The following is a 112,440-nucleotide window of genomic DNA, read 5'->3' as shown; positions in this document are numbered from 1 at the left end:
CGCGGGTCAGCCCTGAGCCAGTGTGAATGTGGGTGAAGCTCCCGGTGCTCACTGCAACAAGGAGGACGCGTGAGCAGGTGCAGACCCTGGGGACTCAGCCCTGACCGACAATGTTGACATCTGCCAGCTACATGGAGATGAAAATGAAGGCATGTTGCATGCATGTATGTGTGTAGAGGTGTGTGTGTGTGTGCATGTGTGCACCTGTGTGTAATTCTGAAGGAAAGTATGTGACTTGGAAATCACATCACAATCCAGGGACTCACTCTTCCTTATTAACTTTTATTTTTACCCTTTTTTTATTTGAATAAAAATTGCAGTTTTTGTTTTTTACAAAAGGAAAGGTCACACGGCATTGTTCCTCAGCCTGCTGGCGGCCTGTGGCTCCCCCGGCTGCAGTGTCACTAAGGCAGTGTGGTGGGCTGGCCCTGAGCTGCAGGTGCACACGCTTGCCCGGGAGGTTGACAGTGGGACGTTTCTTGCCATGTTTTTGGCCCCAGCATGAGCCGATCGCATCAGCCACCTCCGCGGATGAGACAAAGCCACCTTGCAGGGATTCCCATGGGCTTCTGAGGAGCCCTGGCCGTGGCCTACATTGAGGATAAGAGGATTGAAGCTGAGAGCTTCTCTGCAGAGGGTGCGCCTATGCCTGCCTCACTGCAGCCAGATGCCCAGATGCCTGGGCCTCTTGATGTGCAGTCCCATCCTTTGCTGACCCCCAGGGAGATTACAAACCCAGACCGGCCAGACGGCTGCCTGGGCAGCAGAGCGGGGCGTTGCTGGTCCAGGCCGCACCGAGAGAGAGCCCAGGGAGGGCAGCAGGGGGTCGTCCCCGCTGAGGAGAGAGTATTTGCCCAGATTCAGGGGCCTGAAACCCCAAGACTGCCCACAACAGAGGGCCCAGATGAAGAGTCCATAGAGACATCTGCCCGGAGGGCACCGAGCCACGTGCAGCAGCACCAGGCAGGCAAGAATAGCCCTGGATGCCTTCCTTCATCCCAGCTCAGCCCTGCAGAGCCAGAGGCTGAGGCTGGCCACAGGAAGCAGGGCCACTCTGCAGGCAGGTGGGCATGAGACACATGCACCGCCACCATCAGACACTGCAGCCCCGCGGGAGCGGAGGCACCGAAGCTCGTCGCATGTGGAGCTGTGACCATTATGGGGCCACGCACACTGAGCCCCTGAGAGGAGGCTGGTGCTGCCTGGGTGGGGAGCAAACAGGCGGGGGCAGGCAGTGTCAGAGCTCCAGAACTGGGCGGGGCCCGCCGGGGTGTCTCCGTGGGATCATTGACTCAGCATTCTTGATGTATTTTCTCCATGGGACACAAAGATTTAGAAGTTTTTAAAAATAAAGTGACAAGAGGCCGGGCACCGTGTCTCACGCCTGTAATCCCAGCACTTTGGGAGGCCGAGGCCGGCAAATCACCAGCTCAGGAGATCGACACCATACTGGCTAACACAGTGAAACCCCGTCTCTACTGAAAAATACAAAAAATTAGCCAGGCATGGCAGCCGGCATCTGTAGTCCCAGCTACTTGGGAGGCTATGGCAGGAGAATGGCGTGAACCCAGGAGGCGGAGCTTGCAGTGAGCCGAGATTGCACCACTGCACTCTAGCCTGGACGACAGAGCAAGACTCCGTCTCAAAAAAAATAAATAAAAAATAAAGTGACAATAGGGCTTTCAAATGCCTTGTATGAATGCATGGGGTGAGCGTGAGTTTCATCGAGGGGTGAAAACACCACTCAACTGACCCAAGAGATGGCAGAAGCCAAAAACGAAGCTGCTTTTGTGGTTTTATCCCAACAGGTTGCCTGTGCAGTGGAACCACTGCTGATCTTACAGATAAATATAATCTGCAACAGGCTTGCCAGAGTTAACCAAAAGAAAACTGCGGAACATCCCATTAAATCTGAATTTCAGAAAAATGATGAATCATTTTTTAGGTCAAGTATGTCCCAAACACTGCATGGGATAGACTTACACTAAAAAATGATTCCTTATTTATCTGAAATTCAAATTCATCGGGATGTCCTGTATCGTGTCTGGCAACCCAGCCCTAAAACAGGCAGAGGGTCTTGCTGGTGGGCCTGGGGGGACCACAGGGCTCCTCTTTGGCACCGGGAGCCAGGCTTCCCTCCACCGCTGCGACCACTCACAGCCCCTCCAAGCCCCCTGATCCCAGTAAAGCCAGGATGAGATTGCTTACCTGTCCAGGGCCATAGGAATGCAAGGCAGGTTAAAATGGGTTTAAAAAATCAGAAATGGAGTCTTTCATGTTCCAGAGTGTATGAAGTGAGATTGATAGCCATTACCTAATCGATGTGTAACATTCTAGAAAACAAAACAGGAGGCCAAGGCGGGCGGATCATGTGACGTCAGGAGTTCGAGACCAGCCTGGCCAACATGGTGAAACCCCATCTCTTACTAAAAATACAAAAACCCAGCACTTTGGGAGGCTGAGGCGGGTGGATCACGAGGTCAGGAGATCAAGACCATCCTGGCTAACATGGTGAAACCCCATCTCTACTAAAAGTACAAAAAATTAGCCAGGCGTGGTGGCAGGCACCTGTAGTCCCAGCTACTCAGGAGGCTGAGGCAGGAGAATTGCTTGAACCTGGGAGGCAGAGGTTACAGTGAGCCGATATTGTGCCACTGCACTCCAGCCTCGGTGACAGAGAGAGATCCGTCTCAAAAAGAAAAGAAAGAGAAAGGGAGGGAGGGAGGGAAAGAAGGAAGCAAGGAAGGAAGGAAGGAAGGAAGGAAGGAGAAAGAGTGGGCACGGAAATCTGTCCCGCAGGCCGCTTCCCACGGGCCTCCTCCTGGGCCTGCCTGCGCCTGCTCAGGTGCACCTGGATGGGCAGTTTTATGTCAAAAAGCACTGGACGCCCCACAGCTCCTCCTGAACATCCCAGGTCTCAGAAGTGTCAGACGCTCAGAGCCAGGACAGGAGGAGGCCGGGAGGTTTATTTTGCAGTCCAGATTTCCTTCCCAAGAACAGTCTGCAGGTGCATGAGGCACCTTGACAGGACACATGAAAGTCTCCACAAAACCAGACGATGTGGAGTTCTGTTGAGATCTGTGGGAAGACGTGCTCCTCACCCAGGGTGTGGCCGACGTGGGATCTATGGGAACATGTGCTCCTCACCCAGGCCGTGGCTGACGTGGGATCTGTGGGAACATGTGCTCCTCACCCAGGGCGTGGCCTATCTTCCCTCCAAAAGCTCTAAAACCACATAGGAGGGAGTTGGGTCCCCATTTTGGCTGCAGCCAGCAAATCTCCAAAATTGTGGATTGCCAGGGTCCTCTTCTCCCCAACAGGAAGAGGACAACCTGGCAGCCTGAGGACTGTGAGGGCATAGGCCCTGTCCACTGCAGCACTGACTCTCAGGCAGCTGTCTCTGCCACTTCTGGGAGAGAGGCCGAGACCCACCAGTCCAGGCTACGGAGGATCCATCTCTTCCACTCCCTGCAGGACGTGACACCCCCAAGTGGGACCTTCCCAAGCCACCCTGTCTCCATCAGTCACATCATCAGCCACTTGCCGCAGCCCCTCTCACCAAATTAGAGTAGACAGGGCTTCTTTCTACCACCAGCTCTGCCCCAAGGCTCACGGGGACGTCCTACCATCTTCTCTCCCCGTGACCACATGTGGCAGGGTCAGGCTTCTTCTCCCACTGGTACAACAGTGGCCGGGGCTCAAAGGAAGTTCTTTCCTAAAAGGAGCTCAGAGGCCCTCTCTGGAAAGGAGTCCTCAGGCCGCCCATCACCACTGCTTCCCTGCGCCTTGGATGCACTCCCTCTGAGCCGGCTGCTCAAGAGGGAGTGTGTCCTGGAGGCAGTTGCAACAGAACTCACTTCTTGCAGTTAAAACACACAAAGCATTTGGGGAACCTTCGGTGTTCAAAGTGCAGTTGGAAATGCCAGGTGCATTGTGGGTGGGGCCGAGCTGTACGAGAAGGTGGGCCGTGAGTGTTTTCCCGGGCTACGGCTTTAGGACTCCAGCGCTGCTGCTACTGGGAACACAGAGAGGGGTTGCAGCAAGGAGCTCTGTCCCTATGCACAAGGCCCGTGGCCTGAAGTGTCCCCTGGGAGATGAGACGGACCAGCCCCAGTGGGGAGGAGGGGTCAGAGAGCAAACGGTCCTGGCTTTGCCCGCCAAGAGCAGCTGAGGTGATTCCGGGACTCAGGGTCAAGACAGAAAACATTTTCAGCCCCCCGGCTCAGGGGTGGGAACTTTGCACCAGCTGCCGTCAGCTGGACACCCTGAGATAAGGAGACCCCAAGATGCACTGAGACCCCCAGACTCCACACCCGCTCCCCTCCTCCCAAAAGCCCAACAGAGCCTGCGCCTGGCAGATGTGGACCACGGCACCTCGGAGTGCAGGGGACCGTGGTGCCCCAGTGTGCAGAGGACCACGGCGCTGCAGGGTGCAGGGGACCACGTGGCGTGCAGGCCACCAGCACAGGGCCCGGGCACCCTGGAAGGCAGGAGCCTGCACAGAGGGACCTGGGGGGCGCCGAGGTCCAGCCCTCCCCAGTGGGGCCAGGGGCTGCGACCAGGGTTCACTAACCCCTGACCTGGCCACCGTGCACCTCCCGCTGAGGAGCGTGGCTCTGGGAATCTGGGAAGCCAACGGCTAAGGTCTTGGGAGGCCCAAGCCAAGTCTCTGCCCCTGACCACACGGTTGGTCAATCGCCAATGCAGGAGGCTCCCTAAGAGTTTGTAGATTTTTGGCTTACTCCCTCTGGAGAGCATCTTATGTCTTCTCAGTGAGATGGAGCAAAAGACGTGAAATATGCAGTCGGGGGCTCACGGCACCAGCGTGTGCATCTGGCGGCTCAGGCCGACGCGGGCTTTCTCCTCCTTGGGCCGCGAGGAGATGGCGTGATGGGGACCTGGGTGGAGGGAACCACGTGTCCCCTTGCTAGCAGACCCCAGGCTGGCACCACGGAGGCAGGCGGCCCCCACCGAGCCCTGTGGGTCTTTTTCCTCCAGGTGGACTCCGGGGCGTCACCTAGGAAACCAGACACATCCCTGACTTGGACGAGGAGCTGGAGCCCCCGGAGATGCCCTTCATGTCGTCCGGCATCTGACCGTCCGAGCGCCACACGTTCAGCTCGCCGAAGATGCCCGTCTCGATCATCTCCTCCTGCCAGGGGATGGGGCAGTTGCCAGTGGCAAATTCCTGAAAGAATTCTGTGTCTGTTTTGTCAAAGGCCACACCTTTGACGGTGGAAAAGGCACCCACGTCCTGAATATCCTTCGCGTAGACAGTTTTGGAGTCTGGGATGAAAGGGGGCATCAGCATCCCTGTGGGAGACAGAAAACACAGACGCCAGGCTCCTCGTGGTGGGAAGGAAGCGCCGTTTAGCCAAAAAGCCCCCTCCCCCATGGCTCCGAGATGCACAAAGGCCTGGGGCCGCTCTTCCTTAGGGAAGTGTTGTGGAGGCTGACAGAGAAAGCCCAGTGTTCCCAGAAGGCCCCTGGGTTCCCCTGAGACCACACAGCTGGGGCTTGGGTGGGGCCGGAAGAAACCTGAGATCCCAGGGCTCATTTTGGAGCCTTCTTGTGAAAGGGCCTGGCGCTCACATCTGCCTTCTTGGGAGCCTCCCCTAGGGTCTCGTCATGAAGCGGTCTCCTCCCCGAACACGCCTTCCCCTGGGGCCCCATCCCCACCAGGGCCTCCCCTGCGCACTCTGCAGACCCCAGACCCCAGGCACTCAAGCACACGCTCCAGTGAACTTGGCAGCTTCCTTCCAACCAGCGTCCCTCCCTGACGCACCGGCCCCCGATGGCCAGGCACAGCCGGTCACAGACATCACTCTCCTCTCGGTGCACCGACCCTGACCCGGCTGGCCCATGCTGGCCCCCAGACGGCCTCTGTGACGGCCTCAGGACCACCTCCCAGTGCCAGTAGACACTGCACAGCCGCCGTGTGGTTCCTCCTCAGCCTCACTTTGACCTCAACACTTCTGGGCTCAAACCCTTCTGTGGGCTGGGCGCGGTGGCTCACGCCTGTAATCCCAGCACTTTGGGAGGCTGAGGCGGGCGGATCACAAGGTCAGGAGATCGAGACCATCCTGGCTAACATGGTGAAACCCCGTCTCTACTAAAAATACAAAAAATTAGCCGGGCGCAGTGGCGGGCGCCTGTAGTCCCAGCTACTCGGGAGGCTGAGGCAGGAGAATGGCGTGAACCTGGGAGGCGGAGCTTGCAGTGAGCCGAGATTGCGCCACTGCAATCCGGCCTGGGCTAAAGAGCGGGACTCCATCTCAAAAAAAAAAAAAAAAAAAAACCCTTCTGTGGCTCAGACTTCCTTACAGGGCGGGCAGGGTCCCCTCCTCATCCTGTGACCCCTTGGAGCCCCCTTGGGTTCCCTGACCACAGCCATCCTTGCCTCGCTGGGCCTGCCCAGGGCACCTGTCCGGCAGTCACTGCTGTGACCCTAACATACGAAAGCGACTTCTCGTTTGGGGGATCTCCTGCTCCCTGGTCACCTGTGGCCCTGTCCTAAGTTAGTCACACTGCACGTGGCCTGACCCTTCCACCTGACCACAGGGTCCTAGAGGGTATGGCTGTGTCTCAGATGTACAAGTGCATGAACACACGCGCGCACACACACACACGCACACACACGTATGCACACACATACACACATGTGCACACACATACACACGTATGCACACACGTATGTGTGCACATACACACATGCGCACACACACATGCACGCACATAGTATCTTCCACATCCACTTGACAAGCAAGTGCTGGTGGGTGGATGACTTTCTCCCCAGCAGACAGCCTGAGCCACCGGCCTCCATTTGATCTTGGGCTCCCTCCAGCACCAGGGGACGTGGTGGAAGATTTGGGTCTTGAGGCCCCAGTGCAGCCAGTGTGTTTCCTGCCTCCCATTGCACCCAGAGCCCTCTGGCCCGATGCCGGCTCCATCGGCTTGTCCTGGGGCTGGGAGGATGAGTGGAGGACTGGGGGCCTTGCTGGGGGCAGAGGGAGAGCCTTGGGGGTCTGAGGCACTCCTCCCTGCCGACTCTCACAGGCTGGACCGGGCGGACACCCAAGGGCCACACAGCACAGACCCCCACCCTCTCCGGGGCTGAGGCATCCAACAGTACCGGCCTCCAGCTGCCTCCAGTTAAGGTCCTTGAAGAGGGGGTGGGCACGGAGCTTGTCGCAGGTCTCATCTCTGAACCCCAGGCGCTTCTCCGGGTCCTTCTCCAGCAGTGCCTCGCAGAAGTCCTTGCTGGCCTGGCTGAACTTATCAGGGTACTTCACGGGCTCTGAGATGATCCGGTGCTTCAGCTCCTTGTTCTCCACCTGTGGGGACACGCGTAGCCTTAGCCCTGCCAGACCCGCCTCTCTTGGGCGGTCAGACCAGACCACAGCTCCTCCCACAAGAGCCACCGCTCACCCACGCGGGTGGGGGACCCATGAGGCCTTGCGCCCCTCCCCAGCACAGCAGCGTTTGAGGCTCCAGTCTCAGGAATGGAATCCTAAAGGCGAAGCTCCCAGGAGCCACAGGTGGGTGCCGTGCATTTTGGGGACTCTGGCTGACCCACCCCCAGCACAGCCGCACCCACCAAGGAAAGAGAGATAGGAAACTGAAGGCCAGCGCGGGCCCAGCTGAGGAGCAGCCTCCGTTTTCACTCCGCCACGGTGGACGGAAGCCTCAGTGGCTCTGTTGTCTTCAGGAGTGCTGCCAAGGTCTCACTTCCCCATCAGAGGCCCCACCGGTGGGTACAGTGTGAAGGGTGCTGCTCAGTCCCCAAGGCCCCCGGATCAGGCCATTGACGCTACTCCCATGGGCTGCCCTGGCAGCCCACGCCTGCGCCACGTCCCACAGACACAGAGTGACCACGGGCATGCTAGTGGTCCTGGGACGACTCTGCTCTGAAACCTGTCCTGGCAGGACAGGTCACATGTCCAGGGAAGTCAGAAGGGAGAGGGGTGGGCATCGCCCAGGTGGCATCGAAGGGGCAATGGGTGGCCAGGGAAGAGCCGCACCTCAAGGCAGCCCGATGCAACTCTGAGACGGTGGCCTTCTGGCTCCGTGAGGCCACTCCCTCGGTCCAACGAGAGGCAGCCCCAGCCCTGAGCTCTGAGTCAGCCTCACAGGGAAAAAGCCAGCTTTGCTCCACTTGTCTTGAATAAGGGACTGGCACCTCCCAATGTTATCCCTATTTGCAGTTCTGGTGGCCTAGGATCCGGGGCAGCCCAGGGGGCACTCAGGGGAGACCCAGCAGCCCCACTAGGTGTCCACACTCCGGGACATTCAGAGCAGCTGCTGGGCCCACCATGGGCTGTGGGTTCTTGGCGTCTGGGAAGAAGGGGAGCTTGCTCTTCTGCAACAGCAATGGATAAGACCGTCTAGGGAGGGGGAGCCGACTCCGTGTGCCCCAGAGCCCCAGCCTCGCCAGTCCCCAGGGGATGAAGCTCCACCCCAAACCACAAAAGGTGGTTTGTCCCGCTGCCCAGGGTCTGGGGCAACAGTGGGATAAGTCGCCCTCCCTCCTCTGGTCTGCACCAGAGGGACCCGCCCCCGCAGGGCCCTCAGAGGCTGAGTGGTGGCGTGCTCTCTGGTGGGAGGGTCTGCTTGCTCTGGGGCACAGGGTGACTGGGAATCCCTCAGCCCCTCCACCTGCAGGCCTCAGGGGCTGGGGGCGTCACCCATTGAGACAGAACAGCACGGCCCAGGAGCAAGACCCCGGCACGTGAATCTGTGCCCTCCCCACCCCAGGGCCCACAGAACAACTCCCAGGTCTGCCCCAGTAATGATCCCATCGCTGCCCCGTCCCCATCGAGAGCAAGGGCGCCAAGGTGGCTGCAGAAGACACCTGCCGGCCGCCTCCTACCTTCTCTCCACGGGCTCGGAAGGGTCCTCTGGCCGCAATCATCTCATACAGGGTGACCCCCAGGGCAAAGTAGTCCACGGAGAAGTCGTACTCCTCTCCCTGCAGGAGCTCGGGGGCCATGAAACCTGCCAGCAAGGGACATTGCGGGTTCAGAGGTGGTCACCTCCACGGTGGGCACGCACTCCGGGAATCGCAGGACTGATGCTCTGGGGATGCATCCCCCCGGGGCCTCAGTACTCTCCACATTTGGGGCCAGAAAATCCTTTGTGGAGGGGCTGCCCTGTGTGTTACTGGGTGCCAAGCAGCACCCCAGACTCTGCCTATGGGGTGACAGCAGCACCCCCAGGCTGTGACAACCAAAAATGACAACCAAAAATGCCCCATGCCCACTCTAGTGCTGGGCACAGGGCGGGACTTGTTGACTGTAGCTGCACTGAGGCAGCCTTCCTGGACTCTTTTACTGGGGAGAATCCAACATCATTCTCTTTTGAATTTTCCTCTCGAGCTGGTCAGATCATGCCAAGGCGGGTCTTCCACATTCTGGGAACCACATTGGAGAGGAGGCCTGGGGAGCCTCAACCAACGGTCACTCTCCTTTTCCTCAGCTGTCGGCCTGTTCTCCAGTTGTCCGGTGACCCAGGAGTGCTATGGCTGTGTCCTCTCCAGAGAGGCGGTCCGTTCCCAGTCTTCTGCCAAGAAGGTCCTTAACCACAGGACTGTGGCAGGATGGAGGGACGGCTCTGGGCGCAGCCACGGGGACTCAGGATGGAGGGACGGCTCTGGGCGCAGCCGCAGGGACTCAGGATGGAGGGAGGGCTCTGGGCGCAGCCACGGGGACTCAGGATGGAGGGAGGGCTCTGGGTGCAGCCACGGGGACTCAGGATGGAGGGAGGGCTCTGGGCGCAGCCGCGGGGACTCAGGGTGGAGGGAGGGCTCTGGGCGCAGCCGCGGAGGCTGTCACGGGATGGAGGGACGGCTCTGGGTGCAGCCACGGGGACTCAGGATGGAGGGAGGGCTCTGGGCGCAGCCACGGGGACTCAGGATGGAGGGAGGGCTCTGGGCGCAGCCACGGGGACTCAGGATGGAGGCAGGGCTCTGGGCGCAGCCACGGGGACTCAGGATGGAGGGAGGACTCTGGGCGCAGCCACGGGGACTGAGGACGGAGGGACGGCTCTGGGCGCAGCCACGGGGACTCAGGATGGAGGGAGGGCTCTGGGCGCAGCCGCGGGGACTCAGGACGGAGGGACGGCTCTGGGCACAGCCACGGGGACTCAGGATGGAGGGACGGCTCTGGGCGCAGCCACGGGGACTCAGGATGGAGGGACGGCTCTGGGCGCAGCCGCGGAGGCTGTCACGGGATGGGGGGATGGCTCTGGGCTCAGCCCCGGGGACTGTCTCGGGATGGAGGGACGGCTCTGGGTGCAGCCACGGGGACTCAGGATGGAGGGAGGGCTCTGGGCGCAGCCACGGGGACTCAGGATGGAGGGAGGGCTCTGGGCGCAGCCGCGGAGGCTGTCACGGGATGGGGGGATGGCTCTGGGCTCAGCCCCGGGGACTGTCTCGGGATGGAGGGACGGCTCTGGGTGCAGCCACGGGGACTCAGGATGGAGGGAGGGCTCTGGGCGCAGCCGCGGAGGCTGTCACGGGATGGGGGGATGGCTCTGGGCTCAGCCCCGGGGACTGTCTCGGGATGGAGGGACGGCTCTGGGTGCAGCCACGGGGACTCAGGATGGAGGGAGGGCTCTGGGCGCAGCCGCGGAGGCTGTCACGGGATGGGGGGATGGCTCTGGGCTCAGCCCTGGGGACTGTCTCGGGATGGAGGGACGGCTCTGGGTGCAGCCGCGGAGACTGCCTCAGGATGGAATGACGGGTCTGGTCTCAGCTGCAGAGACTGTGTCAGGATGGAGGGGCAGGTCTGGGCTCAGCCGCGGGGACTGGGGGACTGTGTCGGGATGGAGGGACGGGTCTGGGTGCAGCCGCGGGGACTGGGGGACTGTGTCAGGATGGAGGGATGGGTCTGGGCTCAGCCATGGGGACTGTCTCCAGATGGAGGGGCGGGTTTGGGCGCAGCCACGGGGACTGTCTCGGGATGGAGGGATGGGTCTGGGCGCATCCATGGGGACTGTCTTGGGATGGAAGGACGGGTCTGGGCTCAGCCGCGGCAACTGTCTCGGGATGGAGGGGTGGGTCTGGGCACAGCCGCAGGGATTGTCTCAGATGGAGGGACGGGTCTGGGCGCAGCTGTGGGGACCGTCACAGGACAGAGGGTGGAGGGACAGCTCTGTGTGCAGCTGCTCTCATGCAGTCATTCATCTGCCAAGGTCACCTTTGCGCGGACACCAGGCGCTGGGCACTGACAGTTCTGTGCAGCTTGAGGGCTCTGGCAGCAGCTTAGCGTTCTGCTTCCTTGTGTCAGCTGCCGGCTCCCCTCACCCATCATCAGTCTTCCAGCTGCCATGACGCTGCCGCTCACACCCTCCTTTGAGCACGTGGGTTTGTACTTTTAGCGAGATCCCTTCACTGCCCCTATCCCGGGACTTCAGGAGGGAAAGCAGATCACATGTGTGTCCAGCCATCAGCTCTGTCCACGAGAGTATCTGAGTGGCTGCTTCCCAACACTTTACTAAATTCATAACACACTTTCCACTCCACACTCTGTGTTCTGGCTCTGCCAGCGGATCAGGGAGCGATGGAGCTGGCAGCCTCGCTCGCACATCTGTTGGTGTCTTGCTAACGTCAAGGCAGATCTCTAGGCTGAGCACTTTCACACTCACAAACACCCCTGCTCTAGGTTCGTGCCTGGAAGCCACACCAGGCTCACATATGTCTAGTTTGCTGAAGCTGAGTTCTCTGCCTCATCCCACAGTCTCAGCTCGAGTCCTCAGCACCCTAAAAGGCGCCTCCCCTCACCGCGGCCTGACTCTCAGGCAGCCAAGCACCTCTCGAGCCCTTCCCAACTGCTCCTCACAGAGAAGACGGAATCCAGTGTGGGCTGCAGCCTCCGGGCACCCCCACGCTGCTCAGGCTGGCATGGGGTCCTCTCCTCTCCTCCCACCTCTGGCTAAGGCTTGCCCACGTGCCTGGCCTTGTCCACCTTTTGTGGTTCCCTGCAGACCCCACCAGCCGGGCTGTGCCCTCCCCGGCCCTTCCGCCCTCTCCAGGGCATCTCTCCTTCTTCATAGGGATGAGGTTCGAGGCCACAGCCACACACTGAGGCTTCCCTCTCCTTGTGAGCAAGCTTCCCCTCCAGGGTGGAAACCGCAGATCCCACCTGCCTCGGCTCAGGCACTTCCGTGGTCCAGCCCTGTGCCTGTTCCACGGAGCCAGGGCGTCTCTGAGTGATGGCCACAGACCCTCCGGGCCCCGCTGCAATGCTGCCATGGCGATGAGCACAGCACTTGCTCCAGCCTGCCCTGAGTGCCAGGCACAGCAGTCCACTATACGCCATGAGCTGGCCATGGGTACTCATCACCATGGGTACTCCTCATCGCCATGGGTACTCCTCATCTCCATGGGTCCTCATCGCCATGGGTACTCCTCATCGCCATGGGTACTCCTCATCGCCATGGGTCCTCATTGCCATGGGTACTCCTCATCGCCATGGGTACTCCTCATCGCCATGGGTACTCATCACCATGGGTACTCCTCATCACCATGGGTACTCCTCATCGCCATGGGTACTCCTCATCGCCATGGGTCCTCATCGCCATGGGTACTCCTCATCTCCATGGGTCCTCATCGCCATGGGTACTCCTCATCACCATGGGTACTCCTCATCGCCATGGGTACTCCTCATCACCATGGGTACTCCTCATCACCATGGGTACTCCTCATCGCCATGGGTACTCCTCATCGCCATGGGTCCTCATCGCCATGGGTCCTCATCGCCATGGGTACTCCTCTTCGCCATGGGTACTCCTCATCGCCATGGGTCCTCATCGCCATGGGTCCTCATCGCCATGGGTACTCCTCATCACCATGGGTACTCCTCATCACCATGGGTACTCCTCATCGCCATGGGTCCTCATCGCCATGGGTCCTCATCGCCATGGGTACTCCTCATCACCATGGGTACTCCTCATCGCCATGGGTCCTCATCGCCATGGGTCCTCATCGCCATGGGTACTCCTCATCACCATGGGTACTCCTCATCACCATGGGTACTCCTCATCGCCATGGGTCCTCATCGCCATGGGTCCTCATCGCCATGGGTACTCCTCATCACCATGGGTACTCCTCATCACCATGGGTACTCCTCATCGCCATGGGTCCTCATCGCCATGGGTCCTCATCGCCATGGGTACTCCTCATCACCATGGGTACTCCTCATCGCCATGGGTCCTCATCGCCATGGGTCCTCATCGCCATGGGTACTCCTCATCACCATGGGTACTCCTCATCACCATGGGTACTCCTCATCGCCATGGGTCCTCATCGCCATGGGTCCTCATCGCCATGGGTACTCCTCATCACCATGGGTACTCCTCATCACCATGGGTACTCCTCATCGCCATGGGTCCTCATCGCCATGGGTCCTCATCGCCATGGGTACTCCTCATCACCATGGGTACTCCTCATCGCCATGGGTCCTCATCGCCATGGGTCCTCATCGCCATGGGTACTCCTCATCACCATGGGTACTCCTCATCACCATGGGTACTCCTCATCGCCATGGGTCCTCATCGCCATGGGTCCTCATCGCCATGGGTACTCCTCATCACCATGGGTACTCCTCATCGCCATGGGTACTCCTCTTCGCCATGGGTACTCCTCATTGCCATGGGTCCTCATCGCCATGGGTCCTCATCGCCATGGGTACTCCTCATTGCCATGAGTACTCATCGCCATGGGTACTCCTCATTGCCATGGGTCCTCATCACCATGGGTCCTCATCACCATGGGTACTCCTCATTGCCATGAGTACTCATCACCATGGGTCCTCATCACCATGGGTACTCCTCATCACCATGGGTACTCCTCATCACCATGGGTCCTCATCAACATGGGTACTCCTCATTGCCATGGGTACTCCTCATCGCCATGGGTCCTCATCACCATGGGTACTCCTCATCGCCATGGGTACTCCTCTTCGCCATGGGTACTCCTCATTGCCATGGGTCCTCATCGCCATGGGTCCTCATCGCCATGGGTACTCCTCATTGCCATGAGTACTCATCGCCATGGGTACTCCTCATTGCCATGGGTCCTCATCACCATGGGTCCTCATCACCATGGGTACTCCTCATTGCCATGAGTACTCATCACCATGGGTCCTCATCACCATGGGTACTCCTCATCACCATGGGTACTCCTCATCACCATGGGTCCTCATCAACATGGGTACTCCTCATTGCCATGGGTACTCCTCATCGCCATGGGTACTCATCACCATGGGTACTCCTCATCACCATGGGTACTCCTCATCACCATGGGTACTCCTCATCGCCATGGGTACTCATCACCATGGGTACTCCTCATCGCCATTGGTACTCCTCATCGCCATGGGTACTCCTCATCACCATGGGTACTCCTCATCACCATGGGTACTCCTCATCGCCATGGGTCCTCATCGCCATGGGTACTCCTCATCACCATGGGTACTCCTCATCGCCATGGGTACTCATCACCATGGGTACTCCTCATCGCCATGGGTACTCCTCATCGCCATGGGTACTCATCACCATGGGTACTCCTCATCGCCATGGGTACTCCTCATTGCCATGAGTACTCATCGCCATGGGTACTCCTCATTGCCATGGGTACTCCTCATCACCATGGGTCCTCATCACCATGGGTACTCCTCATCGCCATGAGTACTCATCGCCATGGGTACTCCTCATCGCCATGAGTACTCATCGCCATGGGTACTCCTCATCGCCATGGGTACTCATCACCATGGGTACTCCTCATCACCATGGGTACTCCTCATTGCCATGGGTCCTCATGATGGGGATGTGCAGCAACTTGTCCAAGGCCATAGCCCACACCCCACAGTCCGCAGCCCACAGTCCACAGGCTGCTGTCCACAGCCCACGGTCCACAGGCCACAGTCCACAGCCTACAGGCCACAGATCACAGACCACAGGCCACACCTCAAAGCCCACAGCCCACACCCTACAGCCCACAGTCCACAACCCACAACCCAGTCCACAGACCGTGGGCTGCCTCCCTGAGTGCTCTGCCCTCTTGTCTCCAGTGGCGGCAGCCATGAGCTCTGGGCCCTCCCTCCAGATGGCTGCATGTTCACCAAGCAGGGTCCTTGGCAGACGTCTGCTCTGGTGAGTCAGACTCCAGGAAAAGTTCAGACACCTGCCTGGCCCCCGAGCCAGCTCTGTGTGGCACGTGGGGCCTGTGTGAGTTATGTCAACTCCCCAGCTGCTACCCAAGTGAGGCCAGCCCGGCACACAGTGGCGGACAGGCCCATTGGGAGACCCATGACGGATGTCCTGGGACCAGGCAGAGAGGCCGCAGGCTGGGGCATGGGGGCTGCTGGGGCTGGTCAGTTTTGACACTTCTGAGTCAAGGTCCTTCCTGGTCCTTTACCGTGCCTGAGGGCCAGGCTGATGTGGCCACAGAATCCTTTTTCCCCAAAAGAGTTGCAGGAACCCTGCTTCACAGAACCACAGGCCCTGAATATGCCCTACTGGTCCAGGATTACACTGACGTCAGAATTCTGCCCAGACTCCGGGGAGGAACTGCTCACACGATCACAGCCTCTAGACCCACCCAGAGCCTTCTCAGCTCCCAGGCCGGGCACGAGCAAGGCCCACCAGACCGCAGGCTCCTGTCAGTTCCTGGGCCAAGGAGCCCCCCAGCCCTCCTGGCCTGACCCCCATGATGCAGCCCGGACGGCGCACCTGTTTGTGCCCCAGGCCTCCTGAGGGACCTGCAGCCACGCAGCGGCCAGTAAATATTGACAGAAAGCGTGAGGGAGACAGCTCTATCTTCTCTGTTCACAAATTCTCCCGCCCCTGAACTCAAACTGAGGACTGCGCATGACTGGCCCCGCCCTGTGCACGCCCCTGGATCCCGCCACTGACCTCAAACTAGGACCGCGCATGACCGGCCCCGCCCTGTGCACGCCCCTGGGCCCCGCCCCTGAACTCAAACTGAGGATCGCGCATGACCGACCCCGCCCTGTGCACGCCCCTGGATCCCGCCCCTGACCTCAAACTAGGACCGCGCATGACCGGCCCCGCCCCTGAACTCAAACTGAGGACCGCGCATGACCGACCCCGCCCTGTGCACGGCCCTGGATCCCGCCCCTGACCTCAAACTAGGACCGCGCATGACCGGCCCCGCCCTGTGCACGCCCCTGGGCCGGCACTGCACTGCCAAGGGGGAGTCCCCCGACAGGCTCCTTATGGCTGTGGTGTCTCTCGCTGCGTGGGGGGCTGCGTGGGAGGGCGCGAGGGTGCCAGGAAGAAGGATGCGGACCCTGCGGCTTTGCTGAACTGACACCGGCCTCCCAGCCTGCACCCTGACGTCAGCATCTCCAGGTCACTGTGCAGGGGTCACAGCCTGAGCCCAGCCCTGCTGTGAGCATCTGGGGCTCCGAGGAACGGGCGCCGGCGAAGGCTTGGGGCCCCCTGGCGGCCAGTCGGGCCCTCACACTCGGCCTGGAAGCTGGGCCCTTTCCATCCGTGAGGTTAACTCTTCAAGTCCTGGCCTCGGAGTCCACCTGGATCTCCCCGAAATGCGTGAGGGGGCTTCCACCCACGCGCTCACACCCAGGCTTGGCAAGGGTCCCAAAGACTCGAGGGCCGCAGCGCCAACCGTTTCTACAGACCCAGAAAGAGGCTTGGATCATCTCACGAAAAGCAGGTGCCACCCGAGGCTTCCTTGAGCCATGGGATCCCCCAGGATGAGCTGCCTTCCAGAAAGTTTTGAGACCTTCGACCACTGGCCCTGAGCACTCAGTGGCTACGGAATCCCACATCCAGATGGCAACCCAGCCATGAGGGGTGTGGGCACAGAACTGCCCTTCGTCAGAACTTTGGGGAAACAGTCCTTAGCCCCCACCCCGAGATGCACCTTCCCCTAAGTCCAGCTGGAGCGAGGATGTCCCCCCCGTGGCCACGGCACAAATACGCCCAGTGCCTAAACGCCAGCATGGGAGGACCCAAAACACCACGCACACAAACCCCATCAGGCGACAGCACTGCCTCCCCACAGCCAAAACAACCACGGGGAAGCGACATTCTCTGGAAATCCCAGCAGAAGTGAGCCCGACACGCGGACCCTCAAGACTGCGGAGGAGAGAGGAAGAACTCAAATTCACGGTGTGGCTGCTGTACACAGGCGCCGGGCACGTGGCGTGTGAGGTCTCCTCAGCAAGCCTGTGCACCGAGTGCTAGCAGGAGGCTCGGAGGTTAAGTAAAGCACACAGGCCACACGCCAGCAGGTGCTGGGCCCGGAACACGGACCCCGCTCTCCTTGACTGTGGGGGTCTCCTCTCCTCCACAGGTGCTGCGAGCCTCCCTGCCTGGGGGGAGGTGAGAGGAGATGAGTGACACGGGATGGGGGAGGCAGTAGGATGCACCGTGCATGTGCACTCACATACAGGCACACGGACACACGTGTGCACAGAGACCCGGGCATGCATACACAGGAACACAGGCACACATGCACACAGACACAGGCACACGGATACACATGTGTGCACAAAGATGCAGGCATGCACATACAGGTACACGGGCACGTGTGTGCACAGACACGGGCATGCACACACAGGCACACAGACACGTGTGTACAGAGACACAGGCATGGGCACACAGGCACACATGCAGGCACACAGACACACGTGTGTGCACAGAGACGCAGGCATGCACACAGGCACACTGTAAAAGGAAAATATCTTGAAACCCAAAATCACTAAAGGGAAGAGTCAAGCTGGGAACTGCTTATGGCAAACCTGCCTCCCATTGTATTCAAAGTCCTCTCAGTGAGCCCTCTGCTCACTGAGATAAATGCTTATCTGATTGCCTCCTCTGGAGAGACTCATCAGAAACCCAAAAGAATGTAACCATTTGTTTCTCATCTTCCTGTGACCTGGAAGCCCCCTCCCGCCTTTCCAGACCGAACCAGTGTTCATCTTACATATGCTGATTGATGTCTCATGGCTCCCTAAAATGTGTAAAACCAAACTGTGCGGCAACCACCTGTCATCAGGACCTCCTGAGGCTGCCACGGACTCACGTCCTCAACCTCAGCAAAATAAACTTTCTAAATTAACTGGTACCTGCCTCAGATATCAGGGTTCACAACACTCACATACACACAAATGCACAACCACACAGACACCCTCAGACACAGGCACACACAGACGCCCATGTGCACACAGACACACCTATATACACAAACTCACATGTATGTGCAAGTGCACACAGGCACACACATGTACACAAGGACGTAACGCATGCACGGAGCCTCCCCAGCTGCGCTCAGACCCTTACCTGGGGTCCCTGCGTAGCCCTTGGTCTTGCTCTGTCCGTCCAGCAGCTCCACGGCCAGCCCAAGGTCAGAGATCCGGACATTGCCTGAGAGGCAGACATAGCGGAGTCACCCCTGGCTGCACAGGACAGGCGCCGGGAGCCCAGAGCCACCTTCACACAAACACGTACACACACACCACACACCACACCACACACACCACACAGATCACACCACACACATCACACACCACAGACACCACACCACACACCACGAACACCGCACACCACACATCACACCACACACCATGGACACCACACACACACAGATCACACCACACACACACACTACACACCACACACACCACACAGATCAAACCACACACAAACCAGACACTACACAGATCACGCCACACACCCACACCATACCACACACAGACACACCACCACACCATACATACCATACCACACGTAGACCACACACAGACCATACCATACATACCACACCACACACACACATATCACAGACACACACACACACTACACACAGACATACCAGGCAGCCATGAGGCCCCAGCACCCAGAAGCCTCCCCTCTCTAGCCAGACTCACATAGACACACACACTCCACCACACCATAAACATATACACACACCCCCCACACACACACCCCATGACCACACCACAAACATACACACATACCAAACAGCCATAAGGACCACCCAGTGCCCAGGATCCTCCCCTCCCCAGCCAAACTCACAGACACACCACACACAACCCACATGGTCTCAGACACACCACACTCACTGCACACTCACATACCACACACACACCACACCACAAACACACACACCACATTCCACATACCACACACACAGCACATGTCAACAACCAAAGACTACATACACACCTCACACACACACACACCACACAATTTACCACACATACCATGTACCACACCATACAGATAGCACACACATACGCCACACACAATACCACACATACCACACACACCCCACCACACACACACCACATTCCACATACCACACACAATACCACACCATACAGATACCACACCATACAGGTACCACACACCACACATACACATACCAAGTGACCACGAGGCCCCAGCACCCCAGACTTACACACACCAGACACACCACACTGCACACACATACACACCATATGCCACACACACACCACACACAACACACACACCCCACAAACCACATACGTGCACACAGCACACACCACGCACACTGACAGTGGCTCCCTGGCTGACGGTGGAGGGCGCAGGGTGTAGGGAAGAGGGCCAGCCATGCCACAGCTGAGCGTGTTGCCCACCGAGATCCTCCCACCTCGGCTCTTGCCCCATCCCCCGCGCACTCTCAGAGCCCTGGCACGTGTCTCGCACTTGCCTGACCTGCCGCTGTCGGGAGCCTAAACCCTCGTGTTTATTTCTGAGAAGAATCCCTGTGTGAAGCCTCATTCAGGCAGAAGGAAGGTGGGGACTGGGCGTAACAGACTCGCGGTTCCCAGCTGATTCTGCACCGCAGACCCCTGCACTCACTGCTGTGACTCCTGGTGCCCGATGACACCTCCACCGTCCACGCAGCCGTCAGCCCTCATGAACCCCCACTGTCCACGCAGCCGTCAGCCCTCATGAACCTCCACCGTCCACGCAGCCGTCAGCCCTCGTGAGGTTGTGCAGAGACCCCCAAGGAAGCTGCACCCCACCCTCCTCGTAGCCCTCATCCCTCCCAGCCGAGGGCACTTCCTACCATCATTGTCCAGCAGCACGTTCTCGGGCTTGAGGTCGCGGTAGACAATCCGCCTCTGGTGCAGGTGCTCCAGGCCGCAGATGATCTGCGCCGTGTAGAAGAGGGCGCGCGGCTCCGGGAAGCCAGGGTTCTCCTCGTTCACATTGTAGATGTGGTACCTGGGGGAAGACACGCAGGAACCAGGCACCCCGGGTTTAATGGGGAGTAAAATCATGGAAAGACAGAGCTGGGGCCTCAGAACCATGTCTCTCGGTCAGCGTTCTGGTCGTTTTGAGGCCTGGCCCCGCTACGTCCCTGCAGAGGACACCCGAAGGCCATGGTGACTGGCGGCGTTAGCAGCTCAGGGACCCTGAACCCCAACTGCTAACAGGGAGCAAGTGCTGTCCACGTGCGTCTCCTGTCCGCCTGCTTTCCAGCGCTGGCCGCAGGTGCTGGGAAACAGCCCAGACCGTCTCAGGAAGGGGCCAGGCCGAGGCTGAGGTGGGATGGAGCTCCGCAGGCCCCGAGTTCATCAGACTCATGAAAGATTTGCAGTAAGGTGTTTCTTCTCAGCCTGTTTCCTCCCCCATATAACATCATCTCTTATGTTTTCCACGGACAGGTTTTGCAGAGAAGCAAAACCTAACAAATAAAAGAAATGATTTAAACAAGAAATAATTTAAATGAGGTGGCACCAGGAGTATCGTCACAGGAAACAGGAGAGGAGGCCCTGCAGCCAGGCGGACCACAAGGCGGCCGGAGCCACCAGGCCCTCCCTGGGCACCCCTGTGACCGAGCTTCCTAGCACCCCTCCCCTCCTCCTGGGCACCCCTGTGACCGAGCTTCCTAGCACCCCTCCCCTCCTCCTGGGCAGCCCTGTGACCGCGCTTCCTAGCACCCCTCCCCTCCTCCTGGGCACCCCTGTGTCTGCGCTTCCTAGCACCCCTCTCCTCCTCCTGGGCACCCCTGTGACCGAGCTTCCTAGCACCCCTCCCCTCCTCCTGGGCAGCCCTGTGACCCCGCTTCCTAGCACCCCTCCCTTCCTCCTGGGCACCCCTGTGACCGAGCTTCCTAGCACCCCTCCCCTCCTCCTGGGCAGCCCTGTGACCGTGCTTCCTAGCACCCCTCCCCTCCTCCTGGGCACCCCTGTGACCGCGCTTCCTAGCACCCCTCCCCTCCTCCTGGACACCCCTTTGACCGCGCTTCCTAGCACCCCTCCCCTCCTCCTGGACACCCCTGTGACCGAGCTTCCTAGCACCCCTCCCCTCCTCCTGGGCACCCCTGTGACCGCGCTTCCTAGCACCCCTCCCCTCCTCCTGGACACCCCTTTGACTGCGCTTCCTAGCACCCCTCCCCTCCTCCTGGGCAGCCCTGTGACGGCGCTTCCTAGCACCCCTCCCCTCCTCCTGGACACCCCTGTGACCGAGCTTCCTAGCACCCCTCCCCTCCTCCTGGACACCCCTGTGACCGAGCTTCCTAGCACCCCTCCCCTCCTCATGGGCACCCCTGTGACCGAGCTTCCTAGCACCCCTCCCCTCCTCCTGGGCACCCCTGTGTGTGCACTTCCCAATGTCGTCTGCCCTCCTCCTGGGCACCCCTGTGTGTGTACTTCCCAATGTCCCCTCCCCTCCTCCTGGACAACCCTGTGTGTGCACTTCCCAATGTCCCCTCCCCTCCTCCTGGGCACCCCTGTGTGTGCACTTCCCAATGTCGTCTGCCCTCCTCCCGGGCACCCCTGTGTCTGCGCTTCCCAGTGCCCCCTCCCCTCCGCCTGGGCACCCCTGTGTCTGCGCTTCCCAGCGCCCCCTCCCCTCCGCCTGGACACCCCTGTGTCTGCGCTTCCCAGCGCCCCCTCCGCGTGGTGACTTAGTCTGGACTCACATTTCTCATCTGAAAAATTGGGTCAGCAGCCTCACCTGGAGGAATTTCCTTGGAAATTAAAAGCAGGTGAGAATGGGGCATGGTGCTGCCAACCACAGCCATGGACCCTGCCCACTGCTAACCTTACGGGCATCAGACACTGCAGGTGTTTCACACGTATTGTCTTAGTCTCCCGACAATCTCTGGACTCAGGTATTATCTCTCCCCATTTTACAGACCAGGAAACAGAAGCACGCAGTAGCTAAGCGGCCCAGCTACCAAGCGAGCCTGTGATCTGATCTCCAGCACGGGCCTGGGGCCTGTCTCAGCGGCAGATCCGGGGCAGGACTTTGTGGAGGCAGTGCCACCTCCTCTCTGCCGGGGGACAGCAAGATCACGGCCCCCAGCTGGACTGATCTTGTCTCCAGCTCTAGGGTCAGCCCTAGGAGTGGGCGCTGGTGAAGTTCGTCTTCATTTACCCTCCTGGTGCAAGGCCCTCAGCCCTGCAGAGGCCCCCCCGACTGCATCACACGTCCCCCACAGCACCACGTGCCTCCCACACCCACACCAAGGCCACACACGGGACGAGCCCTGATTGTCAGGTTGGGCGCCTCCCAGGCTCCTGCTCCGATGTGGGTCCAGGGTGCATTGTTTCAGGAACCGACAGCGAGAAGGGGATTGTGATGGGTGCAAGGCTTCCCTCGAGGGCAGGCCTGGGGCCACCATGGCTCTGCCTGTGGAAAGGAGCCCGAGTCGGGCCCTGGAAACCCTGACCCAGTGGGACAGCAGGGCCCCCTCGTGCCCTCTGGCCCAGCCCTTACCTGATGTCACCTCCGTTCATGATGGTCATCACCAGACAGAGGTCGGCTTTGGTTTCAAACGCATAGGCCAGAGACACGATGAACCTGCTGTGTACTTTCATCAGAATCTTCTTCTCCACCATAGCACCCTGAAAAGTGAGACGCTGAGTACGCGCTGGCTTTGAATAGGAAAGGGACTAGGTGCATCGCAGAGACCGTGTGCACCCGGCTACGCCCACTGCACACAGCCACGGAGCAGTCACAAACATGCTTTAAATGCGCCTTTCACAAAGCAATTGCAAATGACTTCAAAACATGCCTGCACCCCCGTTTCAGAAAACCAGACATGTGAATTCCTTCACATACAGGGGACTTCTGGTCTTCTGGGCCAGCCTCTGGCAAGGGGAGGCTCAAGCCCCAAGGCTGAGCAACATGGGTGAGGACCCTGCCAGCCCCGCCTGCCCAGCAATCCTGCAGCCACAGCCCTCCCTCCTGTCCAGGCCCCCGTGGGCTGGGCTCCCAGACCAGCACCTCCCAAACCACCTCACCACTCTGCTTCATTTTGTCTTTATTTTGAAACCTCACAATGCTCCATTGAATGAGTTTGTAAGTGTCTGGATAAGGACAGCACATCCCTCTTTGAAGAGGGAATTCCTGATGTCGGAGGCCCCTTTCTGCACTTACATGGGGAGGTGTTCAGTTGATCTCAGTATGGAGTTCAGTTTGGTGATGGAAGTCAGGAAAAGAGGCTGATTGTTGAGTTAAATTTACAGTTAGATGTGAATGGCACGGTGGGGGAATTAGATGTCAAGAAAGCTAATTTTTAAAAATTACTGCTACAACCACACAGCATAGTTACTCGCCCCGAGTTCCACGGCGAGAACATGCAGATGTTCCAGGGCCTCCGCCCAGTGCCGTGAGCACCTGGTATTTCACCTTCACTGAGGGTTGAGGTTCCGCAGAGCCAGGGTGCACAGTGGCTGCTGCTTAACCCTAAGAGCTTCCTGTGCACTCAACACAGCTGCGTGGTGGGAGAGGGGCCAGGAGCCACGTGGAGTCAAAGTGCAGGGGGCTGGCTCAGGAGATCACGTCCACACCCGGCGCAGCCGCTGCCTCTCACCCTTAAGACCTGTAAGCAGCTTCTGCTGATCCTGCCCCAGATGCACAGTCTGACGCCAGTGGGCAGAGCGGATGAAACTTAGAGCGGCCTGCGTGCCCGTCGCTCACTCCCACCCCCGAGGACAGCGCACTCAGGGGAACAGTTCCTGCCCCCGGCGTCACGCCAGGCTCCGCCTCACAGAAACTGTCATCAGAGCGAGGCTGCCTCCGTCCTGCCTCAGTTCCTCCTGCATTCGCTGCGATCAGAGGAGCCAGGGCCCTGGAAAGTCTTCCACAGTCATGGCAAAGAATCCGGAGACCCTGCCCCTCTTCAGCCTCCCCTGAGAGGTCCTCTTTCCCCCACACTTGAGGCTAGTCTGTGGTTGGTGAAAAACCGACGAGTGAACGTGGCACGTCCCCACCCAAAAATGTGGAGGTCACTTTCCGAGGAGGGACTTCTGCACACGGACTGGAACTGCTCGTAACCGCACGGCCGCGGGGCGCCCACGTGGCGAGGCTGGCATGCATGCTCCCTTAGGCACCAACTGTTAAGGGCCCCGGAGCCGACAGTGACCTGGGGGCCCTCTGCACCCTGCCGCCCCATCCCTGCACCCTGCCACCCCATCCCTGCTGGCCGGGTCGCGCTGCTCACCTGGTAGCCCTTCCTCTTCTTCAGCCGCTTCTTGTTCAGCTTCTTGCAGGCATACAGCTTGCCGGTCGCCTTCATCTGGCAGGCCGACACCTCCCCAAAGCCCCCTTTCCCCAGGACCCTGAAGTCCAGGAACCAGTCCTCCCCCATGGGCTGGGCTTCCAGCCACTTCCACTGCAGGAACCTCAGGAAGTACAGGCTGCCCAGGTACTCCTGGAAGGGGGCTTGGCCCAGATGTGCCAGGGTGGCCTGCAGCAGGGGCTGGAAGAGCCCGTCCTGGATCTCCACAGGCCCCTCCTTAAACTTCGCCACCGTCCCCTCATCCAGGAAGCTGCAGAAGAGTTTGGCCTGGGGGTCCAGGTACTGGGCCAGGATGGTCTGGGCCTTCTGTGGCTGGAGGTCATTGTCTGCCGTGTCATAGTCCTCGATGTCTTTCCAGAGCTCCAGGGCCGGCAGGTGCTTCTCTGCCGACTGCAGGAACTGCTGAAAGAGCTTCTTGCCGATGGGCTGCTCCAAGCACACACTCTCAAACTCCAGGCTGAGGCTGTCGCGGAGGGACTCACACTTGGACAGCGGGGGCAGCTTGAGCTTGGCCAGGTACTTCTTGTCCCGGGAGGGTTGGGAGCTGCTGCCGTCAAAGCTGCCTCGGGCGGCGATGAAGGCGGAGTTGGCCACCACGGTCTCCAAAGACCCGAAATCCATCCCGGAGCTTCCTGCCCGCTTCAGGCGTGAGGGCCCATCGGCCGAGGCCAAGCCGGCGGCACTCACAGACAGAGCAGGCCTGACCGCTGCCCTTGGCCTGTGGCCCGTCCCTGCCCTTGCTGGACGAGAGAGACGCCCTGGCCCTGTCGAGGGTTCCTGGGGACCACTGGGAAGCCCCTGGGAGCCCGAGGCTGACACAGCACCAGGCTAAATCCCAGTCGGGGTCACGGAGGACGCTTAGGAGTGGCAAGAAGGTGCTAGAAAAAGACAATCCCCTGAGCTGCTTGGAATCCGATTAGATCATTCTGCCCGGCCCCTTCCTCCAAGGGGCCGCCTCACTTTTCCCCTGAGAAGGACAAACAACCACCAGGCTTCTGGGGCCCCTGGCTGGAGAGGCACTCAAAGCTCTGTTCTGAGCTGCTCCATCCAGCCCCTGGCTTCAGCAGCCAGGCTCAAGCCTGCTGTTTCCTTGGGATGTGGGCCTGACGGAGAGGATGGTGCCAGAAGAAACCGTAATTTACAAAGGCTGTTTTTCCCTATTTTTATTTTTAAGAAAATAGCAAATGAGAAGAAAACCACCTGATAATAGGAATTTAGAGAGGAAAAAAAGCCCACAGTGACCAGCTTCCTGGGGGTCTGTAGGTGAGACCACCAGTGCTTACTGAGGGGTCAGTTCCCAGTCATTTGTCTTCTTCTCACCTGGGGTTTGCAGGCAAGGCAGGATTGTCAAGAGGCAGTTGCTGGTGACACCAGGACCAGGGAGCAGAAGATCCCCGGAGCAACATCAAACCAAGGCCCCACTCAGAGGGACGCATATGGAATACAGCTGGGGCACACCTGGGACACACCTGGAATCCACCTGAGAAACACCTGGGGCACATCTGGGACACACCTGGGACAGCTGGGACACACCTGGGGAACACCTGGGACACACCTGGGACAGCTGGGACAGCTGGGGAACACCTGCAACACACCTGGGGCACACCTGAGACCTGGGACAGCTGGGGAACACCTGGAACACACCTGGGGCACACCTGGGACACACCTGGGACAGCTGGGGAACACCTGCAACATACCTGGGGCACACCTGAGACCTGGGACAGCTGGGACAGCTGGGGAACACCTGGAACACACCTGGGGCACACCTGAGACACACTTGGGACAGCTGGGACACACCTGGGGTACATCTTGGACACACCTGGGACAGCGGGGGCACACCTGGGGCACACCTGAGACACTTGAAATGCAGCTGGGGAACACTTGGGACCCACCTGAGACACACCGGGGGCACACCAGAGACACACCTGAGATACAGCTGGTGCACATGTAGGACACACCTGGGAGAGCTGAGGCACACCTGGGATATGCCTGGGGCACACCTGAGACACCTGAGACAGCTGGGGCACACCTGGGACACACCTGGGATGCACCTGGGGCACACCTGGGACACACCTGGGATGCACTGGGGGGCACACCTGAGACACCTGAAATGCAGCTGGGGCACTTGAGACCCACCTGAGACACACCTGGGGCACATCTTGGACACACCTGGGACAGCTTGGGCACACCTGAGACACCTGAAATGCAGTTGGGGAACACTTGGGACCCATCTGAGACACACCTGGGGCACACCTGGGATACAGCTGGTGCACACGTAGGACACACCTGGGACAGCTGGGGCACACCTGGGATATGCCTGGGGCACACCTGAGACAGCTGAGGCACACCTAGGACACACACCTGGGGCACAGCTGGGACACACTGGAGACAGCTGGGGCACACCTGGGACAGCTGGGGCACACCTGAGACACACCTGGGATGCAGCTGAGACACACCTAAGATAGCTGAGGCACACCTGGGATACAGCTGGGGCACACCTGAGACACACCTGGGACAGCTGGTGCACACTTGGAGCACACATGGAATGCAACTGGGGCACACCTGCAATGCAGCTGTGACACACCTGGGACAGCTGGGGCACACCTGGGACAGCTGGGGCACACCTGAGACAGCTGGGGCACACCTGGGACAGCTGGGGCACACCTGGGACAGCTGGGGCACACCTCGGACACACGTGCAACACACCTGGGACACACCTGGGGATGGTCACACCAATAGGATTGTCAGCTTCATGAGGGCATGGCCCTGCCTGTCTTATTCCAGCACACAGTAGGTACTCAATAAAGGTTTGGAGAAGAATGAGGAGGAATTCAGCAGGGGATTGGTTCCAGCTCACACAGGGAGGAAGCAAAGGGTCACAGAAAGGAAGAATGCCGGAGCATAGAGAGGTGGAGACTGTCAGCCCACCCCATTCCACGCGGGAGAAGAGGCAACTGTGGGAGGGCACTGGGGGCTGCACCTGGCAGGGTCCTCTGTAGCAACCAAGGAGGCCGAAGCGAGGGCCTGCAGACTGAGCCGATGTCCCCACGGTCTCCTGAGGGCTTTGGCAGGTGGATCACGAGTAAATATTTGAGGTGAGTGATATCCCATCGTTCGCCAGGAGCCCTGCACGGGCCCAGCCCTGCCCTTCACAGCAGTGACCTTGGGCGGATCACGTTAACTCCTTCCTGCCTGCTCACCCAATGGGGCAACTGTGGTGCTTTGTGAAGTGTAGCCATCTCTGCTGACATCTCGCTGCCTGTCCTGGTTCATGCCTCAAACAGCTACACACATGAATCCCCCGGAGACCTTGCTGGAATAAAGAGTCTGCTTCAGTGGCCAGGTGGGCCAAGACTGTGCACCTGTAACAAGCTCGCAGGTGGTGCTGATGCTGCGGAGGCGCGGGGTCTGAGGAGGGCAGCTTCCTGTTGGACTGGGGGCCGTTCCACCTGCAGTCATGTTGGGAAGCGTTCGCTTAAATGAAGTTCAATATGTTAAACAAGCAAAGTTAAAAATATGTTAAACGTGTCCATCACAGGGTTTATTCAGTGATTTCAGAGTGAACGTGGCTCTCAAAGAGAAGTAAAGTATGTCGTTTCCCAAATTCATTTGGCCCTGGAAATCCCTTTTTAATTAAACTCTTTATTCTGTGATAACTGTGGATTTACATGCCATGTTAAGAAACAATCCAGAGAGATCCTGTGTACCCTTAACTCTGTCTCCTGTAGTGATGACATCTTGCCAAGTAGCGAGGATATTGGCATCCATACGGCTGAGACAGAGGCCGCCTCCATCCACGGGACCCTCCTGTGCTGCTCCCAGATGCACCGAAGTTCCTCCAGCCTGCCCTGCTCAATGCCCGGCAACCACGACTTCTCTAAGCAAGTCACATGAATGGAGTCAGACACTATGTAGCCTTTCAGGACCTGCATTTCCCACTCAGCACTGTTCCCAGGTGTCAGCCATTCCCTCCTCGTCTCTGTGGTGTGCTCCACAGAGGAGAGTGCCACAGTCCGTTTCGCCGTTCACCGGTTGAAGGACGGCTGGGTTGTTTCCAGTGTTTAGCTATAAAGCTGCTATAAACATCTGTGTAGGCCTTTGTGTGAATAGAAGTTTCTATTTCTCTGGGGTAAATGCCCAAAAGTGTCATAATTGCACGTTTAGTTTTGAAGAAACCGGCAAGCTGTTTTCTGGAGTGGCCGTGCCATTTTACATTCCCACCAGCGATGGTGAGCAGATTCTTCCTCAGGATCCTCCCCAGAGTTTAGCGCTGCCACAGTCTTTTGTTTTGGCCCTCCTGGTAGGTGTGGAGTATTCCCTTACGGTTGTAATTTACATTTCCCTAATGGTGGAAGAACACCTTTCCATGTGTGCATTGCCATCTGTGCGTGCTCTTGGGTGAAATGTCTCTTCACATCTTTTGACCATGTAACAACTGGATTGTTTGCTTTCCTGTCATGAGTTTTGAGATTCTATCAATATCAGACAGCAGTCCTTTGTCAGGCATGCGGTTTTCGAATATCCTCTCCCAGTGATAGCTTCTCATTGCCTCCTTTCTATATGGGCTTTCATAGAGCAGTTTTAAATTTTGTTGAATATAAATATTATAGATTGTGCTTTTGGTGTTGTCCAGCCCCAGATCTTGAAGATTTTCTCCCATATTTTTCCTAAAAGTTTTATAGTTTTACAATTTACATTTACGTTCATATCCACTTTGGGTTACTTTTTGTAGAAGGTTTAAGAGGTTGAAGGTCTTTTTCCTCCCCCTTTGGCCAATGGATATCCAATAGCTCCAGCACTGTTTGTTGAAAAGGTTATTTTTGCTTCATTGAATTCCTTTTGCGCCTTTGTCAGAAATCAGTTGCACATATTGTATGGGTCCACCTCTGGATTTTCTCTTCTGTTCCATTGATCTATGTGTCTCCCTCTGACCATACCATACAACCTTGATCACCACAGCTACATAATAAACTTTGAAATTGGGTAGACTGAGTCCTCCCATTTTATTCTTGTTTTTCAAAAAAAATTTCAAAAAATGTTTTTAAAACCCTATGTTCAAAATATGCAAGAAAATATTTACTTATTCTAGTTCCTTTGCTTTTCTATATAAATTTTAGAATAATCTTGTATATATCTACCAAAAACATTGTGTCTGGATTTTGATAGGAATTATGTTGCACCCTATATCAATTTGGGGAGATTGATCTCTTTGTTATGTTGAGTCTTCCACACTACAAACATAGTGTGTGTCTCCATTTATTCAAACTCTAATTTCTTTCATCAATATTACATGGGTTTCAGCATGCAAGTCCTGTACATGTTTTGTTATTAACACCTAAATATTCCTCTTGGTGTTGAGCAATCATAAATGGTATTGTGTTTTTAATTTTGGTATCCATATGCCTATTGCTAGTATATAGATGTACAGTGGATTTTTGCACCTTCATCTCATATCCTGAGACCTTGCTAAACTCACTTAACAGCTGTAGGAGTTTTGTTATGGATTCTTTGAGATTTTCTACATAAGCATTCATGTTACCTGCAAATAAGGACAGTTTTATTTCTTCCTTTCTGATATTCATGCTTTTTATTTCCTCTTCTTGTTCATTGCTCTAGCTAGAACTTCCAGTACAATGTTGGATAAAAATGAGGGGCTTGTTCCTGGTCTTGGGGTAAAAAACGTTTCATCTTTCACCATTGGGCATACTGTTAGCTGTGGGTTTTTTGTCAATGCTTTTAATCAAGTTGAACAGGCTTCCTTCTACTATTGGTTTGCTGAGAACTTTTGTCACATGGAAGCTGAATTTCATCAAATGCTTTTTCTTTGCTGATTGATATGATTGTGTGGTTTTTCTTCAGCCTGTTAATGTGGTGGATCACACTGATTGGGTTTTGAATACTGAACCAGCCTTGCATTCCTGGAATACATCCCGCTTGGTCATGGCATTTGCTTTTTATACTTTGTTGGATTCAACTTACCAAATTTTATTTATGGTTTTTGCATCTATATTCATGAGGGATATTGATCTGTAGTTCTCTTTTTTTGAACTATCCTTGTCTGATTTTGTTATAAAGGTAACACTGGTCTTATAAGATGAGTTGGAAAATATTTCCTCTTCTTCTATTTTCCAAAAGATGGTGAAGAATTGGTGTTCTTTATTAAGTGTTTGGTAGAATTGTCCCATGAAATCATCTGGGCCTAGAGGTTTCTTTATTGGGAGATTTTAAATTATTAATTCAGTTTCCTTAATAGTTATAGGCTATTTACATTATCTATTTGAAATCGGGTGAGTTGTGATTTTTGATGAAGCAGCCCATTATCTAAGTTGTAAAGTTTATGTATGTAGAATTGCACAAGTATTTCCTTCCTTATCTTTTTGATGTTTGCAGGGTCTGTAGTGATAGCTCCTATTTTATTCCTGCTATCAGTTATCTCAGCCTTCTCTCTAGCTACAGGTTTATTAATTTTATTTACATTTTCAAAGAACTAGTCCTTTCTATTGCTTTTGCATTTTCAAGTTCATTGGTTTCTGCTCTTATCTTTTAATTTCTTCCTTCTGCTTGTTTTTGTTGCTGCTGTTGTTTGCTTGCTTGCTTTTGCTTTGTTTTACTTGCTTTTCTTTTTCTACGTTTGTGAAATGAGAGCTTAGGGTTTTTGAGACTTGTCCTCTTTTCTAAAATATGCATTTTTAGTGCTATAAATTTTCCTCTTAATACTGCTTTAGCTATGTCCCTTGAGTTTTTATATGGTGTATTTTTTCTTCATTCAGTTCCATGTATTTTTTAATTTCCCTTGAAACTTCCTTTTTGACTCATGAGTATTAGAAGTATGTTGTTCAGGTTTCATATTTGGAGGTTTTTCTGTTATCTTTGTTATTAATATCTAATTTGATTCCATTGTGATTGGAGAACATACTCTGTATGATTTAAATTCTTTAAATTTGCTAAGACTTCCTTTATGGCCCAAGATACAGCTTATCTTGATATATATTTCATGGGGACTTAAAGAGAATGTGTATTCTCTGTTGAGTATTCTGCGAATGTCAATGACATCCTGTTGGTTGATGATGTTGAGTTCTTCTGTATCCATGCTAATTTTCTATTGGGTTGTTCTATCAATTGTTAAGAGAGGAGTGTTGAGATCTCCAACTATAATTGTGGATGTGTTTATGTCTACTTTTAGTTCTATCAGTTTGCTTTCCATATTTTGCAGCTTTCTAGTTTTTCATTTGTTTCAGGCTTGTTGGTAATTGCTATTCAAGCATTTTTATCATGGCTGCTTTAAAATTTTTGGCAGCTAATTCTAACATCTCTGTCACCTTGGTGTCGGCATATATTGTCTTTTTAAATTCACTTTTAGAATTTTTTAATTTTTTAGCAGAGATGCCCAGGCTGGTCTGGAACTCCTGGTCTAAAACGATCCTCTCAGTCCAGCCTCCCAAAGCTCTGGGATAACAGGCATGAGCCAAAACACCCAGCTTTGTATTAATTCATCTTAAAATCGTCCTCGTTCTTTGTGTGATGAGTGGTTATCTACTGAAACCCAGACGTTTTCATATTATTTAATCCTTCTCTTTTTACTGGCTTTCTCTGACCCCACTTCAGCAGCAAAAGGGAGAGGCTTCACCTTGTTAACACCATGTGGGGCCAGAAGTCTAGGTTTCCCACTGGGAACCTTTGGGTGGGCTCCTGAGGACTGTTGGGTGGGTGGGTAGCAGTCCTGGCTTTCCATATGGTCTCCACTGACACCACAGTGGGAGGTGGCCTTGTCACTGTGTGGTGGTCACAGTCCTAACTTTCTACTACGTTGTGTCTGACACCACTCAGATGGGGGGAGAGAGGGGTGACTGGTGGCTGCCAGATGTGGGTGGGATTCTGGGCCCCCCTCATTGTCTGGCACCCAATTTGTATAGAGCACCTAGTTCTATGTTTTCAGAGCATGCTGTGGGGAAACTGCCCTCTACCAAGGTCTCTGGCCCTCCTCCCCACACGTATGTGTCCAGAAGAAGGTCATTCTGATAACATGTGTACAGCTCAGCACATGTACCTGCTTCTGGAAATTCAGAGACTACATTAGGAAGACTAAATTCAAAGATGTTTAGAAATAATTCATACTTTGTTCATTTCAAGAGCATCTATACCCTTCACAGACAACAGTTGCTGCATCCAGGTGTTGTCAGACCCCTGGCACTCTGGGGTCCCAGGGCCACAGTCTGTGAACAATCAGACTGTGGCCTTTACTGCCAGACCCTGTGTTCTTATCGCCCTAACATTCCAAAGTCAGAAATGGGTACAATGTTAAAGGAAGGATAGGTCCATTAAGAAATTATGGCTGGGCGCAGGGGCTCATGCTTGTAATCCTAACACTTTGGGAGGCCGAGGTGGGAGGATCCCTTGAACTCAGGAGTTCTAAACCAGTCTGGGCAACATAGGGAGACCCCATCTCTACAAAAAAATAAAAGAAATAAAAATTAGAAATTAAAAAAAAGAAAAGAAATGATAGGAATCCAGGCTAAAATGACATCATTCCATTTGAATTTTAGGGCAATTATTTTGCAAACTCTAAATTATCCTAAAAAATTAAAGCAGCGTAATGCCTAGAGGAATTTTGTTTCTTCTAAGAAATGAATTTGGTTACACGGGTCCCTGAGAGGGACGGCCTAGAGGTGACAGTATGGGAAACTCTGCATGTAATTCTGGACGCACAGGGCTAGTCGACTTCGAATCATATTTGTCAGAAGGCCCCTGAGCACATTTCATTTGCCCTGCATTCCCATCAACCTCCTGCAGAGATGGGCACTGCAGCCAGCAGGCAGCAATGGCATCTGCCATCCAGAACCCCTGTCTCCAACAGCAAAGCCTCTGAGCCGGGGTTCTGAAGTGCGCCGCCCAACAAGACTGCCTGGGAGCCCTCCACGGCCTGGTGCTCGGACCCATGGGCGAGAGGCTCAGGCAGAATCTCCGGGCGGAAGTGGGCAGTGATGACTTCATGGTCCCTGCCCCGGCCCTGTGACCCCAGTGCACTGTCCGGACCCCCAGTGACCCCGAGATACTGCCCAGGCTGAGCATCCCCCACCTGGACCCTGCCTTACTCCCTCCCACCAGCACTGTTAGAAGTGCAGTCTGGGGCCCCCCCAGGACTCGCTGGGCTGAATCTGCATTCAACAGATGCTCAGGGCTCCTGTGCACTTCATTTTGAGGACCACTAGATTTAGGGGTTTATGTTTATGAATTCCTCCATGGACACAAAAAAATCCTAAAGGGCCCTCGGTGCCACTGCCCTCTGGGGATCTGAGAGGCTATTGCTGCTCTGGGTGAATCTGGGAGGCAGAGGAGTCCCCGGGGACCCCTGTGTTCCGTGCCAACCCAGCTCCAGCTGTCAGGCTCACCCTTCCACTGGGTGACCCAGAATCGGGGCGGCCGCAGCGGGGGGCCCAGGGAGCCGGTCGCCCCTCACTCGCCTGCCTCACGCCCTCCCAGGCCAGGGATGCGGCCCTAGCTGGCTCAGCCCAAGGTCGTGGACACAGTGGGTCCAGGCCGGCTCTGCTCTGACCTCAATCTCCCTCCTGAAGGAGAGGAGGGAAGGGGAAGGGCCTGTGAGTGCTGCTCACCCCGGAACGTGCCCTCACCGCAATCAGAGCAGACAAAGCTGCAGCCAAGGGCGTCCCAAGAGCAGCAGGGTGAGGAACGCGGGCCTGGCCCGCCCCAGGGGCAACAGCCGGGCTGCAGCCGGCCCCTGGTGTTTGGTGAGGCGATGGCCGGCGCTGATAACTCGGCCCTGGCCTCTCCCTGGGATCCTTCGCCTGCGATGCCTTTGACCTCTGGCAGAGGAAACTATAAAGCTCGGAGGTGGGCATCTGGCCTCAGTCTGGGCGTAGAGGGTGCAGGGAGCAGACGGGAGGATCTCAGGCCAGGGACGATGGCGGCTCTGCAGGAGAAGAAGACGTGTGGCCAGCGCATGGAGGAGTTCCAGCGTTACTGCTGGAACCCGGACACGGGGCAGATGCTGGGCCGCACCCTGTCCCGGTGGGGTACGTGCGGGGGGCGGGCCGGCTGGGTGCATGGAGGGGGCTGCTCAGAGGACACAGCCTCCAGGTGAGCTCAGGAGGAGGGGAGCAGAGGGCCCCTGACAGTGAGACCCCGATGCTGCCCGGATGGCGTGGACAGGCTTCGGCCAGGGCCTCACTTGCCTCCCAGGGAAAGCGAGGGTCCCCAGAGCATCCTGAAGGCTGAGTTGACCTGGAGCCCCAGCTGCAGAACGCCGGTGGAGGGCGTCCACAGACTGGCCCCAAATGTCAGCCGTATGTCTGAGAACAGCATTTTAAAAGTATGTTTCTAAAGTGAATCATTTTGAAAATAACGTGAAAGGTGGCAACGGCGATTCCTTGGTCACACAGATTCACGCAATGACCTGAATAAGGGGCTCTGCCGAGACGCGGCTGCCAGCCCCTTTCCGGGACACCCGCTGGCGTCCAGATGCGGAGGTGGGGAGTAAACCGGGCCTGCCTCAGCCTGCAGCACCTGTGCCTTGTGCGAGGTCTGCCCTGCGGGGTCCTGTCCCCGTGGCTGCACAGAGGCGCGGGCAGCCTGGCCCTCCTGGGAGGAAAGCAGATGCCTGGGCCTCCAAGGCCACACAGGTGGTGGAAGCGTCTGCGTCTACATCAGGGCTGCCACACCCGTTCCGGGAAACGCCCTCACCCCTTATGAGAGAGTCTGGAGGAAGCACCTGTGCGCCCCCACCTCCCCCTGCGACCCCTGGGCGTCGGGATGCGGCTGAACTGGCTGGCCTGGCGCCGTCCTCGGCTCCCAGGGAAGGTCAGGCCCTCCTCAGTTCCCACGGTGCCCGGCTCTGGGGGTCCCAGAGCCGAGGTGGGAATGCAAAGCCCCAGGCCCGCCCCACCTGTGTGTGTAGCTGAGACGTGCTGGGAACGCCCGCGACACGCTGCCAAGTCCCCCACACTCACCACAGTGCTGGTGAAGGCTGCAGCCCCCGCTGGAGGCTCCACGGTCTCAAAGGGCACCAGAGCCAGCTGGAGTCATGGGCGCATTTGAAGTAGAACAAATACCCCGTTCCTAGAGAGGCAGGGACCGGGGGCGGAAGGGCCACCTGGGCCAGGCGGGGCGGCAGAGCGGGAGGCCAGGATGGGGAAGGAGCTGAGGGCGGGGGCTGGGCTGGGGGCTGCCGGCCAGGTCCTTGGAAGCCCCATCTTTTGGGCCATTCTAGATGCTGAGACTCCCATGTGCCGCCTCCTGGCTGCAGGGCCACAGAGAACCTTCCGGAATGGTCTCACTGCCTGGCCGGTAGACATGGCCTCCGTTTGGGATAAGAAAGTCTTAGGGCCCCAGGAAAACACAACTCAAGTGAAATGACAAAAACAAAAGGAATAGGACACATTATTCTTACTAATGGGGGGACGGGTGCAGGTGCAGGAGAGACAGAGTGAGCTGCACCCGGCCGGCCCCAGGAGCTGGCGGGAATGGGACTCTCAGTCACCTCCCAACCCCTCCCCTGTGCACTGCAGCGTGCCCTGAACACCGTGGTGCAAGCGGGGGCCCAGGAAGTGCAGGGAGCATGGCCCCCCCGAGCCTGGGCCCAGCCTGGCCAACCTCGGGCTCCTACCCGGGAGGCAGGGCTGAGCCGCCTGGTGGAGCTGAGACTCGCCACAGAGTGGGTCAGCAGCCACTGGGGAGACACGCACCGCCCACATCTCCACTGTGCACCACGGGCCCCAGAGTAGACCCACAGGACCCGCAGCGGGGGAACAGAGACCCCTGCCTTCACGAGCGTAGGTCCCCGGGGGGCAGGCGGCCAAGTCAAATAGAAGCCACATCAGGAGTGACCTGGGGACACTGAGGCAGGACCTGCAGGGCCAGCACCAGGGAGGCACCAGGCGTGATCCAGTGACAGGGGCAGGACCTGCAGGGCCAGCACCAGGGAGGCACCAGGCGTGATCCAGTGACAGGACAGAAACCCTCCACCGCCGCGGGCCCCACACTGCTGAAGCTGGAAACTCAAAACCGGAGGCTGAAGCCAAGCTGCTGTGGCCACACAAGAACGCCGTCACCAGGGACGCCCGGCGGGGAAAGGAGGGACTCAAAGTGGATGCCAGGTGAGCAAGACCCAGCCGTGAGCCCAGCTGGTGCTGAAGGGACCTGGCTCAGAGATCTGTGCTGTCCCAGCTCACAGAAGAGGACAGGCGGTCCACAGGCCACAGCCTCTCATCACAGCTCAGGGCTCCGGCCTCTTGGCCCCGCGCTCCCTTGCTTCTCTCTGACTTGGTCCTGCCCTTTGGTTGTGTTTTGGGTCACTGGAGAACGGCTCACTAAGCAGAATCCATGCCACATCAGCGGAGAGGAGGAGCAGGAGGCCCAGTTCATTACAGACTTTCCAGAAAGACAAAAGCCATAGCAAACACAAAACCGTCCTCTTCCTGCCGGTGTCTCCCTGCAAATGCCTCCTGCGATCTACACAAGCTAATCTACAGAGATGAAGACAGCACACAGGCAGTCGCCTGTGTCCAGGAGCCTCCTGTGTCCAGGAGCCGCCCATGGCCACGGGGATGGTGGCTTCCGTTAGGTCCTGACTCTGCAGGGGAAGCTCACAGGAGGGTCTCAGAAGCAGATGAGATGAAGCTGCACCCTGAGTCGCCGGTGCCTATGGACACCCCTGCTTCTGAGAAGAGCCATCTCCAGGGCCTCCCTTCCTCCCTTTCTCTTCCTGATGTCCTTGTGGAAGCAGGACCGGCCATGCACTTCCAGGCTGCACTATGGGTCACCATGGGCAGGACCCCACCTCTCTGCCTCAGTTTCCCTTCCTGTGATGGGGGAACCATAACTCCCCCCTCAGAGGGCCCTCGGTTCCTGCTGGAGCTGGGGTGGTGGCGCATCCTCAGCCACGTCTCAAACAGCGGCTGGAGTGAAGGCAGCTGGGTGCAACGGCCTCGGGTCGCAGGATTCTGCCTATGTGGACGTCCAGACGGGCAAACCCAGAGGCAGAATGTGGCCAGTGGTGCGGCGCTGGGAGGGGATTGTAGTGACTGTTCGTGGGGACGGGGTTTCTGTTTTGGGGGAGGAGAATGTTCTGGAACTAGGTAGGGAAGATGGTCACGCCACATCATGGACGCGCTCAAGGCCACCGAATTGTGTGCGTTAAAATGGCTGACGTGGTAAATTTTGTGCCTGCCTTGTGTCGCAGTGTGGATCAGCCTGTACTACGTGGCCTTCTACGTGGTGATGACTGGGCTCTTCGCCCTGTGCCTCTATGTGCTGATGCAGACAGTGGACCCGTACACACCGGACTACCAAGACCAGCTACGGTCACCAGGTAAGTGCCAGGGATGTTGCCCCCATGCCGTGTGACAGGCCAGGCTGCCGCCTCCTGGGCTCTGGAGACGCCTGGGGGACCCGTGCCCTCCCCAGAAATGAAGCCCAGGGAAGCCAGCCCGGCAGCCCCAGGGTGAGCCACACACCCCAGCAGGTGCCCCCGAGGGCAGCCCCCGGCCCCTGAACCGGCTTTAAGAGCAGCCCCAAGGCATAAGCGGCCCCTTAGTTTCTTTCCATGAGGAAAATGACTCCAAATTATAAAATCTGACTTTGGCTTTAGTTTTAATTATGAAACAGAAGGGTTTTGTTATAGAGACAAAGTTTTTCCATCCACTTACTTCCTGTGCTTGGATATGCACACGGAATGTTTCTGCAAGGACGCACAGGAAACAGTTTCCAAGGAGCACGCCCGGGAGACCAGCAGAAAAGAGCCCGCTGGTCACCTACACATCAGCAGGGTGCAAGGACAGAGGAACAGGCATCCGAGTCGTCAGAGGCCACAGGACAGACGTCCCCATCGGTGTGCAGAGCAAGTGCAGAACCTCCTTTTCCCTTAGACCCTGCTGAAGGTTTTTATTTTAAACCATGTATAGATTTTACTCTTAACAAAATCCACTAAACAGCAACACCTAGCCTCAAATGTAAAGCCAGCTGCATCCATAGGGGACCAACTAAGCAAACTGCAGGCTTCACACAATGAAACCACATTTATGGAAAGAATGAGGTGAGTTGACACAAAATGACAGAAAAAGAGGCTCCCAATCACACGGGAAGTGGAAGTGTGTGGCCACTGGGAAGCCAGTGGTGTGTGGATGGCGGGCTGGTCCTAAGGACCTGCAGCAAACACACGTTTCTGCATCTGTGTTTCCACAGAAACAGGAAAGTGTGCAAAGGATGCACATTTGACGGTTCACATCGGGAAAGTCGACGGCTCTGGGTTTCACTCCCCGCTGTGTGCATCCTGATGTTCAGTTTTACAGTTAACATGTTGTTAGACTGCTTTTGCTCTTAACCAAAACCAGTGAAGATTTTTTTTAATGCATGTTCAAATGCAATTTTACATAGAAACCCAGGTGCAGCCTCTGGATTAGTCATCACCTGTCACAGAGCAGGCACCCGGTGGAGAGAGCCAGCCACCCCCCACCCCCCACCATGGCAGCCAGCCAGGTTCCAGGGCCGGGGCAACTCCCAGCAGGGCCCCAGGCTGCATTCTGACTGTGCTGTCCTGGGGGTCCTTCCTTCCTGTGCTGCAGACAGTTTACTCCGAGGAGGCTCCTGGGTTGGGCCACCGCCTCTGGCGTATCCTCAGCCACTTCAGAACTGATGGCTTAAATGTGGTGAGCATTTGGAGACGCTAAGCACAAAGGTCTCTCGCTCCAGGGGTAACCTTAAGGCCGGATGTTTACGGGGAGAAAGGCCTGGAAATTGTCTACAACGTCTCTGATAACAGAACCTGGGCAGACCTCACACAGACTCTCCACGCCTTCCTAGCAGGTGAGGTGTGAAACGGCAGGTGAGGTGTGAAGCAGTGGGTGAGGTGTGAAACGGCGGGTGGGTGAGGTGTGAAACAGGTGAGGTGTGAAACGGCGGGTGGGTGAGGTGTGAAACAGGTGAGGTGTGAAACGGCGGGTGGGTGAGGTGTGAAACGGGTGAGGTGTGAAACGGCAGGTGGGTGAGGTGTGAAACGGCGGGTGGCTGAGGTGTGAAGCGGCGGGTGGGTGAGATGTGAAACGGCAGGTGGGTGAGGTGTGAAACGGGTGAGGTGTGAAATGGCAGGTGGGTGAGGTGTGAAACAGCAGGTGGGTGAGGTGTGAAACAGCAGGTGGGTGAGGTGTGAAACGGCGGGTGGCTGAGGTGTGAAGCGGCGGGTGGGTGAGGTGTGAAGCGGCGGGTGGGTGAGGTGTGAAGCGGCGGGTGGGTGAGGTGTGAAGCGGCGGGTGGGTGAGGTGTGAAGTGGCGGGTGGGGTGTGAAACGGGTGAGGTGTGAAATGGCGGGTGGGTGAGGTGTGAAACAGCAGGTGGGTGAGGTGTGAAACGGCGGGTGGCTGAGGTGTGAAGCGGCGGGTGGGTGAGGTGTGAAGCGGCGGGTGGGTGAGGTGTGAAGCGGCGGGTGGGTGAGGTGTGAAGTGGCGGGTGGGTGAGGTGTGAAACGGGTGAGGTGTGAAACGGGTGGGTGAGGTGTGAAACGGGTGAGGTGTGAAAGAGCGGGTGGCTGAGGTGTGAAGCGGCGGGTGGGTGAGGTGTGAAATGGGTGAGGTGTGAAGTGGCGGGTGGGTGAGGTGTGAAATGGGTGAGGTGTGAAACGGGTGAGGTGTGAAATGGCGGGTGGGTGAGGTGTGAAACGGGTGGGTGAGGTGTGAAACGGGTGAGGTGTGAAACAGCGGGTGGCTGAGGTGTGAAGCGGCGGGTGGGTGAGGTGTGAAACGGGTGAGGTGTGAAGTGGCGGGTGGGTGAGGTGTGAAACGGCGGGTGGGTGAGGTGTGAAACGGGTGAGGTGTGAAATGCGTGAGGTGTGAAGCAGCAGGTGAAGTGTGAAGCAGCAGGTGAGGTGTGAAACGGCTCCACAGCTTCGGCCTTTTCTATTTCATGAGAAACTCGCACTCAGGGCTTGCAAGGCCTTCCCGGGGGGCAGCCAGGCGTCAGGGCCAGGGCAGGACAGGGCTGGCAGGTGCGTCCGTCTGCAGGCTACTCTCCAGCAGCCCAGGAGGACAGCATCAACTGCACCTCCGAGCAGTACTTCTTCCAGGAGAGTTTCCGCGCTCCCAACCACACCAAGTTCTCCTGCAAGTTCACGGCAGATATGCTGCAGAACTGCTCGGGCCTGGCGGATCCCAACTTCGGCTTTGAAGAAGGAAAGCCATGTTTTATTATTAAAATGAACAGGGTGAGTACTGAGGGTCTCCTTCACACGCCACTACAACAGTGCAGTCAGGGCCTCTCACCCACACCCACCACGAGGAGCACAGGTATCCCGTCTGGGGCTTGCCCAAGGGGGACAGGGACTCCAGCCTCACCACCCTGTACCTTGGTTTGGCACGCACCTGTCCCGTGTGGTTCTTAGATACAAATTTGAAACCACTGGTCAGACACCAGCACATAGCCGGCCCTCTAAAACATGTGGAAACATTTGAACAGGGGTCTCTGCAAGGCCAGGGCCCCCTTCAGGGCGGCCAGAGATGCCAGGGCCAGGTAAAGGGGCCTCAAGTTCTGGAGTCAGGATTGGGAGGGGTTTAGCACCTTCTAAAGCAGAGGCTTCCAACCTGGGACCAGGGGCCCCTTAGGGGGTGTGGGGAGGTGACCCCTGAGCCAGGCTCGAGCAGGGCAGGTCCCGGCCAGGCAGAGGGCTTGGGGCCACCACTCCATGGACCAATCAGCAGCTCTGTGCTGGGCCTCCGGGCAGCTGTGCTGTTCCTTTTCCACTTAAGAGGCTGCAGGCTTGTGCCCTCTACACCTCACGGGTCCCCCTGTCAGCCAGGGTCTCAGCACTGCCGGCATGGAGGGGCTGTGACGGGGGTCCCAGCAGGGCGTGGTGGCCACTGTGCCCGTCTCATGGCAGCTGCCACCCTCGAAGCACAGCAGGGGACGGCTGGGGCTGGAGAAGCCCAGGGAAGAGGTGTGGGGAAGGGGGCTGAAGGCCCGGGTGGGCCAGAGAGAGTTTTCTGGAAGAGCTGTGCAGAGCAGGAGGCAGGCCGGCCCGTGCTCTGCCTCAGTGCTCCACCGGACCTGGACACGGTTTGAGGGCTAAGAGCACCCCGCCCCAGCTCTGCCTCCTGCCAGCCGCCTCCTGAAGCCTGGGCCAAGTGGCTTGCTGATGGGTGGGTGGGGGGAGGGCTGTGGCTCCGAATGATGAGTTAGTGACACCTATGGGGATTCCTCCAAGGGAAGCCGCAAACCAGACCAAGGGCCCTTCTCAGTCCTGGTCAGAAAGCCCAGGCTGGGGCTGGCCAGGTCTCAGCTCCATGGGTGGGTGCCGTGCACCTCACATGGCGGTGGGGGTGGGGAGCGGCCACACTCAAGCTTTTCCCTTCTAGATCGTCAAGTTCCTCCCCAGCAACGGCTCGGCCCCCAGAGTGGACTGTGCCTTCCTGGTGAGTACGGCTGCGTGGCGGGCAGGGCCGCCCCAGGAAAGGAGCTTGTCAGGGTCGTGCTGGTTCATGCTGGGCACGGCCCGCCTGGTTCTCTCCAGGAATGTCAGCCGTCGGCCCAGTAAACCAGACGTAAAGACCGAACCATCACCACAGCGAGCTCCACCATGGCGGGTAAAACCCAGCAAGGGAAACACGGGGCTTTTTTCTTATTGTTTGGCTTCCAAAAGCATCTGAGTAGCGTGTCAGCAGCACGTTTCAAAATGCCTGGTGGCGATGTGGAAAGACCAGTGCACCTTCCACCAGTTCTGTCCTTTTTATGTGCTTCTTTACAAAAAGGTTCCAGCTTGCCAGCAGCTACAGTTGTTTAACTGTGTTTAGTATACAGACTGCTAAGAGTTGGCATCAATCTCAGGCTAATTCCAGGTTGTTTTTCAAAACTGCTTTTTAAGTCAACATCTTTTAAAACTGAATTTTTTAAATTAAATGTCTTCTAAGATTTGCTTCCACCATTACACCCAAAGGCAAAGGTTTCACAGCGTGGTTCCATTACCGCGTGGAGCCTTCCCACTCGGGTGTCCGAGGGAACCTCACTTCCCTCGAAGCCTCCACTCTCGGTGGGGGCTGCGGGGATTTGCTTTTCCTTTTCTAATTTATTTGGGCCACACCGCGGCTCCTGAGATTCTAACAGATCTAAAGCACCCTTCAGCTGTTCGTGGATGACCCTGAGCTACCCACTGGGCAAGTCTCTGCTTCTGAAACGAGAGGGCCCCAATCTCACAAAAACGCGTTCACTTGTCCCACTCACACCAACTTGTAACCCAGTTTTGGCAAACCAGCCCTTGCCACTGAGCAGTGGCTACCCTCGAGTACAGACAAGCAAGCCGCCTCCCAGCTTCACCCACCTACGTCATCCTTCCAACATTTCAAGTTGTTAGAAGCACACGGAGGGGTCACTGGGCATTTTGCATGCTAACAAATCATATCCTTGCTGAGATCTCAGCACTGATTAGAAAGATTGCATCTGATTTATGCTAAGTATGCAATAAAGTGTTTATGCAAGCACCTACACAGCGCGTGTGTGCACACACGCACACAAACGCAACGCACAGACACCGGCACACACCAGCTCCCGCCTGACTCAGGCAGTGGCCTCTCCTCCCCAGGACCAGCCCCGCGAGCTCGGCCAGCCGCTGCAGGTCGAGTACTACCCTCCCAACGGCACCTTCAGTCTGCACTACTTCCCTTATTACGGGAAGAAAGCCCAGGTAGGTTCCTTCCTTCCACGCTTCCCTCACCACAGCTGCTGAGTCCTCTCACACTTAGCAAAAGGAAAGCAATAAGCCCCTTCATGTAGAAAAATGAAACAAAGGTGTGACTTAGCCGGTCCTGACTGGAACGTTCTGCGTGTTTCCCAAGCCCAGGTTCTTGTATCTACCTGGAAACATTCCTCTCACGCAACATGAAAATACAACTCTAACTCTTCTACTTTTTTTTTTTTTTGAGACAGAGTCTTGCTCTGTCACCCAGGGTGGATTGCAGCAATGCAATCTTAGCATCTTAGCTCATTGCAGCCTCAACCACCTGGGCTCAAGTGATCCTCCCACCTCAGCCTCCTAAGTAGCTGAGACCACAGGCACACACCAACATGCCCAGCTAATTTTTGTTTTTATAGAGAAAGGGTCTCAGTATGTTGCCCAGGGTGGTCTTGAACTCCTGGGCTGAAGCAATCAGCCTGCCTCAGGCTCCCAAAGTGCTAGGATTACAGGCATGAGCCACTGCGCCCAGCCTAATTTTTCTACTTCCCAGATCCTCTAAAACAACTGCATATCCACTTCGAAGACTTTCCTCCACATCACGTGCTTTTCCTGTTTCATTTTTACGTTAATCATCATAAGAGTTTGAAGCTGAATTTACTCCTGGTATTGTCTGTCCCCTCCAGACAGTTGCTTTCCATTTTTACATGGGGGGTGTTATCTCAGCAAATTCCAGGGCATGCACTCGGTCAGGGCCAGTCTTACACAAAAGGGCTGCTTCTCTGCACCAACCTGACTGTTGACACTTCCTTGCTTAGTTTTCTCTCCTTAACTTCAGAGATTTTTGAAACACCTGTCCTTTCCTCACTCCCACTTCAGCCCCACTACAGCAACCCCCTGGTGGCAGCGAAGCTCCTCAACATCCCCAGGAACGCTGAGGTCGCCATCGTGTGCAAGGTCATGGCGGAGCACGTGACCTTCAACAATCCCCACGACCCGTATGAAGGGAAAGTGGAGTTCAAACTCAAGATTGAGAAGTGAAACGGTTTGCGCAGGGGTCCTGGGCACGCCTGCGGGGTCGCTCAAGGACACCCTCCTGGTTGGGCTTACCTTGCCCGTCAGTTCCCTGCCAAATCATCCCCAAAGTGGTTTGGAGCAACGGTGTTGTCAGTGTGGGAACTCCAGAGAAGCGCCCACATCTGAAGGGCCTGCTCGCGAGTATCAGTTCTTCCTTGTTGAATTCTTACAGTTTTTAGATGGAATTTGCTGCTATAAGAATGTCCAGCTACCATGGGAACGCAAGGCAGCAACTCTCTAATTAACCAGGTCATAAAAACGATTCGTCTTCTGTGTAGACATCACTTTCATACTATAATTTATTTTTCTACACTTCAATATGAACTGCCCCCCCACATTAATATAAAAACTACTAATGCACTGATATGAAACATGGCTTACACTAATGACATTCTGAATTCTTGCTTTTAAAATTGCAATTCCTAAGTTGTAAACATAAAATATATTAAAGTTACTCTTATTGTATGTTAAAAAAAATCGTGTTTCCTGATATAGGAGAAAAATTAACTAAAAACCAAACGCTTCCTTAAAAATCTCCTTCTAAAAGTCTCCATTGCAAGCCAGGAAAATTCCAAAAACCACGTTGGTGTGGGGTTGTCACCTAAGGACGCTCACAGCTCCGGGAGGCAAACAGTGGGGAGTGAGGGTGTCGGCAGCCTGATGGTTTAAAACCCAGTTAGTTACAAACACACTTCTCGTTCACCAAGAACAAGTCTCTCCTCCAAATATAAATGTTAAGTTAGCAGCTCTAACCCTTTCAAAAAACCGAAATGAGAGCATTCTCCCAAACAAGCAGACCTGCTCTTGCTGAAGGCCACAGACTTCTCACCCAGACAGCAGTGAGGCCCGGGTCCCAGTTTCATCACGCAAGGCCACGGGCTTCTCGCCCCGACGGCGGTGTGCGGCCTGGGTCCTGACTTCACATGCTCAGCAGTGTGGCTGTTAGTACCCAAAGGGCCCCAAGCACGAGCGACTGGCGCGTCGAAGTCCGTCAGCCCCCAACAGACACACAGAAAAGTCCATGAGAAACGGTCTTGGAAGAAAGATTAAAAACCTTGCAGATATGTTGTAAGGTTAACTAGATCAATTTACCGACGGAAGACGCTGTACCAAGCATCTCCAGTGCTTACTCCGTCAGTAAAAAACCGCCGGCAAAGATCTCGGCGCAGACGTGAGTTCACGTCACGGGACGCGTGGCCACACTCATAGTCTGTGCTTCTCGAATGGAGGGGGCTTGTGTGCAGGTGGCGCCGCTGGCTGCCACTCAAGCTGGAGATGAGGTGGAAACACAGCTGCGGCGGGACATCTGAGACGCAGGGTGGCGGTGGCCGGCGGGTGCGACACCAGCACGGAAGACACGGTACCTGTGGGAGGGGTGGGAGCCTGTGGAATCAGGTCCTGAGCCCAGGCCGGTCCATCATGCTGGGCAGTGAGGAGTCACAGAAAGGGAAGGAAATTAGGGGCTACGCGCCAAAGACTTAAATCTGAGTTTTATTTTGCCTTTGAGAAATCAGAGGAGAGCTCTTTCAGGAACCCGGGAAGCAGAAGACAAGTCCTTGACTCACCCGAGGCAGGGCGGGAAAGGGCGGCCGTGCCAGCAAGGTTGGCTGTGAGCCCAGAGTCCTTGAGGACAGCCGCCCCGCTCACTGGGGACGCAGGAGGAAGCTGAACTGGGAGGCGGTCATGCTCCCAACCAGGAGTAAAAGTGCTGCCAGGCACAGAAATGAAGTGGGCGGTGACACCAGAATAGTCCAATGAACACAGCCCTCGACTGTGTATTAAGAACGCTCAGGGTGATATGTGGGACACCAGGGTCACCTCAGCGAGGTCATGCCATGCTGAAGGTCAGAGGTCAGAGGTGACACCACCTCAAAGTGACGGTGGAGCCATGAGGGTTCATCCCACCAGACTCTCAAAGCCAACCCTGCTGGAACCCAACACGCCTGCCACGTGTCCCATGGCCACCCAGAGCCCCCATCTCCAGGCCCTCAGAACCCTAGCCTCTTCCTCCCTCCCCAGACTCTCCATGGACACCAGAGCCCCACTCTTTCTTCAGAGGCAGGGTCTCTCTATGCTGCCCAGGCTGGCCTTGATGGCCTGGGCTCCAGCAATCCCACCCACAGGGGCACCCCCGTGCCCGATCAGAGCCCCTTCCTGATAAAGCCGGGGGCTGCTCCCGCCCCACCCTTCAGAATCACCAGCCCTGAGTTTCAACCCCCAAGGCCTGGAAGAAACACAGGCACAGGAAGCTCGCCACGGGAAGCCACGGTGCACCCGCAGGTGCTGGCTGCACACGCACCCACACAGAGCCCTCTGAGGCACGACTGCCCGCAGTTTTATGTAAGTTCCACAATCCTCGATATGCTTATGGTAATTCAAGATTAGGAAAAAATGATTCTTCTAAAACTAGTCTTCTATTGGAATTTTCAGTGATTGATTTAGCCAACTCAAATAAAACACTTAGCTCTCCTTCATACCTTCTATGTCCTTCCAATTTTTTTTTTTTGTGGTAAAATACATGTAATATAAAATCTGCTGTCTTAACCATTTGTAATGCACAGTTTGGTGGCACTGGGCACATTCACAGGGTCCTGCAGCCGTCACTGCCATCCACCTCCAGGCCCCTCCATCCTTCCAAAGAGAAGGTCTGTCCCATTCAACACTCACTCCCCATCCCCTCTCCCTCAGCTCCTGGCAACCGTTCAACTTCCTGTCTCCATGATTCGACGACTCTAAGTACCTCATATAAGTATTTTATGACGGGCATATTTCACGTAGTATAACGTCCTCAAGGGGCATCCGTGTTGTAGCGTGACAGGATTTCCTTCCAAAGATTTCGCTGTCTGTACAAACCACACTTTGCTTGTCCACTCATCCACGGATGGACACTTCGGGTGCCTCCACTGTTTAGCTACCCTGAATAGTGGTACGTGTAGACATGGGTGTACAAATGTCTCTGGGTGTATACCCTGAGCAGAATTGCCGGGCATAGGGTAATTCTGTTTTTAATTCTGTGAAGAACAGCCATTTGGTTTTTCATAGTGGCTGCGGCTCTTTACATCCCCACCGTGTACAGGGCTCTGCCTTCTCCGCATCCTCGCCAATGTTTATTTTCTATTTTATAGTTTAATCTATGTTGCCTTCATGATAGTGACGTTGAGCCCCTTTTCATGTTCTTACAAGTCATTCATAGATTTTTCTTTGGAGAAATGCTTATTCAAGCCCTTGCCTGTTTTTAAATCACGTTGTTTGGTTTTTGAGTTTTAAGAGTTCTCTATGTATCCTGGATATTAATCCCCTACCAGACACAGGGGCTGTGCACATTTTCTCCCATTCTGTGGGCTGTCTTTCTACTCTGTCAACATTGTCTTCTGATGCAAGAAAGGTTTATATTTTCATAAAGTCCACATTGTCTATTTTTCCCTGTGCCTTTGGTGTCATATCCAAAAAAATCACGGCTAAGTCCAATGCCATGAAACTTCTGCTGTTTTCTTCTTTTGTTTTTTGAGACAGAGTCTCGCTCTGTTACCCAGGCTGGAGTGCAGTGGTGCGATCTCAGCTCACTGCAACCCCTGCCTCCCAGGTTCAAGCGATTCTCCTGCCTCAGCCTCCGGAGTAGCTGGGATTACAGGTGTACTTCACGCCATCTCGCTGGGCTAGTTTTGTGTATTTTTAGTAGAGACGGGGTTTCACCTAGCTTTTACAATACTAGCCTCTTACAATACTAGCTTTTATAGTTGCCCACATATTTACCTTTACTGAGTTCTTGATTTCTTCATTTGGCTTCAAGCACACTGGTCTCAAACTCCTGACCTCAAGTGATCCACCCGCCTCAGTCCTGCAAAGTGCTGGGATTATGGGAGTGAGCCACCACACTCGGCCACTCTGTTTTCTTCTAAGAGCTTGACAGTCTTAAGCCTTACATTCAGATCTTAGGTTCATTTTGAATTAAGCTTTGCACTGAAACAGTGTTAAGGGTCCCACTTCATTTGTTTGCACATGGATAATCAGTTTTCCCATTTGTGAAAAGATCACCCTCTCCCCATCGCATGGTCCTGGCTCCCTTGTCAAAAAAATCACTTGACCAAATATGCGAGGGTGTTTGGCTGGGCTTTCTATTCTATTCCTTTAGTCTGTAGGTCTTTCATTATGCCAATACTGCTCTGTTTTGATTATTACAGATTTGCAGTTCTGAAACCAAAAGTATGAGTCCTCCAGCTCTGCTCTTCAAGATTGTTGGGGCTATTTGAGGTCACTTGAGATTCTGTATGAATTTTAGGATGAGACTTTTTATTTCTGAAAAAACAAATCATTGGGACCTTGACAGGGATTGCATGTAATCTACAGATTAAGTTGGGTAGTGTTGAAATCTTAACAATACTGTGTTCCAATATATAGCCATGGGGTGCGTTTCCATTTGTTAATTCCTCTTAGCAATGTCTTGTCATTTTCACTGTATTAAGTCTTTCACCTCCTCCAAGTTAATTCCTAAGTATTTCATTATTTTGATGCTATTGTAAATGGAATTATTTTCTTAATTCCCTTTTCATATTTTCATTGTTAGTGTACAGAAACACAAGTGATTTTCCTGTTTACTTTACAACCTGTAACCTTATTAGTTGTTTTTTAGTGGATTCTTTCAGATTTCCTGCATATAAGATCACATCAACAAATGGAGATAGCTTTACTTCTTCCTTTCAAATACAAATGCCTTGTATTTATTTTTCTCACATAACTGCTTCGCTGGAACTTCCAGTACTATGTTGAATAGAAAAGGCCAGGGTGGCCATCTCTGCCTTGTTCCTTATCTTAGAGGAAAAACTTTCAGTCTTTCACTTTGATGTTTGTTCTCTTTGAGTTTTTCATATATGGCATTAACTATACTGAAGTAGTTTCCTTCTATTCCTAGTTTGTTCTTTTTGCCATAACAAGATGTTGAATTTTATAAAATACTTTTTGTACATCACTTGCAATGACTACAGCTGAACGCAGTGGCTCACACCTGTAATCCAAGCACTTTGGGGGGCCAAGGTGGGATGATCACTTGAGCCAGGAGTTCAAAACCAGCCTGGGCAACACAGAGACCCTATCTGTGCAAAATCAAAAAATTAGCCTGGCATTGTGGCACACACCTGTAGTTCTAGCTACTTGGGAGCATAAGGTGGGAGCTTGAGCCCAGGAGTTTTAGACTGCAGTGAGCTATGATCACGCCACTGCACTCCACCCTGGGTGACAGAGCAAGACTCCATCCCTAATTAAAAAAAAAAAAAAAAAGCTGTTAATAAAACATTGAGATGATCATGATTTTTTCTTTCATTCCGTTTATGTGTGCATTACAATGATCAATTTTCTTATGTCAAAATATCTTTGCATTCTAAAAATAAATCCCCCTAGGTCATGGTGTGCAATCTTCTAAATACGCTGCTAGCATTTACGTTGCATGATCTTTGAAATACGCTGCCAGTATTTTGTTGAGGATTTCTGCATCAGTGCTCCTCAGGCATGTTGGTATTTTGTGCTTGTGGTGTCTTTGGCTTTGATATCAGGGTAGTAACGGTGGCTTCACAGAATCAGAATGTATTCCCACCTCTTCCATTTTTTGGAAAAGCTTGAGGACTGGTAGTTATTTTTCAAATGTTTCGCAGAATTCACCAGGGAAGCCACTAGGTCCAAAGTGAGATTTTAAAGGACTGATTCAATCTCCTTACTAGTCAAAGGTCTATTCAGATTTTTACTTATTTTTATTAAATCTGGGTAGGTTTTGTCTCTAGGAATTTGTCCATTTCATCTAGGTTTTAAAATATGTTGACACACAATTGTTCCTATTATTCTCTCATAATCCTTTTTATTTCTGTAGAGCCAGTAGAAATGTCCCCATTTTCATTTCTGATTTTAGTAATGTCAATCTTTCTTAGTATACCTAACTAAAGGTTTGTCGGTTTTATTGATCTAAACACACTTTTCGGTTTCTTGATCTTCTCCATTGTTTTTGTTCTCTAATTTTAGCTCTGCTCTAATTTTTATTAAATTGTCTTCCCTCTACTTGCTATGGGTTTAGATTTTTTTCTAGTGCCTGAAACTAAGTGGATTCTTTCAGATTTCCTGCATATAAGATCACATCTTGCAGGGCAGGTCTAGTGGCAGCACACTTCCTCAGCTTTTGTTTATCTGGGAATGTCTTAATTTCGCCCTCACTTTTGAAGGACAGTTTTGTCAGTTGTAGAATTCTTGGTAGTTTATTGTTTTTCTTTTAGCAGTTTGAATATACTGGCCCACTACTTTGTGGCCTCCAGTTTCTGAGGAAAACTCTGTGGATAATTTTATTGGGGGCCCCTTGTATGTGATGAATTGCTCCTACTCTGCTGCTTTCAAGGTCTTCTCTGTCTTTTGAAAGCTTAATTATAATGTGTCTCGGTGTGGATCTCTGAGTTTATCTTCCTTGGAGTTCATGGTGCATCTTGGATGTTTATATTCACATCTTTTATTAAACTTGGTGCGTTTTCAGCCATTATTATCTTCAAATATTCTCTCTGCCCCTTTCTTTCTCTTCTCCTTCATAGACCCCACAACATGTGCACTGGTCAGCCTGATGGTGTCCTGCAGGCCCCACAGGCTCTGTTCACTTCAATCTTTTCTCTTTTTGCTCCTCAGACTCAGTTATTTCCACTGTCCTGTCTTCAAATTTGCTACTTCTGCCTTTGAATCACTCTGATGAATTTTTCATTTCAGTTACTGTACTTTTCAGCTACAGAATTTCTTGTTGGTTTTTCAGGTTGTCTGCCTCATTACGATCCTTGCATTTGGTTCTATTTTCATTCTCTTGACTTTCTGCACATGTTCTTTGGCTTCCGTGAGCATCTTTAACAGTTATTTAAAAGTATTTGTCTAGTGTACCTGCCAACAGATCCTTTTCAAGGACAGTTTGTTTTTATTTTTTTCCCTTTGAATGGGCCATACTTTGCTATTTCTTGGTATGCCTTGTCACTGTTTGTTGAAAACTGGACATCTGAATCTATTACTGTGGTACAACTCTGAAAAGAAGTCTCCTGTTCCCCGGGATTTGCCATTTTTGTTATTGCTGTGTTTATTGCTTTTTTGACAGCTCTAGGCTGTACCTGTGCCATGGTTCAGCCTGAGGTGTAAACGTAAGGTCTTCTCGGGTCTTTTCTGAGCCTCTCCCTGGGCAGCCCCATATATACAACACAGTTGTTTTTATACGTCCTAGTCTTCAATGTCTGGCTCCCAAAAGGGGAAAGAGAAAAATGAAGGAACAGAGGTCGGGGTAGAAAGCTGAAATGGACCAAAATTAACTGCAATGTGCTGACCAAGCCTCCCTTGAAAGCTTTAAGCCTTCAGTAGATTCCGTAGTTACAGAACAGCTGCATCAGGCAGATCCTGCCCGTGAGGTAGACATCTACCTGGGCAGCCAGATTCCTGGTGCTCCCTATTCCACCATCTTCCCAGAATCCTCTCAATCTTATTCTTGTTCTCAAAGTCAAACTTTTAAATTTTGTCTCAATTTTCATTGTGAAAAAAGGCCAAGGAACTTGGCTTATCTTTCTCTGCACCACAGGCACCAAAAAGGAAGGTGCCTCTTTGCCCTGTGTCCACCAAGACCTCCACCCTTGGCCACCTTCCACCTTTTCAGGGTGGGCTCCTGGAGGATGTGCCTCAGACAACATGTGGTGGTGGGGTTTGCACCCACAGGGACTACCCGGGCCCACCGCGTCTGGGCCTAACAACCTACTTTCTCACTCAAGTATAAAGTAAAACCAACAAGACAGACAAATTTCTAGATAATAATCCTGAATTAGAGAAACACAGCTTGTTTAAAATGCCCATGCGCGTTTTATTAATAAAAACTAACAGTGCCAAGTTAAACAAGTCAAACAATTAAAGTCTCTTTATATACCATAAAATATTACAGAAAAGTTTATTTGTGTTTCAATAAAAAGACTATCGTTTTAGAACAGGCAGCTAATAGCAACTGTGCAGTTAATGGGTTTTGTGAATAAATTTTAAAAGAGACTACTGCCTGTCCTTAAATTCCTTTTTCTTTTTATAAAAAAAGAACTATTAAAAATGATTGACAAATTTTGAGTTAAAAAATTGTTAAAACATTCTCTATATTTAATTTCAATTTTATAATAGATTACAGGAAGATGCTTATGAAACAAATACATTTGTTTCAGTACATGTCTTTAAATGATAGACTTATAAGTATGTAAACAACTATATAATAAAAGGTTTCCAAACGCTGCCTGTAAGAAATCAGGCAAATTTTACCATAAGCAATAAACCATTCCAAGCCTTCCAGACAGTCTCCATAGCCGCACCAGCATGGCAATAAGCTTTAACCAAACGAAAACAAACAAACAAAAGCACTTCGCAATTTGTTGCTGCAAAACAGGGAGAGAAAAGAGTGTACAAACTTGATGGAATCACAACAGTCAATATAATTTAAGGGACAATAAAGTCAATAAGGTTGATGGTGTTTATTGTTTAAAAAGTCGAATTCTGCTGTTTGCTTGGGGCTGTTTAGAAAGCTGCATTCTGCTGTTTGCTTGGACACCGTACCACTGAACAAACTCCACAGAGTCTCGCTATCCGCCAGCAGGGGCGCCGTCCAAACTCACGGCAAATAAGCGGCATCAGGGGCTCACCATCCACAACAGGAGGTGTTTTATTTTCATGGATGTGGTTGAAATACAATTTCTTCAGCAAACTCAGCAAAAACTTTTCAGGGGCAAAAATGAACTCTGCACTTAAAGAAAAATAGCAAATGAAAACACAAAATCCTAACCAGTAAATAAACGCTCTGCATCAGCACACTGGTATCAAAACACACATCCACAGCACGTCCTAATCCTACGGGAAACAATCCTTGCTTATCAGAGGTGCGTATCTAAATTCAATAGCTTACCAATATCTTCTTGGGAGTAGGCCAAAAGGAAACAGAAAACCCACATTAAAAAAGAAGTTTCTTTTCGCTGAAGGTTTTCCTGAAGCCGAGTCTGAAGTGGGGGGGGCGTCAGTCGTCCTCGTCATTCTCGTTGAAGTCGTCGTCCTCCTCGTCATCCTCCCCGACGTAGGACACCGGAGTCTCCACCCTGGAGCCGCTGTACTGAGACCCATTGGAGCTTGTGGCCAGCATCCCATCTGCACCGTTGGTCAGGTCACTGCAAGGCAGGAGGCAGATGGCGCGGTCAGTGCAGGCGGCCCACTCAGCCTCCTCCCGCCTCAGGGCTTGTGGCCAAATGACAGGCTGTGCCCCACAGGTGTGGGTTTTGTCAGTCACACAAACAGAACGGGGAGGTTGAGTGTCTGCACTACAGCACGCCAGCGCTCTGGCACTTACTCCATCTCTGTCTGGTTCTCTTCTGGCCCTGTCTCCTGGAACCCATAACGACAGAAACAGGAGGCTGAGCAGAGCCACACGCTGCCTCTCCCTCACTCATCATTCCATCAGGAGCAGCGCCCCAGAGGGAACAAACTGTAAAACCATTAGATCCCTCCCTCCGGGACTTCCCCTCATAACCAGCAACAGGAAGAAAGAGAGCCTGGGGCAGGACAGGATGGAGTCCAGAGCGTGGGTCGAATCTGGCAGCGGGGACTGAGAACCCAGAGGGCTGGCAGCACCACAAAAACCTACCACCAACCAGAGCTCACTACGTTCCTAACATTTAAAGATGTTTTCAATTAACATAAAACCATATGTACATATTTTAATACATTTTAACGGTATTTATTAACACTACAATAAAAATGTGTCAATGTGCCTTTTGATGAAGTAATTCTGTATCTTGGAAACAAGTCAGAAATGGTGAGAAATTCAGCCGTAAAGCTGCTCACTGCAGTTTTTATTCTAACTGGGAACTACCTAGATGTCCTTTCATGCGGTACTTGTATAAAATGTCTCATCATGCCACTATGAAAATCGGTATTTCGTAAGAAATGGTAACAGCTTTGTTTCCATTGTTATGAAAAACTGACAAGTCTGAAGAATCACATCCATAAAAAGGATTATGTGATGATAAAAGTCCTAAAAATACCCACATCCCACCTCATGGAAGAAGCAGCATTAAACATGTTTACAGACTGACCGCCACACGTTCACACACAGCTACAACAGAAGGAGAACCGGCCTCTGTCAAAAGCTTGTCACCAAAGTCCTTTCTTCCATCACCACCTCACTGATCCTTGCCACAGATCAGTAACTCATCAATCACCAGTCTCACCTTACAGGTGAGAAGGCCAAGGCTGGCTTTGCACTTCCAGAGCTGGCCAGGAAGCTACACGTGCCCGACACACCTGTTACATCTCATGGCCACAGCACATCCCAACGCAGGCTCAAGCACACTGAAACTCACTATGTCGAGCCCTGTTACCCGGACCCATAGGTTACTGAGTTCTTGTATTTCTAATTAAAGATTTTATTAACACTTAAGATTAATATAAAGTAATACTATATATTGTATCACAATGCAATATAAAAGTTAATAAAATCATTGTTTTGTTAATATTTACCATAAAAGTTATATTTATCTTTGAAGCACTAAGATCAATACCTAGGGACACCATTCTACTCTGTGGGATTGCAGGTCAAAGATTAAATACAAATTTATTTAAATAAAGGCCCTTTAATAGCATAGAAACAATATATATTCATACAATAAAATGTAAGCTGAAAAATGCACGGAACAAAATATGTGTGCTGTGACCACAGACGCGTTCTGAAAAATACGTGCGCTGTGACTGCAGACGCGTTCTGAAAAATACGTGTACCATAATCACAGACACGTTCGCAAAAATACATGCACTGTGATCGCAGCACGTGCGCCGAGACCGCAGACGCGTTCTGAAAAACACGTGCGCCGTGATCACAGACGCGTTCTGAAAAATACATGCGCCGTGATGGCAGACATGTTCTGAAAAATACATGCGCTATGACCATAGATGCATTCTGAAAAACACATGCACCATGACCGCAGACGCGTTCCGAAAAATGCGTGCTGTGATCGCAGACACGTTCTGAAAACTACGTGCGCCCAGACCGCAGACGCGTTCTGAAAAATACGTGCGCTGTGACCGCAGACGCGTTCTGAAAAATGGGAGAAAAAACCTGGAAATACTTGCTATTACTTGGGCTGCCGGGGACAGGAGGATTTGGGTGGTTTTCATTCCTACTTTACTTATTAGGTGATACTTTGAAAAAAAACCACCATGTATTACTTTCAGTTTTTAGTGAGCAGAAAGCAACTAAGAAAAGCAGCTCTCCACACAGGGAAAGCCAGCGGGGCCCCACTGCCTGGACAGACAAGCCACGTCAGAGCAGCCACAGACCTGATGGCCACACCTGAGACGGCTGCCCTGCCTTGGCCCCTGGACCCCGGGGGAGGCCCAGATGACGCCTCTCCCACACCCTCAACGACTGTCACCTGGCAGAGAACCTTGTGCCGTTAGACGTGGAACCTGCCGTCGTGATGAACACGCCTCCAACAGTTCCCTGAGCCATTTCTGAAAAGGGAAAGAAAATAAGCGAATGGTCATGAAACAGAAACAACACAAGACGCACAGGCAACCAACAAAATGACGCGCAGTTCCACAGGACAGACGGCTGTAGAAGCTTCCGGATATCCTTCGCTTGTCCAGTATTTTCCACACTGCGCCACGGAGCAGGACATCCCGCTGTGCAGTCACATAAGCCTGTCTTCTCTAAAAAGGCAAGAACAGCCTTGCAATAAATACCTGCACACACTGACTTACAAATGGCACACGTGTGCTGCTGCCTCAGTATCATACCCATCGTGAAACGGAACCGAATCAAAGTGTCGAGCTGAAACCCTCTTCCCACAGCCCATCCTGGCAGCTCCATGAAGCACGGGACAGAGGCCGGGGTCAGGGCCCAGCCCACGTGGGCGGCCAGAGCCCACTGTCACCTGACAACATGGACCAGCCAGATTTTCACAAGATCTGGGGCAGTCTAAGAGCTCAGGGAGAAATCTCTGACCCTCTCAGGGAATAAATCTACACCCCAAGTTTAGGCTAACAAGAGAAGGATCAGCAGATATGACACCTTCACAATTTCTCACCTTAAAGCCATCCTGCTGTCAGTGGCTGGGACCCTATGGCCCCCAAGGAAAGAATTCACCAGAACAGAAAAAAAGCTCCTTCAACAAAAGCTCCTGTGCTCCCGGCCCTCCGGAGCAGGACGCCAATGACTCTGAAATGCTTTTTCTTAGTGACTTTGCCCTAGTGACCAATCAGCTACCATCAGTGGGTGGGATCAGCAATCCAACTGCACTTCTCAAAGAATCTCAACTTCTACTTCTGGGCCTACTTGGAGGGTAAAATCCTGACTTAGCACCTCCTCACACAAACCACATAGGAAATCCACACGAGCCACCTGTGGACTCAAGGCCCCCATATCCAGTGGGTCATGGCACTGGCTGGACCCCACCCCAGCCACACCCCTGCCCTCATCCCCCTCACAGCCCCTTTGTCTTTGCTCCTGGCCCTACACACGTGGGCCTGATCTCAGCAAGACACATCCCGAGCCGGGAGGGGAGGGTGCCGTCCGAGGCTGGGGGCCACTCCTCACACAGCCGAGCCGGGAGGGGAGGGCACCGTCCGAGGCTGGGGGCCATTCCTCACACAGCCACGCCAGGTTGTCTGGGCATTGCTGACCTGTCACGTACGGCTCCAGAGCCTTGGGGACCAGACTTCTGGCCATTTTAAGGTCTTCGGCAGAGCAGCTCCCCGACTCCAGCCCGCAAGCCATGCCCATCCGCTTCAGGACTTCTATGTCATCGTGGATTTCAAATGTGTTGTCAAAATTAAACAGATACTCAAATCTGAAGGGGAAAGGCACAGTCAGAAAGACAGGGTCTCCCAGCGGAGATGGTACACACTGGGGTGGAGCCAGGACGGCTGACCCGCTGACCGCCACACACAGCCTCCCGGTTCCCAGTCATCAGTGTCTCCTCACAGAATTTATAAACTCCGAAGTAAATGAGATGAGAGGCAAATCGAGGCCTATTCTCCCCAGGAGGACATGCCCTAAGGCACACGCTCCTGGAACAGAGACCTTCCATCTGCCACATGGTGGCAGCCTCCCACCACCCCCCAATGGACAGCAATTTGTGCAACATTTGCTATTTGTACAACATTTAAAACTTGTCCTAGTGACAATACCAACAGGGTTGGCTCCCTAAAAAAGAGATGCGTGACCAGGGAACAGCTCCCCGCCCACAACCTACTTGTCATTGGAGATGCTGCAGTCGATGACCGTCTTCTTGCTGGTGTTGACGATGATGAAGGGCAGGTGGATGACTGAGTTGGGTGGCGGTGGCCGGCTGGCCTGCTGCTCCGCATGCCGGTTTCTCTGCACCAGGTTCTTGAAGGCAATTTGCTAAAAAAAATAAAAGGAGCCAGGTGGCCCGTGGCGGCACAAGAACGCAGCCCCTGTGCTCGAGGGGTCCTCACAGCCCTCCCTGCGTCCACGTGACAGTGAGGAGTTGGCCTGGACATCTGAAAGGCCAGCGCCGGCCGCTGGGTGCTGACCTCTGCAGCCCAGGGAGAAAAGCGCTCAGGAAACAGGATCCTGAGGGGAGAACTAAGGGAAAGCGGGCGCACAGCCATCCGTGCCCTGATAAAAGTGTCCTCCACGGCAACGGCGCTCACACCACACAGCCATCCGTGCCCGTGATAAAAACGTCCGCCACGGCAACGGCGCTCAACAAAACACCAATTTTGGAAGTCGATTCCTTGCTGTCCTTCACCCCTCTAAGACCACCTACCACCATGGCACCTACAGGGTGATGGCCTTGGAGGGGGTGCCGTGCCGTGGACTTTGCCCACCCTGGAAAGTGGAACGCAGAAGGGCCCATGTGCTGCAGGGGTGCTCCTCTGGGGGAATGGGCCCTGCAAGGCTGAATCCAGGGCCAGGGCCTCAGGGCCCCAAACCAAGTGTTCCACTTGGAGAGACCTTCTTTGCTATTAATGTAGAGCCAGGAGATTCCCTTCCTCTCCCGGCCACCCTGGGTCTATCCCCACCTGGCAGGTCCTAAGGCACTGGCAACCAGGACTGTCCCTCCTGACAGACTCTGTGGGTCCTGAGGAGCTCCTGCCCACGAGCCTCCATCACCACGGCTGCCACACCGTCCCCTCTGGGAGGGCTCGAGCACACCTCGGTCAGGGCAGCAGCCAGCTCTGCAGTGAGCACCTTGCACACAACCCCCTCCACACCAGACACGGGGCCCCCAGTGGTGCCGCCCACCCTCAGCACTCAATGGGAGGTGGGGAAGGCCAGCTCCAGGGCCCTGATCAGCACTGTCAAGACCCAGGTGCACTGCGTCCACCACAGTTTTACAGGCCTTGCCTGGCACCTGGGCCTTGGGTTAAGCACCTCTGAGGAGATTTTTCAAATGTTGCTTTTGCATGAAGTCATCCCTCCATCTGTCTTTTGCCTGTTTAGATGCTTTGACGAGAGATACACACATACACATGTATGCACACATGCACACACGCACACAGGCACACGCACGCACACATGCACACACGCACACAGGCACATGCACACACGCACACATGCATGCATGCACGCACACACACATGCATGCACACGCACGTGCACAACCTCGCTCTGGGAATAAGGCCCACGTTCAACACCTATGAGATGAACTCACACTCAGAATCTTAGAGCAGTCATTTGATTTGCCATGCAGGAGTGTAACCCAAGGCAGTATGTTGCCGTTATAAAACTAAATTAGTAAAATAAAAATTACCCTGCCTCCACAGATACGTATTCTCTTACCTGTAGAATAAGTTCTTGAAGTTGAGACTGTTTCTGTTTTATTCTTTCAAGTCTCCTCTGTCTTTCCACCTTCAAAAACAAACCACCCATGTGAAGAATCATCACAATTGTTCCACAGAGCGTTTTTTAAAGCCCACATCCTCACATCCTCACAGTGTTACCTATGTTTACTCAGAATGTAATCGAAGGGATATGGACAAATCTAGACATAGCAGGTGCTACAAGATATAGGTGAGTTTTTTTTCCATTTCTAAACTATACCTTCTCCCCTCTCCTCTCATTTCTTGGATTTAACTATGGTATCTAAAAAGAAAACAAAAATCCCACAAACTAGGATTCAGAATTAACCTACACTAGAGTTTAACAGACTCTAGTGGGTCTGGGCCAACCATGCTCCCTCCCCTGACAGCCAAGACTGAGAAACGCAGGGAGACGTCTGCATGACCGTCTGCCAGCCGGACACAGAGAGCATAAGGGCACGGAGCCCAGACCCTTCTGAGTGACCGACGACTAAAACATCTACACGGACTTGAAGGGAAATCAAGGTTGAAGGAAGGCTGAAGGGGCACCTCTAAGTTCTGACATTCCTGAGCCGAGTTGGTGGGCAGACCAATCCACTTGATCTCCTTCTTCTCCTTAGAGATGATGTTCATGGCCATTAGCACGTTTAAGGCATCGTAGACGCGCCGTCTTATGTTTTTCTGGTCATAAGCCTGGGGATGACAGGGAGTGGAGTTTCCAAATGATCCAAAAAGGCCTGTGGATCCCATCTTAAACTGTAGGCCACGGGCACCGGCTCAAAGGGGCACCCCGCTCACGGAGCTGTCACCCCAACACGTCCTCAGGGAGCGCTCCCACCCCACAGATGACGCAGGGCAAGACGGGGCTGTGCGAAGCCTGAGTGTGTTCCAGAAGGGGAGCTGGGGGCTCTCGGGTGTCGAGCCCAGCTGGTGAGGTGGGCATTTGTGCATTTCTGGGCCGCTAGACGTGCAGAGCCAGCCCACGTGCTCACTCACTGGAGTTGACAAAGCATCATGCCAGCAAATGGATCGGGAAAAATTCTTTTATGCTGTACTTGGCATTTTCTGCATGGTTTTAACTGTTTCTGATATTAAAAGGGCGAAACGTACCACACCGCTGGGCTCCGCCACCCCAGCCTCTCGGCCCCGGCACACACTTACTGACTCGTTTGGTAAAAATTCTTTTATGCTGTACTTGGCATTTTCTGTATGGTTTTAACTGTTTCCAATATTAAAAGGGCGAAACGTACCACACCGCTGGGCTCCGCCACCCCAGCCTCTCGGCCCCCGGCACACACTTACTGACTCGTTTGGTAAAAATTCTTTTATGCTGTACTTGGCATTTTCTGCATGGTTTTAACTGTTCCCGATATTAAAAGAGCGAAACGTACCACACCGCTGGGCTCCGCCACCCCAGCCTCTCAGCCCCGGCACACACTTACTGACTCGTTTGGTAAAAATTCTTTTATGCTGTACTTGGCATTTTCTGCATGGTTTTAACTGTTCCCGATATTAAAAGAGCGAAACGTACCACACCGCTGGGCTCCGCCACCCCAGCCTCTCAGCCCCGGCACACACTTACTGACTCGTTTGGTAAAAATTCTTTTATGCTGTACTTGGCATTTTCTGCATGGTTTTAACTGTTCCCGATATTAAAAGAGCGAAACGTACCACACTGCTGGGCTCCGCCACCCCAGCCTCTCGGCCCCCGGCACACACTTACTGACTCGTTTGGTAAGATGTGGTTGTCGGCAGCACTGAACTCCGCAACCAGCTCGTCTGCCACTTCGTTGTAGGAAGTGGTCCCTTTCCTCTGCACCTTCTCGCAGACCTTCATGGAGAAATGCCGTAGGCCCTTGCCATTCTTCTCTCCTTTCCTGTTGCGCTTCCTTCAAAATACAAAGGAAAAGAGAAGCGACTGTCAGCCCTCCTGAGGTTCAGCCTGAATCGAGGAATGCTTTTACCTGAGAGCTCTAATGAGCTGCACAAAAAGGGGCCACGTCCCACGGGCGCAGCAGATCCAACACGTGAGCAGGCCAGGACCCCCTAGCCCCAGCCCCCAGGCCCAGTGGTCCTGCAGGTCAGAAAGCGAGTGTCTCCCCAGCAGGCTGCACCTCTAACCTTCCAAGTGTCAGGGAAAACGGGAGGCATCCCCAGGACCCAAATCAGCATATGGGAGACGTGCCAGTACACCAAGCACCACTTTTCTTTTTGTTGTTGTTTTTTCTTTTTTGAGACGGAGTCTCGCTCTGTCGTGGGCTGGAGTGCGGTGGCGCCATCTCGGCTCACTGCGACCTCCACCTCCTGGGTTCAAGCGATTCTCCTGCCTCAGCCTCCCGAGTAGCTGGGATTACAGGCACGTGCCACCACATCTGGCTAATTTTTTTGTATTTTTAGTAGAGACGGGGTTGCACCACGTTGGCCAGGATGGTCTCAATCTCTTGACCTCGTGATCTGCTGGCCTTGGCCTCTAGGATTACAGGCGTGAGCCCCAAGCACCACTTTTCTAAAGAGGGCAGCCAGAATCAGGAACTATGGGACGTTTCAGTGTAAATTTGGGAATTCTTAGGACAAATTTCAGCAGGCTGTAATTTCATACAGCTTGGGCTGTGACAGCCGCTTGACAACAGGTGCAAAGCACTAAGTGTGCTTCAGGTCGAGGGAAAGCCCAACTCCGTACACTCTGGTCAGTCCCCACATGGCGGGAAAGGCCACCTGAGGTTCCTAGCTGGTGAAGCTTTGGGCACCAACACAGGCAGGCTTTTGCAGCTTTGCGTGTGTGTGTTTTTAAGGAAAGACACAGCTCATCAGATCTTGCTTTAGTGGAAGGAGCAGCTCTGGTGGGACCACCCGCGGGGGCTGTAACCCCAGGGGCAGTAGAGGCTGAATTCAGGGGCAGTGGGTGAAATCCATCCCACATGCTCCCAGCACAGACGAGGAAAAGTCTCCGAGGTCCTGTGGCGAGTGCGAGGCCAGCTTCTCCCCGTCTTGGCCAAGAGCTGCCAGCCCTTCAAAGAGCACCTACTACACCAGACACAACGCGGGGTGGGCGGTGCCCAGCCCGACTTCTCCATGACCGAGGCAGTGCGCCTCGGCTGCACACCTGTGCAGGCCACGATGATGGGTGAGTGTGATTCGGAGGCTGACATCAACGCGCGTGGGAGCCCCATCGCACGACTGTGTGACACACGTGGCCCAGGAGAACGTGGAGGTGCGAACCGCAAGCAGTCCTACAACTCTAAGGGTCCAGAGGGAAGTGCTCACCCGGCAGACCAAGGTGAGGAGTCGGAAGGCTGGTTCTGAGAGGCAAAGTGAGTGCTGGGGGTGTGTGGGCTTCCTACCACCAGGGTGTTTGACGCTGCCGGTCTCTGAGGCGTACCAATTACCTACAGTCGAAAAAGACAATTCAGACAGTCAGTCCCCTCCCACACGGCGAGGGTGCCATGCCCACCATCTGTTCGCTATCTGCAGCCACTGCTGAATTTCCTTAACCACAGTGAGCAGCCACGACGGAGCAGGAAAAACGTCCAGCGGTGGACGCTTTTGTCACGGTGACGGCATCACCACACCGGTTCTGAATGTGGCTCATCTTCCTCTTGTCAGTCACAGGCATCTTCTCCAATTAGACAAAAGCAACAAGAAACTTCGGACAACCCAAGCAAGCAAGAACAGGACAGGGCAGAGCGTGACCCCCAAACCGCACACAAGGCGCTAACGGTCAAGTTTAATGAAGGGGGCGGCACAGAATTCCACACAGGGCACTTGAGCACGCTTCCATTTTTCCCTTCACCCTTTTACTTCCTTTTAGTGATATGGATGAGGATGAAATTGTATCCTTCCGTGGTACTAAAAAGAGGCCTGAAACAAACCAAAAACAGCTCTCAAAAGACAAAAGCACAGGCAGGGTGACAGCAGCTGCTCCTCCAGCCCAGCAGGGTGACAGCCATCACCTGGTAACCCTGTGCCCTGGGGCCCTGTCTGGGGGAACCCCTGCACCCACAACGGCGTCAGGCAAGGAGGGAGGGCGACCAGCACTGGGGGCGGAAGGTAGGGGCTCCACACGCCCCCGGGGCTCACACACCTGGGCCCCTCTGGGGGGAACCACCAGAGGCAACGCCAGTGTGGACACTGACCCACCCGCCCCACCCCACAGCACACCTGAGGTGTCAACAACTGTCTCTTCCTTCAGGGACATGCTGGCTGATCTGACTCCTGACAAGGTCTTACCACTTTAGTTCCAACAATGAATGTTCGAGTGTGAATACCTGGACACCCTCATACAGGCAAATACAACTCTGACTTTTCAAAGATCTTGTGGCACGACTCTATCTAAACTGGAAACACTATTTCTCAGTAAATGTTAAATCATTCAATTCACCACAAATCAAAGTGCCTCAGCGATTAAACTGCTTGTATGGACATGCAGTTTCCGTTAAAGGGATTGGAGCTGGACACCTGTATGCTGGCGGGGGGGGGCTTCATGTGGCCGATGCCCTGAGCTACTCTAAGCTGGGCCCCCCCAGTTCCCCTTCTTACGGGGATAAATGCATCACCTGCGGTGGCCCTGGGAGCAGCTGACGGGGACACTTTCCAATTATCCCTAGGCCAGATCACCTGTCAGCTCCGGAGAAGAAAAACATTTCAAGGACTGATCTTTTCATTGACACTCATCTCTCCGATGATCAGAGACTCATCAGAGTGCGGCCTTCTGTGGATCACCCCGTTAGCAGGCCACGAAATCAAACAAGTGAATTTTCTGCAAAATGAAGCCATACAAAAGATAAATCTCCTGGGCGTGGATAAATGTCCTGTGAAACTTGTTTTGTTCAATACGTGTGTGTGTGTGTGTGTGCTGCTGGGGCACTGGGCCACGTGGGAGATCGAAACAGCTGACAAAAGGACCCTGAGACCCGGGTTGCCTGAGAGCGCGCTGGCCCCGCACGGCTTCCTGCGTTGAGTTCAGCGGATGCCATTCTCCGGGAGTTGATGTCAGACTGAGAACCCGCCAGCTCCATGCCAGGCAGTGCTGGCTGGCTCCGCGCATACCACACGCACAGGTACAGGGGGCTGGAGAATCCCACGCACGATTCTAACCCACCTCATGGGTCCACTCCCTTCCCCGGGAATCCCAGGACCACGCAAGGCACTGGATCTTGGCCCCAAGACAGATGCCGTCACCGTGCTGCTGTCCTCCAGTCAGGAGCAAACCGACTCACAAAGAGTGGACTTACAACGAGGAACTGACTTACAACGAGGAACTTACAAGGAACATCCCGATAAACCCGCATGACCTGAAAATACCCTAAGTCGAAACGTACGTCATCCACCTCTCCTACCACGCATCACAGCTTAGCCAGCCTACCTTACACGTGCTCAGATCACGCATGTTAGCCCAGTCGGGCAGAAGCACCTCACACAAAGCCCACTCTAGTCAAGTGTGGGTATCCCAGGAGACCCACTGAATACCGCACTCAAAATGAAACACAGGACGATCGTATGGGCAGTGGAAGCAGTTTCCACTGAATGCATGTTGCTTTTGGACCATCTTAAAGTCAAAATCACAGGTCAAACCCACTGTAAGTTGGGAAGAAGAGAAAGCCAGAGGCAGGTACACACCAGGTGCTCAATGGTGCTCACCAACAACCTTTCCTGGAAGACAGGACTCAGCACCCAGGGGCACCCTGAGAACGAGCCACCAGTGCACTGGGAATGCGTTGTTACGGAGGCCAGGTCTTACAGGAAGCTCTCCTTACTCTCCTGCTTTAACTGCTCCCTGCGGAAGGCCCCGCGGCATCAGGCCCATGCAGTGCTGGGCAAGGGTGCCTGCACCTTCCTCTGCGTGCCCTGCGTGGCAGCTCCCCTCACTGTGTCTCCGCAGCACTGTCCCTGCTCCTCACCCATCACCTGCTGCTCACCAGCCCTGTGAGCTGAGTCAGCATCACAGGGGCGGCCTGGAGCCAGCCCTCCCAGGAACGAGACAGAGGCTTTGCTCCCGGACCTGGCACAGGTGTGTGCGTTTCCTTCCTGGTGCACAGGAAGCCGGTGAACTCGGGCCGGCCGCCTGTGCCACAGGACGCCTTCCAGTCTCCCATTCAACAGACATGGAGCAGGCCCCCAGCCTCACTTCCCTACACCAGGAGCCACACTCAACAGCCAGAGGAGCCACGGCAACACGCTGAAGCCCTGGAGGGCGTGTCTGGGCAGAAGCGCAGGGAAAACAGGAACCAATGAGGTGCCAGAGGGTGGATGGGACAGTGCCGGGAAGGACAGTTCAGAGCTGGGCCCCTAGGGAAAAAAAGGAGGTATCGGAAGCAGTGGCCACGCTAGCTGGAGTGGTGGGCAGAGACCCTGGAAGGGAGAAGTGGTCACAGCACAATGAGGGGTACTGCCCAAAGCTGGGAGGCTGTGGGTCCCACTCCAACCAGGGCTTTCCAGGAGATCCAGGAGCCTCTGGGAGCAGGAGGCAGGCAGGGGCTGAAAGGCGCCAGGGACACCCACCCCTTAGATTTAACAGTGGCTTCTCTGGAGGATGGGCTCCGCCCTCACGACTCCCTCACCCACCTCTCGCTGGGGAGCAGGGGAGGTGACCCGGGCCCCACAGGTCATAAGGGGTCTCCCTTCCTACTGTGCTCACGGCTGGAATCCAAGCTGCGCTTCAGAGAAAGTAAATGACATGGCTTCAGACACAGTCTTTACACAGCTCCAGACACAGTCTTTACACGGCTCCAGACACAGTCTTTACACGGCTCCAGACACAGTCTTACACGGCTCCAGACACAGTCTTTACACGGCTCCAGACACAGTCTTTACACGGCTCCAGACACAGTCTTTACACGGCTCCAGACACAGTCTTACACGGCTCCAGACACAGTCTTTACACGGCTCCAGACACAGTCTTTACACGGCTCCAGACAGTCTTTACACGGCTCCAGACACAGTCTTTACACGGCTCCAGACACAGTCTTTACACGGCTCCAGACAGTCTTTACACGGCTCCAGACACAGTCTTTACACGGCTCCAGACACAGTCTTACACGGCTCCAGACACAGTCTTTACACGTTTCCAGACACAGTCTTTACACGGCTCCAGACACAGTCTTTACACGGCTCCAGACACAGTCTTTACACGGCTCCAGACACAGTGTTTACACGGCTCCAGTCTTTACACGGCTCCAGACACAGTGTTTACACGGCTCCAGACAGTCTTTACACGGCTCCAGACACAGTCTTACACGGCTCCAGACACAGTCTTTACACGGCTCCAGACACAGTCTTACACGGCTCCAGACACAGTCTTTACACGTTTCCAGACACAGTCTTTACACGGCTCCAGACACAGTCTTTACACGGCTCCAGACACAGTCTTTACACGGCTCCAGACAGTCTTTACACGGCTCCAGACACAGTCTTACACGGCTCCAGACACAGTCTTTACACGGCTCCAGACAGTCTTTACACGGCTCCAGACACAGTCTTTACACGGCTCCAGACAGTCTTTACACGGCTCCAGACACAGTCTTTACACGGCTCCAGACAGTCTTTACACGGCTCCAGACACAGTCTTTACAAGGCTCCAGACAGTCTTTACACGGCTCCAGACACAGTCTTTACACGGCTCCAGACAGTCTTTACACGGCTCCAGACACAGTCTTTACACGGCTCCAGACACAGTCTTTACACGGCTCCAGACACAGTCTTTACACGGCTCCAGACACAGTCTTTACACGGCTCCAGACAGTCTTTACACGGCTCCAGACACAGTCTTTACACGGCTCCAGACAGTCTTTACACGGCTCCAGACACAGTCTTTACACGGCTCCAGACACAGTCTTTACACGGCTCCAGACAGTCTTTACACGGCTCCAGACAGTCTTTACACGGCTCCAGACACAGTCTTTACACGGCTCCAGACAGTCTTTACACGGCTCCAGACAGTCTTTACACGGCTCCAGACAGTCTTTACACGGCTCCAGACACAGTCTTACACGGCTCCAGACACAGTCTTTACACGTTTCCAGACACAGTCTTTACACGGCTCCAGACACAGTCTTTACACGGCTCCAGACAGTCTTTACACGGCTCCAGACACAGTCTTTACACGGCTCCAGACAGTCTTTACACGGCTCCAGACACAGTCTTTACACGGCTCCAGACACAGTCTTTACACGGCTCCAGACAGTCTTTACACGGCTCCAGACAGTCTTTACACGGCTCCAGACACAGTCTTTACACGGCTCCAGACAGTCTTTACACGGCTCCAGACAGTCTTTACACGGCTCCAGACAGTCTTTACACGGCTCCAGACACAGTCTTACACGGCTCCAGACACAGTCTTTACACGTTTCCAGACACAGTCTTTACACGGCTCCAGACACAGTCTTTACACGGCTCCAGACACAGTCTTTACACGGCTCCAGACAGTCTTTACACGGCTCCAGACACAGTCTTACACGGCTCCAGACACAGTCTTTACACGGCTCCAGACAGTCTTTACACGGCTCCAGACACAGTCTTTACACGGCTCCAGACAGTCTTTACACGGCTCCAGACACAGTCTTTACACGGCTCCAGACAGTCTTTACACGGCTCCAGACACAGTCTTTACAAGGCTCCAGACAGTCTTTACACGGCTCCAGACACAGTCTTTACACGGCTCCAGACAGTCTTTACACGGCTCCAGACACAGTCTTTACACGGCTCCAGACACAGTCTTTACACGGCTCCAGACACAGTCTTTACACGGCTCCAGACACAGTCTTTACACGGCTCCAGACAGTCTTTACACGGCTCCAGACACAGTCTTTACACGGCTCCAGACAGTCTTTACACGGCTCCAGACACAGTCTTTACACGGCTCCAGACACAGTCTTTACACGGCTCCAGACAGTCTTTACACGGCTCCAGACAGTCTTTACACGGCTCCAGACACAGTCTTTACACGGCTCCAGACAGTCTTTACACGGCTCCAGACAGTCTTTACACGGCTCCAGACAGTCTTTACACGGCTCCAGACAGTCTTTACACGGCTCCAGACACAGTCCTTTGACTCTAAAGCTTTTGCAGCTTCCACGCCAGCAGTCGTTAGAAAACAGAGCTGCAGGTGGAAGCATCCCACGGTAGAGGACCTGCCGGAGGTCCACCTTGCCCGAGACCAACCCTTCTCCCCCAGGAGCTCCCCTCCTCACTGGCTGCACAGTGAGCCTTGGTGTTTAAAGCAGCGATCCCCCAACCTTTTTGGTATCAGGGACCAGTTTTGTGGAAGACAATTTTTCCACTGACCGGGGTCAGGGGTAGTTTCGGGAAGAAACTGTCCCACCTCAGATCATCAGGCATTCGATTCTCATACGGAGTGCCGCCTAGATCCTGCATGTGCCGTTCACAGTGGGGTTTGCGCTCCTGAGAACCTAATGCTGGGATCTGACAGGAGGCAGGGCTCAGGCGGTCACCTCCTGCTGTGCGGCCGGCTTCCTAACAGGCCCAGGGGTTGGGGACTCCTGATTTAAGGCATCCCTTCTGCCCTAAGTGCACACTTTTTGCACCTTAATATCACACACTCTAAAAACTGAGATTACGATGTCTCCGTGTAGTGTGACCCCACTCAGACACAGAATCCTAGAGACGGACCAAGGTTAACTGCAGTGTCCAGAGAGACAGGGCCAGTGGTGCAGCTGCAAAGTAAGGCCACTGCGACCACAGATGCCGACTTCTGGGACACAGGCCTGGGTGGGGGCTGCTTCTCTCCAGGGGCTCACACAGGCCGCTGCTCCTGCCGGCTGAGCACATCTGTCTTCTGTCCTGCACACGTTCCTGTGCACGTGCTGAGCTCTGCGGCACCACAGGCTTCACAAGCATCTGCACCTCAAAAGACCCTGACCTTGACAAGCCCTGCGCCTGCTGACTGCTGAAGGTCAGAGACCTAAGGACCTCCCCACCGCTTTCACTCACATGCCCGGACTGAGCCCCACCCCTCGCGTCAGAATGAGCCAGTCCAGTTTTTTGTAAACCTCTGGTATACAAAAAGGTTTAAGAAACATTTGCCCTTTGTCAGCTTTAATTCCCATCACTGGGATTTTGCAAAGCACAAAACAGCAATGACAAGCTCCACCCGAACAGCTGAATTTAAATCAGGAACTTGACTTTCAGTGACGAAGTTTAAAGCACATCGATAAGATAATCTTCTCATTCGTTTTCCCCCAGTGTATTCACACCGGCAGTAAAGACGGAAGTGGTGCTACAATTATTCACCCAGACAAACTCTGCTATGACACACAGCACCTATAAAATCACACTTAGAATTCCCAGTCAACTTATAACCAAACCTATAATCTAATTATCAAGCAAAACAAAAAGTGAATTTTTAGCTTTTATCAAAATGGCATTTACTGAAAAGCCGTGATCTGCTGTGCAACGTGGTTGAAAAGCCGTATGACGTGGTAGGGCTTCCACAAACCGCTACTTTCAATGGCCACAAAACTTCTGCAGAGCAAGTTTTTTGTCACCTTCCACTGGCAGGAAAGGGGGCCACAAAAGCTGCCTGGGATCTGGAACCGCTCACTCAGGACAGCTGTGTGGGAGCACACATGGGGAGAGGGGGTGCGGGGAAGCGGGGTGCAGGGAAGTGGGACGCGGGGAAGGGAGCGCAGGGAAGGCAGTCCTGCTCAGATCCTCAAGGCTGTGACCCACAAGCCACTCTCTCTTAAAACTCATATCCTAACATCTGTTAAAGAATCCGGAGAATTTCAAGCGTATTTAAATAAAGGGAAATAGCAGGAATGCATATAAAATAAAGACTAAAGTGCAAAAATGACCAAAATATCCCTGGTATGTGGTCATGTTCTCTGAAGAAAACATGATTAGACCAAAGGGAGATGCCCTAGACAACAAAAAACAGCTCAGTACAGAGAGCTCTCCACAGGGCCAGGGACACCTGAGGATGCCTGGGGATCCATGAGAGACACCTGGGGACACGTGAGAGACACCTGAGGACACGTGAGAGACACCTGAGAAACACCTGAGGACATGTGAGAGATACCTGAGGACATGTGAGAGACACATGAGGACACGTGAGAGACACCTGAGGACATGTGAGAGATACCTGAGGACATGTGAGAGATACCTGAGGACATGTGAGAGATACCCTGAGAGACACCTGAGGACACGTGAGAGACACCTGAGGACATGTGAGAGACACATGAGGACACGTGAGAGACACCTGAGGACATGTGAGAGATACCTGAGGACATGTGAGAGATACCTGAGGACATGTGAGAGATACCCTGAGAGACACCTGAGGACACGTGAGAGACACCTGAGGACATGTGAGAGACACCTGAGGACATGTGAGAGACACGTGAGAAACACCTGAGGACATGTGAGAGACACGTGAGAGACACCTGAGGACATGTGAGAGACACCTGAGGACATGTGAGAGACACCTGAGGACATGTGAGAGACACGTGAGAAACACCTGAGGACATGTGAGAGATACCTGAGGACACGTGACAGACATCTGAGGACACGTGAGAGACACCTGAGGACACGTGAGAGACACCTGAGGACATGTGAGAGACACCTGAGGACACGTGAGAGACACCTGAGGACATGTGAGAGACACATGAGGACATGTGAGAGACACCTGAGAAACACCTGAGGACATGTGAGAGACACGTGAGAGACACATGAGGACATGTGAGAGACACCTGAGGACATGTGAGAGATACCTGAGGACATGTGAGAGATACCCTGAGAGACACCTGAGGACACGTGAGAGACACCTGAGGACATGTGAGAGACACATGAGGACATGTGAGAGACACCTGAGAAACACCTGAGAACATGTGAGAGACACGTGAGAGACACCTGAGGACATGTGACAGACACCTGAGGACATGTGAGAGATACCCTGAGAGACACCTGAGGACACGTGAGAGACACCTGAGGACATGTGAGAGACACCTGGTGACAGTGAACGGACAGGTTCTCATCCCACCCGGAGGTGTTCAATCCTTGTAAGAGGACTGGGCCACAGCACAGACGGAGCAGGGTGAGGGGGTGGAGTGGGCCAGGAGGCCGGGGTGCGAGAGGTGCTGCATCACCAAAGCCCAGGGTTGGCAGGAACAGGGCTGGGGCAGCTGCCCAGGCGGGGCCACAGCATCATCTCAGGACCAGGAAGGAGCCCTCAGGCACCATAAACAAGTCCCTGAGGAAGGACTGGAAGCCCGGCCTAGCCTTGGGATGGCTGTGTCCCTCACCACCAGCTCCAGTCACAGCCAAACCTGCCCACCAAGTGCCTGGGGCCCCATTTCTGGTGAGGTCAGGATTCTGTGTGGGCTCCCTGTCTCCAGTAGGCTGCCACCGGCAAGGACGCAGAGGGCGGACACGAGACAGGAAACAGCATTATGAGAAGCAGCATCAGTTGGCCAGCATCAGCCTGGGGAGGGGGGATACGCCACTTCCCAATGCCCACGTGCCCCTCTCCTGTGCGTGGCCAAGGGAGCAGCATCTGCCCTGTCACTGCCCCGGGGCCAACGCACAGCCACGGCCAGGGCCCTATCCCTCTCTGGCTTCCCAGCCTGATGTCTCCAGGAGGGCCACAGCCAACGCTCGGCCACATCACGTAAGAAGCCCTTGTTAGATGAAGAGCTTTGAGCTCTGACACTAAGAGGAAGCTGCCTCTGGTTGGGGCCGCGGCCCCACCCACCACCCTCCAGTTACTGGAAGGATGGCATGGGCTGGGGCACACAGGAGTGCTGTGGGCGCCATCACCTCTCCCACAACAACACGTGGGCAGCTGCAGAGGGCTATGGAAAATCTAGCACTGGCCACGGGCTCCCTGATGAGGGAAAGGCCCCATGCTGCAACCGGAGCCCAAATCCAGGCACGCCTGGGAACATCCCCAACCACACGGCTCATCCGATCCCGACCCCACACCGAGATCCCGACTGTCCGCTCCTGCGGGAGGCTTACCACTTGCTGGGCAATGTTGACATTGGACTGTCCAAAGGTTTTTGGCAAGAGCTGCTTCCCGAGCGGGTTGACGGTGGAGGGGTGAACGGCCACGAGGGACACCACGCCTGCAACACAAGGACACCAGGTCAAGGGCGAGACTCCTTTTCTAAGTTAAGGCTACAAGCGACCATTCTAAATGCAAGACGGTGCTTTTTGCAATTAGAGATGCTTAGCTTTCCCCACGTGTACTGTCTCAAATCCAGGGCTCAAGAGCAACACCTCCATGAAGCTTGATTCCTAATGTAAACCCGTAAGGGGAGGGCCGCAGGGCCGCGCTGACGCCACCCAGGTGACCCAGGCAGATCATCCACCGCTCCAGCCCCTCGGCGATGTCTGCTATGGAGCGTGCTGGTGGGGACCATGGCCTGGAAAAGTCTGTGATTCTGTGACAATTATGGAACAGAATTTTAAAACTAGAATTTTTATCCCAACATTTCTCTATAAGGCTGCAAAACTAGTTTGGAAATCTGATAATCCACTTTTCCTTAGGAAGGAGAACCACATTTGTTCCTAGGAAGGAGTGTGCCTTCCACAGAGGCTGCGGCTCTAAACATGCAGGTGCCCTCAGAACACTGGTGAAGCAAGTGGGAGACCCCTCTGCAGGAGATGTGAAGCCTCTGTCTTCCAACAGCGGTATGCAAAAGGTCCTAGGGACAGGGCGGTGGATAAAAGTCCTGGAACATTTACACATAAACAGAAGTAGTAATGATAAAGTTCAAAAACTGGCATCAGCGGGCAGAGAGAACTAAACAGAGAAACCGTAAACCAGGTGGTAGCAAGCACCCTGGGAAACAAGTTGGGAGGCCTGGGTGGTCAGCACAGCCCAGGAGGGGCGTCAGGGCAACACTGGAAGGGTGGGCGGCCACACAGAGGCAGCAAGGGGCTCGCAGTGCCCCGCTGTAGGGACCGGCCCCACAGGGTCGGTGGGTTTCTTCCCGTGTGCGGAGACGAGAGAGTGTAGAAGTAAAGACACAAGACAAAGAGATAAAAGAAAAGGCAGCTGGGCCTGGGGGACCACTACCACCAAGTCGCGGAGACCGGTAGTGGCCCCGAATGCCAGGCTGCACTGATATTTATTGGATACAAGACAAAAGGGAAAGATAAGGAGAGTGAGCCATCTCCAATCATAGGTAAGGCCATGTGGGTCACGTGTCCACTGGACAGGGGGCCCTTCCCTGCCTGGCAGCAGAGGCAGAGAGAGAGAGGAGACAAAGAGAAAGACAGCTTACGCCATTATTTCTGCATATCAGAGACTTTTAGTACTTTCACTAATTTACTACTGCTATCTAGAAGGCAGAGCCAGGTGTACAGGATGGAACATGAAGGTGGACTAGGAGTGTGACCACTGAAGCACAGCATCACAGGGAGACGGTTAGGCCTCCAGATAACTGCGGGCAAGCCTGACTGATGTCAGGCCCTCCACAAGAGGTGGAGGAGCAGAGTCTTCTCTAAACTCCCCCGGGGAAAGGGAGACCACCCCGCCCCATGCCGCTTTCCCGGTCTGCTAAGTAGCGGGTGTTGTTCCTTGACACCTTTTGCTACCGCTGGACCACGGTCCACCTGGTAACAGGCATCTTCCCAGACGCTGGCGTCACCGCTAGACCAAGGAGCCCTCTGGTGGCCCTGTCCGGGCATAACAGAAGGCTCACACTCCTGTCTTCCGGTCACACTTCACTATGTCCCCTCAGCTCCTATCTCTGTATGGCCTGGTTTTTCCTAGGCTATGATTATAGAGCGAGGATTATTATAATATTGGAATAAAGAGTAATTGCTACCAACTAATGATTAATGATATTCATATATAATCATATCTAAGATCTATATCTGGAATAACCATTCTTGTTTTATATTTTATTATACTGGAACAGCTCGTGTCCTCGGTCTCTTGCCTCGGCACCTGGGTGGCTTGCCGCCCACACCCCACCCCACGGCTGGGGGAGCTGAGTGGATGGCCCATTTGAAAATACATGATACCCTCAGGTGAAGAAAACACAGACTTTCGGGTCACAACAACATCAGGAAAGAAGAACTCCCCGATCTCGCCACACCTTGGGCCTCCCCGGACGGCCGCCCATCCGCAGAGCTGCAAGACCCTGGACCTCCCCACAGGCATCTCCCTTCATTCCCACCAGTTAGCACCAAAATGACTCACAAATCATCGGTGAGACTTTCGAATACATTGCCTTTGCGATCTGAAGTTTCATTTTGGGGCCCTTTACAACCCATGCATTTTTAAAACATCTACTGCTTTTTATGCATTTCTTTAAAATGTATTAAACAATGAATTTTGCTGCTACATAAGGACACTTAATAATTTCTCTTAATAACCTAAGTTGGCTAAGACAGATCATTAGGAAGTGATTAAAAAGACATTTGCCTTTTGATTCAACTGGGTTAAATATTAGTATTTTTACCAACCAATGTCAACACATATTTAAAATTCTCTTCTGGAACTAAAATAAGATGATCTGCTTTGGGAAATTTTCTTCCAAAAATAAAGGTGTGCATCCTAAGAAAAGCAAATATTTACTTTTTTATTGTTTTATATATGTGAAAGGTATTTTTAGAATATTCAATTGAAAAGTAAAGATTGTACATATTCGAAATGTACCAGTGATGATTGGATGCACATATACACGGTGTAATACTTACCAGGGAAAGGCATTTTAAAAGCAAAAATAATATTCTACTATGCAGGGAATGATTTAAAGTACGCAATTAAACACTTCAGATTCACATACAGATGAGTAAACACTCAGTTTTCAAGAATATGTAGTTGATTCGTTACAAAGATAACATCTTTTAAAATTTGCAAACGAGTCCCTAATTTCAATAAATGTGAAGAAAGAAACAGACCTCTTGAGTTCACAAAAGCCAGCGGCACTGTCACTCTCCATCAGCAGCCCAGGCGGCTCTTTCCGTCCTGAACGGCCCGGCCACAGTGCCCGCCCACCAGCACCACAGGGAGCATACACTCAGGCATCCCAGTCTGGGGCTCCCCTTTCCTGCCCCATCAGGGAGTGTGGGTAGGACTCAGGGATTCGGGTGGTGGTGGGGCTGTGGGACAGCAGTGTAGCTGAGACCCTCGGGGCATCCGGCCTGCCCTCCATCTGCTCCACCCACAGGCCGGCCGGCTGGCCTGCCTACACCATCTGTCCTTCCCACCAGGTCTCTCCCTCTGGGCCAGAGGCCAGCACCGTGAGGCTGGGGTGGGTTGCTCAGGGTCTTCACAATTAGGAAGGGGGAGACAAACACACAGAGGGAAGAGGGTCCCTCCTCTGGTACCCAGGGCAGGATGAGCGAATGCAGGCAGACATCCAGGGCCCCTGAGCTTCCCCACTCACTCCTGCTGTCCACCTGGAGTCTGAGCCCCCACACCAGTTGCAGGTAAAGGGTTTCGGAGCCCAAGGCCTTGCCAAGCACAGAGGGCCCCTCCCAGCCTAGACACAAACCAACAGAGGACCTCTGAGTGGCACACCACACCAACCCAGCAGCACCCCTGGGTCACCAGCTGAGTCTCTACGGGACAGAGGGCAGGGTACGTGCATCAGTAACAGGGAGAAGAAAGAAATCCTGAGGCTGAGGGTGAATGAATACCCACTGCCCGGCCCCAGAGCAGCACTTCAGAAGGGCCTTGAGATAGGGGCTGAGCTTGCACACCCACCCGACCACAGCGAGCAGCAAGGCCCCTCCCTGAATACATCTCAGATCCACACCCAGAAGTACAGGCTGGAAAGGGCAGTGGCAGTGGCTTCTGGGGCCAGACCTGGGTGGGTGGGCTTCTTTTTGTTTGTTTGTTTTGAGATGGAGTCTCGCTGTGTCGCCCAGGCTGGAGGGCAGTGACATGATCTCGGCTCACTGCAAGCTCCGCCTCCCGCGTTCCAGCGATTCTCCTGCCTCAGCCTCCTGAGTAGCTGGGACTACAGGCACCTGCCACCACACTGGCTAATTTTTGTATTTTTAGTAGAGAAGGGGTTTCACCATGTTGGCCAGGCTGGTCTTGAACGCCTGACCTCTGGTGATCTGCCCGCCTCGGCCTCCCAAAGTGCTGGGATTACAGGTGTGAGCCACTGCGCCCAGCCGGGCTTCTTGTTTCTATTCACTGAGAAACTTTTCAAATACAAACAATAACATGACAATTTTATTCCAGTACACTTAAAATTCACTGTTATCATCATACTTGCTTCAAGTTTCATAGAGACATAAAGAGCAGAAATAAAATTACAGTCCCCAGGATCCTCAGCCTCCCCACGAGTCTGCCCTGCGTGCAACTCCCAGGGCCTGCAGGGACGTACTCACTTCATTTTTCATACTTTTCCAGGATGTGCTGAACCAAAGGCTATAAATAATTGTTTTTGTGTGCGTCTGAAACACAGACAAATATTATATGGCTCGCATTCTGCAATTCTGCCAACACTGTGTTTCAGATTTACCCATACATAGAGCCGTCAGGCTGATTTCCCTAAATGCTGTTATGCTATGCCATTATAATAAAGTGGTCATACGAACACAGATGTCATATGAAAATGCTGTTTGTTATTACTGAACCGCATGGTGTGTGTTTTTCTCGGCACACCTGCCACCAGGGAAGCCCTGGTCCCAGCGGCCGCCGTCCCAGAGTCCACCCAGCTCCCCAAGAGGTCATTCCAGGCCAAATGCACCAGTGGCAGCCAGGCTGCCGCTCCCTGCCACTTTTTTGTCCACCTCAGGATAGAATGTTATTTCAATTAGTAGTAGTAGTTGTTGTTTTTGAGACAGGGTCTCACTCTGTCACCCAGGCTGGAGTGCAGTTGTAGAATCTCAGCTCACTGCAACCTCCACCTCCCGGTTCAAGGGATCCTCCCACCTCAGCCTCCCAAGTAGCTGGTACTACAGGCTCGCACAACCACACCCAGCTAATTTTTGTATTTTTTGTAGAGACAGGGTTTCGCCACATCACCCAGACTGGTCTTGAACTCCTGAGTTCAAGCGATCCACCCGCCTTGGCCTCTCAAAGTGCTGGGACTACAGGTGTGAGCCACCACGCCCAGCCAATCATTTAGTTTTAATCTGGCAATATAAGTAGAGTGTTCCACACATTTTCTTGATAAGACTGCCACACACAATCTATGCATGGGAGGGAGGAGGACTAACATTTCAGGGACAAGCTGAGTCACATGAAGACATGGCCCACAAGCCGACTCAATAGAAATAATATTGTTTCAACTGTAAAAGGCACTACACAGCGTTTTTCAAATGAACTAATTAAAAACATTTTATATACAGCATTTTAAATGGAGAATTCCTTTCTTGGGAAGAAAACTAGTTAAGAATATATATGGTCTCAGTTGCTATAATCCATTAACAGAAAAAGGAGTCTAAATATAGTATTCACGTTTTTATCATTACTAATCCTATTCTATTAATATCTATAGGGCTTAAGATAAATTATGAAACCATACAGTTTTGTATTTCTGAAAAACAATTTTAACATCTTTACATTGTCAGAGCCAGATGTCTAAGAGTTACTATTTTGCCCACCATGCTGGAGATGTTTTGTTTGCTTATCTGGCCAAGCACAGCCCCTCTGCAGGTGAGCGGCTCTGCAGGTGAGCGGCTCTGCAGGTGAAGGGTTCTGCAGGTGAGCGGCTCTGCAGGTGAGCGGCTCTGCAGGTGAGCGGCTCTGCAGGTGAGCGGCTCTGCAGGTGAAGGGTTCTGCAGGTGAGCGGCTCTGCAGGTGAGCGGCTCTGCAGGTGAGTGCCTCCGTGACTGGCTCGCAAGCAGCATTTGTGCACACTTGACTGGCCACAACAGAATGTTCTTCTCTGTTGTCAGCACTGAGGAGGAAGCTCCTGCCTAAGCAACCACAGCCAGGCACCCGCTCCATGGAGACATTGCTCTCTCCAGACTCCATTCAGACTCAGGAGACCTGAGCTCCTGGAATGCAGGCTGAGGCAGCTCCCACACAAAAGCTATCCTCTGGCCTCCGTTGCACAAATCACACACCTACTGTGCCTGACGTGGCTGGGCCTCCAGCAGGACCTGCTCCTGAGAACACACGGGTGCTAGTCCAAGTTCACAGCATGGCTCAAGTCACTCCCACAAACCTCTCTATACAAACACACAAAGCTCTGGGAGGCTACCCTGCATCCAAGAGTCATCATCTCACACCTGGAACAAGGGTTACGGCCACAGAAATGTCATTACTGGGCTAAAAACAGAGGCTGGGCTTTTAATGTCCTTCAGGTTAAAAATAGAGAAATACAAAGAGAGAAAAAGCTGATGGCCTCTCCTGACAGTTTTGTAGGAGGCTGGCAGTTTGAAGAGGCCAACCAAAACTTATACCCTCCCTTCCTATAACCCCCTTCCTAACAGCTCTACAAAGACCAGTGCGTGTGTCGGGGGGCAAGGGGCACAGTTCACAGGCGACAGTCACCACAAGTAAGGAATTACGTAAGCAACACTAAGCTTCTGACCACACATCATTGCTAAATTTCCTCCTCCACTTAGAACCCTAAAGCCAACAGATATGAGATTGAAGCAGGAGGAAAGTAAAGACACAACAAAGGGAGATGCTCTTTAGTAAGCAGTCATTCTGGGCTAAGAGGATATGTATAATCAATGGCCACATGTGCTGGGCACTCCCAGATGAGCAGCAACCGAGGGACCCACCCTGGCACCACAGACAGGGTGAGCCTGCACTGCACACAGCCATGATCTGTATCTGAGCGCTCTCCACGGATTCACTGTGTTAAAAATCATGAGCACTCTACGAGAAAACGGCAGCAAATAACAAAAGGTAGCAAAACGCAGCCACCGAAACCGTGACTGGAAGGGTCCCAGTGACTACAGACAGGAGCCACCACACGGCATGGAGAGGACAGACACTCCACGCACCAGCTGCGAAAGTGCACGCTCAAATGTACACTTACACACTTACTCTTTTTTTTTTTTTTGGAGACAGAGTCTCACTCTGTCGCCCAGGCTAGAGTGCAGTGGAGCAATCTCAGCTCACTGCAACCTCCGCCTACAGGGTTCAAGTGATTCTCCTGCCTCAGCCTCCTGAGTAGCTGGGATTACAGGCGTGTACCACAGTGCCCCACTAATTTTTATATTTTTAGTGGAGAGGTGGTTTCATCATGTTGGCTAGGCTGGTCTTGAGCTCCTGACCTCAGGTGACCCACCTGCCTCGGCCTCCCAAAGTGCTGGGATACAGGCTTGAGCCACCATGCCCAGCCTACTCATTTTGAGACAGGGTCTGGCTCTGTCACTCAGGCTGGAGGGCAGTGGCACAATCACAACTCACTGCAGCCTCGACCTCCCAGGCTCAAGCGATCCTCCTACCTCAGCCTCCCAAGTAACTGGGACTATCTATAGACATGCGCCACCATGCTTGGCTACTTTTTTTTTAAATTTTTTATAGAGATGGGGTCTCCCGTTGTTGCCCAGACTGGTCTTGAACTCCTGGCCTCAAGCAATCCTCCCACTGCAGTCTCCCAAAGCACCGGGATTTCTGGCGTGAGCCCCTGCACCTGGCCTAAACGTGTGGAACAGTGTGGGTGGATTCTCAGTGAGCCTGGATCACCCCTAGGTACAGGAGGTGCACAAGCAGCCCTGAGGTAGAGACAGACAAGCACACTTCCAGGCCACCTGTGGCCTCCCGGATGGCCTCCCTGGAGGACGAGGCGCAGGCCGGGCAGGATTGCACACATCAGGGAGGAGGGTGCAGGCAGCCGTGGCGCCAGGTCACCCTCAGACGGGGGCAGGGTGGACCAGGCAAAGTGAGAGGGAAAGCTCCTATCAGCACTGCGGGGCCGTAGGCATATGAGTAAGAGCCCACCTGTGACACAGAAAGCCTAAAATCCCACCACTACCAAATGCTGGTGAGGACGTGGAACTGCCAGACACACAAAGTGTGTGCGCAAATGTTCACACCAGCATTTTGCTCTCAGGAAACAATCAGAGGCAACCCAAACAGCCACAACTAAAATGGCCCACGTAAGATGTATTGCCAAACCTCCACATTGGGACTCCCATCCTTGGGGAGCCTGTGGATGCAAAATGTCTCGAGTTTGGTGCGTTTCTCTGGGTGGAAAGCAGCTTTCTGAGCCTCGAAGGGTGTGACAGTCAGTTTTACGTGTCAACCTGACGGTGCTCTATCCATTATTCAGCCAAAGGCCAGCCGAGAACTTGCCGCGGAGCTCCTCAAAGAGGAGCCGTTAAGCAAAGGAGACTGTGCTCGATGCAGGTGGGCCTCGTCCAACCCACTGAAGGCTTTTAGAGCAACACCTGCATTTTCCCAGAAAAGGAATTCACCACCAACCGCCCTGCAGGTTCCGCCCCGCAGGTTCCGCCCCGCAGGTTCCGCCCCGCAGGTTCCGCCCCGCAGGTTCCGCCCCGCAGGTTCCGCCCCGCAGGTTCCGCCCCGCAGGTTCCGCCCCGCAGGTTCCGCCCCGCAGGTTCCGCCCCGCAGGTTCCGCCCCGCAGGTTCCGCCCCGCAGGTTCCGCCCCGCAGGTTCCGCCCCGCAGGTTCCGCCCTGACGGCCCCACTATGGCTAGGTGGGTCCTGTAGTGAGTCCCCACCCAGGTTCCCGTCGCTCACTGGCTGCTACTCTAGAGAACGCTGACAAACACAGTGGGGAACTGGACACAGGCCCCCCACAGCAGCAGCAGGAAGAGACACAGTGGCCCCGGGAGGCTGTGACGTGGAGTGGAGCTGGGAGGACCAGGACCAGGGCCAGGGACCCATGAGGAGCCTCGGCCGGGCTGGTCCCCTCTACCTTCCCCTGATCCACTCTCACCTGGACAGCTCCTGTCCTTCCTCAAGGTCTGACTCAAGGGAGGCCTCTACAGCCCTCAAAGTGCTACCGACCATACCCTGGGCTCCCAGGGCACAAACGGAGGAAGGCGGAGCCTTGCTCACTTGCACCACTGAGGGCAACTCAAAAAGCACCTGCAACGGCTCCATCTAAGGGCGCCGAGGACCCTGCCTGGACCGCCCCACTCCCAACTAGAGGCAAGGGGGGCCCACTAGTGAAGACAGGTGTCTGTTGGGGAGGCGAGGACTGCACGCTTACACACACACGCACACAACTCACACACATGCACAATCAGAACTCACACGCACGCACACACAACATACTCAACTCGCACACAACACACACACAACTCATTCAACTCATGCACACAACACACACACACGCACATAACACACAACACTCCATGCACACAACTCAACTCACACGTGCATATGCACACAACTCACATGCAACTCATGCACAACTCACACAACTTGCACACACAACTCACATACATCTCACATGCACACAACTCATGCACACAACACACATCTCACACAACTCACAAACGCATGCACACAACTGACACAACTCACGTGAACTCATGCACACTCAACACATGCACTCCACATGCACTCCTCACACAATTCACACGACTCACATGCACACACACGCACACAACTCACATGCATGCACACACGCAAACTCACAGGTACACTCACATCCACTCACACAACTCATGCACACTCAACACATATGCAACCCATGAACACTCAGACGTGCAGACACTCCACACACACAATGCACTGATAAGCACTCCTCACATACCCACGCAGTCACGCACACACACACACTCATGCACACACACTCCTCACATACCCACGCATTCACGCATACACACACTCATGCACACACACACTCCTCACATACCCACGCATTCACGCATACACACACACACATGCACACACACACTCCTCATATGCACACTCAGTGACACACACATTCCTCACACACACTCATGCACACATATTGACACAGACACATGGAAACACCAACAAACCATTCTATTTGTTAAACAGAATTCTCTGGAACGAACACCAGAAGTGAACATTGGTGCTCACCTGCATGGACAGAAGAGGAAAAAAGGAAACCTCTCTGCACCTTTTCATACTTCAAAATTTAAAAACATGAACGTCTCACTGATTCAAAAGCAAATTTAAAATAACCACGTGTGGCTGGGTGCAGTGGCTCCCACCTGTAATCCCAGCACTTTGGGAGGCCAAGGCAGGCGGATCATGATGTCAGGAGTTCGAAACCAGTCTGACCAACATGGTGAAACCCCATCTCTACTAAAAATACAAAATTAGCTGGATATGGCGGTGGGCACCTCTAATCCCAGCTACCCAGGAGGTTGAGGCAGGAGAATCGCTTGAATCCGGGAGGCAGAGGTTGCAGTGAGCCGAGAGAGCGCCACTGCACTCCAGCCTGGGCAACAGAGTGAGACTCCATCTCAAAAACAACAACAACAACAAAAACCACCATCTGTGCGGTGGAATCAACACCAGGTGAGGGCAGGGGAGGTCCAGGAGCTGCTGCCGGCGATCCGGGGAAAGAACTGACCATCCCAAGGCTCATGTGGGAGGGATCTGGGGGCCGGGGCACGCGGGGCGAGCTGAGGGGAAATGCATGGCCCTGCTGGGCTGGGTCAAAACCAGAACATTTTCAGCTATGTCATGAATGCAGAATATGTTCCTTCCTAATCCCTGCAATTCAACTCTTCAGCTCAATTAAACTTGTTACAGATTCAAGCACAGATTTGTGAGTAAGAATGGAAAAGGAGACAGCCCACATGTGGTAAGAAAGCCTACTGTATGTAACCTAACAAGAGAAATTCAAATTCAACACCATAGTAACAGACTTCATCATTTCCAAGCAAATAAAATGGTGAATTTTTTTATTATTTCTGCTTCACCACTTGAACAGAAAACGTCACGCCTGCAACTTGTCCACTTTTAAGTGTTCAATTAGTTACACTAAAACGATATTTCTCTCAAGCAATCTGTGAATCCTCAAATGATCAAAACAAAAAGCTCATAAATAATCCTAAAAGGGCTGTGTAGATTTGGTCCCTATTCCTAGAAAAGCGGCAGGGAAGGACCTGCTTCAGCAGAAGAGCAGGCCAGTCCCACCACCTCCCTCTGACAGGGCCCGGGGACAGCAGGAGGCTGGGGAGGCTGCAGGCTGGCTCAGGTCACAAAGCCAAGTTCTCTCAAGGAAGAGACCAGAGCAGGACCTAGGGACAGGCCCCAAGGAGACACCTGGATCCACAGCATGTAGGGGTTGGAGGCAGATGGCACCATGGGCGCCCGCACCAGCGCTGGACAGAAAGGGACGGGTGGCAAGGCCAAGCCTCAGCAGAGAGGTGGGGGCCTGGTCACACTCCCACGCCCCAGAGCCACGGCAAGCACTGAGAGGTCACTTACAAGGGTCACAATGTTAAGAGTAAAAACGCTAATTTTATATGCGCATAATTAGAAAAATCTTAAGGTTCCTTTTAGGAACCCAAAACGGAAACACATCCAGGCCTCTGGGCTCCTCCCTGGGCTGATGCGACCACGTGGATGTTGCAACCAGGGCACTCAGTGGACCCACTAGGCTCTGCAGGCAGACAGGTCTTGGGACAAAGCAAGCTCTTCCACAAGCTCGTCTCCCAGGAATATCGCAACAAACCACAAGGAACTGCCCTGCACGCAATCCCAGATCCACACAGCACAGCCTCTCACGAGGGGCCAAGCATCGCACATCAAAGCTTCTAAATGGCGTGCCCTGACCCAGCACAGGTAAGTTTACCCGGGAAGTAACCAGGTGAGCACACACACCTTCACGAACGTAAACCACAGCGCCACTCCGAGGTGTAAAATGGAAACTGCCAACCGTGGGACCCTGGAAGAGGTGGCTTCAACCTCTCCAGCTGACTTCCTCCCCTGGATTCCCCAAGACAAGAAAAACGGCTCTTCCTCAAGAGCTAGTAAAATACACACGCTAAGCGTTAAAGGTGGCAAGTGCCTGCTTCACAGAAGGCGTGCACCATGGTAGGCCCATCTTTCCTCAAACAGCACAGGTGAGGCCGGCCTCTGGAAGAGCCCACACCACAGCTGAAACGTCATTATCTTTGGGTGGAGAGAAAACAAACTATCTTTATTTCTTCTTTACAATATTCTACCTTTTCTAAACTTTTGCAAATAGTATACATACCTTAGAATTCAAAATCCACAAAGCTACTGGTGTGTGTGCAGGCTGTGTTCTAAATGCTAGAAGGCTCCTACGCCCACCCTCCTCGGTTCCCGGAGCACAAAGGTGCCCATGCAGGAGATGCCATCATTAGCAAGAGGCTTCAGCGTCAACAGCTTCATAAACATGTGAAGCTTCATGCATTCATCAACACAAGAGTGTGTCCAGAACAGGTGCCCTTACCTTTCCCGGGACTAAGGTTCTGGTCTATGAAGACCTTGAGTTCTCCGTTGGCTTCAATTAGACCGGCCTGCGGAAAGCAACAAAACAATAATAAATATGACAGCTAAAAGGGCTACGAAACTAGGGGTGTTTAAAACCACCCTCAAGGGTTCTATCAAATAACGTCGTAAAAAGGCAGAAGGACCACTGTTAAGCAAGCAACTCCAGGAACAACCAGGAGAACGCCAGGTCCGGAGAAGGAATGTCGCTATCACCATGGCACCTACAGGGCCAAAACAGCACCGTCCACCAGGAATTAGCCATGACTTACAGAATCCACACAGTCTTGAAAAATAAAGATTGTAATGATGAGGAAAATGTTCACAATAGAATGTTAAACACATTCTATGTAAGTGTGGCACAGGTAAGAGTACAGCCACACAGCAAGGACACACGCGTGACGGCACAGCCACAAAGCAGGGGTACACACGTGATGGCACAGCCACATAGCAGGGGCACATGTGTGATGGCACAGCCACAAAGCAGGGGCACGTATGATGGCACAACCACACAGCGGGGGCACACGTGATGGCACAACCACACAGTGGGGGCACGTATGATGGCACAGCCACAAAGTGGGGGCACCTATGATGGCACAACCACACAGCGGGGGCACACGTGTGATGGCACAGCCACACAGTGGGGACACACACATGATGGTACAGCACACGGTGGGGGCACACGCATGACAGTACAGCCACACAGCAAGAACACACAAACGTGATGGTACAGCCACATGGCAGAGGCACATGAGTGATGCCACAGCCACACAGGACACACACGCATAACGGTACAGCCACACAGCAGGGGCACATGCTTGACTGCACAGCCACACAGCAGGGGCACACACGTGACAGTACAGCCACACAGCAGAGGCACACGCCTAATGGTACAGCCACACGGCAAGAGCACACGCATAATGGTACAGCTACACGGCAGGAACACACACGTAATGGTACAGCCACACGGCAAGACACATTAAGGGGGACTCCTATGAGAATTGTCAACCTCATCCTGCTTCTCCAGAAAGCCATGGAAATCTTTTATTCTCTTCCTAGTCCCAACAAAATGTCAGTCCCCAGGGGCTGGGCTCTGCGAAGGAAAAGCCATCCCAAGAGGAGGCCTGGGAGGGGCGGCCTCTGGGAGTGGCGTGCTGGCAGCACAGGCGTGGCAGCCTGAGTGTGAGCACACACACGGCAGCATGCTTGAGTACCCAGGGTCCGAGGAGGCCACGCACCTCAGGCAGTGGGGCTGGGGGGCAACGATGAGGGTTGCTGCCTTCGCTGAGGGTAAAGGCACCCGAATGCACCCTTCCATAGATAACACCATGGGAACAAGGAGACGCCACAACCCCCTGGTGCCACCCAGGTAACAGTCAGGGGACACACCATGGGAACAAGGAGATGCCAAGACCCCCTGGTGCCACCCAGGTAACAGTCAGGGGACACAGGGGAGGCAGCCAAGACTCAAAGCCCAGCAAGACGACCACTGCAAGACCACTGGGCAATTTCCTGGGCATCTTCACAACTCCACTTCCCCACAGAAGATGAGGAAAGCCAGGGCTGCCCGTAAGCCCAAGGACCACGGCAAGTTCACATCCTAGGACGCTAAAAAAAAAAAGACAGTCACGACTGCCGTTCCAACCAGGTCCAACCGCACTTTCTGAGTCTGGCTGTGCAGCAGGCACCATCCCAGCCCTGGCTGTGGGACTTGCTGGGAGGTGGGTGGACGTCCCATTGACCACCTGCACACAGAGCCAGGTGAGGTAGGATGTGCAGGGGGCTGCATCACACTGGCCACACCAAGGCGCTGGGATCAAGGCTCCACCACGCCCAGGGGCTCACAGACGGCGTGTGACGCAATATCAAGGAAAAGAGCCGTGGAGCAAGAACCTGACCGCGCCCAGGAGGCGCTCTGAGGCCACCACACCTGACGCAGCACCGGCACAGGCCCCGCAGAGGGCTACGCTGGCACAAACATACGACACCAGGAAAAGCATGACGTGCGGTCAACGATGGTGCCTGAAGGCCGGCATGCGTGGCTCTGTGCTGGCACCCATTAGTGTGTTACAGGTGTGAGACGCTAGATGTCCTGGTCACCATGAGGGCACTACCATCCAGGCCAGGTTGGTAAGGCCGAGACGTTAAGCCTGGGAGAGAAAGGGCAGGAGGGTACGGCCAGTTAGAAAAAGGCGAGTGGGTCTGGACAGGTGGCTGAGCCAGGTACACATGGCCAAGTGGCTATGGTGGGCTAGAACCCACAGGAGATGAAGGCCAAGACACTACAGTAAAGTAGGTTAAGGTCAGGTGACTATGACCAAGGAGGTGAAAGCAAGAACACTGGGTAAGACCGAGAAGTTAAACACAAGGTGGGTCAGCCGGGAGAGAACAGCCAGGTGCGCAAGGCCAGAAGGGTAAGGCCAGGCAGTTACAGCCAGGAGGTTAAGGCCTGGTGGGTGAGGCCAGGAGGCAAGGGCCTCGGCCAGGGCTGGTCAGGCTTGGGCCCAGCTCGAGCATCTGTGTGGGAGTGCAGCATGCTCCAGCCCCGTGCGCGTGGAGCTGGAGGAAGCCCTGCTGGGGGTCTGACGGAGCAAGTCCCAGCTGTGGAGGATGACTGCCCTCCCGCCTGCACAGCCAGGGCTCTGCCCAGTTCCCCTGTATGGTGTCTGCACTTCAGCCCCAGCCTGTGGCAACCGTGGTTCAGGCTCTGAAGCCGTTTTGCACCGCTGTCCCTGTCTATCGCCCTCCCTCACCAGGATGAGCATGAGCGCCTGCTAAAAAGTACAGGGCCAGGGACTGGCGCTGGGCACGCACTGCCCCGGGTGGCACAGTGCCTTTTTTCTGTTGGTGGGGGCAGCCTGATGGGCAGAGACAGAGTGGGGGCTGCTCCTCCCCATGCCTGCAGGGCATGTGGAAGACCCCCAGGAAGAGCGGCTGCCTGCGGCCTCCATGAAATGCCAGCAAGTCAGGCCCCAACAGAGGAGCCCTGCCCAGGGCCACCGTGCACTCAGCCACGGGCCTTGCCCAGCCACTGCGACGCTCGTGTCTGTAAATGTTCCACCGCTGCTCACAGAAAACACTCTTCATGTGCACCAACACAGGCCCTGCGAGAACACCAACTGCCCCTGCCCAGGGGAGACCTCGGCAGCCATGGGGGCTGCGGCACAGGTGGACTGGATGTTTCTCACTCTGCCCCGTCGACTTGGTGGTCAGCTCCGGCTGGGATGGGAACTCAGCAATCCCTGAGTAGCCCACACCCAGGAAACCCAGGTCCAGGAAACCACTGGCCCCCGTCACCGCCACCCACCGGCACAGCCCCTCCTTGCGGGCAGTGCTTCTTCCTCCCCAGCAGCTGCCCAGGGAGTTAACGGGCCAGGTTGTGGACCCGGGCGGCCCTTCCAGGAAGTCTAAGATGGGGTGAAGGGGCTGGTCTTTCTCCGCCAGCCTCAATGTTGTGACATAAAGCTCTGGGGTAAGTGCACGGCATGCGCAGCACACAGTGACGGCAGCAATGAGGAGAGAACAAGGACGACACGTGGGCCAGCGTCGCACTGCTGACACAAGCGTGGCATCGTCTGTGGTTCCAACTGTGTCTGCCACAAGCATCATTTTGCTCCAGGAAAAACCCTTTCATTCCCCTTCCTTATGCAACTCATGCTTCTGAAAGTGGAAATGGCAGACAGCACTTCAAAATCCACAGCCTCGGCCTGCTGGTTCCACCAGCCACGTGCCCAGGTGTCACCAGATCCCTGGCAAGCACCTGCAGCTCACGGCTGGCCCCTTTCCTCAGCTTTCTCCTGGAGAAGCTCTAGGCTCAGGAGGCAGGGGGATGAATGACGCCCTGCGCTGTCTCAGCCGCAGCAACAGTGCTGCCGCTGCCGCCTGCACGGCTCTGTCAGGGGCCAGCCTCCCTGCAGGGTGTTTGGCGGCATCTTCAGCCTTCACCCTGGGTGGGACAACCAGAATCATCTCCGGACACTGCAAAGCCACCCTCAGCTAAGAACCACGGACTCAGAGGCATGACTTCTGGGGCCACAGGGCCTCTAAAGCAGACCTCTCCAGAGCTGGCGGATGAATAAATGCACACCTGGCTACAGTCTCAACCTTAATTTCCAACTAGGAACATGAGGCTGTAAGACAGGAAATCCAACCTAAAAGGAAACCACGCGGTGGGTTCCTGTGACTGCCTGTAAGCGCCTATCTTGGTGGGATGCGCTTACCCCACACCGAGTTTGACAAACACTGAAAATATTTCATAATACAATGTGTGTCAAAATCACAAGGGAAATGCAAACTCTCCTTTCCATAAAGGAAATTAGAAAACAAAACACCACCTAGACTGCCTCTGTTTACAGATCATCTGAAGAAGTCACACAAATGTTCTATAAACCAGCACTGGAGGCGGGTGAACTGGGGAGACGTGAGCGGGAGCAGGCAGCTGATGGCAGGGCTGGGGCACACAGCCTCCAGGAAGGCTGTGCGGCGTCTTCACATGTGGTCCTCCTAATCCTGCTTGGGACGGTATTTGGAAGTGACTGGGCCATGAAGGCACAGCCTCCTGGATGGAGTATGTGCCCTGATAAAGGGGCTCCCTGGCCCTTCCACCAGGAGAGGGCACGGCAAGAAGACGCTATTTACCAGCCAAGAAGCGGTTCTCACTGGACACCAAACCTACCAGGGCCTTGATGGTGGACTCCCAGGCTCCCGAGCTGTGAGCGGTAGATTCCTGTTGTTTACAAGCTGCCCAGTTCATGGTCATGGCATTCTTGTGACAGCAGTCCAAGCAACCAGAACAGGCTCCCCTGCGGACACTCACCACCGCGCGGCCTTCCAACAGGCTCCCCTGCGGACACTCAACCACCGCACCGCCTTCCCACAGGATCCCCTGCGGACACTCACCACCGCACCGCCTTCCCACAGGCTCCCCTGCGGACACTCACCACCGCACCGCCTTCCCACAGGATCCCCTGCGGACACTCACCACCGCACCGCCTTCCCACAGGATCCCCTGCGGACACTCACCACCGTACCGCCTTCCCACAGGATCCCCTGCGGACACTCACCACCGCACCGCCTTCCCACAGGATCCCCTGCGGACACTCAACCACCGTACCGCCTTCCCACAGGATCCCCTGCGGACACTCAACCACCACACCGCCTTCCCACAGGATCCCCTGCGGACACTCACCACTGCGCCGCCTTCCCACAGGATCCCCTGCTGACACTCACCACCGCACCGCCTTCCCACAGGATCCCCTGTGGACACTCAACCACTGTACCGCCTTCCCACAGGATCCCCTGCGGACACTCAACCACCGCACCGCCCTCCCACAGGATCCCCTGCGGACACTCACCACCGCGCCGCCTTCCCACAGGATCCCCTGTGGACACTCATCACCGCACCGCCTTCCCACAGGATCCCCTGCGGACACTCACCACTGCGCTGCTTTCCCACAGGATCCCCTGCAGACACTCACCACCGTGCCACCTTCTCCTCCCTGAACTGACTTCTGTGACCCCCAGGAGGATGGAAATAAGGGGCAACTTCTGAAGCTAGGTCACTCCCTGCCCTCTGGCAAAAGCTGGTGCCACGGTGTGAGGATACTCAAGCGGCCCTGAGGTGGTCCTGGTGCTGAGGGCTCCTCCTGCTACTGCTGCGAGGGTGAGACATCTTGGAAGCAGACTCCCAGACCCTGGCCTTGAGGCCTGCAGAGCTGGGCAACATCTCAACTGCAACTGCATGAGACTCCAGGACAGCAGCACCCAATCGAGCCACTCCCAAACTCCTGACCCACAGCCGCTGTGTGGGAGAAGACAGCTTATTGTTGTTTTAAGCCACTACATTTGTCTGTTTCACAGCAATAGATAACTAATACAGCAGTTAAAGAGTTTTCTCTAGAACATTAAAAAAAAGTGATTCTTTTCATCAACCAGGTCATCACTGAATTTATCTTTGAATGGATCTTGAACCCTGCATAAACTTAGTTCCGCACGGAAAGATCATTGGCACCATCACCTGAAAAACGGGATCCCACTCAACATCAGCCTTTCAAAGCCGCACTCACTCTCTGACACCCACCCCTTTCCTGGAAGGTGACCCCCAAGGACAGGAAAGAATGCTATGACGCCCCCCCGCCCCAACTGACAACAGGAAGAGTCGCAAGAACTAAGTGCAGCATCGTCCCTAAAAAAGACAGTGACGATGCGGTGATTTAATTTCCATTTGCCGTCAAACACAACGCCCTGCTGAGGCTCCACACAGCCAAGAGGAAGCTCAGCCAGCCACGTCCCGTCCAAAACCTACCAAGAGCTTGCAGTTCATGACTCGCTGCTGCCCACCTTTACAAAGACCACAACCTCTTCACGTGGGCTCCACCTCGCTCCTGGGACGGGGCCTCCACACAGCAGTAAACGTGCAGACCCTCAGCCTCCATTCCTGCCTGAGACAACAGCACCAGACCCCCGCTGTAACGTCAGAACGTTTAGAACCCTGTATGTGGGGTGACCGCCCGTCCTGGTTGGCCTGGAACAAAGAGGGGCTCCTATGACACAGAACTACCAGGCGTCCTGCCAGGCAGGTCCCAGGCTGGCTGTAAACAGGGGCTGCTAAGTGGGACCTGTTAACAGGAACACCAGCCGAGGTCTGTCCGCTCAGTGCTCGTGTCAACAGGATGCACAAGGGGTGCACGCTGGCCTGCTGGGCAACAGCAAAGTGGCCTCGGCACAAGTCCCCACTCTCCAGGCCAGGGGCCAGCTCCCATCTCAAACTCAGCACCTGAATAGGCAACCCCATTTCAGCCACACAGGATCCAAGGCCACAGCCTCCCCTGTGTCCTGCCCTTAGGAGTGTGGGTGTGAGTCTGGGTCTCTACCGACACTTTAGAACTTACTAAGACAGACCCAATTATAGCCTCTGTGGTTTTTTAATATGAAGTCATTCTTATGGGTTGATATTCAGTAGCTACTACTAGACCACAATTACCAGCTTGAGCATGTAAGGAGCTGTAGGAAAGACCCTCATGTGGGTCCTCCTTGCATTTCTTGTGGGCTGTGACCCACAGGAACTCAGTAACAAGCACCACCAAAACACAAATAGTTTAATTTGCCTTTTTTTTTTTTTTTTTTGAGACAGGCTCTTACTCTGTCACCCATGCTAGGGTGCAGTGGTAAGATCTCAGCTCACTGCAGCCTTGACCTTCCCGGTTCAAGCCATCCTTTCACCTCAGCCTCCAAAGTAGCTGGGACAGGCATGTACCCCATGCCTGGCTAATTTTTTTTTATTTGTAGTAGAGACGAGGTCTCATTACGCTGCCCAGGCTGGTCTCGAACTCCTGGGCTCAAGCAGGTGTAAGCTACCACGCCTGGCCCAGCTTCGTGTTTTTAACATATTGCTGAAATTGCTATTAATTTTAAGACATGTGCACTGGACTTATTTTCCTGTTAAATCTTTACACTCAAGATGCAACCCTACCTGCCAGTAAGGACACCTTAAGGTGCTAAACACATTAACATATAAGCCAACAGCAAAGGTGCTCCTTGGCTAAAACTAACCTTAATTTCTATTAGAAAAACTATATTCAACTGTATTTGTGTTTGTACTTCATGGAGATAACAGTAGATTATTCTCTTCTGTCTTACATTAGACAAAACCATACTATGAGTAGCAGCAATAACAGCAAAACACACGTTCCTAAAACACGCCATGCTGCTAGAAAAAGCTGAATCAATTGAAAATAAGAACTATAAAAGATGACATCACCAGTGCCCACTCTGTGACAGGGTCTACGAATGTGACTAATTCCCATGCCAGGCCCAAAAGGGGACCTATCACTGCCATCATCTTTAAAACAAACAGGTGACCACGGTTCTCACAACCTGGAGCTGCACTTGCCTGGCCCGGATGGAGGCGCTGCCCGGGCCCTCAACGCCTCCCTCTTTGCCAGCCAGCACCCGCCAGGGTGTGTCCAGGGGGCTCCTCCCCTGGGGACACACAAGCCCTAGAGACCCAGGAGGGTGCGAGGGCATGAAGAGGACTCTCCCTTACACTCGAAGGCCCATGAGGGGGTCAGCAAGCAACACACAGCAGCCAGGTGGGGCATACACCCGGACCCCACGCTGTCTCACCCTTCTCTGCCCTGCTCTTCTCTGCACTTTCTAATCTACTGAACAACTGACCATTTCCATTGCTAACAGCTCCCCACTAGAGTGTAAACCAGGCTTATCCGACCCGTGTCCTGCAGGCTGCATGTGGTCCAGGACACCTCTGCATGCAGCCCAACACAAATTTGTAAATTTTACGTTTTTTTTTTTTTTTTAGCTCAACTATTGTTAGTGTTATTCTATTTTATGTGGCCCAAGACAATTCTTCTTCCAATGTGGCCCAGGGAAAACAAAAGATTTGACACCCCTGGCATCAACTCTGTGAAGCAGGAATTTTGCCTGGTAAGAAAACGGCCCAGCAGGGGCCCTGCAGTCCCGACATCACAGGTTCACAAGCCAGGCCCAGGGCAGGGCTGGAGAGAGGGACGCCAGGGCCACACACTTCTCAGGGGGGACCCTGCAAATGATTCAGGCTTGAGGGTCACCCAGTCTCTGTCACAGCCACTCAACTCTGCCTACGCAACAGCCATAAAAGTGTCAAGGAACAATCTTAATTTCAAAAGTAAGCAGAGCTGAGAAGAAAGTGACCCAGCTACACTGAGGGATCCCCCTGAGGACTGGAGTGGCCTGCGCCAGACCCCAGGGCAGAAAACACTTGCACTGCACATTAAACTGCATAATGAATGAAGAAACCTGGGGAAGAGGCCACTCTATAAACAGCAGCCGGGATGGGCCCTGCCTGCTACCAGGACCCTCCTGGCCCCAGCACAGGACTCCTGCACAGAACTCTCTCCGCTCCTCCTTTGACTCGTGCGGAGAACTCCATCCGCTCCCCTCTTGACTCCTGCAGGTAACTCCATCCACTCCTCCCTCAACTCCTGCGGAGAACTCTGTCCACTCCTCCCTCGACTCCTGCAGGTAACTCCGTCCACTCCTCCCTCAACTCCTGCGGGTAACTCCGTCCACTCCTCCCTCAACTCCTGCGGGTAACTCCGTCCACTCCTCCCTCAACTCCTGCGGGTAACTCCGTCCACTCCTCCCTCGACTCCTGCAGGTAACTCCGTCCGCTCCTCCCTCAGCTCCTGCGGGTAAATCCATCCACTCCTCCCTCGACTCCTGTGGGTAACTCCGTCCACTCCTCCCTCAACTCCTGCAGGTAACTCCGTCCGCTCCTCCCTCGACTCCTGCAGAGAACTCTGTCCACTCCTCCCTCGACTCCTGCAGGTAACTCCATCCGCTTCTCCCTCGACTGCTGCGGGTAACTCCGTCCACTCCTCCCTCAACTCCTTCAGGTAACTCTGTCCGCTCCTCCCTCGACTCCTGCGGGTAACTCCGTCCACTCCTCCCTCAACTCCTTCAGGTAACTCTGTCCGCTCCTCCCTCGACTCCTGCGGGTAACTCCGTCCACTCCTCCCTCGACTCCTGCAGGTAACTCCATCTGCTCCTCCCTCAACTCCTGCGGGTAACTCTGTCCACTCCCCCCTTGACTCCTGCGGGTAACTCCGTCTGCTCCTCCCTCAACTCCTGCGGAGAACTCTCTCTGCTCCTCCCTTTTGGCTGTTGGGTTGCCCACCACAAATAGCCGGCACCTTCCGCCCACCTGGCCACAGGCCCTTCCTCTGGGACTGGGCCTAGGACCCCAGCCTCGAGCTCCCACGAGTCCTCCTGGACCCTGGAGAGCACACCTGGGAACAAACACAACCCCAGAGCTCAGGGACGACCTCCGGTGGCCCTAGCCATCCCTTCCAGTGCCCTGGCCCTGCAGGGGCCCCCAAGTGGGCTGCCCTGCCCTGCTCCCACCAAGCACCAGAGCCTGGTGAGGGTGGCCTCAAGAGACCGACTCTGACCTTGCTGGCTCACCCTGAGGAAGCCACCAGCGAGCTGCCCTATGCAGGGGCCCACACGGCAAAGTGCAAGAACACACCCCCACCAACAGCCCACAAGGAGCGGGATCCCACCAGCAGCCCACAAGGAGCGGGATCCCACCAGCAGCCCACAAGGAGCGGGATCCCACCAGCAGCCGGGTGAATTAATTTGAAAGTGGTCCTGCCCAGACCAACTCAGGGCACCACAGGCCAGGGCCGCCCGGGACAGGCTGGATGGGGACCTGGGCTCCTAACAGGCACTAGGAGGTGACAGACGCTGCTGGTTCAAGTTGCTAAGTCCAGGCAGGAGACGCTGGGTGACCGCCAGGCCCAGCCCTTCTCAGCTACGGAGGCCAACACCTCCCCACCTCAGGGAAGAGGAGATGGTGCCACCACAGAGGAGGGATGCAGCAGAAAAGAACCTCGCATCTGGAGAAGATCCAGGACAGCGTGAAGGCTCATCTCACAAACACGCTCCGAGTGAGCAAAAGCAACAAGTGGGAAGAGCAGGAGGGTTCTCTCTCGTGGTCCTGGAGCCCTACGTGCAAGGATTCTGTCTCACGGTCCTGGGTTCCTTCTCTCATGGTCCTGGAGCCCCACGTGTGAGGATTCTCTCTCATGGTTCTGGGTCCTGGGTTCTCTCTTGCAGTCCTGAGTTCTCTATCACAGTCCTGGAGTTCTACATGTGAGGGTTGTCTCTCACGGTCCTGTAGCCCTACGTGCAAGGATTCTCTCTCACGGTCCTGGGTTCTCTCTCGCGGTCCTGGAGCCCTACGTGAGGGTTCTCTCTCATGGTCCTGGAGCCCTACATGCAAGGATTCTCTCTCACTGTCCTGAGTTCTCTATCACGGTCCTGGAGCTCTACGTGTGAGGGTTCTCTCTCATGGTCCTGGAGCCCCACGTGCGAGGATTCTCTCTCACGGTCCTGGGTCCTGGGTTCTCTCTTGCAGTCCTGAGTTCTCTATCGCGGTCCTGGAGCCCTACGTGAGGGTTCTGTCTCATGGTCCTGGAACCCTACGTACAAGGATTCTCTCTCATGGTTCTGGGTTCTCTCTCGCAGTCCTGGAGCCCTACGTGCAAGGGTTCTCTCTCGCAGTCCTGGAGCCCTACGTGCAAGGGTTCTCTCTCACAGTCCTGGAGCCCTAAGTGCAAGGATTCTCGCTCACGGTCCTGGGTTCTCTATCGCGGTCCTGGAGCCCTATGTGTGAGGGTTCTCTCTCATGGTCCTGGAGCCCTACGTGCAAGGGTTCTCTCTCATGGTCCTGAGTTCTCTATCGCAGTCCTGGAGCCCTATGTGTGAGGGTTCTCTCTCATGGTCCTGGAGCCCTAAGCACAAGGGTTCTCTCTCACGGTCCTGGAGCCCTACGTGCAAGGATTCTCTCTCTCGGTCCTGGGTTCTCTCTCACGGTTCTGGAGCCCTACATACAAGGATTCTCTCTCACGGTCCTGGGTTCTCTCTCATGGTCCTGGAGCCCTACGTGCAAGGATTCTTTATCACAGTCCTGGGTTCTCTCTCACGGTTCTGGAGCCCTACATACAAGGATTCTCTCTCACGGTCCTGGGTTCTCTCTCATGGTCCTGGAGCCCTACGTGCAAGGATTCTTTATCACAGTCCTGGGTTCTCTCTCACGGTTCTGGAGCCCTACATACAAGGATTCTCTCTGGCAGTCCTGAAGCCCTAAGCACAAGGGTTCTCTTTCACGGTCCTGGGTTCTCTCTCATGGTCCTGGGTTCTCTCTCGTGGTCCTGGAGCCCTAAGTGCAAGGATTATCTCTCACGGTCCTGGATGTGGAAGCGGGAGGTCAGGGCAGAGCCAGCTTCCAGGCTGCACCTACTACCTTCTCCTTGGGCCTCGCAAGGTGGGAAAAGGGCAGGCTCGCCGTGGGGACTGGCTATCAGGACACTGATCCAACGGGGCAGGGGGGACTACACCCGCGTGCCCTCACTCAATTCTAGTCACTCCCAAAGGCCCCAACACCCAACACCTTTGAGGGTTTCGAAGGATGAACATTCAGCCAGGGCAGCCCATCAACAGGGTGGAGTAAGTGAGGGCGCATCAGCGAGACCAGACTCCAGCAGCCTGGAGGGGGCGAGGCTCCAACGCAAACAAACTTTCCAAATTTGAGACAATTTGAGAAATCTAAATGCTGCCTATGTGACAATAAGAGTGAATGACTATCTCTGAGAGACACATGTCAGAATATTTAATAACTACTTAATGATCACCCTGGCCCGGCAGGGAGTCACCCAGGTCCGTGACAGGGACGAGGCACCAGCACAATCTCTCCCCTTTGTGTGTGTCTGAAACGTTCCACAAATTTTTTAGAATTATCTCTGCTTATATTTATTGATGTGAAAAAAAAAAACCTAGGACAAACTGTTGAGTAAAACATAGCAGTGAACAAAACATGTGAATTCATTTATTTAAAATTCCATACTGTACATGTGTATTTAAACACACACATCTAGGTCATCCCCAGAAACAATCACCAAAAAGCCTTAACAGCAGAGCCCCGTTGACTGTCATTTCAGATGACTGCTTACTTTCTGACACCTTTCTGCACCCTACGTTTTTAAATAAACTTTCCATTTTCATAACCAAACAAAGCAATAAGGCGATTTCATTTTCTAAACTAAGGGAAAAGCCACACACCTAACAAGATCCATCCAGAGGTGACGAGCTGCAGGCGAGGGTGGTGCCCAACATCACCCTAAGAAAGCGTCAGAGGAAGCTGGCGACCCCGAGCGGACAGAGGGACGGTGGCCACAGAACCACAGTGCGAGCCACGTAGGGGCAGAGAACGCCTCCTCCCGGCCCCACGCAACTTAAATGACCAGGAAAGGGGGACGCAGACTCCACCCAGGAGGGCAACACGAACCCCAGGTCCTCAGGGGACAGCCTGGAGCCATCAGGCAGGGGAAGCTGAAGAGCGAGGAGGTAAGTTCATACACAATGGGAGTCACAGGAGGGCAGGTTAGGGAGGTGGGGCTGTGCTTCGGGGGCACCAGAACCTTCAGGAAACCAGTGGATTCTGAAGCCCCAGCAGGCACAGAGGGTGCGGCCCATCCACTCATGAGCAGACACTTGGAAGGCAGGCACCCAGCATCCCTCTCCCAGGAGAGGCTGCTCTAATCTATATAATCTATAATGAGACTTTCCGCCACCACTCTAAAGCCTGCTTTTCCAGCAGAAAAACACCAAATGATGCTCTACTCTACAACAGGCACAAATGCAAAACTGCCTGGAAAACCCATACATCAATTCCACAGCCGTTAAAAAGGTGCTTGCATCCTGCCTCCCGCTGTCTTTGGGGTGGGCTGCACCGGGTTGTGCGGTATGAATGTGGCAGGCACGGTTTTCCAGGGCTGGGGTGGTGGGGAGTAGAGGGACCAGACGGGAACTTGGCCAGGCACCAGCAAGTGGCTCCCAACACAGTTGGATTCTGCACTCTTGATGACAACTCACCTGAAATGTCGGCGGCTCCACTCCCTTTTCTTATGAAGTCACTGCTGCGTTTGAACACCTCGTGCCCGCAGCCCTCCTGGAAGCAGCAGCCTGCAGGGGAGGCCTGCTGCCTCGGAGACTCCACCTCTCCCGTTTCTGGCCACCTGCCACCCCCTCAATCATTCTAAACAGTGCCCAGGGAAAGCCAGGGCCCCTCTGTGCAACACTGGGGCAAAGACAGGGGCCGCAGAGTCCCCAGCGTGTCTGGATGCTGGCTCCTGAGCTCAGAGCCCTCACATTGGGCACACGGCAATGGCCGTCCCTCCAGCTCTGATCAGATCAGCCCCTCGTGGCTGGGAGGAGGTCTTACACAGTGCCCAGGCCTATGAGGTGCTCCTAATTTCGTCAAAGCCTTATGTTCACTCTTTTGAATCCATCCAAGTTCAGCCAGGACGCGGCAAGCAGCTGACGCCCTCCTTTCTCCCTCACTGCCCTGTAGGGAGGGCAGCTGGCCACCCACGTGGGACAGGCGAGCACACAGAGGCCAGGAGTCCCCACCTGAGGTCGCAGGGCTAGCAAGGTCCAGCCGTTCAGGCCCCGGGATCCTGCCTCACACAGCTTCCTCCACAACACATCACACAGGTTCCGGTGGGAAAATCCTCCCGAGGGAAATGCAGCACACGCTGCCAGACAGCGCGACGGGGTCCAGGCCTGGGGCCTCAGGGAAGAGCCGCCCCATAGCCCTCGCCCGAGTATACCGCCAGCCTGTGGGAGGTGGAGACCATCTCCATTCATCTATTTATTTATCATAGCAGCTAACTTTAAAAATAACAATATGTTAATCTAATTTCTCTTCTGGAAAAGTTTTTACATTATACTCTTTTCCCTTTTAGAAAGAATTTCCATTTCCATTTTAACAAAAATCAAGTCATCCAAGGACAGAGTGAGCCACCGGCACTCTCAGAAACCCTCCTCCAGGGTGGCCTGGAGTCAGAACGGAGCAGCAACCCCGGCCAGACAGGGGGTGTCCAGAGGGCCCAGGACACCCACTCTGACAATGGCGCCGGGCAGGCACCAGAGCCGCAGCAGACTCAGGTGCGGGGTTTGACGCCCACCCACAAGGATGCACAGTGAGGCAAGCTCAGGACAGGCTGGGGTGAGCGGACGCGCAGCCTTTCTGTCTCAACAGTGAGCAAAAACAGGGCTCCAGGGAACAAATGCCCAAAAACACGAAGCAGGGCTTCCAGGATCAGCATCCACGTGTGATAAATGCCACTGGAACCACAGCCTGGGATGGGGACTGGCATCAAGATCAACCTCGATGCTGACCACCTTCATCCCCTTCCACCCCAGAATAGGATTTGGTCTGGCCACTCCAATGGGAACTGCTTTTCCATTTGTTAGAGAAAAAAGAGGTTAAGTCCAGGCAAAAGTCATCGTGGCTAGCTGACTCCACCGCTGGCCTGAAGAGCTCCCAGACACGGAGCCTACAGACCAAGCTTCCAGTTCTGTGGCTGCACACCCCGTGAGCTGTCAAATGTGTGACTCCTCCTCCCCAACCTGGCCGTGCTGGGGGAGGGGACACCCAGGGTCTCCTGAAGCAAGAGGAACCCCTCATCCACAGCCAGCTCAACTCGGGCTACCGGGATGACACCGAGGCAGACATCTGTCCTCCATGCTGCATCGTTCCAGATAAGGCCTCTCAGCTTAAAAACGACTCCCGGAGTCAAAGGATGCCCTAAAGCAGGAATGGCCTCCAAGAGTCAATAACTGGGTAAGACATATGACTTCAAACTCAGGCATGAAAACAAAGTCAGAGGCTGAACTCCCACCATGATCATCTCCCTCTTCATCCTGCTTCCCTGCAAAATATAATTCGGGTTCTATCAATAGTGGTGACATGAAATATTTTCATTCAAGCCCTGATTTTTCTTAAAGGCAAAAGAAATAGTAGAGCCTAAAATAAGTCCCATACAAGTTACTCCGAGCCATTAATACTTTTTTTTTTTTTTTTTGAGATGGAGTCTCACTCTGTTGCCCAGGCTGGAGTGCAGTGGCGTGATCTCAGCTCACTGCAAGCTCCGCCTCCTGGGTTCACACCATTCTCCTGCCTCAGCCTCCCGAGTAGCTGGGACTACAGGTGCCCGCCACCACGCCCGGCTAACTTTTTGTATTTTTAGTAGAGACGGGGTTTCACCATGTTAGCTAGGATGGTCTCGATATCCTGACCTTGTGATCCGCCCGCCTCGGCCTCCCAAAGTGCTGGGATTACAGGCGTGAGCCACCGCGCCCGGCCGCCATTAATACTTTCAAGGAGAGGAAGTAAATGACTACACAGCAGCTAAAAAGCCTGACGGCTACACCTCACACTGTGCTGAAAGCGACCTGAAAAGACCAGCGTCTGCACTCACAGACATGCACGCGCACAGGCAATCTCACCTCCAGGAATTCATCCTAAGACTCATCCTGGATTTGTGCAAATTTGGGAAGATTTAACTGGAAACCACTAGAATCCCCAACCACAGGGGAGTGGGTAATTACTGAGACACATCCATGCAGCAGGAAGAGCGCTCCTAACTCCACCGCCTTTCCTGTAAAGCACCAGGCTGACAGGACTCTCTCGGACAGATCCACATGTGTCTCAGACTCAGCCTTGCTCATTCCAGACACCCCTCGATACCAGTGGCACTGTTAGCAGCATCCTGGGAAAACTGCAAACAACCCAGAAGGCTGCACTCCGTGTCCTGAGATGTCTTTTATGTTCTCCATTCAGTCTACAGAAATCAAAACCCAGTATGGTGGGCGTGGCTTGAAGGGGTGGCCCACTCTCCAAGAAGGGGCGTACAGTCCAGAGCCAAGAGATTTGGGGACCAGATGCACATTTGTTTGAATGTAAAATGAAGTGTTTAAGTACAGCGTCTTTTTTTAAATTATCTCCCACGTTAACCCACTTTTTCAGTAACTGACCATCTACGACTCCCCAACATACCAAAAACATACAGCTGCTAAAAACATGGTAGAAAAAAATAACTGACCAGAGAAAACACTGACAATATACTGAGGTGAAAAGATTAGAAACAGAAGGTACAGTACATTCTCATCTTGGAAAAGCTGCCTTTATTACACACGGCTAAATAGAAATCCAACAGGCATATGCTATGAAACCCTAACAATTCAGCTCACATATGAACGTGACTTCATTTTCTTCTTTTTGCTTTCCTAGAATTTTTCCAAATTTTCTGCAGCTAAGATTACTCTTATAATCAGAAGAAATATTACTTGAACTTTTTTTAGTAAGTCATATTATTTTCTTGTGGAAAGTCTACTTAATGGATACAATTAAAAAGCAACTGCGACAGAAAAGCCCGCTGGTGCAGCAACCAGCACACGCAGGTCACTCAGTAACACAAGGATTCCATGTCCACTGGGAACGGGCGGCACCCACAGCCCAAGCCTGGGCACAGCTAAGGACCAGCACACACAGGACACCTGTCACCTGGGCAGGGCTGAGGACTCATGCACACCACACCTATCACCTAGGCAGGGTGAGGACCCACACACAGCACACCTGTCACCTGGGCACGGCTGAGGACCTGCGCACAGGACACCTGCCACCTGGACAGGGTGAGGACTCGCGCACACAGCTGTCACCTGGGCACGGCTGAGGACCCGTGTACACACCTGTCACCTGGGCAGGGTGAGGACCTGCACACAGCACACCTGTCACCTGGGCGGGTGAGGACCCGCACACAGCACACCTGTCACCTAGGCACGGCTGAGGACCCGCACACACCACACCTGTCACCTGGGCAGGGCTGAGGACCCACGTACACCACATCTGTCACGTGGGCAGGGCTGAGGACCCGCATACAGCACACCTGTCACCTGGGCAGGGCTGAGGACCCGCACACACCACACCTGTCACCTGGGCAGGGCTGAGGACCCGCACACACCACACCTGTCACCTGGGCAGGGCTGAGGACCCGCACACACCACACCTGTCACCTGGGCAGGGCTGAGGACCCGCACACACCACACCTGTCACCTGGGCAGGGCTGAGGACCCGCACACACCACACCTGTCACCTGGGCAGGGCTGAGGACCCGCACACACCACACCTGTCACCTGGGCAGGGCTGAGGACCCGCACACACCACACCTGTCACCTGGGCAGGGCTGAGGACCCGCACACACCACACCTGTCACCTGGGCAGGGCTGAGGACCCGCACACACCACACCTGTCACCTGGGCAGGGCTGAGGACCAGCACACAGCACACCTGTCGCCTGGGCAGGGTGAGGACCCACACACAGCACACCTGTCACCTAGGCAGGGCTGAGGACCCACACACAGCACACCTGTCACCTGTACAGGGCTGAGGATGTGCACACAGGACATCTGTCACCTAGGCAGGGCTGAGGATTTGTGCACGGCACACCTGTCACCTGGGCAGGGCTGAGGACCCGCGCACACCACACCTGTCACCTGGACAGGGCTGAGGATCAGCACACAGCACACCTGTCACCTGGGCATGGCTGAGGATTTGTGCACAGGACATCTGTCACCTGGGCAGGGCTGAGGATCCGTGCACACCACACCTGTCACCTGGGCAGGGCTGAGGACCCACACGCATCACACCTGACACCTGTGTATAGCTGAGGACCCGTGCACAGCACACCTGTCACCTGGGCAGGGCTGAGGACCAGCACACAGCACACCTGTCACCTGGGCAGGGCTGAGGACCAGCACACAGCACACCTGTCACCTGGGCAGGGCTGAGGACCCGCATACAGCACACCTGTCACCTGGGCAGGGCTGAGGACCAGCACACAGCACACCTGTCACCTGGGCAGGGCTGAGGACCCGCATACAGCACACCTGTCACCTGGGCAGGGCTGAGGACCCGTGCACACCACAACTGTCTCTTGGGCACAGCTGAAGACCAGCACACACCACACCTGTCACCTGGGCAGGGCTGAGGACCCACACGCATCACACCTGACACCTGTGTATAGCTGAGGACCCGTGCACAGCACACCTGTCACCTGGGCATGGCTGAGGACCAGCACACAGCACACCTGTCACCTGGGCATGGCTGAGGACCAGCACACAGCACACCTGTCACCTGGGCAGGGCTGAGGACCCGTGCACACCACAACTGTCTCTTGGGCACAGCTGAAGACCAGCACACACCACACCTGTCACCTGGGCAGGGCTGAAGACCCACAGACACCACAACTGTCTCCTGGGCAGGGCTGAGGACCAGCATATGCCACACCTGTCACCTGGGCAGGAGGGGCGGGCCAGGGACATGTTGGCAATGCTGGATTCTGGGCTGACCCATTCAGGTTTCCGATCCTCTCCTGCTTCCCCATTCACTGGAGCGGATCACACTGGCTCTTTTCCTCAGACCCCAGTGACGCGATGTTAATGAACAGAAGACCAGGGCACACAGGGCAAGCACCTGTGTTAAAAGATACTGTATCCCAAAGCCACAGGGGACACACAAGGTTTTCATTCATCAGACCAGAATCCCTTAGAAACTGGACCATACAAAAACAGGATTCATGGCCAGGCGCGGTGGCTCACGCCTGGAATCCCAGCACTCTGGGAGGCCAAGGCGGGCAGATCACCTGAGGTCGGGAGTTCGAGACCAGCCTGAGCAACATGAAGAAACCCCGTCTCTACTAAAAATACAAAAAATTAGCAGGGTATGGTGGCGCATGCCTGTAATCCCAGCTACTTGGGAGGCTGAGGTCAGAGAATCGCTTGAACCCGGGAGACAGAGGTTGTGGTGAGCCAAGATCGTGCCATTGCACTCCAGCCTGGGCAACAAGAACGAAACTCCGTCTCGAAACAAACAAACAAACAAGATTCACATAAAAGACTAACGGGAAGAGGCAGATACAACTCTTCATCCTTGAGTCTCAAAATTACCTGCAGCACATGTGAATAGCGCCCATGACCTGTGCGACAACTTAAAAGCCATAGTCCCTGTCCTCACAGGAGCCCTGAAGCGGAGTGGGGATGCTGCGGGAATCTCAGCCAGTCGGGAAAAAGGTACAAAGGGCGGATGCTTTTCCAGGCTTGGGCTACACACAAAGATACAGACAGCAGCGCATGGCCAGTACCCGAACAACCAGAATCATCTGAGTAAGACACCTGGGGGATGAGGGGTCACCTAATTCAGCCTCTAATTCAGCCAACGCTGACATCTGCCCTTCCCCTCACAGATCCATCCCCACACGTAGTCTAAGCCACCCGCTGCTGCCAGTCCTCCTCTCTAAGCAAAACTTGACAAATCTAGTCTCTTATGACAAACAGCAGAAAGCCACACTGTAAGTCAAGCTAAATATCAACTGCAAATCTGGATTTTCTAATTGTTCTACAACAAAGTATTTTTTAATGTAAATACCAAGAGTGAAAAGTTTTTAACATCCCCTAAAGAGCACCTAATAGCTTACTGCAAATCAAGCTGTGCACCAAAGGTGAGGTTTCCAATTCTTACACAACGAACTCCAGAGATTTCTTCCAAATACCAAAAGTAAAGAGCTAACAAAGAGCTGATTATGTAAAAAAAAGATGTCCTTTTTTATTCTTTGAATTTTATACCAGATGTTCCTATAATACCTCCTTTAAAGCATGTTTTAGGGGCAAAACTTTTTTCTTTTTTTTGAGATGAAGTCTTGCTCTTGTCACCCAGGCTGGAGTGCAATGGCGTGATCTCGGCTCACTGCAACCTCCGCCTCCCGGGTTCAAGCGATTCTCCTTCTCAGCCTCGAGAGTAGCTGGGATTACAGGCGCCCGCCACCACGCCCAGCTAATTTCTGTATGTTTAGTAGAGACAGGGTTTTGCCATGTTGGCCAGACTGGTCTCAAACTCCTGACCTCAGGTGATCCACCCACCTTGGCCTCCGGGATTACAGGCATGAGCCACCGCGCCCAGCAGGGGCAAAACTTTTAATTAACCTATAATTTTCTTTTTTTTTTTTTTTTTTTTGAGACGGAGTCTCGCTCTGTCGCCCAGGCTGGAGTGCAGTGGTGCAATCTCCGCTCCCTGCAAGCTCCGCCTCCCGAGTTCATGCCATTCTCCTAACTCAGCCTCCCCAGTAGCTGGGACTACAGGAGCCCACCACCATGCCTGGCTAATTTTTTGTATTTTTAGTGGAGAAGGGGTTTCACCCTGTTAGTCAGGATGGTCTCAATCTCCTGACCTTGTGATCCACCCGCCTCGGCCTCCCAAAGTGCTGGGATCACAGGCGTGAGCCACTGTGCCCGGCCCAACCTATAATTTTCTAATTTTTAATATCCCTTCAGAGTTTCTCTAACCTCATCCTATGTAGAAAAAAAAAATCCTGAAATATGAAAAGACTGTTGTAAAAACAAGCACGTCATCATAGATTTCTTCAACACTTAAACCTGAGGGGGCTAAACTGACAACCTTCTTAACCTCAAATGTAAAGTTGTTCCTTTATGAGGACAAAAGAAGGCCTGAGTCGCTGAATCCTGTTCCCAGAACTCACTCCTTCAAGCACTGAAGGAAACAGCAGTTTGTTGCTGCATCAGGTTCACCTCTTCAGGCCTGAACTTCACCATCCAGGTCTGTAAAAGGACACCTGGTGGTCGACCCTTAGAGGAGCTCATTGGTCCCCTCTTGGCATTAGCAGAGCCTCATGACAGCATCGCTCAAACGCCTCCATGGTGGGACGCACACAGTTCTCTTGGTCCCCAGCTCTCAATTTCAGGATTTCCCCATAAACTCACAGGACACAAACAGGCACCACAGAACGGCTTTCACAACCAAGGCACGTGAATGCCGGGCAGTGACGTCCACAGCCACGTTCTCTGCACAGGGAGCTGACCAGGTCCAAGTCCCTGCACAGCCCAAGAGCGAGTTCAGATTCCCTGCATCTTTACCAATGGCAGGAGGAGCTTGGAGAGGCGAACGGGACCCCAGAAACAGCCCCACACGGGCTACATCCCGAAGTCTTACAGCAAAAGCATCCCTGTAATGTTTGATGAATTCATCATCTGCCCGCCTTCCCACTTACAAACCTTCATGACACTGGACAATCGTGTGTGACGACAGGATCTTCCGAGGTAGGGAGGGGAGAGGCAGAGCTCTGCCTGATCCCACCAAGGGTCATGCTGCCTGGGCAGGCAGGAAACTTGGCCGCAGGCCGAGATGCCAGTGCCAAGCCACACTCCCTCACCCAAGGGCCCTGCCAGCCCAGCTCTAGAACAACTTGAGCCCCTGCAGCTGGACTGACTCGTGACAAGGGTCTGTCCGACTCTAAGGAGGTGCCAGAGCACCTTCCAAGACTGAATCTGAGGACGGTTCCGAGCACCACCGGTACCTGCAACGGGAGCCCACAGATCTGTGAGTCAGAGCCACCCTGTTCAGGAACCAGAGGACAGCCTCCCTAGGCCCTGAGGCGGAGGGCCTGAGATGTTTCGAGGACAGTTCAGAAACTCAAAGAGTCTGTACGGACCTCCCAGGGTGCCTCCAAACTTAAGACAGGACTGGACCTGAGGCTATCACAGACCGGGTGGGCCAGGCATGGAAACAGACAGTCCCCACAGCAAGGAAATCCTCCCCATATTGCCAAGAGCAGCCCATAATCTTGATCATAAATTTCTGTAAGTGATCCATGCTATGCCAGCGCTCCTGCCGGGCAAGACCAGGCCTCAGGTTCCCGGAGCCAGCCAGGTGGCCGTATGGCAGCTGACTCCTGTTCTCCACATTCTCCCACTTAACAGAGTATAAACAGAAATATTCCATTTGAATTTACCACTTTAATTCAAATAAGTGCAATAAAATAAAAAGTCCCTGAGCAAGACAACAGAAACCTAATCCTTCTCACCATTTCTCCAGCTGGGCCCACTCAAGGACCATCAAAGGCAGCCACCTTCTAGGCTGTTTCCTCCTCCTGTGACCCTACATCACCCACTCCAGCACCGCCACTCACTCTCCACCCACAACACCATCACCACACTCACTCTCCTCCAGTCTACCACCATCACCACTCACTCTCCACCCACAACACTACCATCACTCACTCTACCAACTCCACCATCACCACTCACTCTCCACCTACACCACCATCACCACTCTCTCTCCCCCAGTCCTACCACCACTCACTCTCCGTCCAATCTACCATCACCACTCACTCTCCGTCCAATCTACCATCACCACTCACTCTCCACCTATAACACCATCACCACTCACTCTCCACCACTCCAGCACCACCACTCACTCTCCACCTATAACACCATCACCACTCACTCTCCACCACTCCAGCACCACCACTCACTCTCCACCTATAACACCATCACCACTCACTCTCCACCACTCCAGCACCACCACTCACTCTCCACCTACAACACCATCACCACTCTCTCTCCCCCAGTCCTACCACCACTCACTCTCCATCCAATCTACCATCACCACTCACTCTCCACCACTCCAGCACCACCATTCACTCTCCACCTACAATACCATCACCACTCTCTCTCCCCCAGTCCTACCACCACTCACTCTCCATCCAATCTACCATCACCACTCACTCTCCACCACTCCAGCACCACCATTCACTCTCCACCTACAACACCATCACCACTCTCTCTCCCCCAGTCCTACCACCACTCACTCTCCATCCAATCTACCATCACCACTCACTCTCCACCACTCCAGCACCACCACTCACTCTCCACCTACAACACCATCACCACTCTCTCTCCCCCAGTCCTACCACCACTCACTCTCCATCCAATCTACCATCACCACTCACTCTCCACCACTCCAGCACCACCATTCACTCTCCACCTATAACACCATCACCACTCTCTCTCCACCACTCCAGCACCACCACTCACTCTCCACCTATAACACCATCACCACTCACTCTCCACCACTCCAGCACCACCACTCACTCTCCACCTATAACACCATCACCACTCACTCTCCACCACTCCAGCACCACCACTCACTCTCCACCTACAACACCATCACCACTCTCTCTCCCCCAGTCCTACCACCACTCACTCTCCATCCAATCTACCATCACCACTCACTCTCCCCGAGTCTACCACACTCACTCTCCGTCCAATCTACCATCACCACTCACTCTCCGTCCAACCTACCATCACCACTCACTCTCCACCGCTCCAGCACCACCACTCACTCTCCATCAAGCCCACCACCACTCACTGATCACTCACCATCACTGATCACTCTCCTCTATGCTCCAGTCATTTCCTACCCACTCTGCAAACTTTTCAGAGTACCTCTCTCCTCCCTCGTGTGTAGCTCCTTGCCATATAGACCTTCACACCCACTGCCTGTCAACTGCTGTTCAAAGATGACACCCCCAGAGGACTGACCTCATCCTCTTCTTTCTGCCCCTCACTCACATGGAGCCATCTGTGGCCTTTTCCCACCCGCTTGTCTCCCTGTGCCCTACTTGAGGTTGGAAGCTCCGGAGTTGTTTCTCTCTTGTGTTCTCTCCAGAACCTTCCAGCCTCAGGTCTTGGATGTCCTTGTTTCTCCTCCTCCATGGTGACTACCAGGGCCTAGCTCCAGCTCCCTGCATCCTGTGGCCCCTCATGGCCCTCTACAGAGGCCCCAGGGCACTTAGAAGCTGGAGGCCTGCCTCCTTCAACCCAAGTGGCACAGCTTTCCCCCAGCATAAAGGCTTTTGACATACACCTGTGGTTTTACTGCAGTACCAGTGCCTTTAAAAACCTAACTGGTGGGCTGGGCACAGCGGCTCATGCCTGTAATCCCAGCACTTTGGGAGGCCGAGGTGGGTGGATCCCCTGAGATCAGGAGTTCAAGACAAGCCTGGCCAACATGGTGAAACCCCGTGTCTACTAACAAAAAATTAGCTGGGTGTGGTGGCGCGCCTGTAATCCCAGCTATGTGGGAGGCTGAGGAGAACTGCTTGAACGCAGGAGGCCAAGGTCACAGTGAGCTGAGGTCGCGCCATTGCACTCTAGCCTGGGCAACAAGCAAAACTCCGTCTCAAAAAACAAAAACAAAACACCTAACTGGTAATCGATGTTCCCTTCTGCAAAAGCTGCCAACATCATCTTTTCAAAACTCAAATGTCACACCTCTACTTAAAAGAGTTAGCTAGGCCGGGTGCGGTGGCTCACGCCTGTAAGGCGGGTGGATTGTTGAGGTCAGGAGCTCGAGCCCAGCCTGGGCAACATGGTGAAACCCCATCTCTACTAAAAATACAAAAAAATTTGCCAGGCATGGTGGCACATGCCTGTAATCCTAGCTTCTCGGGAGGCTGAGGCGGAAGGATTGCTTAAACCCAGGAGACAGAGTTTGCAGTGAGCCAAGATCGCGTCACTGCACTCCAGCTTGGGAGACAGAGTGAGACTCTGTCTCAAAAAAAAAAAAAAAGAGCTAGCGAAAACATCAAATTCCTTGACTTGTTCACAACCTCACTTTCCATCCAGACCCAGCACTCCTGACCACTCCCAGGCTTTGAGCAGGGAAGGCCTCACCAGCTGTAGAATCCTACTCTCCTCCCAGCGCCAACCCCCAACTCAGATCACAACCCCTGAGTGCAAGGTGAGCCCCCAGCCCCTGTGTCTATGCAGTCCCTGACAAATGCTGCGTCTCAGGTGCCCACACTGGATGGAGCATTCAGGGTCCTGCAGAGCCGGACCACCTTTCCACACGCCCCCCACCCCCAGCCTCACACTACATGCTGCTCACAGACAGTGCCAGTGAAATCAAGGGGGAATGAAAGAGGGCACCGAAGACACCATCCATTATGTATCAAAGCGTGTTTGAGAACCATCTGAGGAAACCACACAGGAAACCACACAACACCAGAAGCGTGCTCTAACTGAGGCCCTGGGTCCAGCTCCTCACCGTGAGGAGACGTAATGAACATGGCTTGCGCGCTGAGCACATGCCCACATCTGGCATTCTGAGTGCATGCCCGCACGAGGTCAGGGCATGGTACGGACAAGCACAGTGGAGAGGATAAAAGTAGCCTCGCAGCACACACAGATATGACTTCAAAAACCCACATTGGGTCCACCTGGGTGCTCACACACCCTCTCTAAAGGGGACCCCAGTGCTTGAAGGCAGGGATGCCGTGTGACATGCCTGGTCGCAGGTCAGGGAGGGCAGACACCCCAAAAGGCCTCGCAGGGACCACTGAAACCTCTGCGCCAATGGAGAGGGCTCCACACTCTGGATGCATTTTCGCTACAGATGTATCTCAGGCAGAGGCAGCATGTGCGGACTCTTTCCAACTCTGCGGTAAGTAGGTAAACACATCAACAGCCCCTTTCACTCAGTTACAGAGCGATGCGCGGTGGGAAACACTAAAGAATCCAGCTGGTGTTTCAGTGACTGACATAACCAAGCACGGTAAAGAACCGCACACCAATAAAATAGACTAAATTTCTGGCTTTAAAAAATTTTCAAAATATTCTATAGTTTCATGACAACTGCAAAGCAGACTAAGTAGCATTTTTTACCAGATTTCATAAATCAGGAAATCTCATCCTTCTGAGAAAAAAAGTGGCCAAAACAAGTGCTTAGCTCTTGGTCCACCCAAGTGGAATTAACTCCCTCTGTAGGAAGACAGGTGCCAGCAGGTGGCTACAGCCTGAGCCCTGAGCCTGGCCCCCGTCCAGCATCTCATGTGGAAGCCCCCCAAGAAACGCAGGATTCGCTGTGGTGCTGCAACACCCTCCACCTCAATTTAATTAAGGCGTTTATTTAAAATTATCAATTAACACAGTCGGTAAAGATAAGGAAAAAGTCAGAAGGCACCACCCCATCACCACCCAACTGCACAGTGTGGTATCCAAGGCCACAACTTGTGGGTGGTGACCGCAGCTTCAGAGATCAGATCCTTCCATCTTTCACCTTCATCCCGCTTCAGACGCTTTAAAAGTCTGAAAATAAACACTACTGTAGCTTATGTGTTGTCATTCTGAAATAAAGGCAGAGAACTACAAAGAATTTAGTGCGAGGCAAACATTCGTGTGCAGCATGAAGCAAACATACTTACATCTTTTGCCATGTTACCAGATCCGGGAAATCAATGCTACAAATGTTCACCTTCCCAGAGAAGAAAAATGATTTTTCTGGTAAAAAAAAAAAAAAAAGTAAGGAAAAACAAGAAATAAGTAAGAATGAAAAACGAAGTTTAAAAAATAACACATCTCAAAGGAAACGCGGACCTTCCTTCCCAAAGGCACCCTCCATCCTGAGAGCGGAGCTGGCCAAACCGACTCCCACACTCAGGATTTTAAGTCGCCTCGCCAGACGGAAATGCCCCCTGCGAAAAAGTGGCCCGCGGGCCCGCAGGGTCACCACCACGACCCCCAGGTCCCCGACGGCCCGCCCAGCGGCCGAGGGTGGGGCCGAGCCCCGGCAGCCAGGGCGCAGCGCCTCCCTCCCGCCGCTGCAGGGGGGTGCCCCACCACCCACCTGGGCACAGCCCCGGGGTCCCGGCGCAACGTGCAGGCTCGCGGCGTCCACCCCAGACCCCGGCGGCGCCCGCCCGGCTGACCGGTAACTCTGACAGGTGGGCTTCCGGGGTCCGCGCCGCGCGCCTGTCACTAGGCCTCGGGCCGCCTCCGCACGAGGCGCCTCCCGCGCGCGCCGGAACCGGGTCCCCGCGGGCCGCCGTGGGGCGGCCTCCCCTCCCCCGCCCTGCGCGCTCCGGCCGACCCTGGCCCCAGCCCGAGCCCCGGCCCCGGCCCCACCTCCAGCGTGGGGCGCGGACGCTGCTGTCGGCCGGGAGGGCCGGGCCCGGGACCCCTGCCCCGCGGTCACCTGGGGAGCCCCCACCAGCGCCGAGCGCGCGGGGTCCCCGAGGCACAGGAGCGCGCAGGGCGCGGGTCGGGGCCGCGCGGCGCCTACACGCGGCCGGGGCAAGGGATGGGGTGGCCGGGGGTCCCGCCCGCACCCCCGGCTCCCGCCCGCGGCTCCCGCGGCATCCCCTGCCCACCCGCACCTGGCTGCCCGGTCCGGCCGCGCGGGCGGGGACGCGGAGAGGGCGCGGTGCGGAGCGCGGGGCGGCGCAGAGAGGCGCGGGCGGGGGCCGGGCCGGGCGGTCCCGGCCGTGGCGGGGTCCCTGCCCTGGGCCGAGCGGCGCCGGGACGCGGGGCTCACCCTGGCCGAGCGTCGGGCCGGCGTGACGTGCGCGCGGCGCGGTGACGTGGGCGGCGGCGGGCCCGCTCCGCGCAGCGCGCCTGCGCGCCTTTTCGCGCCTTCGGCGCCCTCCTCCTCCTCTTCTGCTGCTCCTCGGTCTCCCGCTCCTCCCGCCAGTGCTGCGCGCCCTGGGAGAGCGGGGAGGGGCTGTGCGCGCGTGTCCGTATGTGCGCGTGCGCGTGCGGAGATGTAGCCGGGGCCTGCGCCGGGACGGGCAGTGCGCGCGCGCGGCGTGCGCTCGGAGCCCAAGGGGCTGCGTTTGTGCGCGCATGTGACTGTTTGTGTCCGGAGAGCGAGGTGGCCAGCTGTGTGCAAGAGTGTGTGTGCACATGGGGGAGCGGGGCCGGCTATGTGCACGAGTGAGTGTGCATGTGGGGGAGCGGGGGCTGGTGTGTGCACGTGGGGGAGCGGGGCCGG

At 54.2% G+C, this 112,440-nt stretch overlaps 3 protein-coding genes across 18 annotated transcripts; 1 reads left to right on the top strand and 2 right to left on the bottom strand.

The window, feature by feature from the left end:
- Positions 1-320: 320 nt before the first annotated feature.
- On the bottom strand, positions 321-25,168 carry GRK1 (G protein-coupled receptor kinase 1). The gene is made up of 7 exons (XM_003832111.5): positions 24,470-25,168; positions 22,741-22,868; positions 20,081-20,238; positions 18,325-18,408; positions 8,870-8,994; positions 7,133-7,334; positions 321-5,313 (listed from the first exon to the last, which is right to left on the bottom strand). Exons 1-7 carry the CDS (start codon positions 25,166-25,168, stop codon positions 5,018-5,020), a joined length of 1,692 nt encoding a protein of 563 aa, XP_003832159.1. The 3' UTR covers positions 321-5,017.
- Positions 25,169-34,412: 9,244 nt separating this feature from the next.
- Positions 34,413-44,821, top strand: ATP4B (ATPase H+/K+ transporting subunit beta). Its single transcript, XM_003832110.5, has 7 exons — positions 34,413-34,578; positions 37,743-37,871; positions 39,251-39,364; positions 40,555-40,754; positions 41,902-41,958; positions 43,122-43,223; positions 44,091-44,821. The coding sequence occupies exons 1-7, from the start codon at positions 34,467-34,469 to the stop codon at positions 44,250-44,252; spliced, it is 876 nt and encodes a 291-aa protein (XP_003832158.3). The 5' UTR covers positions 34,413-34,466; the 3' UTR covers positions 44,253-44,821.
- Positions 44,822-52,113: 7,292 nt separating this feature from the next.
- On the bottom strand, positions 52,114-112,181 carry TFDP1 (transcription factor Dp-1). 16 transcript variants are annotated; one of them, XM_055097053.2, is made up of 13 exons: positions 111,298-111,509; positions 111,048-111,145; positions 110,876-110,951; positions 84,383-84,449; positions 72,090-72,196; positions 62,388-62,509; positions 60,847-61,012; positions 59,673-59,816; positions 59,104-59,172; positions 57,548-57,699; positions 56,976-57,142; positions 55,727-55,805; positions 52,114-53,467 (listed from the first exon to the last, which is right to left on the bottom strand). In XM_055097053.2, the coding sequence occupies exons 3-13, from the start codon at positions 110,885-110,887 to the stop codon at positions 53,320-53,322; spliced, it is 1,233 nt and encodes a 410-aa protein (XP_054953028.1). In that variant the 5' UTR covers positions 110,888-110,951; positions 111,048-111,145; positions 111,298-111,509; the 3' UTR covers positions 52,114-53,319. The 16 variants fall into 16 exon arrangements, with proteins under 16 accessions (XP_054953028.1, XP_034792963.1, XP_054953030.1 ...); XM_034937072.3 differs by lacking the exons at positions 111,048-111,145; positions 111,298-111,509 and adding an exon at positions 111,985-112,181; XM_055097055.2 differs by lacking the exons at positions 111,048-111,145; positions 111,298-111,509 and adding an exon at positions 111,985-112,103 and having other exon boundaries at positions 55,739-55,805.
- Between the last annotated feature and the right edge of the window lie 259 nt (positions 112,182-112,440).

This window comes from Pan paniscus, chromosome 14, assembly GCF_029289425.2.
Source record: "Pan paniscus chromosome 14, NHGRI_mPanPan1-v2.0_pri, whole genome shotgun sequence".
Taxonomy (NCBI): domain Eukaryota; kingdom Metazoa; phylum Chordata; class Mammalia; order Primates; family Hominidae; genus Pan; species Pan paniscus.
The sequence above is the reverse complement of the archived record's forward strand: the minus strand, read 5'-3'. Positions and strand labels throughout refer to the sequence as shown.

Excerpts from the sequence above, each read along its gene's own strand:
- GRK1 (XM_003832111.5), bottom strand. The coding sequence starts at position 25,168 with ATGGATTTCGGGTCTTTGGAGACCGTGGTGGCCAACTCCGCCTTCATC. Across the intron at positions 22,869-24,469 it reads AGAAGAGGAAGGGCTACCAG|GGTGCTATGGTGGAGAAGAA; the intron begins GTGAGCAGCGCG and ends CTCACTTTTCAG. Across the intron at positions 18,409-20,080 it reads CGTGCTGCTGGACAATGATG|GCAATGTCCGGATCTCTGAC; the intron begins GTAGGAAGTGCC and ends TCTGCCTCTCAG.
- ATP4B (XM_003832110.5), top strand. The coding sequence starts at position 34,467 with ATGGCGGCTCTGCAGGAGAAGAAGACGTGTGGCCAGCGCATGGAGGAG. Across the intron at positions 37,872-39,250 it reads AGACCAGCTACGGTCACCAG|GGGTAACCTTAAGGCCGGAT; the intron begins GTAAGTGCCAGG and ends CTCTCGCTCCAG. Across the intron at positions 40,755-41,901 it reads TTATTATTAAAATGAACAGG|ATCGTCAAGTTCCTCCCCAG; the intron begins GTGAGTACTGAG and ends TTTCCCTTCTAG.
- TFDP1 (XM_034937072.3), bottom strand. Across the intron at positions 61,013-62,387 it reads TCCTCACCTTGGTCTGCCGG|GAAGCGCAACAGGAAAGGAG; the intron begins GTGAGCACTTCC and ends TGTATTTTGAAG. Across the intron at positions 55,806-56,975 it reads TCTGGAGCCGTACGTGACAG|AAATGGCTCAGGGAACTGTT; the intron begins GTCAGCAATGCC and ends TTCCCTTTTCAG.